General features: G+C 43.9%; 5 protein-coding genes and 1 long non-coding RNA gene across 10 annotated transcripts; 2 read left to right on the forward strand and 4 right to left on the reverse strand.

Moving 5' to 3' along the window:
• Window positions 1-36442: 36442 nt before the first annotated feature.
• oat (ornithine aminotransferase) lies at window positions 36443-42833 on the reverse strand. Of its 3 annotated transcripts, none has more exons than XM_053413763.1 (10): window positions 42678-42833; window positions 41169-41394; window positions 40812-41036; window positions 40626-40721; window positions 40300-40427; window positions 39484-39606; window positions 38333-38461; window positions 38124-38237; window positions 37850-37994; window positions 36443-37656 (listed from the first exon to the last, which is right to left on the reverse strand). In XM_053413763.1, exons 2-10 carry the CDS (start codon window positions 41380-41382, stop codon window positions 37496-37498), a joined length of 1335 nt encoding a protein of 444 aa, XP_053269738.1. In that variant the 5' UTR covers window positions 41383-41394; window positions 42678-42833; the 3' UTR covers window positions 36443-37495. The 3 variants fall into 3 exon arrangements, with proteins under 3 accessions (XP_053269738.1, XP_053269740.1, XP_053269739.1); XM_053413765.1 differs by having other exon boundaries at window positions 42630-42821; XM_053413764.1 differs by lacking the exon at window positions 42678-42833 and adding an exon at window positions 41668-42593.
• A 2761-nt stretch (window positions 42834-45594) lies between these two features.
• lhpp (phospholysine phosphohistidine inorganic pyrophosphate phosphatase) lies at window positions 45595-65773 on the forward strand. 2 transcript variants are annotated; one of them, XR_008333284.1, is made up of 8 exons: window positions 45595-45731; window positions 45944-46131; window positions 46817-46970; window positions 47070-47133; window positions 47237-47329; window positions 48106-48197; window positions 64731-64893; window positions 65196-65773. XR_008333284.1 is itself a non-coding variant. In XM_053413766.1 (7 exons), exons 1-7 carry the CDS (start codon window positions 45601-45603, stop codon window positions 65290-65292), a joined length of 819 nt encoding a protein of 272 aa, XP_053269741.1. In that variant the 5' UTR covers window positions 45595-45600; the 3' UTR covers window positions 65293-65773. The 2 variants fall into 2 exon arrangements, 1 of the variants encoding a protein (XP_053269741.1); XM_053413766.1 differs by lacking the exon at window positions 64731-64893.
• A 7901-nt stretch (window positions 65774-73674) lies between these two features.
• On the reverse strand, window positions 73675-88305 carry fam53b (family with sequence similarity 53 member B). Its single transcript, XM_053414061.1, has 5 exons — window positions 88140-88305; window positions 81290-81521; window positions 80430-80484; window positions 78327-79090; window positions 73675-74750 (listed from the first exon to the last, which is right to left on the reverse strand). The coding sequence occupies exons 2-5, from the start codon at window positions 81377-81379 to the stop codon at window positions 74421-74423; spliced, it is 1239 nt and encodes a 412-aa protein (XP_053270036.1). The 5' UTR covers window positions 81380-81521; window positions 88140-88305; the 3' UTR covers window positions 73675-74420.
• A 4054-nt stretch (window positions 88306-92359) lies between these two features.
• On the reverse strand, window positions 92360-96236 carry hpdl (4-hydroxyphenylpyruvate dioxygenase-like). Its single transcript, XM_053413847.1, has 5 exons — window positions 94489-96236; window positions 93759-93925; window positions 93520-93671; window positions 93054-93181; window positions 92360-92954 (listed from the first exon to the last, which is right to left on the reverse strand). The coding sequence occupies exons 1-5, from the start codon at window positions 95175-95177 to the stop codon at window positions 92753-92755; spliced, it is 1338 nt and encodes a 445-aa protein (XP_053269822.1). The 5' UTR covers window positions 95178-96236; the 3' UTR covers window positions 92360-92752.
• On the forward strand, window positions 96136-109354 carry zranb1a (zinc finger, RAN-binding domain containing 1a). Of its 2 annotated transcripts, none has more exons than XM_053413846.1 (10): window positions 96136-96292; window positions 96878-97731; window positions 101319-101506; window positions 102387-102540; window positions 103271-103342; window positions 104079-104277; window positions 105058-105178; window positions 106845-106974; window positions 107820-108049; window positions 108301-109354. In XM_053413846.1, exons 2-10 carry the CDS (start codon window positions 96900-96902, stop codon window positions 108514-108516), a joined length of 2142 nt encoding a protein of 713 aa, XP_053269821.1. In that variant the 5' UTR covers window positions 96136-96292; window positions 96878-96899; the 3' UTR covers window positions 108517-109354. The 2 variants fall into 2 exon arrangements, with proteins under 2 accessions (XP_053269821.1, XP_053269820.1); XM_053413845.1 differs by lacking the exon at window positions 96136-96292 and adding an exon at window positions 96300-96434.
• On the reverse strand, window positions 102900-105560 carry LOC128426801 (uncharacterized). The gene is made up of 2 exons (XR_008333288.1): window positions 105099-105560; window positions 102900-104274 (listed from the first exon to the last, which is right to left on the reverse strand). It is a non-coding gene; the product is annotated as an uncharacterized LOC128426801 (long non-coding RNA).
• Window positions 109355-111299: the final 1945 nt, after the last annotated feature.

Below are 111299 nucleotides of genomic sequence, written 5' to 3' on the forward strand. Positions count from 1 at the left end.
AGCATTCAGTTATTTTGGTTTTTATTTCTTCCAGTTTTCAGAAATCACTATTGGTTTCCGAGATGAATTTCATTTGTGGCTGTTTTCGGTCGTTTTCGTACATTGTTTTTATTCAAGGGTTCATTCAAGGATTCAAAAAGCTCCGGAATCTCATTGTCTTTCCAAGTTGACATCATCGTCAGCCTCACCTACGAACATGATCTCTCTTTGTCATCCAGAGATATTTGTATTCTTTTTGCTTTTCTTTAATTCCGGTGTCCGTTGCATGTGAGGTCATCAACACGCTCACTAGCTCACTGAGAACTATCCAAATGATGCATTCTTGCTGTATTCTCACAACGAATCACTCTGACATTTCTTTTCCGGATATTTTCCAGACATTTAACCAACATTAAACGTACAGCCACTCTAGAAAATCTCTGGGAAAATGTCCAGACTTCAGTCCATGTCATAAGCTATAGAAACAGATATTCATGAACCATTATTAAAGATGTGCATCCTCATTAGAAACCAATGGTCTTGAAGCTGCAGTGACACATTCAGGGAAGGAAAGTAGGTGATTAATGAAAGTAATTAAGTGAGGGATCAACACATAGATGGCTGTTTGTTGTCTCGTGTGGTTTATTCACGGGATCCGGGCAAACTGGGGGAGCTGGAACAGTATTGAGAGATGAACGCCAAAAACATAGTAATTTGGCGTTGCATTGTAATTCTTTGAAGCTGTGAGCATCACAACAGTTGTATTCATGTTCACTGAGGACACAAATCTATAAAGTAGAAAATATACTCTATACTGTCTTTATTAATGTGGGCAAACTGACCCTTCAGGCTCAGCATCGACTGCTCCGGCACTAAAAGCAACATAAATCTCTGTAGGAATCTCCAAGAGCGCTACATGGCCAAGTCTCTGTTGGACCATCATTGGATTATTGTGGTGCTCAGTTAAGGGGGGGGGTGACAGTGGGGGAGGGGACGGATGACGGCAAGACAGCTGCTGCTCGCTGGCTGGTTAATCAGACCGTCCACGGAGGCAAAGAAGGATTTATAGGAGGGAGGCCATGTCATGTCTGTAAGTTTGTAAGATCGTCTTTGCTTTACGTCTCCAGTGTGTTGGCGGTATCCACAGTCACTGCTAAAGGTCAGTATTAGACATTTTAGACAATAACAAGGTTCTCGCCGCACAGAAAAGGAAATATAACAGAATCCACCGCAATTAAGCAAAGGTCAATCCCCTCCCCATCGATTTGAGCATGTGTGTGTGTGTGGGTTCGTCTCTTGTTGTTTCGGCCACACGCGCACCATCCCCTGCTCCCACTTGATGAAGTCCAGCAGGGAGATGGATGGGAGCCAGATGATTCACCCCTGACACATCCAGGCGATTGAGCCGCGACACGAAATCAAAGCTTGACCACGTAATGTCGCAATTCTGTCAGCGAGAGGTTGATGGGAAATATCGCATGTTATTTCAGTAATGGCCCCACGGGTCTGATACTGTCGCTGAGTCAGTCATCATCATCATCGCCAGCCCTGGGATGGCTCTCATTAAGTTTCTGTTATTTTCTCACATGCTGGTTGCAACATCGATTGTCTTTTTCTACATCTCCTTTTCTTTATTGCAATAAACAAACCTCATCTTCTCTTCTCACAATATGAAGTTTTGCAGCTGCGTCTCGTCTCACGTGGACGATCCCAATCTGTCTCACTGGTAAGACCATTCGCCTCTGACGGCAACAATGATGATGATGATGATGATGGTGCTGAAGTGATTGTGCAATGGCTGGTTGTCTCTTCAGCAAGTCATTCAGAGCATATGAGTCACTCTGCCTGCAGCGTGGCCCATATCTGCAGTCAGACATCCCTCTCAGCAGCAGCCTGTCTCAGCCTCTGTCTCTATTAAAGCCCAGAGGAAATTACTGACAAGGAAACTAATTCGAAAAAAGTCTCCAGTCCCGGTTGGTTTTTCGTTTACTGTGTGTTCTTGGCTCAGAAAATTGCATTTCATCACACTTTAGGTGGGCGGCGGCTGGAAATGACCATGTTCATGCGTGCGCCTGTGTTTTTCACCTTCAAGCCAATTCCAGAATCACTGAATTACCAGTTTTTGGACCAGAACCTCTGGTAAGTGACCTTGGCTGTGCCGTTGAATCGCTTGTTCGTCACACGTCTTCGATACCAGAGCTCCAGCATCATATCAGTGTCATCATTGCACAGTAATGGTGGCCATCATTTCAAGCTTGGCACAAAGTAGTCTGTGAAGTTAGCTTGTTCATGCGTCCTTGAAATGGGAAAAGCTTTTGTGATGGAAATCTGGAGATACAAGAGGCTGGAAACAACAAAGTTATCTACGTGTATTTAATAAGGGGCTTTCTGCAGAAAGGGTCAACACAGGGAAACCATAAGGGTCTCAGAGTGAGGATGAAGAACAGTCAAAAACACAGATCTTATATAGGAGGATTTAGGGCTGTCCTTCTGAACCAATCCAGGAAGGATACATGGGTGGGGGAAGGAGAGGAATCTAAACATTAGCAGCTGATTCACATGTGTTTCCTTAGGTGATAAGAAGACATCCACTCCTTCCTTTGATGGGTAATTAAGTAACAAATGGTCTCACCGTATTTCACGTCATAAACAGTTCCCACCATAAAACAGCTCAACTCATTTGGTGTATGTAAATACAAATCATAAAAGTCTTCTACAAGGCTGCAGAAACTTACTATCCAAACACAAAATAGTTTGTCAACCATGTTTAGTTAATATTTCTACTACACTTTTATTTTGTAGATGAGACCAAAAGGACTTTTCACTGTAGTGTCAGGCTGATGTAACATACGTATTTGTATCTGCAAGGTTAACATCCTTCCCAGGATTTGTAATATTTCGGTCCCTCCTGGATTCTTAAATCCTGAGATATAAATCACCAAAGAGTCTGCGAGACCCCCCACAGTTCATCTGTTAGGGAGTATTTTTTTATCATCAGCACGACAATGTCAGCTTCTTTGAGGGGACTTTTTTTTCTTTCCTGCATAATGAGAAGAGTTTAAAAAGTTGCCGCAGGACGGTCAAATGAGAAATAATAACTTTAACAGATTCCCGTTGGTGCGAGGGGGAAGGAAAAGATAAAAATCACGTGGGGTATTTCTGAGGAAAGAGTGAATGCTGACCTCAAGCCTAAATGATTCACTGTTTCCACTGAACTGGGATGAAAATGTCTTTATTTTGTCCTCGGTGCAAATGTGTTTATTGTTAAGTCTGGTTTGAACTGCCGGGAGCTCGGGCAGCTGCTGCCGTGTGGTTCTTTACAGCCTGGGCATTACTCATCCCTCTCATTCCATATTGTGTGCGTGTGTGTTTGTGTGTGTGTGTCACGTCTGAACACTGGTCGGACCCTCATGATATTTGTCGGAGCTACTCACCACCAGTGTAAGAGTTAAACAAAGACCTTGGAATGCAGTTCCTGAAATAAATAAAAATTGCTTATCTGATAACATTTACAGAAATCCGGTCCCTGCGCCTGGAAAATCAATACTAACAAGATTTGTGTTGACAAACAAAGATACAGTACAAAAGGTCCTGTATATAAAGATGTATGAAGAATATCAGAATGTTTGCTTTTATTCTAAAGTGAGATGATGGGAAACAACAGAAATAACAGATCATTTGTTTCATTGACCAAATGGAAACAGTATGAGACATTAAATCTCTTGATGTTGAATCTCATTAGCATTTAAAGGAAGATGCTGCCAGGATCCTATATCTCTCTAACTGTCAATGAACCTCGTGAAAAAAACGTTTGTCCGTCCCTCAGGGCTTTTTTTGTTTTCTCTATCTTGTCTTCGGCCCAAACCCCATTAAGTTCCTACTGATGTTGAATCAACATATTGGGTTTCGCTTCCCCACAATTTCCACTTTTGCTGCACCATCTAGCAACGTTTCGTATGGTTATGTTTAGGAACACTTGGGTAAAGAGCGTGAAAGAGCCTGGTCTTGGATCAATATAGAAAAAAGAGAGAAGTGGCTGCCAACAGCGCTCCCGTTCCCGAGGGGCCTGCTGAAGGCAACAAGTTTGAGAATCTGCAGATTACAAAGATGCTCTTCATCTTTTCTCGATGCCTCAGGATTCATTAGCTGCTGCTTCACCTAAATCTGCACCAAACTGTCAGTGGTCAGGTTGTAGGCGCCAGGGCGGCAATAAAAGAGACACTATCTCTGTCCAACATTGTTATAGGAGAGAAATGTTAAATCATTCACATTATATACCCACCATGCATCCACACCACCTCTGTACGGCTTAAATATATTTATAAATATAAATAATAGATACTACTAATATATGGCTCCGTTGAACATGCACCATTTGCATTTCCCTGGCAAAGCTAATTATTGATAAATATATTAACTATTAATGTGGCAGTAATTGTTGGTACAATGTTGTCAGTACTTTGGTGGGGTCGCTTTCTTGTGATTGTCGGTTTAATTGTTGGCAATAAGAAAACTATTAAAAGAAAATTAATTAAATGCTATAAAATTATATAAAAATCCCCCAAAGTCAGTTTCCTTTTTGTTTGTCAAGAACTAAACCCTCAGATCTGATGTAGAACTTAAAGAAACTCATCATTTTTTCAAGTCTGGTCTCATATGGACTAATATCATGTGAATAAATAATGAAACTGCCTCCGATGGCCAGGCACAGAGCAGGCTGCTGAATCTATCAACATCCGTTAATGTTTTACTTAGGGTGCAGGGGTTCTTCTGAGTTCACACTGATGTGCGCTTAGCCCAGTTCAGGGTCGCACAGCAGTAGTCTGACTTACATGTTATGTGTTTAGACAAATACCAATTGCCAGCAGGCCCCACAGGCTCTTTTTATAGTCTTTAATAGACAGAAATGATCAATACTTCTTTGGATGCTACAATTATATACTGTGCAGTAGCAGAGCATCACCGGCTCCATACCAATAGGGTTTTGTTTGTATAATGTCTTTTTGCCCGTCCAGACAACAACACAGTCCCGGACTATACTGGGGGCCTGCAGCTTTAACAAACTTTAAACAAACGTAACTTTTCAAATTAAAATGTTGTGGTGTGGATGTCGCCTCGGAGTTGAAAGGACCTATCACATGACTAGAAGAGATTTGAGGAGGATTTGGTGTCAAAGTGAAAAAGTAAAGGCAATAGATTGGAAGTAAACCCACTGCCAAGAAGGAACATGATAAGATTAATGAGGCAATCTGCAAACCTCACTTCAAATCTAATCTCACACACACACACACACACACACACACACACACACACACACACACACACACACACACACACACACACACACCTTTTGACACATTTCGCTTCTTGTAAAATGTCTGGTGCAAAAGGTTACACCGGTGTCGTCCGAGGTTTATAACCTGGGAGGACAATTTCCACACTGTTCCTTCCCTGGACCAGATCAGAAGGGAAAACTTTATTCCATGTGTTAATCTGCTATAATTTGATTTAAAATACTGGTATCAACAATCACAAGGAGACACCAGTACCCGGCTCCACAGAGAACAGTGCTGCCTCAGCACTTCAGCAAACCGGGACTTTCGATCGAAGCTGCCACACTCCATCGTCCCGGTCATAGCTCTGTGCTTCCGGAGGCTGCTCGTTTCACATCAGGCGGATGAACGTAAAAATGTATTAATTCTGTTACAATGCTCAATAGAATCAGTAAACCACGGCACGCGTCGACTCAGCTGAGCTCCGAGGGACGTTGGAGGGAAAACGGAAACAGTTTTCTCCTTGATATACTCGATAGATTTGTGTGGGACTGCTTGTGTTTGTAAAGAGTCAGTAGAACCTAATCCTTCAGCGTTGGACAGGATTTCATTCATCAGTTTACCCAGCAGGGTAACAGTACGCATACACAGTCCCAAAGGGCATACAACTTCTTATATTGTAACACAACACTGAATATTTACATATAATCTATGAATGAAAGTTTAAAGAAGAGAACGAGATATTAAGAAAAATCCAGGAGGCAGAACCCCGATTAGTCAATTAATCACTTTAAATATTTCTACGTAGCAAATATTCTTTGTTTTCAGCTTCTCACATGTGGGGGTTTGTCAAATATAATAAATGTCTTCAGGTATTATATTGTATATAAAGATGCACAACGCTTCTCCACTTCCTCCCACCATCCAGAAATGAGAGATTATCCTGGATACAAACGCCACTATCTTGCGGATAAGGAAGCAAGGTCCCACCCAAGGACACACCCTTGATGACTCACAAGTCCATCTCCGCTGTCAATCAATATGTTTCACCCCGTTTTCATAGCAACAAATAAATGATGAAAACCGAATTTACCTGAAAAATGCATGTCATGAAATTAAGAGCAAAGAAGATTAGATTGATTGGCGGATTAATTGGTGCTGGGAATAACTTTTAGCTGTCAAACAACTGAATAATTATCGGTTCAGCTCCTGAAATGTGAAGATGTTGTGCTATTCTATGTTTTAATAGCTTGAAGTTAAATTACGGTTTTAATTTGAAGTTGTCTCGTTGGCCTCCGGGTCAACGTGATGCTGTGTGTTGTATGAAAAATTATCAACTAAATAATACATAAAAACAAACCGAGAGTTTTTAGGTAATCGCGAAGGAAAGGATTCATCAGTTGCAGTCCTCAGGCACGGAATGTCTCATAAACACCCACACACACACACTTGAGCTTTTCCAAAACAAACACAGAGCCAAAATGACTACACCCCGATTGTGTTACTTCGCCTCAAAGTGAAGTGATGAAAAGGCTTTGTGAGAGAACTGTTTGCCCGTTTATTCGTGTGTCCACAGACTGATGTTTTCAACAGGCCTCCGTGAATGGAAGCTGTCACTGTCTTAACCTTGAGCTCAGTCCCTTTTTAGATTTTAATTGTTTCTTTGTGATGAGAGAACAAGGAGCTTTTGAAGTCGTACAGATATCGAGAGAGGGAGCGACATTGAGCGAATGTGTAACTTAGCAATGACAATGACGCATTTTTAAGGGTTCACCACTCGCATATTATTTGAGCGACTCCACCTGTTACATATATATTATTGTTATACACCATAGTAATCAGCAAAAGGGCTCTTCTAATGTTATTGCCTCTATCAATATCAATAGTTGTTGCTGCAAAGAAATTTGCTGGCACAGGAACTAAATATGTCTTCATATAATTGGAAATAAACACTATTGTATGAGATGAGAAATTCTTCCTCCAGCGCCGTCCGTCTTCTTCGGGAACACTTTACACAAGCCAGATGCCAGGAAGCAAACACAGTGGGTGCGCAAAAGCAGATTTTATTAAGCCGACAAAGGAATTCAAATAGCGACCGAGACACAAACATGAACTGGAGGATGGCTGGAGGTTAATAAGAGTACATATCATTTGCTCGGATTTAATAAGATTTTTAAGTGGCGTGATCATGTAAATCAACTGTCGACTCTGAGATGGTTATGGCAAAGCAGAGAAATGAGAACCTTCCTTTACTCGTTTGATAGGTGAAGGCGAACCCATGCTGCTTCATTCGCTCGAGAAGCACTTTTTCCCCGACATTTATGTTTGATGTGATGGAGACCACATGAAGGCTTTTTGAAGCGATGCCGAGTTGTGAGTTCTGTGAGCCAGAGCATGGATTTACATGTTGTTTTTCATTCAGCTCGACTTAAAATCTCGTGCTCGCTCTTTCAAAGTGCGCACCACAGGGATCACATTTCCTCTGCTTCATGTGAGACAGTTTGATGGTGTATCCGGTTTTTGATATCACCACCTTTGCTTACCCGCATCCGGCCCAGGCGGAACTCACGCTCGGAGGATCCGCACACTTTGTTGTCTCACTTAGCTTCCGAATCACATTCTCATCCTGTGATTGTCGACTTCACTCAGGGCACAGAATGAGAAGTAATGAGAGATTCTTTCAGTGGCGTAGCTGTGTGGCTATTAACATCAGTCAATATCAATTTCCATGCAAATCAATGTGATTAAAGCGGATTTCACAGCCGCAAGAACTCTTCAGTGTTTCGGGCACAGACCACAAGGAGATAATTGGATTAATGCGAAGGATTGCACCTTTACATTAACAGCACGACGACTGCCCGCCACCATGTCTGACCAAGGAGAAATTAACACAGTTCTGATGGGGATGAAGATACCGCCATATGGCTGAACCAGCTCAGGCAGAGATAGCCCAGCCGAGTGGATAACCACAGCCATTTCATTACGCCTCATGGCCTGCTTCAGGCAACTAAATTGGATTTTTTTAGCTCTGTCATCACTGGAGGGCATAAGGTCATAAAGCAGATGAATTTGCTAACAAATGGAGGATAATTTTCATTACTGTTTGTACTTTCAAAGCACAGCAAGCTATTAAATCTCCAGACGTAAAGTGAGAGTTGCTGCTGAGTTTATTGTGTGCAGCGGCTCATAAAACTAGACAAGATTAGGATGTTTAAGGGTCACTAGTGCTAATCAGACAGTTAATATTCAAACTAATTTTGACTCAATTTCTTTCCTTAAACAAAACCCAACATTTGCATTAAGACATAACTACTCTTAAAAGAGCAGATGAAAACATTTTAGGGTTGTACTTCAACATGCAATATGGGACTTGACCACTAGGCGTCTCCCAATCAAAACAAGAATAAAAGATGATGACGGGAGTTATGGAGACTCAAATAATGTTTCGGGATGAGGTTATGTTTTATTCACGTTACGCCACAAACGGCAATATATAATCATGACTCTTTATGAGTAAGAATTACAAACAGTGGAAGAAAAAAACAGCTAACTGGCTAGCAGTTTGGGTTTCCTTCGTCATACATCATTCGTGAAAGTTAGAGCAGAGAAGAGAAAAGCCACGGGTAAACGGGTTAACATCTTCATGTTGTATTTAATTGCTTATTTTATCCAACTAATAACAAAACAAGCCCAAAACGTTCATGTTTGACCCAATGGGCTTCATTGGGAGGGGGGCCTTAAAGAGACTGGAGATAAAACCAAGCGTTTCCGACAGGGGCTGAATAGAGATTTTCAGTCTATTCATGTATTGATTCATTGTTTCAGCTCCTGTAGAATACTTCAACCGAGTTCAGTGTTTGCATCAACCATGCCAAGACAAATGTTAAGTGACTTAAGATTGACAGACAGTCCTCCCTCCATGGAGACAGGCTCTGTAACTTCAGCTCCTGAGCAGAATGGAAGAAAGAGTCCTGAGGTTAAGCATTCAGGAAAATCCGGCCAATCGTGCTCATACAAAAGAGCCAAAGTCAACCTCTGTGCAACAGATTATTCGATCAAGTTTCAGCACAAATGCGTACATCCTGCTGGACCTCAAAGGGCTGCCACGTGTTGATCTCTTATATCGAAGAGACAGACATCTCCGTGAATAGTTCTGCATTCAAGCTGCATTGTCAAATAAGTTGGATGCACGTCTGCGGTTGCTGCTCGGGTGTAGAAATGGAAAATGGGTCTATTATCTGACTGGCCTCCACTCCATTGGTGTCGAATGGGAACACAGGTGAGTAAATCTGCTAGGGAGCAGCGGCCCGTAGTCAAAATGGCTTCGAGGCTGATGGTGTTTGAGATTAATTAAATGGCCTGTCTCCAGGAACGCTGTCTGCCAGGCTGTGCGGCTGCTGGTCCGGGCTCCCAAGCTGAAATCTGTCAGTCACAGACGGTGAGACAGCTGCTCCGTCCAGGTGCCAACCTGTGTTACTGTGCCAAGGGGGGTGACTTCACATCCTCCACTAACACTGAGTCCCATTCATTCACCACTGAAAGAATATATCAAGCAGGCAAGAGTTAAGAAAAAAAGGAGGGGAAGGAAATGGAAAGTATAGACACACACAAAAAAAAGGGAATTCGGCGGAAAAACATATTGTGCTCACTATTCACCTGTGAAATGGAAAATTCTGGTAAGACAGGACATAACCTATGTGAGCGATGATCATTTTCATTATGGATACATCTGTTGAGGACTTTGGTATTAATTAATTAGACCTGATCATCTTAAAATGATCAGTAAAGAGGGAACAATTCCAAAAGTTGTCATCACTCCTGTTTAGTGTCAATTTGCTTGAGTCAAAATGTAGAATCCCCGCTGAATATCAAATGACCTCTCAGACAAGATGCAATTCCCCCAGGGATGATCATTAAAATCGGCTCAGTTTAGAAGCCGCCACAGCAGGGGGCTCTTGCTTCTAGTCACCGTAAACAAGCTTGTTCCATTCTGACACGTCGGCTAATTTCAGGTTAAGGCCGAGCAGCAATGGAAAGATTACAATTCGGGAATACTCTGAACTGGCTGTAACCTTCAAATCAATTCTCTACTAACACCCACAAGTCTGCAAACACACACACACATGCACACACATCTCCTCTTGAGCATTACTGTGATAGCTTGCTGTTTCACACTCATTCAGGTGTCGTAGCAGCAGCAGTCTGCTGACTCAAACAGACGCGGGCACATGTCCAAAAGTCATTATTTCCTTTCAAGCTGCTGCTTCCAAAACACGGCTTTGTGCACACTTCCTGCACTGATTCATAGTTTTCGTCATTTTCTCTCTAATCTTAATTTTGGGGGTATTGAGATTATGAAAGAAAGTTCTTCATGGTTAGATGCTGTCGTGGTATTTCTAAAAAATTTTAAATGAAAAGCTGGAATAAGAGCAAATAGAGAAATACTTGTACTTAACCTTTCCAGGTTTCTCTATTTTTGTGTTAGAATTTGGAAACACAATTTCCGTGGAAGGCTACTTCATGTTCTAAGACTATAAATGTCACAATTTTCCGACAGCAGCTGTAAACGCTCAGGTATGTTCAGACTAAACATCACTTCGCTCCACAAATTGGTCTGTAGGACTCATGGTTCAACTTGTGCTAATCTGGGATATGCGAGGTTTGCCTTCAATCTAACTCTGGGAAAGTCTGTGAATAAGCCGAATTCCCCAAACTGAACTACTCCTTTCATATTGCGATCCATTTTTCTGGTCATCTGCTTCCATTAATTTCGCCGCCCTTGTTTCAGCTCTTTGTCATTTTTCCAGACTCTTGTATGAGCGAGGCAAACCCAATCGGATTCCGCCGCTCGTTCTCCTTTCATACCCGCGAGCCGGGAGAGTCCTTTCAACCAATTAGCTCAGACAGCAATGGTCTCCCACATGCGCCGGGAGGAGGGCATGTAAAAAAGATTTACAGCTTTGAGAGCCAAATTCACCCTCACGTCTTATCTCATCCCCCAGGGCTCTGGCCACCATACAGCGTAGCCAAAGGCTTTATTTGCGGATAATGACGTGGTCCGAGCTGCTTTCATGGGGGAACAGTGGGAAGATGCCTGCTGCGTCTGCCTGCGAGAAACTGGGGCATTAAATTCACAGTTGTGGCTCAGCTGTGTATCCCACAACACAAGCGGAGTGCCACACTTTTTTTCTTGCAAGAGTGACTCAGTTTACAGAACCATGCACATTGGAGAAACTTTATGCGACTGCACACACTTGCAAAAGGGAGAATGGTTCCTTCTTCTTACCCGCTCTCTGCCTCCAAACACCTGCTCGTACTTAGAAAAACTCAGAAGTCTTTAAAAACTGGGGGACGTCTCATATAATAAGCAATGAATCTTTAAGAATATCACAAATTTGTGATGGATGTGTTTGTTACAGCGACGGCCCTTCGGGTTCATGAGGAATGTCCATCGTCCTGTGTTCCACTACAGTGAGCAGGACTACGAAGTCCAAGTTCTAATCAAGCAATTGATAGGCTTTTTTTTCCTGAACATGAAAACCGCCTCACTTGTGGCTTGAGAGGCCGCAGTGGATCACATAAGGTTAGCACTGCTTTAAAGCCTGTTTATCAGTGTTTGGTGGTTTGTAGTGGTGTGATTGACTCTGCGACTGAAGAAACTTGAACTAGGTCTCAGGATTAGTACTGTAACCACATGTGTCATCATCCCTCCCCGTTGCCCTCTGTTTTCACCACGTGTTAGTTTGGATTTCATTACCACTGTATGCTCAGTGCTGATCTATCTGTAAATTATTTTCTTTTTGTTTACAAGTACAGTTTCCACTGCATATTCAGGCATACAATTACAAATGCAATCCACGCAGTGCTTCTACATCTCTAATGATGGACATGCACATATGTGTTTGTATAATTCCAGGGCAATCATCACAACGGCATCAGTCACAGTTTTGTGCCGAGACACACAACATAGACGGCTCTTGTGCTAACATGCCATGCTAGCTAGCTAAGCAGTACAAACATGGGAAATAAAATCCCCAACCAGATGAACACACAGCTGCCTCTGCCTCCTGTGTTACGAATTAAGCAAGATGTGATTGGCTGGTACCTCCACTGCCACATGAAAAAATGGAGGTCTCTTCAACTTGCAGCATGAGCAATGCGACACAACCGAACCACAGTTTGACAATGCATGATACCCCCCCCCCCCCCCCCCCCATTCAAAGGGAACAAGCCTTGTTTGGCCGAAGCCTCCAACGTATAGATGTGGGTCCAGTGAACGCTCTTTGGAGTTTGTCCTTGTGGGCCAGAGAACTGCACGTTTGTTTATGCATTAACTTGAGTAATGCAAAATTAGCATGCAGCACTGTATAAATGATCTACCCCCACTGAATTTATATTTGTACAGCTGTTTGTGTAGCGACTGTGCGTAAGTACACCGAGTACGATGTAGCTGATTCACAGCTCTCTTCTCCATGATGGAGGACACGATAGATTGATCGACCGCCCTGCAGTGCCCCGCTATGGCATGTTAATGGAAACAGCATTTCAACCACTTACAAACCCATGAGGGTCTCTCTCTCTTTCTGCCTGTCAGTGCAATTTGAACATTTATTATGTTCATGTTTCTTTAATGTGGAAAGTATGAGGGCCACCATTTCCCACTGGAAACTGCTCTCTGGTCAGCGCTGATGCCCTCCCAGGTCTCCAAGTTTTTTGAGCAGACGGTACACAGAGTGTCTCAGAACATCTACGCAGAGTTTCCGGCCCTGTCACTTGAGAAAAGGTCAGCGTTGTGCTCTGCAGCTGTAATTGCAGCTGCTCGCTCATGTGTTTCTATAAAGGAAGCAGTTTTGAGGAGGGGACAAATGATAGGATGGACCTGCTTGTTTACAAAGTAAGCTAGCGTGTTTGTCTCCTCATGCCCTCGGCCTTCTGGTGGAAAACATCTGCAGACTGTTTGAAATAGAGACTTTTGGTCTATTCGTCTGTCATGTTCTGGGCAAAACTGTTTGGAGGCGGCATGCTCGGTTAAACTGTCAGACACAGGATGTTAGCAAAGGATTAGACGGAGGCAGATGGTTTGTAGTTTCTTCCAACCAATACCTGTAATTACCTCCACCGAGAAGGTTATGTTTTCACCCCTGTCCATTTGTATTTTGGGTCATTTGTTTGGGACCGCGATGACACAAAAACTATCGGACGGACGCTTTGTCGAAGGATGTGGTTGCGATATAAATTTCTTAGAGAACAATTCATGGATAATTATGATATCTGGCATGTTTAGGGCACTGATGACATTTGGATTTAGAGTGTGTGTGCAATTTGGTGCAGATTCAAATAAAAATCCAGATTTAGTGAATTTAAATGAGGTTTCAAGGTTGGGCCTTGGTGGAGGTTTCAAGTCTTCTTTCTTATGTGTCCACATGCTTTATAACATGTTATTAAATGATATATTACCTGAGTAATGCCAGCATTCAAAGTATGTCCATGTTGTTGTATTGTATTGGAGAGTGCAAACATGATTTATATGAAGTAATCTGCCACAGGAATCTCTGTCAAAGTAAAAGTCTGAGGAACGATAAATTAAATAAGGCGATCACAGAGGATCAAAGGAGACCTCGGAAGTCCCTGAAAAGCCTCAGGTGTGTATCTGCATGGAGCTGATAAAGAGACACATTCTGTTACGCTCGTAACCCCCCCCGCTCATGAATATTCACCAGGCTGCATCCTTAATTGTGGATAATCCCCTGTGTTTGTATTTTCCATTTATGGCTTAATATCGCACACGGGATTGCTGATGTCAGACCATTCAGATAGCGCCATCATCTGTTAGCCTCACTCTCCGAAACCTGAAATGTTTAATCAAACCAATTTATGTAATTTATGTAACCTAAATTAAATTTGTCTTGAATCAGCAGAGAAACTCGGTCAGTGGCTCAATCGCTTGGTTGCTTGTTTCACATTCTTCAGATGGTGCGGCTCACCTTTCACGGTCCCGTTCTACAACCCAGTGTTTTATTTAGAGCTTTAACACATTTGTTGTTTGTGGGTGCCAAAAATGTGTGTTGCTTTAGTTTTTTTCGTTTTACTTTGCTTGGGTGTTAGAAACGGCTTCCACACGACCGGCTGTGAATCCATAAAACATTATCTTGCTGTATTCTCACGTGGGTGAGTGAGTTTTTTCTCTCGGGGACTGGCAAGAAATACTGATTCACATTTAGTTGTTTGGTTTTATTCACTCAGGGATCATTTTAATGGGCCCATTACTGTTTTGTTTTATCTTTGCTGCTTCCATCCAGTGCATCTTCTGCTAGAATATTATTGTTGTGGGTATTTTTCTTTTCCACAGCTTCACTCTATTCTAACTCTGGCTCCGCTCGGGCGGTTCCTGATCCGGGATGGCCCCTGTAAAAAAAACAACAACCTCAAACTCCAACAATGGCCGCTCACACGCCTCGAGCAGACGGTGGCAGGTGCTATTATTGGAGGCAGATGCTCAGAGAGACCCCCAGCTCACACATGATTGTTTTTCAGCCCGGGAGGTTGGACTGAGGCATTATGGACTAGATCCCTGTGGGAAGCAGTGCGGAGCTTTACGGCTGCTGCCTCCCACAGCAACCCTCGAAAATTAAAATAATATTTCTTCCAAACAAGCCCAGAGGCAAATCGGTGGCTTTGTAACGGTGAGTGAAACTGACACTGTGGACCTGCTTCACCTGCTGAACACCTGCCCTGTTTGAATAAGACTCTGGCCTCTGGAGACAATAAGGAAACTCTCTTTGAGGTGAATCGCCTGCAGTGATGATATCTGACATGAACCGAATGGCATCGCTCGTTTGGAGCTTTTTATAGAAAATCCTTTAAAAACATATTCAGAGTCAGCCTAATGTAGCTATATTAAAAGACTGCAACACAAATAAATGTGTGACAGCCAATTTGTCCTTCATCCTAATGTACACATCACTCAGTAGATACTTGTAATTTCACGTATTTATTATGTAAAGCTGCACAAAAGCAGTTTGCTGTTTATCTGAAATGAATGCCCCATTATTTGATGCACAAAATGAAATATCCTGCAGCTTACTATTCAGCTGCATGCAGCATACACATTTTGAATATAAATGGTGCGGTTTGCTTCCCTTCACATATTTTTCTCGTCTTTTTCTTCTGTTGATACGAGGAATGTGAGAAGCTGCAGGCGCCAATGAGAATATGAACAGCACAGAGGATCTCAAAGGTCAGGGCGCTGGTACGGAGCTGACACCAGATCAGATATTTATTGCAGTCGCTCACTTCATATTGCAGTCAGTTTGCGACGTGAAGGGGGGGGGGGGGGGGGGTCCATGCTAACGTGAGGGGGGGATTCATCTCCAGATTTTGAAACCCAGGATAGAGAAGAAAGGAGGACATACATATCGCCACAGTCTAAAAATAGAGATTGAACCATTCTGTAAACTGAAAATCAATCTATCCTTAATTGAAAATGTATTTGGTCTGTTAATACTGCAGCTGGGTAGATATAAAAATACAAGCAGTACCTGAACTTTCACAGGACTCCATTAATGAGCTCACTTGTGATAGTTACTCTTAACTCCTATAATATTTTTTTTTATTTGGCGCTCATTTAATTTACGAGTGGCAGTATAACTAATGTGCCGTATATGTGTAGTAAGTAAAAAGTTAATAACATTATAACTTTAATGTTGTGCAATATTAAATCTATGGAGTGCACCTTTAAACAGTTTTTTTGAGCAAAAATAGGTTTCTTATGGTATATTTTCTCCTTTTCTCTGTTTATGTATTCATTAAACCTTTTATTTTAGACTTGAAAGCTATTTGAAGATGTAGTCATGGGCTGCAGTGGGCATTTTTCACATTTATACACTAAAAGATTAATCAATTATATTATTGGATTCTTTCAGCGATAGCAATATCACAAAAGTCCATTATATGTCTCATGTATTGCTTATGCATTGATGGAAACTAATTGATATACCTCAGATTTTTTAAATGATTTGCTGTTTATCAAGTATTTGTCATTATCTCACATTTATCATGATTATTAACGATCACAATATATTTTTTTCAGGATTGTTAATTATCATATCGTCCAGCCCTTCGTGTAACAATAGTTGGATTTTCATTTCATCGTGTTTTACGCTACATTCAGTCATATTCATGATGTTTCCTGTGACAGTCGTGGTCGTGCCCTCCATTTCCTTCCTTCACAGAGAGTCACCTCTGCTGTCACTATGCTGCTACCTCTCCAGACGTGTGCTGTTGTGCACACCTGGGACGCCAAGCCGCTGTGCTGCTCAACAATGTGCAAACATGAAAAGGCACATCAGGGTAATAGGTGCTCTCCCAGCACGCGTTGCTCAGCACAATCAGCATCTCGGTGCTTCACAGCAGCAGCCATTCCGGTCCAAAGAGGCACAGTGAAGGGGATGGAGGCAGTCAGGGTGCAGGCTTCACTGTCAACAGCACCGGGAATAAGCCAGGAGCTCTGGGAGCCGGTTCCAGCTGGCTAGATATTAGGCACTGTCTGAAAAATCCCCTCACACCATCACACACAAGGGTCACAGAGCTTGGACCACCATGAGCCTCGGAGCCCGCTGCATTCCCACAGGACTGTTTCACCTTTCTGCTCTCGGTATCTGTGCAGGCTGGGATTTCCAGCTCCTTGTGATTCCTGCAAGTGGAAAAAACAATTTTCAGAATTTCAGTGTTTACTAGTCGTGCGATTTTCCAGCTGGTTAAAGGTAATTGCCGATTGTGTGAAGCAGGTGTTTTGCAGCTACCCTGCGGTTGTGGAAGCCATGCTTAGACTGAGAGAGACCTTCTATTTAGGCGAGGGTCAGTGGACTGGTTGTGATTGCCAGGGAAATTGCCGGCACGTGGACGGATTGATTACATTTTTCTGTCCCCTAGTGGAAAATCTGACCGTGATCTGTATCCATAATATCAACAAAGAGATGGCTCAATCCAAACAGGCGCTATGGAATTCGGTCTAAATACGGTGTTGATACGCTCCTGTATTTACAATAGAGGGAATTTCTGTTATTGGCTGATACCACCAGTTTATCTGCTGATGCCACATCATTATCTCGGCTTCCAGCAAATCTCCTGATTCCGTCCACGCTTAAAACAGCAATTGTCCTTTGCAGCCTGATGTGGGATTTATCACTCGCTCGCTTGCAGGTTCCACCCTCTCTGACGAGCAGGGGGGGGGGGGTTGTTTGCAAAACAGCGCACGTAACGCTTCATTAGATGGGTCTCTTCGCAGCGTATACTTAGTATCACCAAGGAAAGTGATGGAGTGTGCTGTGTTTTTTGAGCTGAGTTCAAGTTTGAAAAAAAAGCTCCAGAGGTTGTTTAAACAGAAACTCGCAGTGCATTGTTAGAGGTGCGGTCCCTGTGTCTCTCAGGATGTGATAATTCCCTTTGAGCCTCTGATTGTGCAGGCTCTTCAAAGTCTCATCTGAAATGTATGGAAGATGGTTGATATCTGAGCCATGAGTGTGCGTGTGTATGCGTGCGTGTGCATGTGTGTGTGACTTTTGATGTTCCTCTGCTTGCGTCTCTGAACCTATTGTCTCAAACTGGGCGGGGGTTAAATCTTTGATGTTAAGGACTGTCAGTCATTGTTTCCTGTAGGTATGAAGTTGACCTGCTACTGGATTGTTTAAGTTTTAGTTAATCTGCAGGCTTCCCTCTGGAGTTGAACCTGTTACATCCACAGTGTTTTGGCTCAGGCTGAGTCCAGAGCCGCCGGCATCGACCAGAAAAGTAGGAAAACCCCAGAAAATTATTCAATTAGCTTTTAGAGGCTCTTCAATTTAGTTTTTTGGACATCCTCAAAACGGCTAGAGAAGAAAATGGGAGAACAATTGCCTCTGTGTTGAAGTGCCAAGACTTTATTTATGCAGTTTTGATATCCCCAAGCCCGCTGGACCCCTGTGGTGCAGCATTATAGACATGGCACCCTCCAAACTATTTAAAGCACTTTCCAACAGCCCATAAACACGTCTAAATATAGGCTTGTCTGTTACTATGGACTTGGCAGGGGCTCTGAACAGTTGAAGCACTGTGCAACAAGCCCGCAGGAATTTCTGATGTTGTAATATGAAAACCTGGGGCCCCTCGTGGATGTAAACTCTGGCTAGCCCTGTCACCAAGGTGCAGGGGGATCTGAGTGGAAAAGCAAACTCTCCACAGATATCACGTGGGCGGATGGGGGAGAAAAAAATCACAGATGGAATGGTGGCAGCTTCTGAGCTATAGGCTGTCAGGAAAGTACCTACGGGGTAAGGCTACACTTTGAAATCATCATGGTTTTATCGTGGGTCTGATGATTAAATCGCAAAATTTTAGTTTTTGTTAATGTTGCCTGAGGATGGCTGCAGAAACTCCACCATCTAGTAAATATGCTCATGCAAACAATACAAAGACATGCAGAGTTAAGAGATGGATATGGTAAAGCAGGCACATGATATATCTTTTATGGAATGAATCTGACAAGTGCAGGGTCTGATTTTAAAGCACCTGAGAACTCGTTTTTACATGTAATTCTTCTCCAGAACATAAAACTTTCATGACTAAGGGTTAAAATTTGGGAAAAACCTTCAGTATCGTGGGTGAGGAGTTTCACACTCTCTCATGAAAAACCTAAATATAGAAATCTCTCATGAGAAGTAACCAAACCTGCTCTTACTGTGGCATAAAAAATGCCAGGTCCCATCACTCGCGGTGAGAAGCTTTCTGAGAAATTAATAAATACCATTGACATGAGGCGCAGTCACAAAAATCCTCCTATAATCTATTTTTAGAGTCTCTAGTGTAATCGTTGCCCTGAGTGTGCATGTATAGCAGCGTACCTGCAGAGTGAGAATGAACTGTTCATGAAGTCTCCCATTGGGCTTAATCACCTACTGCAGTTTGTGAAACGTCCACAGAGAAACGCCTCCCTGTTCCTCCACTAATGATTTATTCATGCTCTGGAATTTGCCCGGGCCTGATTGTGTGTGTGTGTGTGTGTGTGTGTGTGTGTGTGTGTGTGTGTGTGTGTGTGTGTGTGTGTGTGTGTGTGTGTGTGTCTCCTGGACTCTTTTTTTTTGTTTGTTTGTTGTTGTCTCACTTGAACAGAATAATGCATTACAATGTTCCCCATCAAACCTGCGCTGCGGTGCTGACAGCGGTGCAGAGGCTCATTAGGAGAGGCGTTCAACCCTGGTGGGCTTTTTCCAGGCTGGAAGCGGCTGTGGCACCTTCACAACCTAAAGTCAATAAGGAGGTTTGAGGCAGATGCTTTTGTGCTATGCTGTGTGTGTGTGCATGTGTGTGTGTGTGTGCTTTCAAGCTGTGGAAATTAACTGGAATTTGTCTTTTCACCTCGTACCACTCTGGAAGGTGAGAGCCTATTGGAATTTTTCCGTTTCTTTTATTTTGCGACTTGATAATTCCCTCGGTTTTGAGTCGTGATGGCCTCCCCCCCCCCCCCCCCTCCCCCCCCACCCCTCCTTCATTATTGACACAGAAAGCTTGTTTGTCTACCACCTCGCCGCCCATGATGAGTCATACTGAGCTGAACTCTCTTCTGTTCATCTCTTCGCACCAGCCCTCCTCCTCCCCAGCTCAACTTCTCATTTGTTCTGACCCACTTTAAACAAGCATCCAGAACAATTTGGATGGTCACACATTTTCTCATTGATTTGGGCTCTGAACTCCTGCGTGGTTGATGTGAAATAAAACAATAGATTCTAATCCAATATCAATATCGGACCAAAAAACAAGGTTTAAAAAATCTAATTATCACCTCATAATGTTTATTAGTTTTTAACTTTCCTAATTCCTAATTCAGTAACTCTTGATTTTAATATAAAATCCTTCTGCATAAACAGAGAAGGACAGTTAAAATGAGATCAAATAAGAGAATATTGTCATTTCTATAATGATTAACACTTAAAATATCCTTATATCTATATGACTACTTATTAATGCATTACAAACAATAGTTATGTTTGTATATTGGCAATAAGAATAAATAAGTAATTTTTCCACATAATTAAATAACTTTGTAGAATTCCACGATTGAAAATGAACCTCATCAGTGTTGTGTTTAAATTTCAATACTGATTCTGCAATATGTTGACATCAGGTATAAAAGTGCAGTATCTTGTATTATTATTTTATATTGTAATTACCTCCACCAGGGTTCTGCGTTCGGCTGCGTTTGTTTGTCTGTTCGTTAGTTGGCAGGATTATACTAAAACTGCTGAACCTGAGATTTTGTGGAGGCGTAAGACTACTTAAAGAAGAACAGGATTTGGGCGGCGAGATAGGGTTTGAGCCCTGTTGGTTTGTTTCTTAGCCGGGAACACTAAAGCATCAAAACCACTTTCCCCCTGAATCAGGGCTTAACAAATAAATGTTATAACAGAATAATTCATACAAACTGCAATAGGTTTCAGCTTCTTCTACAATAATAAGGTTACACTTACTACCCAGTTTGTCTGATATGTATGTGATTGACTTCCACTCATTTTTATGTGCAGTCCAAAGCCAACAAAATAAAAAATGTCCAAATGCTTTCTGACTGCACTTTACGTCTCACTGACAGCAAATGATTTGGCTGAGGGACTGTAATTGTGAGGATCAAGATAAAAGCTAGAGCATGTAGCTTCCACCCACCCACCCACACACACACACACACACACACACACACACACACACACACACCCCCAAACACACACACTGCAAGTGGGACTGACTGAGGCGAAGTCTCTTCCCATCACTCTGGCCCGACACTGACTCGTTGACAGCTTCATCGACCCCGCGATGAAGACGATGAAGACGATGAAGTCTAGAAGGAGCAGGGGTGAGATCTTGATCGAGCTGCTGAGGGAAGAAACAGCACCTGACACTCAACATAAAAACACATCTGGGAACGATGGGTAAAATGTACGTCTCAGCTCATTAGACACCGCGGGAGGCTCAGATATACGAACGCACACTTTGTAACAGACATCTATGTAAATACTGGTGCGCTGATTGAATCAGTGCTTTATTAACAGCCCCAGTTTTAGACACAATAGCAGTCTGTTGGAGGTCAGCTGCTCGGCGCAGGCAGACAGAGTTCACTTCACGGCAGACGATGATTGCCTCTATAAATAATGTCACTGTTTTGGGTTTGAACTAAATGCAGTATTCATGTCCTGAGGCGTCTGGAAGGCAACACAGATTCCTTCAGTTAAAAAGTTGCACTCTTTGAGTGAATGTCTCAGCCGTATCAAAAGTGTGAAGATAAATCAGAGGAGCTGTCTCTCTCCGCCTGCTGTTCCCCTTTGTGGTGACAAGACAGGTTCACCGAGACAACAGCGAGTCGTTCCAATCTGATCTGTGTCTGTCGCCCGTGTTTCACTTAAACTCGAACCAGTCTGTTGGGTTTCGACAGCCAGAGAACTGGCTCTCACCCCAAAAAACTGGTTCAACACCGACATGTTGTTCCATGGCCTAGAAGAAAGAAACACTTTCAAACCAAAGAGATGGGGACGGGATTATTGTGACCAATAAGACCAACCGAGCCACTGTGACCACCTTTAAAAAATATGAAACAGAGCTTGTTTACTGGCTATACTAGCCCCATGCAAAGACTTTACCACTACATATTCAAAATATATTTAGATATTTATATATATATATTTTTCTGCTGTTTTTCATATACCGTAAATCCTCTAATAGTGGCCTGTATTCCATTAGCGGCCGGGTCTCTAACATTGGCCGGGCTCGCTATCGGCTGAGGTAAATAAAAGCCGGTCTCTAATAGTGGCCGGGGCTATTAGCTAGCGCTATAGCCGCATAGCTAAGTGCTAAGCGGCTATAGCTAAGCGGCTATAGCTAAGCGCTAAGCGGCTATAGCGCTAGCGTCAAAGCTTGTTGAATCCTCTGCCTTGCAAACAAACATGTCATTCAATCCGTTCAGAATGTACTATAGTAGACTACGACATTATCAGCTCTGCAGGATGCGTTACAACAAAATGTGTCCTAATGGAAACAAATGCAGCAGAGGTGTGTGTATATGGTACCTGTAGCCTACTTTTTCAATAAATGAACCTAGTATTTTATAGGTTCAAATAGACACAAAATCTCGTTTTTATTAATTCTACTGGTAGTCTATTTTGCTCAAATAGAAATAGAGGCCTGCCTCTAATTCTGGCCTCCTTCCAATAAAGGCCTGGGTCGCGATGCACTTGAGTCAAATAAAGGCCCGGGCCTATATTAGAGGATATACGGTATATACAGTTTATATTTTATTGTACTATCCACTCCAGCAGCACAAGAACACTTTCCTACTGGACACTGACACAATCACATCTTTGCATCATTGCATTCCATTCCTGTGTCTGTAAATATGTTCTCCGTATGTGATTTATGTATGTATGTCAGTAATGTGTTAAGTGTACAAGCTACTGGATGATCTGAATTTCCCACGGGATTAATAAAGTATCCATCTATCTATCTATCTATCTGTTTCATATGTAGTCTGCAAGGCATAAGTTCCGCGGAGGAGACTAATTCCTCTTTTCCACCAAAGTTGGCCGGTACACATGGATTTTTTAAACCTGGTTATTGTCTTTTCCATTGCTGCTGATTGGAGTCGGAGCTGATATAAAACCTGTGTCTACTGCCGACTCATTTGACGCGGGAATGAATGCCGATTGTTTCCATTCCCATTCCAGACAAAAGCCAGATGCTAGTGGAAAAGGGTCTAAACCATCTCGGGGATCTGCGTTCATCAGCTGAAGTGCAGAACAAACTAGAGGGAGCTTCGTAGAGAAAAAAAACAAATAGAAGGACGTGATAGGCCGTGGAAACTGGTTCTTAAAAGGTTTAGCAAATTGAATTGACTCCAGACCAGCTCCTGCACCAGGTTCACCTCGGTCAGAAATGGTTATGCAAGTTCTGGCAGATTGTCTCTGTTGTTCTCAGAGTTGCTTTCACTTGAAGCAAACTACTCAGGCCGAGTACAGGAGCAGAGAATCGATACGCTGCATATTGCAATGACATTTCATTTCACTAACTCAATTAAACGTACCTTATTTTTAGATTGCAAGAGAAGCGATAGAAGTCATCGATCTCCCTGCCTTCATTATACTCTCACTCTCTCACACACATTCACAGTGTTCGAACACACACTCAAACACACACACACACAGTTCTCATCTTCGTTCCCACTCTTTCTTTCAGGGAGCTCTTCACATTTTATCGTGTCCTGAATAAGTTGTTCCTAAAGGTTTCTGGAAGGAAAACGAAGCCGCCGCACCCTTTCCCCAGCGGTCGTCCCGGCTTTGTTCAATAAAAAATAACCCTCTCCACTTTAATGGCTGCCATATTCCACAGCTGGCTGCTTCTACATTTATGTGAAGCATTATATGCATCCTTTTTTTATTAGCACATCAAGTGCAGCTGAACGCACAATCCTCGCTGCCTCGTCTTATACACTGAACATGTTTTTCCAGTTGCTTCTCTTGTTAGCAGCTCTCTTCAGAGAATCTGGGACTGTGAAGAGAAGTAAATAAATCCACAGGCAGACCACGATGGAGATGGAGACGGTGTGAATATACCGTGGCCCAGAAAAGGTTTTGAATCAGTCGAGACAAGTCGAAGTGAGAAGTAAGAAAAGTCTAAATTAACGCTCTAATTATTTGAGACGAGCCCAAGTTATATTAGTAGATCCATCGGCTGATGTACACAACCTTTGTATCCTTTGGCCCAGAGTTAGTTTTTATATTTAAGGTGAGTCCAACTTCGAGTCCTTTGAGAAAAGTTTACCTTTCTCAGAGTTGTGTAATTACAGACTAGTCCAAGTCTAATCTAAATCAAGTCCAAGTTGTTTTTGAAGTCAGTTTAGATTTAGATTCTTGAAACGTTGAGCCTAGTGAAGTCAGGTATCTCCCCTTATTTATTCGGTTTCAGATCTCTGCTCAGGAAACGCATCATATTAGTGAAATAATTTAATCAGCTTTACATTCTGAATCACACCATTAACTCCCAGAGCTCAGTATCTAACCCTTCAGCATATTAACCATTACTGTGGGATGATTGGATTGTTGGCAGATGTCTCCAGTGGATTACTTCCATGATGGATAAGAGTAGCAGATAGAAATCCTCACTGTGAGAGGTTGGATCTGAAAAGTGCAAATCGATTTTGGAGGACAGGGAGGCCGGGGAAGATTGTAGACAAAGATAGATGTGATCTTTGACAAGTTGTCAGTCTATAGTCAGTGTTACACTTTCCACATTGATGAGCACCCAAGGGTTTGTCATCGGGGGGGTTGTACGTGAGGCTTCAATTTGCCGGGTCCAAATGGACACTGGTGCTAACCTCACCTTTACAGTTCATCTTTAGAAGAATGCAAAGGCAACAGCATTTCTTCTTCTACTTCTTGCACAGATGCTCATGTAGGGACCCATCTACTCCACATGTAAAGAACATTTCCTCCAAGTACAAACATGTATGCATCCATGGTGTCTACAAGGGAGAATATCAGTTGCCTGATGGACCCAGCAGCAGCATGGCTCTTAGTCTCAGCACACAGTATTGTCCAATCTTTCACATCCTCCATAAGTGCAAGGGTCCTCCACGGTCCACCTCCCTCACCAGGGTTGGATGTCGCACCACTGCCGCCCACACAAGCTCAGCACCTTTCATTTCTCAAGGACTTCCAAGGACCTGGAAAATGCATTTCTTCAATTCCTGTCGTTTTTGGAAGAAGAGAGATAAGCGTCAGTCTGACTAGACGTGTTGGTTCACAAAGACAAGGCCATGTACAACTCTCAGTAGTTACATGGGTAGATGTGAAAGATGCTCCTCTGTTTGAGTGAAGGACAAAACTCCAATTCATGGTTCCTTTATATTACTCATGATAACAGACAAATGACCATCACAGCAGGCATTGACCCCATCCTTTCTCTATCATTCAGTTTCTCTCTCAATATCGCAACCACACATATCATGTTGGTGGAAAGCCTCTGTAAATGCAGCCCATTTATTTTCTGTCACCGAAAAATCCCAGCCTAACACGTTGAAAGCTTCTTTTTCTATTTTTTAGAAAGCCCTGTGTCTGTGATGGTGTTTCCCTCCTCCATCCCCGGCTTCTCCACTCTTGTCTCGGCATTAAATCGATACAGACGAGGAGGAAAAAGTGGATTTTCTGGAGAGTCTTTGTGTCTGAAGAAATGTAGCTTGAATTCCAGAGACTACATTTAACTGGGGAAATGTCAGGGTGGGTAACATTACCTGTTATCTCTCTGGAGGTCGGGCCCAGACTTGGCAACCAATGAATTCACCATTAATAGATGGACAAGGAGAGAGGTGGTGAAAAGAAGGATATCCACTGTAGGGTTTTTTGCCCCCCAGCTCTTGGAATGTGCTCCCAGTCAGAGTGCCAGCCTGAAAGTGCAGCTCTGTGAGACACAATCATGGGTTTGTTCCTAAATCCACACGATCGAGTTTCCCTGGACTTTTGCCATAATATTCACAACAATAAATCACAATTAGACTGTTACACCATGTTGTTAAATGGTCTGTTTAAATTATACTATTTAAACTGTTGTGTGGTTTTTATAAGTAGAAAATAGCTGATGTTGGTGAATCTGCAAGTTTGTGAGGAAGTTTTCACAAAACAGATTTAGTTGAAATTAGTCCACTGAACCTTTTGAATTGAGATATTAGTAAATGTATTCTATCATCCATGCACCATAATATAAGTTGTAGCTTAGTTTTGAATCCAATGAAATGTGGATTATATTGAAATGAATGTTTCTGAGGTAACTTTATAAAACATTTTAGAAATGCAAGCACGCTTCCCTCACAATTGTGATATCCTCGGCTGAATAGTTTCTGGCAGGAGATTTAAATGCAAATTCAACCGCAGTTCATTTGGCTTCAAGACGTTCTTGTAGAAAGTGTTATGTTCATCCGTCGTCTTTTGGTCTTAACTTTCTTTTCTGACTTTTCCTCTACATCACTGCATCAAAATGAAAAAGGTATGTAACCGGGTGCTTTTCATTGTCAACAATACAGCTTCAATAAGGATTTAGGTAAAACATTTGGTCATGTGGACGTTTGAAATCAGGAAACAGAAAACAAAGATTGTATTTTTACCTATCTGCTACTAAACCATACAAAGAAATTAGAGGACAGAAATGATAAGTGTTATAAAATGAGAGTGAATCAGGGAATTTCTCTCTAACACACACACACACAAATACACACAGACTCTTTCTTTTATATATATATGCTATATATCTATATTTATAAATATAGATATATACCTTTCCTCTTATTCTGTCAGTCAATAGTAATGGTAGTATTTCCCATTGCTGTGGTACTGTGTGCATTCGTACCAGCCCTGGCTAAAGTGTCTGAGTCCGGCTCTGAAAATCGACAATAGTGACAAACCGTCAGCCGCTGGGCGAGAACACCTGTCTGAGGCCGCGCTGCCTCTGTGATTGGCTTCTCTCTGCTGGGGACATGGTTATCGAGATAAGCTAATGATTCCCTCTAAAAACAGCCACAAGCGGAGTGAAGGTAGGTGGCTGATACCAAGCCATGTCAGCAGTTGGCAGTCGTCACTATCACTAATTGCAGCATCTGTCATGGTGGAGGGGAGAGACAGCTGTTCCAGGTACAGCGCTCCAAATGCCAAACCTGATTTGATCACAATCTGTCAGGTGGCAGCGAGGCTCGCCCGGCAGCGCAAACTCCCTGTCAGGCCCTTGATTTAAAATCTGAACTGCACACATTTATATTGGAAATCTCTGTTCGCCCCTCGATGTCAACCTCTGCTACAGTTTGGTGTCAGGGCTTCCCACAAATCAGATCTCAGAGCTGTCCTGCTCCAGCGTGCGCCGGCTTTGACCGATGTGCACCCCGACCATCAGTTATCTCAAAACAGTAAACGTTAGAAAAGCCAATCTAGGTTGGCTGGAGAGCGCCCGGCACATTTCATTCCACCCTCTGTCACATAAAATTCTCCATCTGACACCGATGCAATGGCTGGGAGAGAGAGGCAGGGCGAGCGGGCACCAGCTTCTGTCACCGAGCCACACCAGGGGCATACTAATATCAGCCCAGTCCAGCTGCTCTCCACGCTCGGATGGGTACGCTTGATTATGAAACATTACAGAGCCTCCCTGTCTGCGGAGTCGAGCCACTGAACTGTGTGTTAGAGAGGTGATTGGCCGGAATGCAACAATGTAGGATTCTGTGTCTGAGGTGGCTGGCTGCATATTACTCTGCTGAGGTCTGAGATTTGGATAAAGGTGCCTGGCGAAAATTTGTGACCCGGTTTATTGGTGTAAAATTTGACTGCCAGACTTGTTTGATGGGCGGAGGATTTATGTTATTGGAAGGAAATGGGTCAGGAAAGAACCCACTGCATTTTTGCGTGGATTCGGATCAAGGAGTGCATCCAGGATTTGTCTGAGAATTAAGTGTGAATCCTGCTTTACAAATTCAAAAATATTTAGGGTTGGCAATCTATTACGGATCCAAATAACAATCTGGATTTGATGGATGTAAATGTGTTTTCCTGTTGGGTGTCTGCTTTTTATCAGACACTGTTCTTTTTCTTATTTTCCTCCAGATCCCGGCTTAAGATTTGTTCCTTCCAAAAGAAATCAAAACACTTAATATTCACAGATGTCTGATTGCTCAACAATTCCTTTGTAATCACACGCTTCCTCCCTTTTGATCCAAAAAAATGGTATCGATTTCATGCCAATACAAATACAAAATCTGTATAAACATAAATTTACTAAGCTGATGTAAAATGCAAGGCTTTGTGTCTCTCCCCAGTTTTTTTGCTAATAAGTAGTAATCTGTTTCCTAGTTTCAAATCTTTTCCCTCACTACAATCGTTTGTTGCCTCATCAGCACCTTCAATTCTTATTTCACTCTCTGGTTAGATGTATAACTTCATTTCAATGTATCTGAATCTAGTGGATTTATATATAGGATGTAAGACAGGATTTATTTAAATGTAGGAGTTAGAAACCTGTAGCCATCAGTGTGTAGCTGAGAAACAGAATGTGCCCTCAGCTACAAGGCTGGATTGAATTGAAGGGACCGTTGGGCCTTGGCGGAGGTAAGCGCTCCACTGAGTTCCATTCTAGTTAGTTCTTTTTCTTATTTCCAGATCCATTTTGCTTGTGTGCATTCACAAGGGAGAATAAAACCCCCTCAGGAAAAGGTTCTCTTTGTTTTTCCCGACAGAAATCAAAACACTTCAAATTTCCACAGACGTCTGATCGCTCTAGAATTCCCTGGTGTTCCAAGCCCTCAAGACAGAACAACCCATTTGATTAAACAATATATCAAACGCCTTTCTGATCCGACACTTCAATGGTTATGGTCTGTTTAGGTCGGTGGAAGTAAATCTACTTCGATAAGGTGAGGAGAAAGATCGATCTCCTGCGGAAAATAAACCAATATTAGTACGTGACAGGATGCAAACTACGGCCTCTTTATGCGAGAGCGACACGCTTTGTTGACCCAACCGGACTCATCCAGCTAAAAGAGGCTAAAGGCCTCTGCTTAGTGGGACTGCAGAGAAGGCATCGGATCAATTTTTAATATAGAAACTATTGATTGATGGAGCTGTAAGTGTTTCAGCAAACAGCCAGCGCCGTCAATCTCCAGGTGTGGGGGGGGGGGGGGGGGGGGGTTCTCCTCTAACGCCGTCCCCGCCGGCTGTCTCTGCCTCAGGAATGCTTCTGCAAACAAACAGGCACAGATCTGTCCTTGTGCCGTCAACGGTTTTATGTCTTCGGTGAGACATTTTCATTGAGACTTACGTAAGACCAACGCACACGGAGAGAACCAAAACCTTGGCGTGACATCACCCGCGGCTTAACCAGGACCTCACTGTATGTTTTCCTTTGGTCTGCAGGTCAAAGTGGTTGCTAGGCAGACCTTTTCATTACTCTCATTACGAGCTCCGGGGCGGCCCAATCATAAATACGCAGAATTTATGGATTTCATAAAAAAAAAACGGTGTCTGAAAATGTGGAGGCTGTGTTTGTTTGGCGTTTCGCTGGTGAGCAAGCGGCCATTAGGAGGAGCCACGCCGAAAGCGAGGGTTATTGCAATGTCAACACTTTCAGGAGGATGGATGTATACTTTGAAAAGGAGCAGAGTAGACCTAATCACCCCATTAAATCCGCAGTTAACAAAAAGATCAGTGATTTTGAGCGAGCCGTGTTTCCAGCCAGTTCCAGCGGAGAAGCATCGAGGGAGTCTGAGGGAGAGAGAGGCTTCATTTTTATAAGAGGTGAAGACTCAATATCTGCAAATAACCTTTTTCTAACAACGGCCGTATTCAAGTTGTGGAGAGGGAACTGCTCGAATACGAATTTTGAAATTAGTTTTTTATGTGACCCAGACGTCTAAAAAATGTAATTCCCTCCGTCGTTCTTCTGAGAAAATCAGCGCTTGTGGATTCCACCACTGAGGGTAAGTTCTAATTAAAACGGGAAAGGGTCGCTTCAAAACCCAGAAGACGTCAGCACGTTGCATTGTGGGTATTCCCTTCCCCAGGCTACTCGAAAGATATTGTGCTGTCGTCCTGTTGCACCGGGGCCTGGAGCGCTTATGGCCTCTGGGCAGGGAGCTGTGGGACGGGGGGGGGCGAGGGAGGACGCTTTAAATCTTCCCAGTGGACGGCCTGTGGGCTGCGAACACCCGATGAGGTCTGCATGTGCAGCATTAGCAGGACTGTGCACACTTCCAGGAAGCAGCAGAGCTCTGCAGAACCACTCACATGAGCCACAACTGCAAGTTAAAGAATTGTATTTTTTTTAAAAGATGGAATATCCTCAACAGTGTGAACGGAGGCAACAGCCTTTAAATGGAGTCCCACACATTTACTCGCACGTATGTCAGGAATGTCACACGTTTTTGTCGGAGGAGGCTCGGTTGTCATTTGCGTGTCGACTGCTCTTGTAGTAATCTTTTCAGCGTGTGTTTCCTCCTACCTACCACGCGTCATAGGGGATTGCTTCTTTTTTTTCTCCAAAAAATGGCGTGTATCTTTTAATTGAAGCGTCACTCTCTGATTGTGCTTCCGTCTCTTCTGCCGGTGTCGCTGCTCGTTTCCCACACAGACAGAAAACTCTCGAGAAAAATATTGCCTGGTATTGTTCCAGCATGTCAACAGCAGCCATGCAGCTATATAGATAATGTCATTAATAATTACCTGTGCTAAGGTGGTGATGAGAACAAATGGGTTTCGGTGAACAAAACAAGGCATGTTTAGGGAAGTGATATCTACTAGTGTGTTTAATTGGTTGCAGTTTGAGAAAGGTAATTAAAAAAGTCAATTTTGGAAACGGCAAGAGCACATCCCACCACCAAGGCCCAACAATCCCCTCAAACTCAATGAAGCCAAATCAAATTCACACACTCAGGGTGCCAGGTTTTTTGCCTGATGAATTATTGCCTGGGAAATTTGTCAAAAAAGCCAAATCTTAAGATAAAAAAAAAAAAAAATCCTAGTTTCGGCTCCTGATTCAGATCCGCACCACTTTCAGTTCATCTTTGACTCGCGCTGCATCCGTCCACCAGGTTTCATTGTGATCTGTCCACTAGTTTTTGTTTTAATGCTTCTAACTAACGAGACAAACAAACACAACCTCCTTGGCGGTTGGAATAAATCTCCACAATCCACAGTCATTAATCCCACCTCTCTTTAGTGACTGGGTTTATCTAATGAAATATGACATCCCTCATTAGTAATTAATTAGCCCAGACTTCAAACAGGAACAACATTGCTGATTCATTTCACCGCAGCCGGATGATGAGAGAGGAGAGCTCTTCCCGTCCTTCAGCCGAGGGCAGCTTCTTTTACACCGTGTTGCACCGTGTTGGCGTCAACAGCCGGCTGTGTGCGTTGATGTACCTCTCGACGGCCTTGCTCTGTGAAAGACGTTTTCACAAAAGCTGCTGAAGTTCAAAAGTCACATTTCGTGTTTGCCAAACTCCGCGGCGATGTTCAGTGCCGTGATTTATCCTTTATGACACTGAGAGCTTCTGTGGCAGCCTGCCCGGCCCGAGTGGGATGCTCCGGGTCGCTCCCTCGGACGACTCCTCCTGTCTCTGCCTCCGTGCACAGAGATGGATTTTTCTTGTGATTAACCTCTTTGGATCTGAGCTGCACACACACTGCCCGGCACATCCCATCCCATTGTTGAAAGGAGCAAGCGCCGTATGTACAAGGCCGATTTATCCTTCACCTCCTCACCTCCATTTTCTTCCTCTCATTCCTCCAGGTATCTTACAGGGTCGCCTTTGTCACACAAACTGATGTGCAGGATGGCCGCTCCATGTTTTCTAACCCTGACACTTGAATTCCTGTGGGCACCACTGCGGTCCCATGGTCATTTTTCTTCCTCGGCCACTGGAAGCTGAGACCTGCATCCCTCCCACTTGCCCTCCTCCTGCTTCCTGCTTCCTCCTCCTCTTCCCGAGCCTCAGCCATGAACTTCGTAAACACTGAGGCTTTGTCTGCAGCTGTCTAGTGGGTCTGTAGCGTAAAGCCAGGTCCTTACGGAGCATCAGTTTGTGTGTTAGACGACTTGCCACCAGCCACTTTCGTTGACCTGAATAGCGAAGAGGGCGGCGAAAAAAGGCCAAGCCCTGCTGACTGCTGCTGTCTGCTGCTGTCTGCGGCCTATGTAGCCTCCGAATACCCGAAGGCGTATTTTATGGCCGCAAGCGGTGGCATGGGCTCGTTTCCCTGTGGTCGCAGTGTTGTGGCTGCCACATGTGGGCCTTGTACCTCCTACTGGAGGAGAAGCTGCACACGAAACCTACTGAAATATCAACTTTAGGAATAAATTGCATGAATCTGACATGATGAAGTTGATATAATATTAGTTTTAAATGATTAAATCAGATTTAAAGATGAGGTTACTGATTTTGTTTTCAATTTTTTGGCCATTTGAGGGCAGGAGAAACCTCATAATGTGCCACACAATTTTTCTGTATATTTTTTGGGAAATGCTGATATCATGGGCTCACATAAATTTTAAAAGCCAATTCAGTGAATCACAACCTGGAAATAGACTCTCACCACCCAGGGTCTTGGTTTTAACCATCACTTTCCTCCACTGTGAACCTCTCCTCATTCATTACACCGACACAAAACTGGAACCAGTGGAAGTCCATTGAAACTCATCATGTCTTTCGAGTCAAGAACACGCAGGGCTATGCTCCCGGCAGCGCATAATGCAATTAAACACGTTTGTAATTGAGTTGTTGTTTTCTAACACAAAGTGAAGAGAGGATGTCCAGAGACATGAGCAACAGAAACATGAGTCATCCTCCTCCTGCATAAAGTGGAGTCACAGCCAGACTTTTTACATTCAGTACCACGGGGGCCAGAGAAGCACACAGACACGTAATGCATCAGATACTCTTCAATGTGATTCATCTAATTTCCTGCATGATCACTGCAGTGTGAAGACGCTGTTTATTATTGGCCTTTGCTTAAATGAAATGTGTGGGAGGCTGGAAATTACATACAAAATGCCATTAATTTAAAGATGGGGGGAAATACTTTGCTTGTTTTTGAAGTAACTTCACTTGAATAACGTTTTAAAGCTAAAACACTGATACTGACATTTTCCAGTAGATATATATATATATTGATGGATCCAAAAATGAAAATGTCACAAAGGAGGATGGAAAAGAGGAGCCATCCACGCAGAGGATGCCGAAGACGATGTCAAATTGGAAAAGCAAAAAAATTTGAGCGCTTTTTGGCGACAAGAGCCGACATAAATACAATTTTGGGAGATTTTTTTCTTTATCATTTGCAGTGTCCCTTTTTTGTACATGACATCGGTGATGTTTTAAGAACAAGGAAAATCATGTGTGTTCTGCAAATTCTAAAGCCGAGACCGTGTCCTCTTTGCCTTTCTAAAGGTTTGCACGCAGGCCTGCAGCCCAGAGATGAACCAAGTGAGGGTGTGATGACTAAAACCAATGGCGTGAGTGTCTCATGTCCCAAGTGGGGCCTCAGATGTGCAGGGAGGAGCTCGTCCTTCTGAGAACCTTGCTGCTCTTGATCGATACGTAATAACCCCTCTGCATGGTGGGAGCTGGAGGTGGCTCCAGGAGGAGGGGGGAAATGGTCAGTGCACATAACTCTTTAAGGATTATGTGTCATTTGCCCTTTAAGATGCACATTTATCTCATCCGTGCACTCAGATGTCATAAACTTAATGCAAAAGGCCCGTTAATATGAACACTGGCAGGCGAGCCCCACATTTTCTCTGATTTATTCCTGGCCCCGAAAAAAAAATGAATAGCTTATAGCTGCCCAGCGCGGAATCCGTCATAATTCTCAGGCCGACACCTTATTTCCACATATTTAATGGATACAGAGCTTTATAATTCATCCTCTTCTTAACGGCAACTTTACCTGAATTATATTTCAGCCACGGCCCTTTGATAACATCCTTGCAAAGCACCGCAATCTGATTTCACCATTATGTTAGGGGTGAATACAAATGGGCTGGCGGAGAGAGAGAGAGAGAGACAAAGGGGCATGACGAGAGAAGAGACAAGGGAAAGATAACAGAGTTTTAAAAAAACATGAGTCTGAGAAGGAGAAAGAAAAGAGGGAAGACAAAAGAGGAGGTGAGGAACAAAGAGCTGAGAGAGAGAGAGGAGCGAGAGCAGCTATCCACTCTGCATGAGTCCCTCTTGACCTCCCTGGTCCGTGGACTTGTGGTGGAGCACACGTCGGTCTTTGAAGCCGGCCTCACGCCACATGCTCGAATAGGCCAGGCTGAGTGTTGGCACCGAGCACGTGGTGGGGAAATTCAAGTAGCTTTACAGGAGCGTCTCTGGGTTTTGGCCGAGGCTGTCAAAAGCCCTGCTGGAGCCTGGACCTCGGTGTTCCCAGATCCTCTCAGAGCCTGTGGCCTGTCACTCCCCTGCCAAAACTGGAGCTCATTTGTGGAATACATCATGCCTTCCCCCCTATCATGGCGGCTCGGGATGCAGGTCTCCACACAGCGCAGGATCAAAGCCGAGGCGGGACACAAGCGTATTGCACGGTGTCACCCGGTGATATTCCTCATTTCTCCTGCCAGGCCGAATTCCACTCATATTTCACAAGCAAACTCCGAACTCGCTGCTCTCTGCTCCGCTTCATATGAAAATAATGACCTGTCCTACATCCTGGGTTGACGTGCCCCTGAACTACAAGTCCTATAGTTATCTACAGTAATCTGATCATTAGGAAGTGGACTGAAGGTCAGGGAAGATTAGAGCTTATAGCCAGTATTGGAAAAAGTATTAAATTATTTACGTTATTCTACTTTGTAGTATAAAGCAGTTCAGAAACTTACCTTTTCACTCCAATTTGACAATAGCAGACCGTATAACCCAAACTACCCCTTATGAAACCAGCTCTATGTGTGCTAAGTTCCAAGTTTTGTGGAAATCCGTTCAGTAGATCCTCACTAATCCTGCTGACAAACAAACAAACCAACAAACAAATAGACAGGAGACAAGAACTTAAACTCCTCGGCACATTAAACCTTGAAAATATGGAAAACTTGTCAGCACACGGTTGCGTTTCTGGCCACTTGGTGTTTTTAAGTACAGCATACACTCTCTTCAGTCTTTTTAAGGCTGAGAGATGTGTCTCTTTAGCTGCTGTCTAGTTTTAATTAGTCAATCACTAAATCAACTAAGCTTTAAAAGCTTAAACGCACATTAAAGTCGACAGGAGCTGCAGATTCAGGTAACGATCCTCTGCAAGGTCACATTGTCAAAATACATTAAAAAGACATCTGCATCCTAAAAATGTATTATTATCCCGCTTATAGCCGCTGTATAGATGAAAACATGCATAAAAATGCTTCACATAGCTTTACTCAGCAGCATAAATGTAACTCCTGCTGTTAATTGAGCAGGAAATCAGACAGTGGGAGTTTGTGTACATCCAAGTAATAAATAATAAATTAGATAATAGTGCCAAAAACACCCTCAGTAGAAAGTATTCTAAGTGCAGTTGGCCTGAAGTGTACCTGTAAAAGTGCAAAGCACTAAACTAATTAGAGTGAATTTTATTGATCCATAACGTCCTGCAATATGTAGCTGGAGTCTTTCCTAAACAACTTCCCTGGTTTTAAATAAGCAGTGAGAGGAGTGGGGACCCTGTGGTGTGTTAATGACTGCTGACTAATGAGAGCTTGTCAGGCTCTGCTGATCCCACAGACTGAGTGGGAGAGTTTGCCAGCAAGTCCCCAATTTCACATTCATTTCAAATTTCTAAAAATATTGTTTATGCAACGCGTTCTAGTTCTTTAATTAAATCTACATATGTTATACATACACATGTATCGGTGGTGATATTTGAACTGATAACATGTGTCAGGCCTGTTTTTTTGTATTAATTCTGAAACCTACTGTTGCTTATATTGTTAAATAAGAAATTAGATGTGGATACAGTCTTTTGTTTCTCTTGGGAATGACTGGTACGAATATATCAAACATCTGTAAGTGTGCCAGTGTCCTGCTGCTCAGCACAATTGGGACTGGTTTCATCGGATCATTCAGTTTGTGCCTCGTCACACGTGCTCTGCAGTTCCACCAAGATCTGTGACAAAATCTGGAAATTGATCATCAGTGTGACGGTAACATCACCACATTTCCTCCTGTTACCTAAAAAGGCTTTTAACCTGTTTGTTTTCACTACTTCATCCAACTACTCTTAATTGTAAAGATTCAATGACGGCACAGCACCATCTAGTGTCACATATATATCATTGCATAATACTGGACTAGGTGCACAGACAGTATTGGACAATGTGAAAATAATCTGTGTGCTTTGCCTTGTGGTGACACAGACTTCCATCCTCCATAAGGTGGAGCTAGTCCCAGGTGGGGTTCATCCTGGACAGGTCGTCAACTTTTGGCACAGCTGACATTCAGAGACAAACATTCACACCAACGGTTGACTCTAAGTTTCCAGCTGACCTTATCTGCATGTTTTTAGACTGTGGGAGGGAGACAGAAAAAACCCACGCAGACACGAGGAGGACATTCAGACTCAAAGAACATTCTGTTCTCGTTGGGCAACAGTTTAACCACTAACAGCCGGACAAGACAAGACGAGACAGCAGTCGTTTATTTAAGGAACGAGTTTTGTAACAAGGTGAAGTGTTATACAGTCTTTGCAAATGATTGTTTCGCGACAGTTAAAACATTCATCAGTCTGTTGAGCACTTAGCAAGAAGCACAGGTCCTCCCTAACGTCCGGTAGCCTCACACAACACATTTCCTCGCAGAAATAAAATAAAACGCCACAAAATTGTGGAGCAAAAGAAGTTCAATAGTAACAGCTCCCGGAAAGTTTAACAGTCATAACTTAGGTTAAATTAAAAATATACGATTTTAAATTAAAATGCCGGCATGGTTTTTACGGACATGGAAAGTTTATGAAATCATTCAAGACCTGGAATCTGGAGAGTAAATTCACATTTCAAGGCTTTTTTTAATCTGTTTGTGAATGTCTGCTATTGGGATTTTGATTAAACCCAGAAGTTTAGGTAACAAGGTGAGTGTTAGCAGGCAGCAGACTAGCTAATACAAGTGTGACCTGTTGTCTGTATGACTGTACTGCAGTCAGGGTTTTCATGTGAGTGACAGTTGGACTTCCTTCTGTGTAACACTAAAGTTCTACACAAAAGCGGGATTCAATTTTGTGCCTTTGATGATAAAGTTAAAATAATGTCTCTGTGTCTTTACACTTTATTTCACTGGTAAAAAAACGCTTGTCCTTTTTTAATAAAATAATGATTTCATTCAAGACTCGCTGCATTATTTACATTACCAGTGAAAAGCTAACTTTAGATGAATTAGGTGTTAAAAACAAATTAAGAACATTTCAGAAAAACCACCGATGTGTTGCAGTCTTTCTCGAGGCGCTCTAAAGGAAAACATTTTTCTAAAGTGCCATTGTATCCTCACAGAAGCCCACTCCACACACAGTCTCTTTATACTGTATATCTACAGTAACGTCCTTCAAAGAGCCTTCGTCTTTGAAGAAAACAACGAGAACTAAGAAACACCTAAGAAATCGGTGACTTCTCCTCAAGTCACAGCTGCAGCTAATGTGGATCGTCGATATGAAGGATGCTTTTCTTTGTTACCAAACCGAGGCTTAGAAGGACAAGATGGTTTTCTGGATGACCTCCACACACTCTTGCAGCTCGTGCTCCTTGATGACGAGGGGAGGAGCAAAGCGGATGATGTCGCCGTGGGTGGGCTTGGCCAGCAGTCCGTTGTCGCGGAGACGTAAGCACACCTTCCAGGCATCGTAGTCTGAGGGGGGGGGGTTAAATACATGTAGATCTCCGTTAAGTGAAAGCAAGATGCAAATAAATTCTATAAAGAACTAATGATCGGTCTCACTTTTTGATTTTAGGGCTTGGCTCCTATGATATTTTGTTCCACTGATTCAATGTAAACGAAAGAATACTACATCTAAAATATCCGGTTAAGGGCTGAAACTGACCTTTAGTCTCTTTGATGACGATAGCGTTGAGGAGACCTTTTCCTCGGACTTCTGTCACTACGTCTCTGGGCAGTTTCCTCAACTCGCTCCGCAGCAGCTCTCCCATTTTCTGAGAGTTCTCTGCCAGCTTCTCCTCCTCCATCACCTGCATATAAGAATTTTTACATTAAAAAAAACGTTTTATTACACCTAACATTAAGTCACTTTAGAACGAGGGGGGGGGGGGGAACAAGTGACGATTTGTTAAAGGGTAGGTAAACAAGAAAACACTGACCTCCAGTGCTGCGATGGCCACCTGACAGGCCACAGGGTTGCCTCCGTAAGTGGAGCCGTGTTCCCCGGGTTTGATGGTCAGCATTACCTCATCATCGCACAGCACAGCGGATACCTGACACACAGATTCAGGTTCATGCCAAGGTTAGTGGACATACATGGCCAAACTGTAATGTGATCTGAAGTGTGACTGAGCAACAACAAACTCACAGGGTAAACTCCTCCCGAGAGAGCTTTGCCCAGAATCACCAGGTCTGGACGGACCTCCTCGTGGTCCACGGCCAGCCGCCGGCCGGTACGGGCCAGGCCGGTCTGCACCTCATCAGCGATCCACAACACCTGGACAAGACACAGAGGACACAGAGGTTAGGCAGCTGTGTATACAGGAAATACTTGTTCTCCACCTAAACTAGAAAAGCTGCATTCAGACATTCATCCATCTCCATAGGTGTAGGTCGGAACACAAATGTCTAAGTGGGAGCCTCCGGATTATCTGCAGACTTTCTTGCGCGAGAAGAAAGAAGACGAATTTATCCCGGGGAAAAAGCGGTGCCATAACGACGGACTCAGGTGTTGTAAACATGATCACGTGATCTCCGTAAGGAAAATAATATGTCACTTCCTGCCTCGGCCTGTGTGAAGACTGTGGGTAAACTCCCAGACCCACTTCTCTAGACTTTGGCTCCAGGGCATGTCTGGCTTATGGCTTAAGAAAATGTTGCCTCTAGCTTTTTGGTGTAATGCAGCGATTTCCCAGGAAGCACCTTGATGAATTAAAGCTGTTGTTGTGTTGCCAAATAACACATTAGTATCCACTTTGTGTTTCAGTTTGGTTTCATTCAACCGTCCTCCCAAGCGGCTTGAGAAGCATTAGCACTCTCCAGTATTTGTTATTCACTGCTCGGATGCCTGCGGGCTGTTGGAAGTCAACATCAAATTCATCAAAAAACCCAGGAAGCTTCATGCAGCATAAATGAATTGGTCAGATAGAGAAGATAGTGCAAAAATATACTGGTTTACTATTAATTTTTAAAAAATATGGTAAAGCTGCTTTCAAGCATGCACTAAGGGCTGGACTTTTACCTGTAAAGGTTACAGAGAGGCTGTTTGTGAGAATGCAAATGTCCAAGTCATTTGCTCTGGACATTTTCTAGAACTTTGCCTACCAGCCCCCTGGTAAAACATCCACAGGCGAGGGGGCGTGTTGATGTTTCTAACACGTGATGAACGCAAAACAAGTATCTCATGTTGAAATAGAGGGAGCAGAAGACGAGCTGTGAACAAAAACACAAATTCTGCAGTAGCGACTGTGTGATTGACACAACTGGCCACACACAGTGAATACCAGCGTCTGGACCTACGTTGTATTTGGTGCAAAGTTCTCTGACTTTGGTCAGGTAGCCCTGGTCGGGCACCACCACCCCGGCCTCGCCCTGGATGGGCTCCACCATGAAAGCTGCCACATGTGGGTCTTGGAAGGCTTTCTGGAATAAAAAAAGAGGGGAAAAAGGGTCAGATATTTTAATCTGTGTCCCAGATAACCTCTGTCAATAAAGACATTCTTTTTTTTTGTTCTGTCAATCATTAGGTTCATGTGTTTACAAAGAAAAGCAGCGGCTGACCGTTAAAAAAGCAGCCGTGACAACTTCAGTCAACAGCTGGTTATAGAGGAGATTAGGAAAGATACATCGTTTTGGAAAACAGGAGGATTATAATGTCGAATTAAGATACAGCTTCAACTACAAGTACTACAACAACTTTCCTTCATTTCAAATGCATCTGATGTATATTTAGTTTTACCTCCAGGTTGTTCTCGTCAGGGGCGGGGGGGAAAACACGAAATAAGAAATAATTTGGCAGCACATTGAGTTCCTGCAAGTTGCATTCGTCTGCCAAGCACATTACCACAGACTAAGTATGATGCCACTTTTGCTGCAAAATACATCCTGTATACCGGTGTATTATGTTACTGTCTAAAGGCGCTTGAGGCCTTGATTGACAGGTCGAACAAAAAGTAGGTACTTATTTTGACAGCTGGGCTGAACATAGCGACTAATTGCATCACTCCAGAGAAACCAGTTTCAAACAACTGAAAATAGCATACACAGTGTTTACTCCCCATTTGTATTGTGTGTGTGTGTGTGTGTGTTTGTGTGTAGCAGGATCTAAACATGTACCTCCAGTGCAGGTATGTCATTGAATGGGATGAGCTCAAACCCTGGCATGTAGGGGCCGAAACCTTCGTAGCTGCTGGGGTCCGTGGAGCTGGAGATGGCGGCCATGGTGCGGCCCCAGAAATTCCCATCTGATCAACAAGTGGGAAGAAAAGAGCAGATTTGTCATATTGTTATCGGAGTCAATCTTTATGCTGGGACTGCTGGTTAGTCTCATTGTGGTATTGATAAAATGTTAGCGCTCACGGCTAATTTACATAGTCACCAATCAGGTCACAGGGATAAGTTGATCTTCCAAACAGTAGGATTCAAATCCCATATTAACTTACCGGCAAAAATGATTTTGGCCTTGTTCTTGGGAACGCCCTTCACATTGTAGGCCCACTTGCGGGCGAGCTTGCAGGCTGTCTCTCCACCTTCAACACCTAACTCATCACATGGGTAGAAAAAACAAACGTCAACATGAGCCTACACAGGAAACCTATCGATAAATGCTCCGGGGCTCTTTTCCTCACCTGTGTTCATGGGTAAAACTTTGTCGTAGCCGAACATGTTGGTGATGTACTCCTCGTAGGACCCGAGCACGTCGTTGTAGAAAGCTCTGGAGGTCAGGGTGAGTTTGGAGGCCTGGGCGTTGAGCGCCGCTATGATCTTCGGGTGGCAGTGCCCCTGGTTGACGGCGCTGTAAGCACTCAGGAAGTCATAATAACGGTTGCCCTCCACGTCCCACACGTGGACGCCTGAAGTCCGGAAAAACACAAAAGCTCGTGAGAAGTCTCTCGATAATTTGAAATAGATGAATAATATTTTGAGGGGAAACGACCGGAGATTATAGGTCAAAAACATCTGTGAGCATCTGTTGTTGAACTCACCCTCCCCTCGCTCTAAGGCCACGGGCAGGGGGTGGTAGTTGTGTGCCCCGTGCTTGTCCTCGCGGGCGTAGATCTCCTCTGGAGTCAGCTGGCGTTCGGCCCTCTGTTTGGAGCTGGCGCTGGAGGCGGGACGCGTACCCGAGTAGACGCTGCTGCGGCAGACGGGGGCGGCGCGGCCCAGGCTGCGGCTGAGCTGAAGAATCATTCCCTTCATGATTGTATGGAGCTGTGAGGAAAAAGAAAAGAATTCAGTTTAGTTTTCATAGTTTACAAAGACCATAACATATGCAGGTTATTGTCTTTTTTTATCCTTGATAGTATTAACTGTCCATTTCTATGACCGACTGTCTGTTTGGCAGGTGTATACGTTTTAAAACTTCTAATTTAGATATTTATTTTATCATTTTACTTATTAAGGTCAGAACCAGAATTGATTTGCCTTTTAACTTCCTAAATTTTATCTCTGGTGTCACTTGCTCCTCTCTGTGATAATTTTTACCTTTGTTGTATTTGCTGGTTTGATAGATTTACAAATTGCTCAGTTCCTGTCAATTTTGTTTGTGCTCTGTGGAACTATTCACAGCCCTCCCTCCTCGATAAACATGTAAATCCTGTTTCCCTTATCAGCTGCGGTGCTGTTACCAAAAGGCGTCAGTGAAATCTACAAATTCCGGGCCCTGATAATCGAATACACAGCTGATTCCACAGAGCACACGGGGCTTTGCGGGTCTGCTGAACCAAGCGTCTTTTCTTTTTTTTTCGCCCCACATTCACTGACAGACTTTTGCTTTGTCTGGGCCCAACAAAAGAGAAAACCACAGCAGAGTGGCAGCTCCACTGTGGAGCTCCAGTCTTTTCTATTTGGTCACAATCCCAGCAGGAGTTTTCCTTCACTGGGACCAGATTGTACACGTTTAGTTCCAAATGTTTTAACACTGACTCCTAAGGCTCCTCCCATGTCATGATGACACCCGATTCTTCTGAAGTGTCCTGGACGTTTTTTCAAAATGCAACAGCTGAGACATATCCTGGAAAGCATGGACATAAGATAACACGGGGGGATAATACATAACCTGGCACAGTGAATAAATACACAGAGTCCCAGGGCCTGGACAAATTCAAGGACATTGGACCTGTGCTCCTGGTGGGACATGATAGGTCGGTGGGGCTCTGCCTCCATCCACACCCACCACCACCACTAACACCACAGCCAGGAGCTAAATTAAGAATTCAGCACCATCTCCTGTTTGCCAGATGCTAGTCAGCCCCAGCAGCCCCCCCTTCCAGAACCATGTGATAGTCACAGACACGTTTTAGCTGGTGGACGAATGTTCAAAATCAAAACACGATCAAAGAGTGCAGATTATAAGATCATCGCTAACCACACAGCAGGGCTTCGCTTCCTTGATGGCAGCACCGGCTAGCGAGCTAAAGCTAACCCTCTCCGCCCCCCATCCTCACCCGGGCTGTGGATACAGTAGATACAGGCTGTAACGGAGGAGACGGTACCGGAGAAGAAGGGACGCGGTTGTCCTGAAGGTGAAGCTTCCTCCCGGATGGTGTGTGTGAGTCTGATCCGCTGGTGGAGCTGCAGGTTGGTCTGGACACGTGAGGCGGTATAAGCAGCAGCAGCGTCACCGCGGAGAGGTTCACGTGTCATCGTAACAGCCTCGCCTCCCTCCCGCATTACGACACGCCCCCTATGGTGCAACTCCGTCAGCTGATTGCGTGTGTTGTCAACTTCTCTTTCACAGTTTTTCTCCATCGCTTTGGCTCATCTCACGAAACAGAAATGACGTTCTCAAAACAACACTTGTTCACAACAGATTGGAATATTAGATTAGATTAGATTAGATTAGATTCAACTTCATTGTCATTGCCCAGTACAAGCACTTATACAACGAAATGCAGTTTAGCATCTAACCAGAAGTGCAAAAAAATATTGTGCATATTTAAAGTGGAATGTAAATAAATAAGATATGTACAGTAAGAAATATATATGGAATAGTACAGTATTAACAGGTATTGTATGAGAACGATGAATACACTATGAGCATGATAAATATATAAATATGAATATACTATAGGCGGGATAATACAGTAGTAAAAAAAGTAACAGTCTAGTGCAGGGGTCTTCAACATTTTTCAGGCCAAGGTCCCCCAAACTGATGGCGAGATGGAGCAGGGACCCCCTACTTTATAAATTGCATAAAATAGTGTTATATTATTCTGGGCCTAGTGACATGTATAAACATAGCTACCCTGTTATTGTGCATTCAATACTACCCTTGTGGGTAGTAGCATGCTAGCATTAGAAAGGTGGCTCAGAAACCTCGCAAATCCTCTCAGACTTATTTTTTCAGTTACAGTAATGTTTAATTTTACATTGTACAGCGTCTATTTCGCAGTAAATAAAAAAAAAATCTAAGCAAAAAAAGGTCAAACAATTGACTTTTAGGTACAAATACGACCATCTACGGAGTTTGGTCCGCCATCTTTTATTTTTGAGCTTCGCGCTCTTTAGACGTGAGCATAAACGCGATCTGATTGGCTAGTGCCTGTGCTGTTGTATTTGCATGAAAGGTGCTGTGAACCGGTGCCCAGCTTGAGAGAGCTCCTGTGTGTAGCTGAATGTGTGCATTGCTGACTGAAAGATAACGTCTTCTGCCTCAATTTATCCGTTCGCTACAATATGTTGGATTCATGTCAATGTGTATCTAAAGACAATATAAACAATTCTGGTTCTGAAGACATGAATTTTGTGGGAAAATTAAAAAAAAAAAAATATATATATATATAAAAAAAATTCTTATCATCCAAAAATGTTGCGACACCCCTGCAGTACCCCCGCGGACCCCCTAGGGGTCGCGGACCCCATGTTGAAGACCACTGGTCTAGTGCAAATATCTCATTCCTGTAATCAAATTGCAATTGTATTAGCACATCCTTGCACATGCAACCCACATGGCAAGTACAATTGCCTACAGCCCTGCACACATTTCAAATGGTTTAGCACACCATTGCAAATGGTTAGGTACAATTGCCTTCAGTTAGCCCCATTACCAATTGAATATATCTTGCTGGTCTAAACTGATTGTTGCAGAACATGTTGGCACAATTTCCTTGTGTGCATCATCACCTGCACAATAGTTCACTCCACTGTCAAAATCTTTCAGGCCGATAATACCATGAAAAACATCATGGTATATTCTGTGATATGGATCTCTTGGATCATCGGCTTTATTTCCAGGTGCAACTAGGACTTGACTAATCAAGGCGGAGTTTCACACATCCGATCACCAATCACACAGTAAGTTCAGTTAGCTGACAGGTGCTATCCAGGAGTATAAATGCTTCCATCAAATATCTAGAGCTTGACCCAGTTCAGTACAATTTATGAACATAGAAGCACCTGGCCAGAGGGCAACTGCCTGCTCGAGGAAGAGGAGGAGGAAGAAGAAGAGGAAGAGGAAGAAGAAGAGGAAGAGGAAGAGGAGCAAGGCTGCGTGGTGGTGGAGAAGGGGGAAGTGTAACGTGGGGAGGACTAATTTGTGTTGGTTTTGAATTGTCTTGCATTTTCATTAACCCCAGTTCTTATATTTCCTTTGTGTGTCTAACTGAACAGAGCTTTATTAGTAACTGAAGAGATAGAGTAAGCTTCATCGCATGACAGGGAAAATCCAGTAGTATGTTGTGCTGCAATGAAACTCTCTTCTTTTTTTTTTGGTTCATGCTGAAATACAGTGGATTCACTTGGTCTGACGTTTTCACACTACAAACCCCGCGGTGAAATGTTTTTTGAGAGAAGATTCCAGATATTGGTTTATTTTTGTCGTGCACTGGTTGCTGGTTCTACATCAAATTGCCCTTGAAGGATAATAAAGATTTTATTTTATGGACAATTGTGAGGCAGAGGGTCATATCAGCCTCACAATATGTTGGATGCATGTAAATGTTTATTTAAAGACCTCTAAATTTGTGGGGGGGAAATTGTCTTGAATATTAGAAAAAAAAAATTAACAAAATTGTCTAATCAACAAAAGATTTCGCGACCCCCCTGCAGTACCTCCGCGGACCCCCTAGGAGTCGCGGACCCCCTGTTGAAGACCTCTGATTTAAGGAAACACTGTTGAAATTCACATCACATCACTTTCCAGATCCCTTGTAATTGACTACATCAAATGACCTGTGGGTGGAATCTCATGTGTAAAGTGCCTCTGCCAGATGAAGGCAGAGGAATGCGAGTATAAAATGTAAAATATAATATAAATGAGGAAAACAGAGACATTGTTAAACGTGGTGGTGATTAAAACAAGGGTAAAAAGGTAAACACAGCGAGTCACTGTCCTCATGGGGCTGAGGGGGGGGTGTGACAGAGCACTGCCTCCCTCGGATCCATCCGACACATGCGCACTGATGCCCTCACTCCGCCATGGCTGAAACGAAGTGGCCGGGCTGCGCCGGGGGCTTGAAGGCTGTGGTGCTGGACATGTGCGGGGTCCTGTACGACAGCGAGCCGGGGAGGACCGTTGCCATCCCGGGCTCCGTTGAAGCTGTGAACAGGTGAGAGAACCAACATGGAGCAGAAGTGCAGCCGTGTGTGTGCACGGTTTCCACTGTGCTGGGAACTTATGGAATTGCATTGCTCCGGAAGCTTCTGCATGGATGTATGAACGCAGTCAACACGGGGGTCTCTCAGTATCGCTGTGTTAGGATCAGCTGGGCGCCCCCCCCCCCCCCCCCCCAATCTGACCACCTCTTCCTTCGCTTTAAAGGCTCATGTCTTCGGACCTGCAGCTGCGCTTCTGCACCAACGAGACTCAGTCCTCCAGGGACAAGTTCGTGGCCATGCTGCAGACAGCGGGCTTTGACATTTCCGTGTCCCAGATCTTCTCTCCTGCCCCCGCTGCTGTCGCTGTCCTCAACGAGAGGGGGCTCCGGCCTCACCTGCTGGTGCATGATGGTAATGATGCTCTATTATTGGTCAGAACCATAGACTGTATATGGTCAGAACGTATAAGAGAGGCTGAGACAATATCTCCATGTCATATTCCTGCATGTGATCCTGTAAGTACAATGATGTTAAGCCTAAATTAAGTTAGGTGAAGTTTCTGCACACTGGACACAGCAAACCAAATCAAAGACTTGTTTCTTTATGTTAATATAGGGTCCCTTTTTGTGGTTGGCTCAGGGGGTTTAGCGGATCATTCTCTCTAAACAGAAGGTGTAGTTCGATATCCATTGTACATGATGCAGTTTCCTTGGGCCACGGGCTGAACCCGAGGCCGTTCTCATAGAAAGTGCCACACCTACATTCACTGTAATTATGTGTGAATGGAACAAACTGTACAGTAAAGAGCTTTGAGCCGGCAATAGGACTATTTAAATATAGACTATTACAAATTCCTTGAAACATGTGTTCAAGGATAAGACTTGCAATAATATATATTTTTTGGTGATTTTTTTGTTTTTGGTGCACTCATCCCATTAAAAGACCAAAACACTAGATTGGACTCAACTTTAGCTAAAGCAGGAACATCTTATGTGCCATCACAATTCCTCATGAAATCCCTCATGAAACTTGTCCTCCTCCTTCTGCCTGGTTAAGTGTCAAAACATGAAGTGTGTGTGTGTTGATACCTTTGCAGGAGTTCTCAGCGAGTTTGACAGTGTGGACAAGACCGACCCAAACTGTGTGGTCATCGGAGACGCAGCCGAGAAATTCTCCTACCAAAACCTGAACGATGCATTCAGGGTCCTCACAGGCCTGGAGAAGCCACTGCTGTTCTCTCTGGGCCAAGGGTAAACGCATGTTTATAATATTTCCTATTCCAAATAATAATAAGCACATTGTCAACAATATAATATCGTGAGAAAATATCTGTTTCACTGTGTTCGTAGGAGGTACTACAAGGAGACAAATGGTTTGTCATTAGACGTCGGGGTTTACATGAAGGCTTTGGAGGTACAGTACAGTAGCTGCATGATGTGAATTGATAAGAATAGATGACAACATTTATGTGCATGTGAACAAAGAGTAAGTGTTGTTAACTCCTTGCTCCCTCCAGTACGCCTGTGAACTAAAGGCTGAAGTCATTGGAAAGCCATCCCCAAGGTTCTTCCAGAGTGTTCTCAATGACATGGGGCTTCAACCGCATGAGGTGCGTAGCAGCTTTGTTGTGATTCTTGCGTCTTGTTGAGTATTTTCATCTCAGCCTGAGACTCGCTCCATTCTCTGGATTTCCTTTCTTTCACTGAGACACGGATACATCTGCTTCCCTCTCCAGCAGACGGTCTTTGTTGAGTCAGTCACATAATGATCAAAATCAAGCAGTTATCATTCCTTTCATTCCTTTTACAAAAATCTTTTTTCAAATGCGAAATCTGATTCCTTTCACAGAACAAACAGCTGGATTTACAAGTTAGATTCAAAGGATTCTTTTTTATCCACATCTACATTTGATTAATCTTCACCATTTCATATATTTTTATCACTAACAGCCTCATTCATGCTTGTGTCACATTAACCACCAGGTCCTTGGAGAGGATTGCTCAGCATGTTTAACAAGAGTGCTGATGATCCGTAGTTAGGAGGCAGGAACAACAGGAAGAAATAACAACAGGCCCTTTTGGCAAAACAAAGAGAGGAATCTTTGGAATGACAGTCACGTCATTAAATGTTTGTTTTTTTTAAACATAAAGTTGCTAAACTAGTGCTGCCAGGGAAAGAGTGGATGGATCCCTACAGTTTTCACCTTTGATCTGAAGTTTATGTTAAATGGACCAAACTAAAATACAACAAAGTCTCATAGAAAATGAAAAACGTGTCCCCCTGGCTAATGTGTACAGATATGCAGATATTTATTTTTATATTACATAAGTCCATCTGCTTGAGAGGATCCACTAAATGTAATTCTAATGATCTCCCTTCCTTCAGGTGCTGATGATCGGGGACGATCTGGTGAACGACGTAGGTGGGGCGCAGAACTGTGGAATGAAAGGCATACAAGTCAGGACTGGAAAATACAGGTCAGTGAATTGTATCGTCCTTGACACAAAACCCGAACTTGACTTCTTAGTGGCCGCTGCTGGTGTCAAACTATCATTCACCCATAAGTACATGTGTCCTGCCGAAGGGTCCTGGACAAGGGTATTTACTGGAGTAACATTTAGGCCTTAAGTTACATAAAGTAAAACAGAAATCATACGTCTAAATGTTTAAACCGTTCAGTTTTTATTAAATGTTAAGCATGAAGAAATAAATTGAAAAAGATGAATTTGAAACCTTCACATATATAGGGTATGGTGTGAAGTTAGTCTGGCCACGTTAGAAGCAATTCATCAATTCATCTTTTGGTCAGTAGAGGGCACCCTTGCACTGGTGTTTTGCCTCAAAGTTTGCTCTAGAAATTCCCAGGCTTCCTGTGAGCCCCCCCCCCCCCCCCCCCCCCCCCATTCTTTACTCCTTCAGATTTGTTTATTTGATTGAGAATCCACCAGAAATAGCTTTATTCTCTCCACATGTTGAACGCTCGTCGCCCACAAGGACTGAGTCTCTCCGAAGGATTTATGGTCCCGAATCTGGAGATTACTGTGGGCGCCCTTGTTATGGTGTAATTACAAAAACATATGGTTGATTATTCTAGAAGATATATAGATGTAGTAGTTAGGGCGTGAAGAAAGTAGAAAAGCGGGCGGAATTAAGAGGGGACACTTGTATGATGCTTTGCATTACATCACACATGTGCTTTGTATTATAATGTATGTTCAAAGTCAATTCGTACTTTCATAGACTAACACTACCTCACTTTTGTGCACTTATGAATATTAGTAGAAAAGGAGGGCGAAACCCAAAACTTATTTAACCTTTTTGATTTAAAAAAAGTGCTTGGATTCTTTGCTTAATTAAAAGTAGAAATAAAATCATACCAACGAGGAAATTGTCACATTAAGTTGTAAAAATTATACTCACTTATATTCAGCAGAATAAATTATTCATAAAGAGCCTCAGGGTACGCAGTGTGGTAATGTTGTAATTGATTGCGGTCGTGACCATTAAACTGCAAACTGCTTTACTGGTTCTGCTTTGTCATTTTACATAGATTAATGCAGTGCTTTGCATCATATTTACTGACTGTATCTTACTAGCTATCGTATTGTGAGCTCAACTAACTACAATAGCACAGAAAAGAGCCCAAACCTCAACCAAGTATTTTCCCTCTCACATTTATTGGCATAATATAAATTCTCAAATGCAAAATTAAAAAATATTGAATCCTTATAATAGTTCTTGGATAAAAATAAATGCTCTGTTTTATTTTCATCCTGTAGAAGAAAGATAATTCTTTCCTCTTTCCTGACGTTGCCACCAGCTTGTTGGCTACAACCCCCCTTTAGTAGTGTGAAGAGCTGACCTGCTCCACTGCTGTGCATTGGCATGCAGGTTTTGGTCATGTGACCCGAGAACGCTGAGTAATCTGCTTGAGCATCAGTCAGCACTAATCCTGCACTAAGAGCACAGTCACTCACTGTACAACCTGTCCCCTGTCTGTTACTCTTATGTGCATGACCGGAGTATGTGGGTGTGTTGTTGCTCCGCCTTCCAGTGCTTTTGTGTGATGTGGCATGTACCTGCCTGCATGTGTGTGTCTGTGTCTGTGCGTGTGGGTTCAGAAAGCCGGCAGTGTTTCAGCAACATGTATCTGAAGTAAAAAAAAAAGCAGATTCTAAGTGGACTGAGCTGAATTCATCTGGGTTATGTGACTTCACCATCGTTTCCCAGCAGCTCAGTTCAGCTCCAGTGTTGTGACACCCTGAACAGAGTCACAGAGACTCAACTAAACACAGGACAAATCAGATTATAGGAGAACATGTGGAGGAGAGAGAGATCTGGGCCGAGGAACACATTTGAATTCAGTGTGTTATGTGAGGTGCTGTGTTAGAGCTGTGGTGGTCTAGATGTATGGACTGTGTGGGTCATGATGTTTATATGGAGAAACACGTGCATATACACATTCTACAGCGGGGTATACTTAGAGGTTTTATATAATATTGTTTTAATGACAATACAGTAAAATTACACAGGTATATCTCCGACTGAAATCAGTGTCAACTTTTGTCGAATCATGTTTGTGTGTGAGCTGCAGCAGAGGGTTTTTACAGTTGTATCATAGGAAGTCAAACAAAGTGTGTATTAAAATTAGAATTAATTTGTCAATAACTCACTGAACATAGACACCTCTTGATAATCCAGATCCTTCTGCAGACTGTACGCACTCTCTGAGAAGGAGAAGATAGACCGTGACTTGTGTTTCCGTGGGACGGCGGGTGACGGGGGAGACGTGAGATTTAGCGTTGTTTAGCCGAGCAGGCCCGGTGAACTCAGGCTTTCTGGGAGCAGCTATAAACCCTCAGTCAGATCTATGAAAACACAGCTGTTTCCAAGTCAACCAGATGCTGCGCAGGCCTCCAGTTCCCATCACGCCCGGAGAAAAGACTGCCTCAAATACCTCAGGCCCCGGTGACAAGGCCGGAAGGGGAACAGATACAAATCACTGACAAATCTAATCACATCGAATTCTTCTACAGAAAAAGAAAAAGGCTTTCCACTTGACATTCTGTTCCTGAGAAAGGACAGACCTGACATTATTTAAAGTTATTTACATCTGTGTGACACAAGTGTTCTTGTTCTGAACTCATTTCAAAAGGTAAAAAGTTGATAAATGTACCTTTTGCCTTCACTTTAACATTATCTGACTTCACTCTACAATACTGCAGGATGTCAGATTTGTGCAAATGGATGCAAGTTGTTTTAATCATGTCGGCAGATTTAATATTTTCATGCTCAATGCACCTTTCAATATGATGCACGACACATTCATGTGTGTATAATGTCATTGTGATGGTGCCTGCAGTTTAAAGTGCCCTGTAAATAACGGCTGTAAGGACTATAGGTGTTATATAGAGGTAATTTCAGTAAGGGAGTGTTCTGCTCGCAGTCAGGGTTTCCTTGTTCTGAAATAACGAGCCTAAGTTAGCACACGCTTCCCTCGGGGGAGCAGCGAACCCTTTGCTCTTTAATGTAGAACAGGTTTGCAAAGAGGGGCCTACCACCAGAAAGTGGTTGGAAATTAGACTGGAGATCTGGCTGCTGATGTAAATCAGCTGCACGGGAACAATCTGCAGACGCCGCGCTCGGCTCCCACCTCCTCTCAGCTCTTCGGTTATTATGTGTCGAGATTCAGTCACAGCATCAAAAGCTGCATATTAAAGCCTCAATACTTTAAGGCAGATCTCTGTCCAGACCAGGGTATCAGCCACCGCTGCATGTTTGAGAGTCAGCGCCAAATGCTCGCTCGTGTTCTCAGTCTGGTTTGCTCAGTCTTGAAACAGATGCAGTATATCCGGATTTATGTTGTTGATCATTCGGATAAAGCTTCGCTGTGTTTAGGAAAAGAACTTGGACTGCAGTTGGTTTTTCAGTGGAGAATCCGACACTATTGCACTGTGTGGTATTTTATGTTTTGAGCACTTTAGTGGCAGTTAACAAAACGCAGGTCTCCCGGGCAAGCTGGAGAGGGTCATCCACTAGCCAGAAGGTCTGCGGTTCAATCCCCAGCACCTCAAGTCTTTGGGCAAGACACCAACCCCAAATTGCTCCCGAGAGCTGATCCGACAGTGAATGAATGTGTGTGTGTGTGTATAGAAGTACTGTATGAATAACTGGGTGAATGCAACTAGTACTGTCTAATGCTTTGAGTGGATGATAAGACTGGAAAAGTACAAGTTAATTTACAGATCTCTTGTATTATTTCTGGCCAAAACTCCGAACAAAGAAAGACTCGGAATGACCCCTTTCACATTACGTGCATTTATTTGATCCATTTTTGATAAAACAAATGTTGATTAATGCAGCTTTAAACATACTTTTTTATTTCACTTCTCCATCTATATGTGAAATTATTACCAGTGTACGTTACTGGCATAAGCTGTCTCTCTGTCTCTCTTGCACGGTGACGTTTCTTACACAGTCATCTCCCACGGTTTGTGGCCTCGGCTGCTCCTCTGTTCTTTGTTTCTGTTCTCTTATCGTCAAGGAACTGCTTCGGCCCGGAGCTGGGTATCTTTGAAGCCTTCACAAAAGCAGGTTCACACCACGCTGTTCCTTCATGCACTATTTGTAATCCAGTTTAATTGCTGCTCCTCGCCGACAGTATTTCTTTCTGAGGCTTTTAATCCTGGCATGCGCCCGGTTTCTCTGCGTATCGGTGGTAATCAAAGGAGCTGACTTCCAGGCTTCTGATTTAACCAACACCTTCAGTACTGCTGTCTGTGATTCTGCTGTGATGAAACACAGTATTGACGTGTCGGAGGCTCACGCAGTATTGATGCATGTATTTTGAACGGGGGCCAGGGAGTTAGAGGAAGCCCTCGCTGGATTCCCGTCGGGATCTGGCTCAGCAAACGTTTTCACACAGCGGCGAGCATCTTCAGAATGGTTTACACTGGGATCCTCTCCCTGTGGCCGACGCTCCGCTGCTGATGTTGGGAAATGTTTGTTTTTTCCAAACAGGCCGAGCCAGATCAAACCTCTCCAGGGAGAATTAGCCCCTGATGATAAAAAAAAAATAACGATGAGCCACTTTTCAGAACCCGCACCCTGGTTTCTGTCTTGCAGCCGTCACACATGCAGGGACTCAACAGGAAGTCGGCTTTGCAGGGGTTCAGTGGCCATGTGATGTGGTACAGATGAGTTTTCCCTTTAGTGTTATTGTTTCTGCACTATGGGGAGGGGGGGGGGGGGCACATTTGCAGTGCAAGCTCGCACTATAAATAGAAAAACAGTTTCAGAAGGAACTCGCCAAAGGTAAAACACTTTTTCATAGCATTTCGTGCCTGATGAGCAAAAACAAAGAAAGACGGAGAAACCTTTTCATCGTGATGTTACACCCGTCAACTTTCTCACGTTCCCAAAATACCTCGAGCTTGCCTTGCAGTCACACTGGATAAACGTTAGCTGAGGTTCAAGTAGCTGTTTTATATCACGTTACATATTTATCGCGGTTTGTAAACAAGTGAAATCAGAGGCAGACGACCAGTTGACGTTTTTTTTAATTTGATCAATCGACCGCGTTTGTGGCAGAAATGGATTTTCCACAGATGTAACTATTAGGTCTCAGCCTCTTCCCCGCGGCTTTATTGACTCTTGTGTTGTTTTGCCAAACTGGATTTTTCCCTAGCGTTTTCATAGAAAGCAGTACTTGACTATATCTTTGACTTCATATTAAACTTATTGGAGACTGACATGAGCATTTTTCCCTATAGGCCACTTTATTCATAGCACTGTCACCTCACAGCAAGAAGGTTCCCGGTTGGAATCCCGGCTTGGCCTTCTGTGTGGAGCTTTTCCCCCACATTGTGCGTAATTATGCCCCCAAACAATGTGATGTGAATGTGAGTTTAGCAAATCAGAATACTAACAATAATATTTTGGCGCACTGGTAAGCACAGGGTTCCTGGTTTGAATTCCGGATATGCCGGTGCTTTTCTGTGTGGAGTTTGAATGTTCTCCCTTTTGTCTTAGTGGGTTTTCTTCAGGTACTCCGGCTTTTCCCAACAATCCCAATACTTGTAGATTGGGGGTTTTGTTAATTGGAGACCTTAAATTTACCCTAAATGTGAAGGTGTACACCCGCTTCTCGCCACATGTCAGCTGACATTGGCTCCAGGCCTCCAGCTAACCCCCCTGCTACCCTCAGAGTATTATCAGTAGAGGTGATGGATGGATAAATGGATTTTCCCTCCCTGAATAATAAGAATCTAAGAATATGTGCAAGACAATTACATAGAGCCTCATACCATCACGACAACCATACATTATACATACATACATTTTTTAAGTATTTTTCTCTAATCAGTGACTGTTGGAAATTGTCTAACTTGCACTACAAAGTAAAGTTGTTAACACACACACACACACACACACACACACACACCACTTATCAGTAAAGCTGTTATTCTAGTGGACACATGTCGTTTTGTGTATTGAATAACATCAGTTAGAACACACAGTTCTCACCAGATGGCTGGTATGCAAATATTCAAAGCTATCAGTGCAACTGCTATACTCCTATAATCAGAGTCGTCTGAGGCGAAACGCAGAACGAGTATGAAAAGCAACGTGGGTTTCCTCCCACAGTTAAATCCTGTAATGTGACCTGGTGAGTCTCTTTCTCAGACACCAGACAAGGGGTGTTGGAAGCTACAGTTCCTTTCTGACAGAGGAATGCACCCGGAGCTCTTAAAAAACGTTACGACCGACTTCCTCCTTCTCAATCTCCTGGCAACAATACACCGTAAAATAAACGTCCCCATCGGATCCAGGGCAGGTGCGGTCCAGAGGAACTGGTCACCAGTGTCCAGCGAGTGTGCCGAGCCCGTCCCTCCCTTCTTCCCAGAAGACCAGACTGGAAAGGTCACCTGTGATGAGTGGAGGGATATATCCAGGGCAGATTTCCTCTGGTGCCTGCTATGAAGTTGTGAATAGAGTGAAGGACTTGCTCATTAGCAAAGCATGAGGTCCTACAGATCATGAGCAATCAAAAATGAAAAGGATTTTTAAAAAGCCTTGAAGTGTTCTGTTGAATGCCTGTTGCTCTGTTGCCTGATCCATGATGGGTTTACACCTGGACTAAGTGATGGTTTTCAAAAGTTCTTTCGTGCAAACAAAAGGAAACGAGTCGCACTTCAGAGCTGTTCATTTTTATCACTGTCATAAACTTGCACTGCCTGCCTAGTTGCTCGGTTCTGTGTCGCCAGGTCCACCATTACTGTGGCGCCTCACGTCATCGCCCCAGCCCTACGATGCTAACGACCTGGGAGGTGGCTGCGGTATCAATGAAATAAGCCATCGACGATTGTTGGAAGGGACGTTTCTGTGACTTTCATTTGAGTTTAATTTAAAATAAATGGTTTTTGGTAAATGGTTTTGTATTTATAAAGCGCTTTTCTAGTCTTGATGACCACTCAAAGCGCTTTACAGTACAGTTTTACATGCACCCATTCACACACACATTCATACAGTGCATCTATTTGCAGCACTTTGATATTCTATGGGGGGGCCATTCAGGGTTCAGCATCTTGCCCAAGGACACTTCGGCATGCAGATGGGTCAGACTGGGGATCGAACTGCCGACCTTCAGGTTGGAGGACGACCACTCTACCCCTCAGCCACAGCCGCCCTACCCCTATAAGCACTACCCCTTTACGTAAACAGTGAGAACAGGCAAATCAGCAGAGGTAGAGGTGTAGACAAGGCCCTGCTGTGATGGACCACCATAGAACGACTCTTGGAAAAGATCTGATTTCCAAAACGATTCTCTTACAGATATTCTGCCTTTAAATCATTTAACACATGCTGCTAAAATTCATAATTTATTACTAGTTATTACTTTAATTTATTCTAGTTTCTGCTTTTTTTTCTTATCTTGTTTGCAGCATGTCATTCGTCTGTTTTCTTGGTGCAAAAGCAAGTGCAACAGTTCTCCACAGTGAATAAATATACAGGCTGAACGACAGACAGAATGAAAGGCCTCAGTTCGAACGTTTCACTGCATCATTGTGTGTGTCTGCAGTAAGGTGATGCCCTCCTGCGTGGACCTCACCGACCTATCAGATCTCAGTTCTCGTGAACCACACAGACATTAGACTGAAGTGTGTTGGATTTACAGCCGCACAGATCTGTGACACCGGACCCTGACGTGTATTCTGTGCACCTCTGTGGTGGTGGCACCTTTTATCTCCTTTATGAGCCCGGCGCTGCCCTGGGACAGCTCTCAGGTACATACTGTATTTCAGCCTCGTTTATCTTTCAGTCGCTCGCTGGTGTCCTATAGCCTGAGCGGCTGGGATAATGTACAGGGTTTCAGGTGTGCCCCCGTCAGACAGGGAGTGATCGTCTGGAACGCATGTGACATACTGTGTTACGAGGCATTGTTAGTATGTGTGTCGCCCAGACGGTTATGAAATCTCTCTCACGCCGGAGTATGCTTTTAGTTTCCATTTTTGGATTTTATAGAGCTGGATGCGACGTGCCAAAGCAGGTTAATGCTTGAGTTGCATTTCCTCTGCCTGGCTGCTCTGTCTTGACCTTTTGTCAAGTGTTATAAGAGTGTGAGCATTTTATAGTGTCTAGGAGAACAGCACAGTCCCACACCCTGTCCTGTCCTGTCCTGTCCTGCTAACCACTGTTCTCACATCAGTGTTTGTCAGTGTGGGAAGGAAATGAAGTTATCTCATTTCTCTGCTGAGGCTCTTGGGCTGTGAACTTAAAAGCTTGTCAGCTCGACAGCTGCAGAATTACTCAACGTGTCCTTGAGGTCCGTTTGCCTTCCGTGCCTTCACAGACACCATTTACACCGATCCAGTGAATCATACTGTGTGCACAAGTTGACCTTTGAACTGAGGCAGGATCCACAGGGACCAACTGTTGTGCTCAAATCCCACTGGTTCCTCAGAGGCGCTGAAATCCAGAGCAGAGTGACCTGTTGGGTTTTGTTTGTTCTGAGGCAAAGAGGCAGATTGAGTAAACTGTGTTTAGTTTGTTACTGTCCCCCAAGGTGACACTGTGGGTTTGAAGCAAAAGAGAAGAAATAGATATTATATATCATCTTTAGTTTCTATAGGAGATCCATGTTCTGACTTGGTTTAACAAAAATGTGAATCAGCAATCAAACAAAGTGTGTATAATGACAAATTGAGGGACACAAAAGGCCTATACATGATAATAAATCTGTACCTGGACATAGAGGGAATATAAAGATGGACGACATGTCTCCACTTCCTCCCACTCCTCTAGAAATGAGGCTAAAACACCCCTGATAAGAACGCTGCCATCTTGTGCATTTGGAGCCAGATTCTGTGTTGGATCAGCATCTCCTTCGTGAGCCCTAGGGCTTTCCCATGATATTTAAATGGTACAATAGGAAAATACATGTTACGTAAGGTTTCCATTTCCACTGATGGATTTCCCCGTCTTTAACAGATAACACATGAGCGTTTTGTTGGTTGGATATCTTTCCGGGCTGCACACTCCCACCTCATGCAGCCGCGTCCAGGGGCCAGTGGGTTGTTTAACCTCTATTGTTCTGCCTTTGGTTTGCAGCAATTAACGTTTTCACAAATGACTAAAAAGTTTAATCACATATGAGTTTTAAAAAGGAAATTTCCCTGACACGTTGTCAAGGGCAGCATTTTACCACAATAACAACAACAGTCAATCTAATTAACTTTGTATCTAATCTATGTTTTCATCCTTTTCCCCTGGATTGGAGTCGGCAGCTTTGCAGGAAATGTAAACACAATCAATCCTTGGAAGCAGTCCCTCGTCCAGCCGGGACTCTGTTGTTGGCGTGAGACCCAAAACTGCTTTGCCTCTTTTTTTTTTTTTACTCCTTGGTCTTTTTTCCTAAAGTTTACATTCATACTTCTGAGCTATTAATAGAATATTCCACAGTAATGCGTGTTTTGAGGCTCGCTCGGTTGCTCTCGATCCCACGGGACAGCAGCTGTGACCAACCTGGATTTATAACAGTTTAGGTGGCGTCCGATGGTGACCACGACTCAAGGCAAACAAATCTAGAAAACATCTCAAACTGCAACCGCAGGATCAGCGACTGCATCATTGCTTTGTTTCTGGTTATGTTTACGTGTTAAACTACTTTATGAACAAAGGGAAATTCAAGTTTAATGAGAAGCGGCCTGAGTATGACGTGTCCCCTTTGTGGTTAAAGCCAATGCATGGAAGTGCTGATGAGGCAAACTGTGCTGTGTGTCAAAAGTCTTTCAAACTGTCTGACCGACATATTTGCATTTACTTGGAACAAGGATATTTGAAATTTCCTGGGTATTTTCATAACAAGTTAACACATTTTCAGTGGAATTTATTACCTCAGCTATTTGTTACCTATATGCAGCTATGTACTAATACCATGTTTTTGTCACTCAAACAGTTTACAGTTAATATTCACGGCAAAAGTACTTAAGCAAACATAATTACATTTGAAGATAAACCTATTGAGTGTTTACTTTGAATTCAACTGGGAATTTGAGACTCCACCCACACTATTGCCATTTATTATAACTGCTGTGATCCAAAGTGGTTCATTTATTATGGAGCTAATTAAATCTCCCTTTAATCCCTCTGCATTCAGTCACCGAGTATTTGCTACTCGAAGCTAAGGTTTTCAGTGAAGGACGCCATTAACCTGTGCCCTTTCCATATCAACAGATACAGGGTGATTTATAGGTCACAATGATCAGTGACCTACTCGTGTGCAAAACCCTGTAAAGCTAAAATTGATGGGAAAACGATAAAGTGAGATTCACCCCCACTTCCCTCTCATTCAAGCTGTGTTGTGAACCCTCTGTTTGGATCAGATAGAGGTGAGATAATAGCGCCACACAGACTGAGTGCAGATCCTACAGGGATAAGGCCCGAGCTGCACAAAGAGGTTAAAGAGTTTGATGAGACTCCACTGGGTGCCCGAGCCCCGGCCCGCCATCCCTCACCACCCCGGGGTGACAGCTTCCCCTGCCCGCGGGCTCCTCTAAAGCCCGCCGTGCGTTTATAAGTCAATGAGATATTAATAATTAACCGGAGCTTTTTTCACAGCGAGTCTATACTCCCACAGCGAGACAAAGGAGCCGGTCGGGCCTCGACCACTGAGCCCCTCAACGCTTCTCCTCCACCCATGAGAGAGCGAAGGGAGAAAGAAAGAAAGAAAGGAAAGGAGCGAGAGTGGGAGAGAATCGTGAGAGCTTAAGCCCACAGATGGCCGGCTGAAACATAGCACTGCCTCTTAAATACATGAACACAGGCCCTTGACCGCTTCAATGGGGATCCAATCCGTCTTGCAATTACCAATAGACAGGCTGCTTGGCTGGGGTGACTTGGGGCATTGCCTGGTTTCTCCTGGAGCCATTTTTCTACCAAACTGTTTGAGTGGAGCTGCACATGTGAGAAGCAGGTGAGGCGAAAAACGCTCACTAATGTATAGAGATGTAGAGATATACACTCGTAAGTGAATGCTCAGCAAGCCACCGGCGGCACAGCTATTAATAACATGCAGAGGAAAAGAGTCTGTTTAGATCTAGGCCACATGGAGCTCCACATATTGAGCACAACAACTTTTATAAGGATGTGGTCAGAGAAATAGGAGCCATTCTTCTAAGTCAAAGCTCTGTGAGGACTTTTTAATAGTGAAATATTAACTTTTAATTTATGACTAAGGGAGGATGTTGAATCTTAGCTTAGCACGAGAAAGGAGAACTCTGCTGAAAGTTCACCAAGTATTAGTTACTAAGTTACTATGTTAAGCTTAAAATTCAATTAACATTGCAGCAGAAGCAGAGATAATATCGTTTTATATCCCATGTGTTCTTCCTCATCAAAATCTGTATTGTCAAATTGTCATCATCACACCCCTGTAGTAGATTTAACAGTTTAGGTAATCAAATAATAGGTGGAAATAGAAAGGCAATAGAAAGTCAGCCATAGATAATGACTTAATAGTTGAAATAGACTGCTGAATTACATAAGTAGGGAGCCAAAAGTTATAAATTGTCTATAAAGGTAAATAGTTAATGGTTGAAATGTTTGGCTTAAAGTACTAAAGAGCTCAAACTAATGAATTAACAGTTGTGAAGCTTAAAGCTATGAATAGACTTGAAGTAATTAGCTGAAAGTAACGGATGAACCGTAGAAACTTCCACGTCTTTAACGCCAAACAGTTTGTGTGGACACAATGAACAAAGCAGCCCAGACAGTCCCATTGTGAGACAAATACTGTAACAATATCCACAGTCAGTAGCGTGAAATAACATCCAGTGTACTCAGAACATGTTTGGAACATGATGATGGGCCACTTGAGATTATTGTTTTTTTCTTCAAGGCTGAGAAGAAGAAATGGGAGCCACTGGCCCTGGAGGGTGTTTCCAGAGTCTGGTAATATGGAAATGAACAGAAGCCAATGATGCATGACACTAATCTTGTACAACACCACAGGCAGTTGACAGTGTGAGCTGTGCTGTTTAGCTGCAAACACACCGGTGCTGTACTTTTAAAGTCTGAGGGACAGAATGTGAACGTGTGTCGTGTACGTCCTGTTCTCTCGGCCTCGCGTGTGCATGTGGTCGGGGAAGACAGAAAGTTTCCAGTGTGGTTTTGACGGTTCAGGATTCTCTCGTTCTGTCTCTCACACATACGCAGACATCCTCACAGACGGGAGAGCAACAGGGTGGAAACGCATCAAGTGACCCCTTCACGCTGCGTTCAGGGAATCCCCTTTGAGTCGGGCACCGAGTCGTCCGTGTAAAGTGTGAAAAACCGTGCGGCAGCTGTTTGCTGAGCATGACTCATCAGCCTTTTGTACAGCAAAGCGATAACGGCCACAGAAAAAGGATGTGAAGGCTGCAGCGTAGCATCTGCCGCTGCTGTTGCCATAACACACACACACACACACACACACATGTAACATGGTGGTTTCCCCCAGTTCGTTTTTTTCTTTTTTTCACCAGAGGCTGCAGCTGTGTTGCATCAAGCGTGTTGTGCGTCTCTCAGGTGGATTCAAACACAAAAAGGGAGTAAAAGTGAAGTTGAAGTGGACGATAATGATGATGAGGATGATGATGATAAAACCAGGCTGGAACATCTCTCCTTCTTCCTGTCCACCATCAATCCCCCCCCTCCTCCCATGACCTTTAGCGTCAGTCGAGCTGCGTTCACCCTTTCGCCCTCGAAGCCAAAAGACTCCACCACCGAGCACACGCAGTGAACGCACCTCCACCGATGTGGGGAGGAAGCTTTGTCTTGTGTTGGTATCTCATGTCGCCCACAAGGCTCGGCGGAACATAAAGGCCTCAGTGACAGTCGGGGCCGTGTTCTCCTTCGGGGGGGGGGGGGGGGGGGTGCATGGCTGCATCGTCTGCTTCAGTTTGAGACGAGGCAGTGTTTTGGCTCCACCACAGCGCTGGTATGAAAAACTCACTTCGACACAATGAGCGTCTTTCCGTCTCTCCCTGGCAGGGGGACGCTTCCTCGCAGCGTTGTTGCAGCTCTCATAAATGTCACTACCCTCTGTTAAACCAGGCGGCTGCACTCATTACAAAGAGGCTTATTTGTTTGGGTTTTTTTTACAAAGGAAGGTTTAGGAGGTGAGATTTATGCCTGCTTGCATTTTATCAGTGTCCCTATCCTCCCTGGTTCCCTTCCACACCTCATCCCTGTTCTGTTTTTGATGCAGTTTGTCTGCTCTGCATTTACCATAGAGACTTTCAGCATATTTTTCATTTACATATAACTTACTTCTGCTTTATACCAGAGCACCTGCAAGTTAGGCACAGATGATTTGTCCTCTTTAGAGCTGTGACTGCTTTTAGTGTGACAGTTTTTGTGAAAAATATCTATTGGCAGAAATTGAATCAACAATAATTTATGTGTGTTTCATCTAAATTGTACGAATTGTTGTTTTCTTTAAACTAGAATGGAGCCTTTATACTTAATTACTTTATATCTTCATCGGGAGCAGGTCCTCTCTATGGAGGCTGCCATGTTTTTTCTACAGTAGTCCAGACTGGACAACCAAACTACTTTTGAGTTTTTATGACAACTGAAGGCTGCCACAGGTTCTCTTTCATGTTTGGTTGGGGAAGGTGAGGCTAGGGGTGTTCAGCTGCAACAAGCAACTTCACCACTAGATGGCACTAAATTCTACATCTGGAACCTTTAAAATCAATCTTGGAATCCATCGGCAATCATCTGACCACAAATAAGCTTCTAGGGACGATGGTCAATATTTTGGGGTTTCCGGTTTAGACCGGCAGTGAAACCTTTTGTTGGTGTTTCAGGTCAAGACAACATTTTGGCTAATCTGAATATGAATGCTGAATGCTAAATTAAAAAGCTTATAGCCGATGCATTTCGTTGAACATGTCCCACCTGCGGTCAACCATAGTCTTCTAAAACGTGATTGGTCAAATGAGAAACAGAACCCAGAAGACTTCCAGCCCCCAAATCTTATCTAATCTTATGCAGAATCTGTTCGTAGAATTTCTTTAAAATTGACTCTGATTCTCAGTATCTTGTCTACAGTGTCAACAACAGGATTTCGGAGATATTTCAAAGCTTCATAGTTTCCTAAAAGCAAATATTTCTCTGTGTTGAAATCCAGCTGCTGGGAAACAGCCAGGTTTCCCCCAAAAAAACCGCTCGGCCCGTCTGCTCTGTCGCCGAATACAAACCTTAAAACCTTGTTCTGAGCTTCACATGTTGTTGGCTCCGGCTGAACTTGTCATCTCTGCCTCATTTGCTGCTGCCTCCCTGTGTCGAGGAAAGAGGCGAACCCTGCAGAGGTGAGGGGGGTGTAAAAGGAAATCAGGTGTACCCGACAGTTTCGCTTCCTTCTGCGTGCACGTGTTTCTATGTTTATTTACTAATGTGTTAAGCATTAACTGATGAGATGGCTGTCCTGCCTTTCACCCTGCGGTCAGCTACCGTGACGAAGAACTGAATATATCTGAGCAGAACAAACAGAGACACTGCCCTCGTATCCTCCTTTCCAACAACCTCCTTTCCCTCTCTTTTCGATATTTTTTTCCTTCTTTTCTGCAGAGCTCACATTCACACACAAGTGAACTCCCTGTATGAGTCCTTCGTGTCCACTTTCAAGTCATGGAGCCGTGTCTGTCTGAAAATGTATCCCCATGTTTTATTACTCCAAATATCATGTTGAGTATCTCTCCATGTGATATCCTAGAATCTTATATTGCCTGAGCAGTACATACATGATATCCATGTTCTCCTGACCAGCTCCTACACCTGTTAAATCCACTGTCATGTCAAAGCTGTTTAGGGAGGATTAGTGAATGTACCTGTTTGTGAATCTCATTTCAAATATGTCTTTCCTAACTTTGAAATTTGGGAACTCACTGTTCCACTCTTCATCTTTGGAATCCTGATCTTCAAATACAAACATCTGTTTCTGTTGTTGTTTCCCCACTGTCAACCCAAACCTTGGGAGCATTTACCAACTTACTGGGGAAGTTTTAGAGTTGTTCAACACGGCTGCAGTGATGTCTAAGGCTGTATGGAGTCCGCTAGGCCCTGGGAACAAACCTACTCCTCCACGTGTGTTGATATATCATTGACCCGAAGGACAAGACCACGAGCTGCAGATTACCTCATCAGTAACGAGAGCCACATTGTGCTGAATTTTGCATGGTCACATTGACCTGGTAACTCGTACATTATTCATTGCAATGCGAGGAAAGCAGCAAAATGAATACACACGCATGCATGCATATCTAAAGGGCAGGAGGCTGGGGCAGATTTCAAGGAGCATCAGGTTGGAGGGAGGCTGTGCTCTGCGCTGTTTGAAACATAAGAACCATGTGACTAAGTGGCGTGTGTGTGTGTGTGTGTGTGTGTGTGTGTGTTTGTGTGTGTGTGTGCATGTGTGTGTTAATGTGTGTGTGAACTCAATCAGTCCTCGGGCAGAAAAGGGTGCAGGAGTAATCCAGCACAGGAGACATAACACCTCGACCATTAGTGGAGCAGCTCACGTAACCCAAGCACTGGTGGCTGACAGACATGCGTAAACATATGGCACTGCTTCCCTGTATTCAGTGCGGCCTCAGTATTCAACACCTCTCCTCACCCCCCCCCCCCCTCCCCACAGGCCTCTTCTTTCTGTCGCTACACTTGGACCGCTCACAAATATTTGGCATGGTCCTCCGCGAGCTCTCAGAGGGCAGGATTAATGGCGGTGTGTGCCGCACACCCCGGGCCAGACAAAGCCTCCCCATCTGGAGCTCCCAACCCGTGACTGGGGGAACAGAGGCAGCACACAGAGCCCGGTCGAGGCGGCCCGCGGAGGGCGGATCTATAGGCACCGCTTCATACACGAGCAGGACAGGAGTCCCGAGCAGCCCTGCGCATGAATGAAGGGGGCGTTTCCGTCTTTAATGTAATGGGGGGGGGGGGGGGAAAGGGTCCTGCACGTTGACCCGATCCTGGTGCCACGTCAAACGGATCACATTTCCCCGACTAGCTGATTAAACAGCCATATCTGTATCCATCACTGGGCCCGGAGCCAAACTATGGCAAGAGCGAGGCAGCACGGCCCCACACCTCCTCAGCTTTGTTTATGTGTTTTTAAATATGTGTAGATACATATCTGTAAAGATCAAGCCGTCTCATAACCCATTCTAATGAACAAACCTAATATGAGGACACATTATCTTTTAAAAAGGCCATATCTGCTTGCTAACCTTTGTCAGATGAATCAGTGAAAATAGTTATTTTTCCACTTTCTCGATACATTTGAATATTTTTTTCATTCATTTCCATAGAGCCTCGCTGCTAGCATGGCTAAAAAGAAAGGATAATATGTTACTCATCTCACAATCGGGTCCTAAGGGACCAAATTATTATCTTGCTTCTATTTTTAGAATCTGGTATTTTGGGGAATTAGTTGGCAGTCAAATCTATTCATTTGCCCACAACAGAAAGTCGGGGACGCGGTGTGATCGCCGGTGACGGAGACAGAGAGAACAAGCACCACCCTGGAGGGGCTTTCGGCAGCTCAGCTCCACCGACACCTTGAAGTGCGGAGATAAGCAGCACAGCAAAGAACCCACACGGAGAAGTTCAACTTGCTGTTGATCATAAGTGAGCTCTTATGATAATGCTGAGAGTACACAGACCCCATTTATCACCAGAGCTTCCCCCCTTAAGCTGAAGCCGTGGAGTAATTGTGTTTGCCTCTGTGTAAACTCTGCCTTTCCTGAATCTTCTTAGACCATCACGTGCTGCTCTTTCCCAGTTTATACAGTCGGTGTTGTTAATGTGGCCGATAGCATCTGACTGCTGGCCCCTCTCGTTTACGACCCTTGTGTGGGGACTTGTTTGTTCCTGTGTCTCCCAGCGTTGCGTGTCTTTAAGTTCGGTCTTTTTGCTTCTCCCCCCCTCAGGCCCAGCGATGAGAAGCACCTGACGGTGACGGCCGACGGCACCGTGGACAACCTGAGCCAGGCTGTGGACATGATCCTCAGTCAGAGGGGAGGCTGAGCGCGAGGCAACAGATACCAGAGGCTCTGCACTCACTGTGAGGCCTCCGGGATACAGGCTCGTGCACTGTAGCATATTCATGTAGCTCTAACTTGATACTACTGTCCAAACACTGTAACCAACTGTAATGTGAAATATGGAAAACACCCGCCCAGCTGCTGCTACACGTCGTGTTTCTAGATTAAAGTTTGCAGAAGTGTAACCCAGGTCTGTGCCGTGCATTTGTCAGTGTAGCGCTGGCACAGATAAGATACCACAGCTTGACATGGATCGGCTGTAACCAGCTGCTGACTGACGGTTAGAGGGGAAAGTTTCACTTTGTGTTCAGACGCTGATGTTACAGAGTCACTGTACATGGAGTCAACAAATTAAAGCAGTATTTCGGGCTCTGTAAAGAGTTGCACATTATAGCTGAGGAGCGGGGGAGTTGTCAGTTACGTTTGATTTGGTAATTTTTAATAAAGTTATTTTACTACCAGTCTACCAGCTGAAATCATTCATCTTTCCTGAGTTTGCCGGTTTTTCTCGGCCATTGTTGCATAACTATGTTTTTATTTCTTTAAGACTCAAACTCTTGAAGCTCTGGGTGAAACTTATCCCGGGCTCTGGTTTAAACTGGACTCACATCGGAGCAGATTTGCTTTTGAAAAGAAAAACAAGTCGCTGAAAATGGGAAGTGAGCTGATCTGAGAGATGATAAATGCAGAACTCTTCCGAGTGTGATGGATGACGCCGGTGCTCGGGCTCGTGTTTCTCCCTCTGTAAACAAACTGAAACAAGCGCTCCATCATCAGAGCAGAGAATCGCACATCTACCGAGCGCTCTGTCGGGGGACGTCCCGCTGCAGTCACGTCGTTAATTCCCGCTCATTAGACACCGGGACCCGCACTCACTCCAGTGTCTGATAAAATGACGTGGGTAAAAGAAGAAAGAGAAAAAAAAAAGAATTGGTTTTGGGACTTGTGTGTGTGCCAGCTGGATCGTGGAGGCCTCTGGAAGTGGGGCGTAAAAACAAACGATTCTCCGACGCTGCCCCCGAGGTTTCAGTGTACCAAATAGATTCATCAAGAACAAAAGCCCATTGCCAAGTGATTCATCGAGGTCTTTCTGGTTCACTTCACCATTAGCTGACACAAGCTTGAATGTTATTGGGCAATTAAAGGTAATGAAATGCTATGAAGTATTATGAAACGAGCGGCGGCAGCACTGCTCCTATTTCAGATTTGGAAATGCATTTTAATACACACGGGGAAAACGCGAGCACCTGGCAACCGGTTTTTCTAACAGCTCACACTTTGCGTTGCTGCCCATCGGCCTTTAGCGAAGCCATGACACACGTATTTTTACGACTCTCGGGTGAATTCACTTGGCTTTCCCTCTCTGTTGGTTTTTTCCCTCCTCCGGTTCATTTAAGTGCAGCCGCTCTGGAGGACCTAGGCCACACTTTTCAACACCTCCACTCGGGGCTGGGCTCGTCATCGGCAAACACACTCACACACACACACACCCACACACACACACCCACATGCCTTCAGAGGAAGCCGGGTGTCAACCACACCTCTCAGGCCAGGGCCCGAGGTCATCCGCCCTTTTTCCTCACAAGTTACAAATTAGCAGCAGTTTGCCTCTGTGATCAGTAAACACTGATATGTTCCTCCCGCAGGGCAGCACATTGATTCTTCCCCTTGTGACCGCGGCTGCACAGCAAGATTACCTTTCACATAATAGAGATGACCTCTTTTTTCAGGAGACGTGTCTGGGCACGTATGACCTCACCGCTGCTGGGGATCCTATCGACAGACTTAATACACTGTTCGATCGACTGACTGACTGACTGCAGCTGTTGTTGTTGCTCACTCTCCAGTTGCGGCCCTTTTGGAACCTTTGCATCCAAACGTACAGCGGAGTGTCCCGATGTGTAACGTGGCCGCAGTTAACCTCGGTGTTGACATGCATCAAGTGTGCTCGCTCAGGCAAACACAGTCAGTCTGAGGAGATTAGCCGCTCTAATCACTTCAGGCAGCTCAGTCAACAGGAACAACTTGCAGGGGAGAATTTGAATGGCTGCTTTAAGTCATTTATCAAATAAAAAAAGCCAATTAATTTGATAGAGAGTCATTCCAAAACCGTACAAGTACTTAATACTCTGAGGATGATGTTTACTGGCAAACAGGTCTTCATCGAACCTTCAATCACGGCTTGTGACTGTTTCCCATCAATACAAATCAAATCCCTTTGGGCTTTTTCACTGTTTTTCAGATTGAAGTATTTGAAGGATGACAAACTCTGGGAGTTTGAAAAAAGAAACAATCGTGTGTGTATTTGAGCTGTCGTTTCAAAGCCTGAACAATAAATTGCAATCAATAATTAGTGGTGAATCGCTTTTTTTCTCAGAAACCTTGATGCAACTTTTAGAATCCGGTTTTGCAGTCTTACCAAGACACAGTTATAACTGTCTGCAAGAATGTCCCCAGGTCTTCTCCTCTTCCTCCCTTCTCTCTTCTCTTCTCTTTCCCTCTTCTCTTCCTCTCCTTTGCTTCTATAAACTTCAAGTCATTAAGCTGATGATCTCATTTTCCTCATTGCATGACTGACACCTCAGGGATGCAAAGCCCCTGCACCATGTGTCAGTCAGGAGGAGGAGGAGGAGGAGAAGGAGGCTCTTTGTTAGATGTGTGCGGCTCACGCTCTCCTTACTGCACAACTTTGTAACTGACTCCAAGAAAGTTGTGATTGATTTCAAAACACGTGTCATGAAACAGAATCAGTGGCGTTTGATTCTAAAACTAATGTTGTTTTTTTTACCTTCCCCAAGGAAATGATCACCCCTGACTGTTTGTTTGTTTTGTGTCGTATAAAATACCGGACATATTACCATGAGACCTGGTGGGAGGATACAATATGGGTCAGGGAAGAAACCCGAACATTTTGGAGCAGATCCAGGATTTATTTTTCCTGTTTCCCAGAGAATAATTCATGTTGCTAGACGGGGGGAAAAAAATCTGGCACATTTAGGTGCATGATTTCTCTAAGTGTGTGTAATTTGGTGCAGCTTGATTGAACTTAAGGGCCAGTCGGGCCTTGGCGGACGTATGAGCTCTACTAAGTGCCATTCAGGTTTTATTTGTTGGAATGATTAAAATCCTAAGACCCTTGAGATCATTCTAGATCTTTACAGAGTAGACTCCACACACACAGACGTACACACACTGCTGGAGAGTGTGTTTCTATGTCATCTGTTTGGGCTCGACTCCGCTCGCATGGCACGCACACTGCCGCTCTTGTAACGCACCTGCACCGACCCACCTTTAACAACTGCCAGCTGTGTGTTACCTTGAACTCCTCGTCTCCGCTCGTTTGGCTCTTCCTGTTTGACAGGAAGCGGCCGGGTCAGCTGACCAGACAACGCCGCACACCTGCAGGCCCTGAATGCACCGTTATGCCTGGAAACATGCGCTTGTTTTGACAGCAGCCAGTTTTTGGTTCCCCTCCCTTCAGTGCACGTGCGTGTGTGTGTCTGTGTGTGTGTGTGTGTGTGTGTGTGTGTGTGGAGTGCTGGTGCATGCGGAGGCCTCTTTACCCGCTAAGCCACATGGTTTCCCCACATTTCATCACTCTCCTTCCCTTGTGGGCAGCCACTCGGTGGCGTGGGCGTGCTCATGGGCTGCAGGACGGGGTTCGGATGGCGAGGCCTGAATTTCCTCCTTCTACTCGTCGCATCCCCCCCCCCCCACCCCCCTCACTCCAAACCCCCCCGACCCCTCCCTGCCAGTCTGAATGCAATCTGAGAAGCGCCTCGGTTCACACACAGAGCACTCTGTACTCTGCTGACATGGTCAAAGCCGTCACCGGCCCCCTCCAGGGACGCGACCCCTGCTCAACCGCCCGCTAAAAAGCCTGCGAGTCTTCGCCTCCCCAGACACAAAAGCGTGACCCCCGTGATGTCATAGCCCGAGCGCACGTGTGTATGTATAATCCGGGGGGGGGGGGAGGGTGGTGTGGTCGTATGTCACCGTGCAGTGTAAACGAACTGTCTCGCTCTGCGAAAAGGTCTGAAGGCTTAGAGCTGACCTCCATTTTAAAGCTGTCTCTCTCTCTCTCCGCTCCAGCTCTCTGCCCTGAGGGTGTCCAGTTGCGTCTTGTAACAGCCGAAGGATTCGAGCTGGAGCGATCACACCTCCGGCCCCACAAACGCTTACTGTAACTTTTCACAACTATTTTTTACGTGAGAAGTCTTGTGCCACCTCGATGCTTCTATTGTGTGTGGGTGCAGACATAACTCTGACTCAACTGTTACCAGGTTGTACCCCACACACACACACACACACACAAACGTAATTGGTCGTGCATCAATCTATCAAAGTGTGGTGACACAACAACTTACCTACACAACGAGCTCGACTGGAAATGTCTGGGTGGTGCTGCTCCATTGCTTTTCACCCTGACGTCATTCGAGTTGCCAAGCGGAGGTAGAGCGCCGACATTCAGCTTTGTGATACACACGGCTTGTTTTTGTTTATATTTATATACATTTGTTTTGGTTAAATGGAAAATAACTCACAAACCAAAAATATAAATGAAATTATATAGGAAAAATAAGGTAATCATAACAATAGTGCCCCACCTTATATGTGGTTCAACAATCCACTAATGAAATCACATTTACATTCACTAGATTTGGGATTTTGAATCGGGAAATCTACGAAAATGTTGAAAAATGTCAGATCTCTCAATGTTTAGAAAGTTAAAAGTGCACACCAAAACTCTGAAGTGATGTCCTCTCCGTCTTGTAGTTTTTGCGTAATCCTGCTAACTGACAAACAAACTTAGACACAAACAACCACCAAAATAGTAGCGAAATAACGCAAAGGAATCTGTGTCTATATAATCTTTAACCTACCATTAAAGCCTCTGACACATCTGCACTGACTGAGGCTCATCTGACGAGACTGTGAATAACCTTCGCTGACAGTTCTCAAGTGACCCGCCGCCACCCTGTTGTGCTGTCGGTGCTGGTGGGGGGTTGTGGTCACTGGGCACGGCGTGTCCCATCTTGTTGTGCCGCTATCTTCTCCCCGAACACAGCCTCCTTTCACTTCTGTCACTCCACTGATTAAAGGCCAGGGGCCCCTCGGTGTGTCGCGCCGCCACACAGACGCTTCTGCATCGTTACTGTTTAGCCTTTTTTCCTCCTGGACTCATTACGCGAAAGAAAGAACGAAGGGCCCTGACTGGTGCACAGAGGAGGCTGGTGCATGTGTCTATGCATGTGTCTATCTGCAAGTGTAAATATGACCTCACTGAGCAAGCACACAGATTCTCACGCAGCAGTGATCCAATCCATCACAAGAATATGCTCTGGCCTCGTAGGCGAGTCGAACGCCACAGTTATGCTCTGTGTGATATTTGAGCATCTGGGTCTGCAAGTTTACGAGGTGGCGTGCTTCCCTCGGAGCCGCCTCACGCTCTCAAAGAATCACAAGCCTCGTCGCAAGTCTGAACAAACGCTCAGATAGTGGTATGCACTGTTGGATCAGTGATCCTGGAGGTTTTTTCTCAGAGTTGAGCAGGGGGGGGGGGGGGGGGGGCAGACGAGTGCAGCAGCAGCAGCAGCAGCAGTAACCCTGACACATGGCCCACATTCACAGCCGCCTCCCACGTCACTGTGCTCCTCAGAGAAAGAGACCCTTTTGTTTCCCCGGCGCAGGGGAGGGAGCGAGGTCTCTGGGGTAAACCGCCGCTCGGCTCCACCACTCCACCCGCCATCAAAAACACACAAAAAGAGAAAGAAAGAAAGAAAGGGACCGGACTTCCCACCCCTGCCTGGCGTCCTCCCTACCCACTCGCCGCTCCAGCACACAAACACAGGCTCGTCAGTTGTACCATTACTACGCTTGGGATTGTCTTTTCCTGCTACTTAATTGGGTCAGTCCATACTGATGCATTAAAGACGTCTTCAACAATGACCTTGCTGTTGATGCGTGTGCTCGGCCCATGGCATCAGCGGGAAGAACTCTTCCTTTCAGACTCTTCACTTCAGTGAAAGTAGAAAAGTGACCAGGCAAGAAAATGTCCTGAAAACTCAGCAAGATGTTTTCAAAAGTATCAAGAGTACAAGTTCTCGTACTGAGAGACCCTGTAAGTGCTGTGTTAAAATGTATTTGAGTATAATCGATTTTTTTACATGATTATTATCACTGATCAACAAGTGAGAATATATTTAGGAGCTTAAAAACATTATTAGAAGTTCTCAAGTAAAGTAGAAATACCTCAAAGTGACGGATTTCAAACTTATATTTAGAACTTTGGGATAATGGCTGCATCTCTTTATGATCATTATTGAAGAAAAAATATCATAATTAATAAAGAAAATAAATGGAAAATAAAAAATGTGATTGATTGGAAATGTTTACATGTATTCCATAAAATGTGAGCATTCAATATTGTATTTAATGATATACGTTTCACTAAACCTTAATATATCACATTTAAAAAGTGTGGGTCACCTCTCATCTGCTTTTAGAGCCATAATTTAAATTCGATTTAATAATAGGAAATTAAAATTGGCATCACTCTTTACTCCCTTTCCTTTGGTGAGGTGAGACATGATGACGAGACAGACCGAGCTACAAAGGGCGAGAAGAATTAGGCTGTAAAGAAATAAGACTTGGCTTCACTTTGCCGAACCAGGGAGAAACTGCTGGTGACCTCAGCCTCGTGGTTCCACTGAGCGGCGGTTCAGCTCTACACAAACTCACCACGCAACGTCCCTCACCTGCCGACAGCTGCAGGTGCTGCTGCCGTGCACCTGGTTACACTTTAACATTTGCAGCAGCTCCCCTGTCAAACCGGGCTGGAGGTGATCTTGAGACAACGTGAAGAGGTTTGTCTCTTTTCTGGGATTTTGAGCAGAGAACTCAACAAGTCCAAACAGAGACAGTGTCCACAGTTCGTTTCATAACTGCTGATCATGCACGCACAGGGTTTACTGCTGGTTTTACACTGCAGAGCTTCTTGAGCTCCTTCACCTCCAGTAAGAATCTTCTAGGGCGATCGCTTTTCAGTGTCTACGTCCATTTTCACATCCAGAGTTCACCAGAGTTCAGATGCAGCCACATGGCTCCTCCCAGCTGTGGTTCTGCAGGGCGTGACACTTATCGTGCGCTCTCATCGTGGGCACCGTAACAAATAACCTGAGCCGATCCCTGTCTGTCTCGACTTTGGCTTCACAGCCAGCGGCAGGGGGATCAGCTGACTTTGGGTTTCTTAGTGAGGGTTCAGGATTCAAGGCCTTTAGTTTTTCTTAATTCTTCAAGAAAAACACACCAGCTGCATCTTATGCTCCTGGATTCTCGACTCAGCTGTGTCTCCTGATACGAGACCTTCAACTTCATTAATGCTCTCAGAGACAGAATGTTTTGCAGCCTCAGGTGGAGCGTTTGGAAACCCTGTGCCCTTAATGCGTCATTCTGACACACACACACACACACACACACACACACACACACACACACACTCTCACTCGTTGGGACACTCATTTGCATATTGCATTAAACTAGCCCCACCAGAAGTTTCTCTGATTATAGCAACATTCCATCCATCCAGTTTCTACACCACTTATCCTTAAAGGGCCCAAGCATTTATAAGTTAAATGTTTTCTCTAAATGTTTTTGTTGTTGTACAAAAAACGAATTTCAGTGACAACACTACATTTCCCCTTTAAACCGAGATAAGTTGTATGTGGAGTTGGTGGTAAAATGAGAAAAAGGGTCCAGTGCTGCACTTATTGAGTTTAAGATGACTCGTGTCGCTTTGTTTTTATGCACCATGACCGTGGGTTGCTTTTGTTTTTCTGGTGCTATGTGCATAATCACTGTGTGTCTATATTTAGACACTACTGGGTACTGGTCAATGCAGCTTTGGCAGATGTTGAAGTATCCAACGGACATGTAGACCAGTGCTTTTCACACAAAGTCAAATCCAGTAACAGACACCAGGACAGTGCAACTCTTCTTAGTTTATGAAGGTGTATGACTGTGTTTGATGTTTGTAGCAGACTTTTAAAAAAAAACACTATAGTCAGTGCTGATACCAAAATGTGGACCAGACTCTTAACACTGCCCGATGTGTTTTTAATAATCTGGACATTAACATATCTGACCAGTAAGTATTTGATTATATTCTGTACGTCACATATTGGACCACTAACAGATAAAGACATTCATCCAAATCCCTATTCAGTGTATATAAAGTGTGTTCAGACAAAGTTTTACACACTCACATCTTTTGTGTGACTTCATATGCAGCTCTGAACCCATGTTAGGATACATTGTGGTGTTGACATTCCAAACATAGTGAGTAAGACGTTGAAACCACAAATGACACATTTAAAACTTGTGTTTATTTGTATAGAAATATGCTCATGTTTTACATAACTTTGGAGTTACAAATTGTAAAAAGAAGGAATATTAACGCTATTAGCATCTCAAAGTTTCTCTCACACAAAACGGGAGCCTAGATCTCACAGAGAAAGCCTGATGTTACCGTGTGAAATGTTAAGCTCTTCAAATAAACTATACTGGGGACGTGACTGGGGCTTTGCTAGCAGTAGCTCTTGGAAGATGTCTCCTCGTCAGTCCATCATGTACCTCGTACTAGTGAAGAACGTCGGGGACACCCTTTCTAGTGCAGAGAATTTGTACAAACCTGCTGTGAATTCTCTCCAGACGTAGTACAGTGAAGGTAATCAGGCTTACGGAGAAATGTTAAAGACCCCAGTCTCTGAGCCAACATTATTTCAACATTTTCATATTCATCAGTTCTGTACTGTTCACCAGAACCCAACATCCTGACTTCCTTGTTCTCCTGAGACACAGTTGAGTTACTGCACAGTGAGGGCAGGTGGGGGGGGGGGGCAGCGTCTGACGACAGCAAGTCCCCAAAAATAGTCCTTTATCCAAAAAAAGGCTTCTGCTCAATCTCTACTTAAGAAAAAAGACAAGTGCTGGATCTGCATTCGTTTTTCCACTCGCGTTGTCCTTAAGACTATCAGTACTGTTCACCGTACCATCTGGTGATAAACTTTCAGTCCCCTAAATTAGCTTCCCCCATGAGGAAGGCAGCGCCGCTCAGTTCCTCTCAATTTGCTCAATGTCGAGCTCGCCTCCGAGCTGGTACATGTCCTTCCTCATGCTGCACAGCTCCGCCCACAGAGGCTCATTGTCCTTCCCGTTGGTCGTTCCCGGTGTTACATCCCCGCAGTCTGTGGAGTTCCACTCCACTTCCTCAATCGTGGGGTCCGACGGCATGTTCCCGGTTGTCTCACCCTCTTTGGTCTCAGGCTGACAACCATTTGCCTGCTGAGCGCTGCTCATGAGGGTGGGGGGGGCCTGGCTGGACTCGCAGCTGTCTTCGCCTGTGATTCCGGGGCAGCTAAGGCTGTGGAAATTCCGAAGTTTCTGTGGAAAGACAGAAAGGTTGTGTTTTTATTTTAGAAGCATCAAATTGATGCTCTCAAGGAAACAAGCAGACACTTAAAACAAATAAATCTTTGGTCCATCAATGGAGGTGAAGTATTTGGTGAGGAAATCAAGAACATTTCCTTCATCATGACCCGTAACCTCACCAGCACACAAACAAAACTAGAGGAGTGCAGCCATCTTGTGAAAACAATCTACTGCATTCATATAGTATGTTGTTGAAGTCAGAGCTGGACACTGGGTAACAACCGCTACAATATAAAAAGGCAATGAAATTGAAGGGTTTAATTTTAGCCTGTTCTACAAACTGGAGCAACTGGTGGTTGGATGAGTGAGGCTCTGTGACCCGAGGTCCGACGGGAAGCCGAGGCAGCAAGTGGCCAGACCCCCGGAGGGCACACATCAGTAATGTCAGCCGTTTCTGGTTCTGCTGGCCTTTCACTGGCATCGCACAAAGAACACATACATCTGTGGAGCCCAGAAACTTCCATAGGCAGATCCACATGTGCGAGCACTGCTGCTGGCAAGTTCAGCGACAGCTGTGCGTGCTGGAGGATGAGGCTTTATGACAGAGGCTTATCCAATCTATACAACTAATGTGGAGAAGGCAGGACAGCTGCCTCATGCCTGGCTGCAGCGGCGTTCGGCCAGAAGGACACAGGAGAATAGGGCCTCTGTGAAAACCTCCTGTCACTTGTTTGCTTATGTAATACTTAACAGGCATGGGACTGTTGGGGGGGGGCAAGCCAAGTGTATATGGCTGCAACTAATCTATAGGTTGAAAATTAAATCAACACTTTTTTTGATAGGGAGGCTGCAGCTGAGGGGTAGTGCGGACGTCTTCCAACCAGTTCGATCCCAGTCTTCCCCATCTGCATGCCGAAGTGTCCTTGGGCAAGATGCTGAACCCCGAATGGCCCCTTCTAAATGTTGAGTGCACCAATTGGAAGTCTCTTTAGATAAAAGAAAAGTAATGATTCGGGATTCATTCATAAAATAGGAGCGCGTCATCTTCTACCTGCTCAGTGTAAATAATCAAATTAAAGAAAATCCTATCAAATACATCTTGTTACAAATACAAGTTTAATATTTGATAAAAAAACACTACAAACCAAGTGTAGCTGCGGCTGTTGACATTAGTTAAGTTAACATATATTGTGAACTGGATGAATTGAAAGCTAAGTAAGTGGGTCGCTAAAGTTATTACAATACATCCCGTGAGGAACATAAATGTCTGTTTCCAATATTCTCGCTCAAAATCACAGACATTGAACTCGCTGTGTCGCTAGAGGAGAAGCCAGAGGATCGAGAAAGCAGAAATATATAATGCTAGAATGTCCATGAACTCTAACTGTTCAGGTATTTCAGTCAAGACCAAAAAGTGAAGCTAAAAAACATCAAGATTCAGCTAATAATAAAGAGATACGAGACAAGCTGTGAAAACGCCAGATCCCACGAATGTTCAGGATTTGATAAATCACTCTAAACACCAACTTGATTATCTGTTGGTCCACTAATCATTTCAGATCTGCGCTACAATAATATTCACACGGTTGCGCTCAGTCGTGAGTAAGGCTGGAGGAGAGGGGAGGTGAGAGTGTAAAGTTATGATCCACATTTGCAGCCGGACCGCAGTGAGAAAGGTCTCCACACCGGGCAGCACTACATCAAAAAGGGGCCCTGCTGTTTTTCTTGGCTCCGCTCGAGCGGGTGCATTTGTCAGCACCATGGTGGTGTCACATCGAGGCCTTCTGCGTTTAGACTTCACTGTTAACAGTCGAGATTTCTGGCCCCGCACCATGGGAGCAAAACGATAAGGCTGTGAGAGAACTCTTGAACATTGGCACTGATATCTGCTCCACCATGTAAAGCTCTGACGATTGTCCTCACAAACACTTTCTGTGCTCTAACTAAGTGTTTCTGGTGTCCACTTTGCGGTCTACTGTAACCCCCCCCCACCCACCCAAGTGAAATGGAGAGAGGAGCAGAAGGTCTCATCCATACTGACCTTGACTCTCCGTCAATACAAGCTGATCAATAGCTCATGAGGCCCCCGATTGTGGCAGCGGTCCACCCACTGAGCTGAATTTACAGAAATCAATATCTCTTTACCCAGCACGCATCTCTCCTGCGCGGCGATCTATAAGCCCTGCCACAGCTGCTCTGCTTCCTGACATTGGCAGAGCCGCGGCGAGCCACGCCGAGGGTAGCAATTTCTCCCTGGGTAAGCTACACCGCTGTGGCGTGGAGATGGGAGGACGCTCCGGAGACACACTCAGCACTGTGACCAGTCTTTGAATAGTAAGGTGACTTTGAATGCTGATAGGCTGACCTGTCCGAAGCATGATAAAGCCATCGAGCCCAGTGCAAAATGAATCTATCACAAGTTAACATCTCCAGAGTCAGTTGAGAGAAGTTTAAGAACATCTTCAAAATCGTACAAAATAGAAGAAATATTCAAAGAAATGAAAAATATTCAAGCTGGTAAATGCAAAAAATAAAGTTTCTCCATCCTGAGCTGAAAACCAACATCACAGCAGTCCCATCTTAACACAGGAACATAGAACATGGTCCACAAACAGCAGGGGAAATCCACTGCTAACAATCTCTGCACCCTGACTTCCCCTCTGTAAAAATTTTGTCTGTTGCCTCGCCTAAGGCTCTTTGCTCCACACTGACCTCCTCCCTGTTTTGAGCGTGTGTGTGGCGTCTCCCTGTCATGTCACAGCAGTGCTGTTGTTAAGTTACTGCTGAACTCCGGGTGACTTTCTCAAAGGGTCCAAGTCCAACTCAGTGTTTATGATCCAGCCGGTGCTGGTGTGAAACTTTACCATCTGTCTGTGTGCTACTGGGGCAAGGAGACAAACGGCTGCTGGGATGTGCAGATGAAAGAGACTCGTGTTGCAAAGTGGTCGACTTCAACGAGTGGATTAGCTCAAACCAGAGGTTTCATCAGATCTTTTTTCTTATTAAAATGAATTCAACCAGTCCACTGAGTGGCATCTTGTTTCCTACTTTAATCTTTATCAAGAAACAAAACCCCAGAACAGGACCTACTTCACACAATGCTCTGCATGTGAAAACACACTCCCACTTAACGGAATGTGGCCCAGGCCTCCATGAATGAACGATCGCCATCGTTTAATGACAGTGTCTGCAGAGGCACTTTGATGTGCGCTGAGGGAGAACAGACCCAATGGTGTGACCTTAGTTGCAAGCATTTGTTTATCCAACATGGACGAAGCAAATTGCCCCAACAACAGAGCATAACCAGCTAATGTCAGTGAGACTGATGGACCTAGCAGAGCATCCAGCAGGCATGACCATTTCCTGAGGGTCTTGTCCTGCGCTCTGGAGGACACAAGATGACTGTGGCACGTTTCAACTAGCAATTGCTTCTGCTAAATTACAAGACATGCTCAAGTGCCACATTGGTCATACTGATGAACAGGCATCTAGTGATGTTAAACAGGATATGTGTTTTAAAACAAACACAGATTCGCAGTGTTTCTTGCTGTAGGATCTGTTTTGCAAGTGACATTTCTAAACACCAACCTGGGTCATCTTTGCCAGATCCAGTGAAGGCCTCTGTTTGTGTGTGTCAGCTGGTCTCCTGCGCTTCACACCGATCTTCTTGTCGTTGAGGACACAAGGCTGTGAGCGACTGCGAGGGAGACCCCCCTGTCCACCACGACGCTCCAGCTCTGGAGTGGAGTCCGGGGAGCTGAGTGGAGAGGGTCCACAGGGCTCGGGAAGGCAGATCTGTTCATGAGAGAGGTAGAGGGGCTGCACTGGGGGCTCTGGGGATAGGGGCATGGAGGAGGAGGGTGTCAGGCCAGTGAAAGCTGAGGGGCAGGGGAGACGCTGGGAGAAGCAGGGCAGCTCCAGGGTGTTGGAGCGGGCCGGCAGGCTGAAGCTGGAGCTACGCTGCATGGCTGGGAAGCCGAGCTGCACGTTGCCAACAATGCTGCGCTGAACGCTGCCGCCGCTGTGGCACCTCCTCTTCTCCACTGTCGTCCACACACGAGAGCCCTGAGGGCGCCAGGTAGAACGGCAACCACCGAGTTCATCTGAGCAAGACAGGGACCGGCACTGCCGCTTGCTGGGAGGCGCAGTCGAGTGTGACGCTGCGGCCTCAGTCAGGCTAAGGTCCTGCAGCAAGCTGCTGATTGTGCTTGAAGTGGAGCCGACATCCCACTCCCAGTGGGCTGAACTCTTGTGCACCTCAGGCAGGACATCCCACAGGCTCTCCAGGCTGGTTCCTACTGGCCTCTGCTGTATAGCACAGCTATGACCCACCTCGTGCCACCGACTGGTCTCTGCAATGAAAAAAACAGATACATTGAGTCACTTGGTTTTCAGTCAGAATTAGTTTTTTTGTTTATCCAACCAAAGGTTCAAAAGAAAAATAACCCACAGAAGTTAAATTGCTTTAACACTTAACTTATCTTTCTGTCGTTTGCCAGAGGCAACGTGCACTGTAGCTGACCTCAACATCCATGACACTGGATGTTCTAGGCTGGACCAGTGTCCCAGCATGTGCACGATTCATTGACACAACTCACTGACTTCTTTGTGTGATTGGAACTAAAAATAAATCACGTCCTTCAGGTTCTGCTTTACTGTCACAATCTGTAAACTGATTGGAGATGGGAACGAAGCTCAATGTCTAATTTACTTCTCTGCCAGAACGAGGCTTGATGAAATCTCAATAACCCATCATAAACATTCGGACTACATTAATCGTCTTGTTCCTCGTTGCTCTACAAGAGTTCTGTATCAGAGCAGCTGGCTACCCGCCATTACTGATCGTTTCTGTGCCAGCATCATGGTTACCGTGCCAGGAAAGCACCTGTTATTGCCACAACAGAAGTTCGTTGAATTGCTGAATGGATAAGCCAAGTGAACTGGTCAGTCAACTCTGAGTCACCGAACAACGAGGCCTCAGCCCATTCCTGGTATGCAAAATGTCTATTTTCTCTCTACTGGAGATAAAACCCCGACAATACCACGTACAGTACACAGAGAGGACGAGGAACAAAGGGCAGTGTTAACACCTACTGGTGCTGCTGTGTTCTCTGCCAGCGTTTCATGCACAGTGCCAAGTTACTGTGAGGACACAATGCAGTTTAATCTGTATTCTGGCCGTTCCTCCTACTGCAAGGTAAATCAAGGATATGTTCCTTTGTAGCCATAACCCAATTTTCCATTCAAGGACATCACGTCCACACTGTACTGAAACATGCCATAAGATCCCTGGCAGAGAAAGTCGCTGACACATAATCATTAACGCTCGTTGGCACAGGCACCTGTCAAGCCAGCTTCACATAATGCCATGTGACCATCATCCAGATTCGGCAGAGACAGTCTTCTGCCAATAATTTCTCTGAAATGATGCAATATAACGTGGCCCCATCCAAATCGCTGCTTTCACGACTAAACACCTGACAATTGACTGCCGCACACCAGTTTGTGAAGGTATTTATCGGCACATTGACAGTGATGGTGTAGCGCTTGTGAGAAATGACAAAATATACAGTGAGATGGGACTCAGAGACTTAACTATACAATATTTCCTTTCACCAAATATTTTTTTTAAATGATCCATATTGTCTTTACATGTGAGTGTGTATGTGCTATGCAGAGGTTGACACTTACCCATGAGTCCACAAGAGAAAAGTGCCGTCCCCTGGCTCATGGTCTGTGCCTGGAACTGTGGAAAGGTCAAAAGAAGGATCAGGTCAGCTCACCGAAAAAAACTGAAACTCAGAAAAAGCTTTTAAGATAAAAATGTTAAGTCAACCGTATTGTTGGTGCTAAGACTGTATGTTGTGGCACAGTTTTTGCGTTTGCTAAGCAATGCGGACCAAATGCAACAAAGAGGGAGTTCCACCATAAATGCCTCTGATTGACGCAGGGCATGATGACTTCATTTCACGTGGCTGAGAGGGCAAACTCAGCCCATATTCATGGGGGAATTTTCACTGTGCCCAGGCTGAAAGAGGAATCTATTGCATGGATGCTGATTAGAAAATGAGTCAGAGCTGCTCAGCTTGGTAGGACTGAAATACTCCATTGTTGTTTTGATTGAGATAAATGTTGGATGGAGGATTCTAAAACCAGAGGACACATGCCCCGGTGATAAAGGGTTGGCAGCTATTATGATGTAATTATCTGTAATTGTAACAAAGACATAATTTTTTCCAAGGCGTCAACATCCAGATCGTTCTTTAGAGATCACTTCCTGAGATGGTGTGAGGAAACACCACAAATTTGGCCGAAGTCAAATTTCACCTATGATTGAAGTTGACAAAATGGGAAAATATAATGTAGAGCTATAAAACTCTTGAGGAGTGGTCGGTGGCTGGTAATAATTTCCTGATTTAGAGCAGCACCTTGATGTTTTTCCTTCTTGACAAGGGCAGTTGAGGCCCGTTGGCAGCGCTTCTTATAAAAACAAAATGACACATTTCACACAGAGAAAAAACTTCTTATACAAGCAGAAAATAAACTCTCACCGAGCCCAAATCGGTCCTTTTGGATCTCACATCGTCGGCCCCCTTCTTTTCCAGTGTTTTCTTATAAATGATCACCATGGCAACACACATCCTTGTCCCAGGTCATTCCAGTGAGGGGAAGAATAGATGGAAGCCATCTTGACGGGCATGGTGTGAGCAGGATGGTTTCTCATAAGCTTAAGACAGCAACCCTCGGCTCCTCCAGGAATGTGCTTCACTCCTCAGCCCAATCCTGAGCAGACACACAAAGATGAGCACAGGATTAGAATTCAGTACATTTCTGACATTCTGTCGACCATACTGTATAAGCAGAGAACTATCTGGCTTGATTGGGGGAACAGATCCCCTGGGTGGAGGCTCTGAATCGTGTAATGATTCAAAGAGTTATCCTGAAAAGTTTGTAGCTTGCTCCTTCGTGGAAGGTGGCAGCCGGATTCACAATAATTATAAATAGTAGTCACTGAGCTCCCAAACGTTCACACAGCCCACAGATGGGTATTTGATACTGAGATGAAAACCTGAACTCACAAAACACACACAGCACTCAATCCTTTTTGAATCCCTTGATACTTAACACATCAGCAACCTGTTTAAAATCCTTAAAAGCAAAAGATACACATTAGAAATTCCAGGGAGGCCAGTGGCTCAACAAGGTACTTTAATTCTCAAGTGAGCCAGCAAACATTCCCAGCCCAAGGTGAGGCGCTGCCATACGGTGGGCTGCGAGTTGAAACTACCCTGCTTTTTCACTTCCACATGGTCTCTCCAGTGTCACCAAAAGTGGAACTCTATACCTTGTTTTGCTCTTGCGTGTCCAAGTGGAGTATTATCAGTCATCTGAGAGAACGCGTTTCCTCTAAGTGTTCCACACTGGAGCACACAGAGAGGAATAGAGCAAAGTCAAAGTTGTGTAAGTGAATCCTCAGGGGCTGGCTGGGAATAGCTGACCTTGCGGTTATCAAAACAACCCTCCTCACATTAGTGCTGCACCACAATTACAGTAAAACAGCTGATTAGCCACAGATGTAAATCTATATCATCATCACTGAAGGTTTTTTACTACAGTCTTACCTGAGTAAACCTTTATTTACATTTGCATGTTTGAAAACTCGCAGTTACAATGTGTTTCGTACACAGACACACTTAAAGACAAAGCAAACAAAACCATAAGATAAAGACAGGTCGTAAAAAAAGGCTTGTCCGTGAAGATGGGTTTTTAGAAGTTTCTTAAAAGTCTAAAGATTCAGCCAATTTGATTAATTGGTGAAGATAGTTACACAGGGTTTGGACTAAAACAACAAGGTGGCAGTCACCTTTGGTTTTGCAGTTGGAGCGAAGGGCAGATAAAGGGCAGAGATTTGAGGATCAGAGAGGCCAAATGAGAAATGTAACTGAAAGCAAGGTCATGTAGTGGCTTATATTGAATCAACTGCATCCTGTTTATTACAACATTTAAAGGATGGAGGGATTTTAGCTACATTTCCTTGTAGAGAAAAACAAGACTAGACAAGCTTAGTTATATGACGGTCAAAAGTCTTATACTAATCAAAGATGGCACCATGACTCAGCAATAAACTGATAAGCTGCTGTAATGAGGTTAAAATAATATCTGTTTTATCCGAGTTTACGTGGAGATACTTAAGAGACATCCAGGCGATTCAGTCTATTGAGTTTAGCAGAGAAATAGATTTGAGTATTGTTGGCATCTTCAAAGCAGTTGAACAAATGATTCAGAGGCATTTACAGTTAGAAGAGGAATGGTCCAAGCTTCAACCCCTGAGGGACTCCACACATCAAGGGAGCTGAGGAGGACTCATGATTGTTGATACAAGCATTGAAATATTTGTCAGTCAAATAAGAATGAAACCAGTTCAAAGTTGTACCAGCAATGGCTCCCCCCCCCCCCCCCATGTCAGTTAGGGGACTTAAACAATGATAAAATGCCTGCAAGGTCAGAGAGTCTGTTTGAATGACAGAACAACTACTGGCAAAAAAAAAGATGGGAAACAAAAAGAGACGGTGTATGTGAAACAAAAGAGCACTCTGTGCAGAAGATGAGACACCGTGGGAAACAAAAGAGGCAACATCAGAGGTTGTGGTTGGTGGGAGTGTGTGTGTGTGTGTGTGCGTGTGTGTGCAGGGGGCAGCATCACAAGACAAGAGCGAGCTGACATACTGGAGGTGGTGTTTGCATTCAGCATATGATTTTCATTACCAACACTTATCACATGAGGAGAAGCGCTTTAAAGACAAGGATGTTTTTAGCCCAGCTCCTCAAGGAGATCAGTTCGATGACGTCTGGCAGATTTAACTTATGGCCTCTGTGACTAGAAAAGTACAAATCAAAGCTTGGAGCAAGACTAGGTCAGGCCAGCTTACACTGTGCGTGACCATTAACCACACAGATCTCTGCTTTGCTGCAGAGATAACTCGGGACGTGCTGGGGTAGAGGAAACGCTTGTTTATATGTTGCCCTTAATGGCTCGGTGATGGCTGCAGATGGCATTGGCACAGAAATAAAAAACCTCGCCCACAGAAATTAAATTGGCAAAAACAAGAAAGCTCTTTAACATGAGGTTTACCCAAAAAAGGACATTAAGTGATGTTTTCCTTCCCTAGAAATATTGAAAAATGTCGTAGCCTGACATTCTGAACTTTAAACTGTAAACATCATCTATCACTTTCAGTTGCAGAGAACTGCATTTTATCATCTTTCTCATACTGCATTACGTTTTTTATCCCATAAATCTGATCTGAGCACTTTAAATGGGTGAGGTTTATAACATAATTATAAACATTCCTCGGCTCCACGACACAAGTCTTACACACAATTATAAAAGTCTAACCTTGCCCCACAGCCTTTGAAAGGCATTCAAACTTGTGAGTGGTTGGGAACAGGAAACATGCTGAGAAGCGCTGGCAAAGGGCAGTTTACTTTTCCTTGTACAGTCAAACCTGTAAACCGAATGCAGGAGGCAATACGAGGCACGGTTTCCAGTGCTTAATGGATACACCCAATGCGCTGAACTCAAACTGCATGAACTGCTTTGTAAAATGGGGATTAAGTTAGAAACTGTTAAATTAGGCATCTAGAATTTCTGCCCAAAGGGTACCACTCCCACTGTGACGTCAAAAACCTGAATTCACCTCCATGACGGGGCCCCCATTATCAGGAATCAGTTGGAGTCTCTATGCTTCTGCAGCCCGATAGCTTTTTATCTGGGCTGGAGCAGCAGCCACCATGACAACTGAGAAGTCTAATCTCTGAGAAGGGGAAGAGAGTCGGAGGACGCTTCCATCACATGCAACATGGCTGCTGACAAAGTAACAGTGGCATTGCGGTGACAGAGGCCTTCCTTAAAGACAACAATAACTCTGCATTAGACAAGCTGATGGGACTCCAGGCTTCCTTTGTGGTTACCACAAGCCTTTCAACCGGCGCTACTTTGGCCTGTCAGAAACGGCAAGCTATAGCACGGCCTAAATGAGCGCTAGATAACGAGAGAGAGTAAACCGCGAAGACGATTGGTTCAAGTAAGGCAGATGCCTGCTATAGTCTGCTCAGTATCCAAAAGCCTGAACATACCGCGATGCTCTTTTTACAAAATACCAGACATTGCAATGTAATGCTTTAAAGAGCACTTGTATAAGACTCCTTAAATTATTGTCCACTCCAAAAAAGACTGCAAACTGTCAGCTTAGACTTTACAATAAGCATCCAAACTGTGGTCATCCATGAAAGCCCTGTTTACCAATTAGAGCAGCTTTTCAATACATTGCTCAGACTGTAATCCCATGAGTTAGGTCAACATTACATAAGGATTTGGCAGCTTTGCGTCTGACTGACAATTAGAGCTAATGCTAATCTATTTCATAGCACTGGTGCGACAGCTGCTAGAAATTAGTTTTGATATCATTGTTGCACCTTGTATAAGCTACTGAATAACACAATTTGTTAATCATTCATAATATATATATCTTTTTAGCTTCATCACAGTTTTTAAAAACGTTTCTATTATTATAGTGGTGTGTTAATTGATACATAAAATAAATGAAATGTTAGATTGAATTTTCAGGCATCCTCCTTTGACATTCCTGCATGCACGGCAGTTGGATCTGCATCCTGCCTTCAACAATCCCAGGATTGTGGTCATCTCTGTAATCTGAGCATCTGCTGAGCAACTGAGACGACCCAACTTGAAACCTAACTGAGGGATTTGTCCTGCTCTTCATCACCATGCTGCCTGTGAAAGGAACTTTAGCTGTCCTTTTCCCTGGGAGAAAATATGCATGTTCCTAAAAAGGTTGCTCTGACGGCCAAGTTCCTGGAGTTGCATGGATTGAGCAGAATCCATACCTGGACTCAGGCACATTTTAGTAGTTTCTCATGTCTAAACTGATGTTTATGTCATAAAAAGGGAGCCAGACATGCAGGGAACATTAAGACCGAATAATTGAATGACAAATTGGCAAACCATCTCTGCTTTTTCCTTCTGCACCGTGAATCATTTTCACGATGAAAATTCAAGATTTTTGGAGCCCCCAGACTTACAGCGTTGTCATTAATTAGGTGCCACAAAGGGCAGGTGCCACAAAGTTTTGCTACGGCTGATTGACTGAAAAGAAATTTATGGAACTCATTGTCCAGTGCAGGCTACTAGCCCACAGCTGTCCCCCCCCCCCCCCCCCCGTGCACATAGAAATTAGGCTATGTCAAACAGGAGGCACACACAACATCTAAAGCAGTGAGTGAATAGTCAGAAATGAGCATGGCTGGGAGGCTTCAATAGTAGTTATCAGGCTCAGTTGAGGGCCTGGGGTACAGCCAATGTCTCACAAGCATGCAGCTGCCCACTTACCATAAACACAAAGGCTCAGCATGGCTATGCATGGCAGCCAAGGAGGCCTACGTTTTAAAGCAGGCCTGCTGTTTAATTATCTCATACATAATCACTTGCACTGTATATATTTGTCCAGAACAAGAGCTTTTTTTGTTAGCTCTGTAATCGAGGCTTTCAACAAACCTGTCCAAGTTGGAGAGAAATGTGGTCCACTTGAATGCTAAATTTCACCGAGTCTCTTAATTACAAAGGATTGAAGAAGCAACATCCTTCTATTTCCATTGCAAAACAACATTGCATGTGAGTAGTCCCAGAAAATAATAAGTTGCATCCACAAGACGCATCTCTAGGAGTTTTTAATCAAAATTGGCATTAGAGGGACTGAGAACTCTTGGTTTTCCATGCAGGAATTTATCCATCCCCCACTCTGCATGTTCACTGACCATGTATCCATGACCCAACACAGGGGAAAACCTGGAACAAAATTTCTTCCATGCAAGAGTTTGAACAACGTCACAACAGCAGTATGACACAACACAGGATCTCAGATAACCCTAAAATGTGTGCAAATGTTGTCCGTGATACAGACAAGGAAGGAGGACTCATCTGCAAGCTGTGATAGGAAGCCTTTTTTTGTACTTGAGCTAAAACCATTCAACAGTTTTTCAGATGAGCTTGCCAGCCCTCCAGGTGGATTCCTCTCTCGGTTTCAGAAGAGCGGGCCCTGAAAACTGAGCTTGTCCAAGTAACCAGCACAAACAGTCCCTTAAACCCCTTTTTCCAAAATCCCTCATGAAAGGGAAATGAGTTTGGCAAAGAAATTGGTGTGACGGGAGCTCACAGAATGTTACACGCAGGCTACAGAGCAAACAGGATTTTGAACTCAAGAGAAAGGCCACAAGCTACTGATGAGAAAATATGAAAAGTACATCCTCAAAACAAGCTCAGCGATGCATTTGTGCATTGACACAAAAGCCTTGGATCTACCCAACTTATAGTTTAACGTGCGTTCAAGCCAATTATGAACGTAGGCAGTCGTATTCACGGCCAGGGGACACCGAGGAGTTCAGGTTTGACAAGCTCCTGTGTTTATGCCTGAATTGCAGAATCTGTTGGATTGTGTGTCAGCCAGCCCTGTGTGTTCATACCTGAGGGGAAGGTTGGCTTGATAAAGATAAGACAACAACATTCCTCTAAACTGAAACACACACACACGTAAAGAGGGATCTGAGCCCTAAATGACACGGCCACCGAATCAGGCGGTGTCAGGCATTAGAGCATTCAAAAAATAAAAAAACATTCTATTTATATGATTTTAAAAACCGCACAACAACTTTTTGCACGAGTCAAAACCCAATTTGCACTTCAAGGCTTTCAGCCAATTCACATGAAAGGTCTCTGATCCGAGGATGGTGGTTCCTGATTGGAACATGCAGTCACTTTTTAATTAACTAATATGATTTGAGTTTATATTTATAGTCAGATGTCAAAGAGGCAAAGAATACTTTCTGTTTCTCACACCAAGAAAAGAAATGGAGGAAACTTACATACTGGCATTTACCACACAGGATTTTTTTTTTTAAACCTGGGTATATGTATGGACATGTTTAAGCATATTGAAACTATTAAGCTCCCCTGCAGCCTTTCCCCACATCGAGTCTTTACTGTGCCACTGAATGGCAGCAAAGACTTTATAACAAGGTGAAAGAAGCAGATAACAATCACTTTAAGCAGCTTTTATGAAGTAATAACAACCTCAGCCTAGAAAAAAGGGAAACAGCTAATCCACCACACATAGGGAAAAGTTGCTAACTCACAGGAGCTGTGTGTGATCTCCATGCAGAGTTGTGTCTGGACACTCGTAATAACACATGTCACCATTGAAAAACACTGTTAATGCAGAGACACTCACTTTCCCAGCAGAGGACTAGCCACAGCTCCCAAGTTAGCTTAGCGCACAAAGTTAGTATTGGTGTCAAAAGACAAAACTACAGGAATCTCCAACTCACACGCATGACGGTGAGCTCCTCGGTGGGCTTCAGGGTGTGTGGGCCATGTTTGAGGGGAGTCTCAGCAGAGAGGGGGAACAACAGGGCGACGGGCAGGAAGCGAAGCGGCCACTGCTCCTCTCGTCCTGCTCCAGGCTCCATCTGCAAAAATACAACGTGAGCCCAGCGCACTAATGAGCCTGGGAGGGCACACAGCCCCGCTCACAGGGGCGGACACCGACTCTTCACTCGTACAACCCACTGAACCCCAAAGTGTAATGTCCCCCTGTACCAACCATCGGACTTATTCTAACTTTTTGTTATACTCATGTTTAGTTTTAATTGTTCAGAAGCAGCCTACTCATATCTATGGTACTTGTTCAACAGTGCGTGCCACCCCCCTGCTCCTGTGACTAGTGGTCTGACCCGCCCTGCAGTAATGAAAAGTAATCAGTTTAGAGTTGTAGAAGAGAAGTTCTCATATTGTACAGATGTGAAACATGATAACCTGGAAACTGTGGGATTTAAACACAGATGTGTGCTGTTTACACAAAGTACATTTACTATTTTTTATGTATCTGTACTTAACTCTGTAGATTTATTTATTTGGGGTACTACTTCTCTACATATATCCGCAAACATCTTTACCTAATACTATACTACATTTTAACAAATCATTCCGTTGCACATTTACATTCTTTATATTGTTCTTCAAATAGAAATATAGTACATTTAGTTCTTTACTGAACTTACAACTACTACTTCTGGAAGTAGTAGTAGGAGTACTGGTAGGAGTAGTAGTAGTAGTTGTGACCCAGGCATTTCATTGAATGTTATTGTTGTGCACATGATAAATAAAAACTTGAATCTTGAATCTATTTCTCCACAAACATTTTTTTAAACCATTCGATACATGTTCACATTTTTATCATCAAATATTACTGTTAATTCCTATTACTGTTGAATTAACTGGTGAAGAATCACCTAAAATGGAGACTCAACCAAATGACAATTTAAGTAGCGTCATCTGCAGCATTCCTGCTATGAGTCTGTATTATTATTAATCTGAAAATGCAGAAGTCTCAGTTTATGAAGTAGTAGCACATTACATAAAGTTATAAGCTACTATCGGCAAGTCTACTTTTATTCTCAACACTTCAAATATTTTTAAAAGTGGGTACTTACTTTTACTCAAGTAAAAAAGTTTATGTGGTACTCTACCTTTTACTAGCATACATTTTTGTCTATTTATTTATACGATTGGGTCCTTACTCCACCGCTGCACATTGCTACTTCCCCCCTCACAAAGTGAATTCCAGTATAATAAGCATTGATTCTACATAAATACACACATTACAAACAGATGTTCTCCTTCCTGGAAGAGAGTCACAGAGTTATCATAACTTACATCAGCATCCAGTTTGCTTTTATTCAACTTTCCAGGTTTAGTCGTCCACCCCTTGTCCAGGGGTATCATATACTATATATGCACACACTATTAGTACCAGTGTAACTGGTGGTTCCAGAAATTAACTTTATCTTGCAAACCTTCCATGTAGTCAAGGTTCACTTTCAATATACCATTTTCACCTAATTTACTTAGCTTTTTGTATGTTTAGATACTGTATGCACATTACTTGAGTTGTAAACTGTCTATATGAGAGCTCACATGGTTGACACACTTAGTTTTGATGCTATATCTCAAGCAAATCACATTTTAAAAACTTATTTCTGTATATTTGGAAAACAAGATGAGCACACCCATATTTAGATACTATTTGCATTTATAGTGTAAACCATATATATGTGAGCTCACATGGTTGCACTCTGTTATGATGCTGAATAGTAACCGTGATATAAGCAAATCGCAGTTATTGAACATACTTCTGCATAATCTGACAAAAAAAATAAAAAATAAATCCTATCCACTAACACCAATATACGGTAAGCAGATTTAATTTGTGGGGCCCGAAGTTAACACAGTGGGGCTCAGAGGGGAGGGCAGGGGGGAGCTGAGGGTCACCCCTGGCAGACACTATTGTTAATCAAGGAGTAACATCTGCTGTGTGCCACTAATCTCCCCCAGACTGTCAGACTGCCGTACTGTCCTCCTCGGTTTTAGACTGTCTGTCTTTTGTGTTAAAGGGCACCGAGGATTTGTCTCCTCAACTATGTGAGCTGCAGGCCGGGGGTGACAGGTTGTTTTTAAACCAAAAACCCCTTCAGCAGTCTGGACGGCAAATTATGTATTGCAAAGCAAACTTTGCATTTTTTTGTATTCTGTTTGGAAAGGAGACAGTTCAGCAACTTTAGCAGTGTGTGCTGTGACAGTCAGAGCCATAGGGGGCAGTATCCACCAATCACAGCTGCAAAAAGGCCACAAGATTGAACTTTAAGGTTACAGCTTCTTTAGCCATTTCTTGTTTTTCTTTTTTTTCCATGTGACCGTAGCTACCATGTGGTTTACAGTGAATAGGAGGTGAGCTTCCAACTCCCAGTGCTGACACCCCATGCAGAATGCTGTATGCCATCTGTGTTTCTCAGCGGCTGCAGACAGATGGCTGGAGGACTCCTGTTTCAGGAGCCTTCCCCTCTCAACTTTAATCAACAGTTCATTCTCTCCCCATTAACTGTTTGCAGTCATCATTTCCAGTTATTCTCCTTTTTTCTTTAACTATTTTCGAATCTATCCACCTCCCCGAAGCGCAGAATTTATTATATTTTATCTGTGCAACAACTAGTTCTCGTGATATTATTACAGTTTATTATTTTATTATCATTATTTATTATTATAATTATTATTATAGCTTAGTAGTTTTCATTGTGTATCTACTTTGAATTCCTTGTAAAAAACATGTTTCTATGTTCTTATTCTTTGCTTTTATTGTTAATTCCATGTTCCTTAATCGTTTGTTTACCAATTAGGCATCTTCAGGCTTGCTCCACACAACATTTTATTGTATTTGCAGTGACAATAAAGATGTCTTGATGTCTCTGGACATAAATAACTTCTAAAGAGGAATAAAGACGACAGCTGTTTTATGTGTAGTGAGTTTGTTTGCCATTACGAGAATCAGAAACTGAGTTAACTCTAAAAGTTTTGATTTGCCAATAAGTGTGTCACACTTGAGTGAAAGAAAAACACTGACACCATTTGTCAGAAGGCAGAAGTACACGTATTTACAAATTGAACTTTTGAAGCTTGAGGTTGAGACTATTTTTCAGCTGTTAACTCGAGGATACTGTAACTGTAGTGGGGACATGAAAGAGCATATGGCTTTCATGGAACACCAATTGAGTTTCACTGCTTCTCGTTCGTCCCCACTAATCCTCGCCTCTAATGTTTATAGCCCAGTTAATTGAACTGGCACATCTCTGTGGTTTCTGAAGATCCCTTAGAAGAGGCTGTAAAAGCATGTTTTTGCCAAACGCTTTCACATCACTAAAACCTCCACAGCATCTGTAGGAGGTGCAGCTGTTCTTCCAGGAATGGTTCATGAGTGACTTTGTGAGTGAGTTATTGAGCAAGAAACGCAGCTTAGCTCCGACCAGGGCTTCTAAATTGAATTACTAATATTAATAACTAGTTTTCCAAGATTTGTCTACCATTTGCTATTGAAGTACTGTAGGAGTAAAACTCCGGACTGTAATGTGGTAAAGTGGCCGTAAGTCTTTGCCTATATCCTTTTTATTGTAAATGAGTTATGGAAGTATTAGATTACCACATACTTAAATTAGGAATATTGATGCATCAACGTTTGAGCAGCTGTTCAGTGTTTTACCAGCTTGAGCTGGAGTTAACCATATCTACATTAGTTTAATTCATATTACAGCAGCAATTATGGATGAAGTGTTAAGACCTTTTACTTAATTACAAGTGTTTTCAAAACCATTTGAAAATTCAACCTATGAAGTTAAAGTATGTGAGTATTATCAAGTTAAGGTAAGTGAATGTGAAAAATAACTACAAGTAATTATGATGAAGATATGAAATGAAAAATATTGCTAGTGCAACACCACTGGGATGTTTACCTAAGATGAAGAATTCAAGCGCTCTTGTGCTAACGTTTGACACACACACACACACACACACACACACACACACACACACACACACACACACACACACACACACACACACACACACACACACACACACACACACACACACACACACACACACACACACACACACACACACACACACACTTTGAGAACAGTAATTGAGTTTCACGCTCCACTGTGAGTTACAGATTTACTGAGGAACAGTTGCTCAGGAGTCGTCAGTTGCTTGACTTTGACAGTGAAAACAAAGACATTGTTTTACTGCTTCACCAAGTGCATTTTTGTTGAAATGTTTCAAGTGCATTATGTTATGGGTATCAGTCATCGAACCAGTTTGTTCACAATGCTCTATACTATCAGTAATATGTTCAGGCATGTTCCCCACAGATACTAGACCAATAGCATTTCTTATTTGTAAGCAGTGCACACAATTCGTACTGAGAGACAAAGTCTCATTAAATATTTCACTTTTTACATTTTACATGATTCCTTTTGAACACGTGATTTCATATTAACATATAAAACACATAGAAATAAAATAGCCTCAGTTAAAAAAACATTTGCAGTGTCTAAGCCTGAACGGTGTGAGCAGTCTTCGGGGCTCCCTCTCCTTGAGAATCCCCTCTCTCGGTCGCCATGTAGGCCTGCACCGACCTCCACAGCGCTCGGATGTTTCCCTCGCCGAAGCCCGTCGCCCCTCTTCGCTCGATCAGCTCGAGGAAGAAGGTGTCCTCTGCGAAGATGGGCTTGGTGAACACCTGGAGGAGGTATCTAGAGACAGACGGTGACAACATGGTGTTCAACAACATGGGACAGAGTGAATAAGTGGCTGAAAAACACCAGTAATTTTGTGTCTTTGTTGCCTCTTACCTCCTGTTTTCACTTGATGCTTTTAGTGATGAGGGATCCTGGTGCAGGTCTGTGTCCAGCAGAATGCCATATTGTGCCAGCCTCTGGGGATTGTGTCCTGCCTCCTCTATTTCCTGCTGTTTCCCCACCTGCCACAGCACAGAGCATCAGAAAAATATATGTAAATACAATGAGAGAACATCAAAAGTTTGCAAATATGATCTGTGACACAGAAAATGATCCAACTAATGTAGCATTAAAAGTTCTATCTGAGGTCTATTAAAGACTGAAATCGAAAGTCACTGCAAGGCCTGATATCTTCTGATATTAAATAGTGTTGGACCAGTTGTTGCCAATTTGCTCTGCGATGACATAATCGGCTCGCACGTTTTTTACTAAAGGTTTATTTTCTTCATAGCATCTTTTTCAACTCGCTGAATGAAAAGTGGGTTACGTGTTGCATCAATCGATTCATGCTCAGACAGACCTCGGTGTAGTAGGCAGGAGGAGGGGAGAAAAACTGCACACCAGCTCCAGCCATCGCACGCGCTGTGGAAACAATGTCTTCTGTGTACAGCCCGATGTGCTGGATCCCTGGGGCCCCGTGCTGCTCCAAGAAGGTGTCGACCTGGTTCCTGCCTGAAATTAAAGCAAGCAGACGGTGTGAGATGAAGTGTGAGCTCATACACGATGGCTGTACTTAAATATCTTGAGAGATGCTGTTACCTTGCTCGGGCAGCGATTCGGCTATGACAAACTTGCAGTCTGGTTCTTTTTTATCCACAGAGGGAAGAACGATGCCCGATTTGCTGCACTTCCAGTACTCCATGGCGGTGAGACGCAGACCGATGCCCTCCTGGTTTATGACAAAACCTTCGTCCAAATCTTCTTCCCTGCTCGGAAAAACAAACAAAGCAATATGTTGTATTATATAATACAGAAAGTCCCAAAAACAACGTGATACAAGAGGGCAAATATCCAGGCTTCAGATAGTCCAGTCATCTAAATATGATTGACAACAAGATGAACAAAACAGAGTGGGACTGCTGTACTGACGGTTTGTCCTCAAACTTTGTTAGAAAAAGCAAATGAATTAAAAACTCAACTCAAAGTCAAAAAGCCCCTGAGGCGCGTGAGGAGTGAATATTACGCAGGGACTAATAAGTGGTTTATTTCTCCATTTTGCAAATGAACAATAATCAATGGTGTGCGGTGTCTCTCTTGCCCTGGTTAAAGATAAGTTAGGATAAGATGAGATAAGATAAAACTTTATTGATCCACACACCGTGGGAATTCAGGTGTTCCAGGAGGAGGCAAGTCAGAAAGAAAGCTTAAGTTGTATTTATATGTTGTTATAGTGAGCAATTTTACCTTGCTTTTATTTTTATTTCACTATTGCACTGCTTCCTCTTCCTCTTGGACAAAACAGTAAATAGCTCCAACAACTGTGACTCACCTGTCTATGAAAAACCTTTTGAAACCAAAGAGCTGCTCGTACCACCTCATGACCTGATGGGTCGTCTTCCTGGGACAGGCATACGTGATGTGATCGAAGTGTGTGATTGGACAGGACGTGTCCTCGTCCTCCAGGCCGCTGTCCCTCTCGTGGACATCGAACCCAGGCAGGAAGGCTCCCTCGTACCTGGTCCTGTCAATGAGCGTGTGGCACACGTTCCCCACCACGGACTTCACCACGGAGTAGGTGACAGGACCCGCGTCGTCCTGGACCGTGGTGGGCGGCACCAGGAAGCTGCAGCCCTGGCGCTGGAGGTGGATGAATGACCTCTCCACATCCTCCACCTCGAAGCACACGTTGCTCGCCGTGTCCACGGAGAACTCGGGGCTCACGTCGTACAGACATCTCCCGGATGAGTCCTGGGTGAGATTCCCCACCTTCGCCCGCTGTGACCGGGGAGGATGAGGAGGGTGAGGCAGCTCTTCATTCACTTTGCCATGGCTCCGGTTTGCCCTCTCGTTGAGGAGGAAGACCGCCGCTCCCTTCCTGAAGGCGAGCTGCCTGGACCCGCGGGTCAGTCTGCTGGCGAACAGGCGAAACTTGAATTTGGACACGAGGTCGTTGGCTACTTTCTCCGCGTTAGAAACGTGGAGCGAGATGTGGTGTAACCGGCTCAAGGAGGCTGCCATGTTTGGATGTGACGTTTTGACAGGGGGCGTGTCCCATACTTATCGAGCAACGCCCCCAGCCATAGTATACAAAAGTTATGATAATGAATAGTGTACAGAAGTTTTTTTTACAACGTGCCTCACAAAAAATAAAACACAAACATTGAAATAAAATCCAAATATTCCATATGAATGAATGTGTTCTAAAAAGATGTAATCGCTGTGTGGATTTTAATAATAAGATCCTAAAAGTATATATTTTTGGATTTTTATGGGGATAAGATTTTGGTTCAAATGTTTCATGTTTAAAAAACACCCACTTTCATATTCTTCTTTAATGAAACCTTGCTTTACTAAGATTTGTATCAAAAACAATCTCACATAAAAAACATCTATTATCCAATAATAGGACTGACTTTAACTGAATGTATGTTATTCAGAAATACAGAACAGATTTTGTGGGGGAGGGGGAATTGTCAGTTTAATTCAGAAAAACAGCAGATTTGTTGTATGAAAATTATCCCACAATTATAAAAACGACATTCGAGTGAATGCAATACACTTTACGTCCAACAAATTAGTTTACGTTATTTTGTTGTTTGCCTCATTTCAATAAAGTTTATTTCCTATCTGTAGTGACAACATTTCACCCTGCAACCACGGGGCAATTTGGTGTTTCTGGAAAGCTCGGATATTTATAAACTGTGTCAAACAAACACCCCGAAATAGTACGTGTTCTTTCACCAGGTAATAACTTATAACGCTTCAGATAATAGACCAAGAAAATATGAAGCGAAATCTCTTGTAATATCAAAATTAAACGAGTAATAACAAAATTTTCTTGCGCCGTGAAAAGTTAAATCCCCTCAGAGTCGCTAGCATTTCCGATGAGTCCTGAACGCCTCGCAGCAGCGTCTCCCATCCAATCGGATCGCGCGCTGGGCCAGATGATTGGTGACGGGGGCAGGAACGTTTATTTTGGCTCCGCTGTTCACTTGTCTCACTGTCGCCGCCATTAAAACAACACGGAGGCGATGGAAACCGCGGAGCGACGCGGATTCACGCCATGATCCCGGCAGCGCGGAGCCTTCGTCGAGCTGCGGGCCGTTCTGCGGCAGCCTAACGCGGACGTGAAGGTAAAAATGTGAGGCAGCGACGGGGCCGAAAACACTCGGATAGGGAAGGTTTTGATAGAGCAGCAGCAGGGGGAGGAGGAGGAGGAGTGGGGTTTGTTGTGGTTTTCCACAACACTTGAGAACCGAGCGCCGCCGCGAAACGGTGAGGAATTTACGTGTTTCCTGCGAATATTCCTATCGAATAAACATAATGAGCTTGTTCGTTTTTAGTGAAATGTCATGTAACTGGTAAAAAAAAAAATTCGACGGTAGCTGCTATGTTTGCTAGCTGGGGTGTTAGCCTACGAGCTAGCATGCTATCACTATGGACAACAAGGTAATCCTAACCCGTTCGTGTTGATTAAAGTCTGGCTGGAAGTTAATCACGTTCACACTGTGATCGATGATCGACAGCCAGCGGGCAGCTTCACTGTCACACCATTATCTCGGGCTGTCAATGTCATGAAGATGCCAGATGTTAGTTTAAAAACTATTGGAAAACATCTAGCAACTCGCGTATCTTAACATTTATCATGTTTACTGATCTACGAGACGATTCACAGAACTTTGTTTATGACTCACATCTACCTGGATTTCCCTCCACAGTGGCCAACCAAAGTGATCCACAATGACGGAGCAGAAGGTAAAGTGGGCCTGTGACTACTGCACCTATGAGAACTGGGCGTCTGCAGTCAAGTGCACCATGTGCCGTGCGCACAGGTCGATGGGCCCCATCATCACAGAGGAACCTTATAAGAACTGTCCTGATCCAGATCCCGGTGTAGGGTGGAGCCCTCCCAGAACTGAGAGTGGCAGCTGCCTCCTCATCTGCCCCGACTCGAGTGCCAGGCCCAGGGTTAGGCCAGCCAGCATGGCTGAGATCGCTAGCAAGTGGTCCTGCCAGGTGTGCACCTACCTGAACTGGCCCCGGGCAATCCGCTGCACCCAGTGCCTGTGTCAGCGCCAGAGGACCAGCAGCCCCACCGAGTCCCCACAGACTTCAGGCTCCAACGCAGGCTGCCGTCCTGCTCTCCACTCACCCGTGGACACCTGTGAGGAGTACAATGACAGAAACAGACTCAACACCCACCAGCAGCACTGGACATGCACAGCTTGCACTTACCAGAACTGGCCCACAACTACAAAGTGCGTGGTGTGTAAGCACCCCAAGCCCAACAACCAGGAAGCCATAGGGCGGGCAGAGTCGGCAGATCCGTCACCTGTGATCAATGAGCAGGATAGAGGTCGGTGGAGGGGAAGTTGCAGTGGAGGCCCGGGCCAAAGGAGGTCGCCTCCAATGCCCAAGAGGGAAGAAAATGTCAAAATGGACTTCCAGAGGATAGAGCTCGCAGCTGGAGCCATGAGCAGCAGAGAGGAGCAAGAGGTCGACTTCAAGAAGCTGAAGCAGATAAGAAACAGAATGCGGAAAACAGACTGGCTGTTCCTCAATGCATGTGCTGGTGAGTTTTTTATGTTATTTTCATCTTCCTCCAACAAGGGCTGAAGTGAATCAATTTGTAGCTGATTATGGATAAGCCATTTTCATGGTCTTTGATGGGTTGGACAACAAGCAATTTCAGAACATCTCCCTGAGAACTTGTTCATAAATTTGGGCATTTTATCTACGAAATCCTCCATCATTAAATGTGAAAGAGCTGTGAGCCAATTTCTCAATATTGAAGATGGTAAACGGACGTGGGTTTGATTTATTTTTTATTATTGGCTTGTGGTCTGCCCTGTCCACCCCATAGTAGCGATGACAAATAGTCAAAGGGTTTACAGGACTCGGATTATGTGTGAGAATACTTTCATATCCCTGTGCAGTTCCCATTTGTAATCTAAACTGAAACAAAGGATCCATACTCGTGTTCCACTTTTTTCTGGTTACCCACTGTCACACCAGCTTTTTATTTCCTCCCATGATGTCATGCTGCGTAATGACCGATCGAGTTGCTCCAGTCAGAGCCAACACTTTGTCCCCAAGGCAAAACATTAATTCAGTTAGTTCCTGCCTCGGTCTACTTTGTTACAGAATACACAGGGCCTCACCTTACCAAGGCCATGGTGGTGTTTTATTAATGAGTGTCATGTCTCCTTGTTTAGATTCCAAATATTGAGGGCACAAGAGGAATTTAGCAAGAACTGGGCTTTGCCGAGAAGGGTTTAATTTCACATGGTGGTGCCCTCAGGTCGAAATGTTCCACTACAGCGAGATGATACTTATCGTCAACAAAGCATAAATTAATCTGAAAGGCGGGATAATGACGGTGTGTAGCGGAATAGCTGGTGGGAATTTGATCCGGCTCATCACCGAGCCCCAGCGCTGCCCTTGCTGTGCCACTGAGAGTGTCTTTGAGAAACTGAGAGGGTGTGAGTGCCTCCCAGCCGGTGGGGATGAATGGGCCGTCTGGGCAGCACAGTTGAGAGTGGAGCCCGCAGACCAGAGGCTCTCCTGGCTCCTATTCAAAACACCCTGTAAACAGTGGTGCTTATGTGCAGAGCAGGGGCCCACAGCGGGCAAAAAATAGCCTTGACAAGTCATGGACACCAGTCAACAAAAATGTAAAAAAGCTTGAAAGCAGCACATGATCAGTGTCCAATGACCTTTGTTCCGTTTGCCCTGTTTAGCTTGTTGTTGAAGAGCAGAAAACATTAATGTTGTGTCAGTTTGTTTTCTCATCTACGCCCCACAAAGACCTTTAGACATTTCCAGGCGTTTAACTATCTTTTGATTTCTGTCTCTTGTGTTTATTATCCTTGCTGTATCAGCTGACTTGCTTCACTTTTGTTGCCTGTGCTGCCGTACGGCTCTTCAAAGTGTTTGTGGATGGAGGAAGTGAGTCGTGCAGCATGTTATGACGAAGCTCAGCCCTTCCTCTGGTCCCACAACTTGATCTCCCTTCGACTGTTTCCCAGCATTTTTCTGCTGATGTTTTTTCAGCGCTCTGCGTTTTTTGCCAAAATCAAATGATCCCATTGATTCAACCTCTCCACTAAAGGAAGCACACTGTTTGCGCTGAATTGTTCTTTTGTTTCACTGAAATAATGTAAGCGAACAATTTTGATAATATGGATCATTTGTTTGAGTTTGTTCATGGGGATGTTTTGTACAGTTTAGTGTGATTTTTAAAAACATTTGGGAGGAACACAGTTTACTTTAAGCAATGTAAAGGATCTTGTTGAAGCAATGTCAAATATTTGATTATTTAAAACAACACAATAGACATAATGTGTACTTTATGATATTGAAAAAAATTGTCAACCCCCTATGGTGGTATTAGACTATAAAACAAATATCCCAAAATGACACGACCTGCCCGAAACGAGGAATCCTGAACATCTTGAGCGACCAATTCTGAGACTTAACTTGCTCAAGCGACACGTCAGACAAGTTGTCTTTAGAGAGCGGGTGGGGTATTGCATGCAATTCAGGTTTTTGGAAATGAAGCATAGACATTGCCGTTATGTGGGATGCATCTAAACTATTAGGCTGTCATGATGCCTCTGCCATTCCTCTTTAGCATCTCAGTGAACACTATTTTATGAGGAGTGAGCTATCGCTACTTCTCGGGCCAGCTAGCTACTCTGGTAACAGACACTCCATATCAGCAGCACTGGCTGACTTAACTGAAAGAATGGTATTCATGTCACCAATGTGTTTTGGCGAAGGACTTTATGGAAGGACACTCATGTAACTTTAATGTTTTCATAACAGGGAATGCTCTGCATATGTGGAGTGGAAATCAGGACACAGGTTTCCATCTTGTTTGTACCATGGCAACTCTGACTTGAACCAAAAGTTTATTTAAGGTGTCCAGCATGATGGCACGACCTGTAAATCATTTGCTAAATCATTGGGCATCTAGTTACGGGTCTGTGTTTGCAAAACATCATCCGGCATGTGTAAAAGGAGACCTGTCGTTCCTGGCATGTTGAAATGTGGGTTCTCCCGAGGTAACCGTCCTCTGCCCATGAACCTCCTCACATAAGGTTATTCGTTCAGTTTCACCAGAGCTTCGGTGTTCACCTACCTAGTGCTACCTAGCTGCCACTCATATCACCCGGGACAGATGTTGAGACTACTAGGGCCAGAAGAGCGGGGGAGGACGCTAATCTGCACAGACTGTCCTCTGTCTGACACAGCTCTCTGATGGCTCTGCATTATAAGCTACACTGCTCTCAGTGCTCTGACTGTTCTGCTCTGTAAGCGCCTGACTGTGTGATAACTGTTCTCACACTGGGTTAGCTAGTGGCTACATCTAGAGGTCATCTGAACTGTGGCTTGCTCGAGCTGGCTGTCACATCTTACAAGCAGGGACGTGGAGTTGGAGCCGCTCCAAAAGACAAGACTAATCCCTTTACAAGGCAAAGGCCTAATTTAAAAGGATTCCCATGTTTTTCTAAATGGATTCATCTATACAGATGTGTTTGAACGGGAAGTGCTACTGTTTGCTTTCATAGACTCGCATACACTCAATCACCAGTTGATGTACAGTTTAACACAACAACCCTGCAATAAAATCTACCCACGTAAAGTTTATGATATTTACACAGGTGTTTATTCAATGTCAGGGTCTATTCAAAGGTTGTATTTTGTCATTCTTTTGAATATATTCCCGTATACTGTGACATGTCTTTAGGATTTATTTAGTTACCTCTTATAAGCTGAGTGAAAATGCCTTGTGATGACAGCAGGCGTTTATGAACAAGCTTGTTGTTGTGACAGGGGTTGAGCGTGAATTGTTTAAATTTTTTCTGAACAGCACTTGTCTCTTCTACCGTGAACATAAATTGTAAGCATTTTTGTGGGTCACCTCCACCTGTGTACATTAGTTCCTGGTTAAAGCAACTGCACCAGTATGATAAAGGTTCAGTGTGTAAGATTCAGGTGAAAGAGATCTATTAGCAGAAATTTGCTGTAACCAGCCGGCAACTCCAGACGTCACTTAATTCTACCAACTGAACCTTTAAGTCCCTGTTCAATTTTTTTTTTAATACAATTCATGTGTTTCCTATTGTCTGACCTTCCTGCCTTCCTCTTCTTCAGGTGTCGTGGATGGAGACATGGCGGCGGTAGAAGCCTACAAGTCGTCCCCGGGCGACATCGCCCGACAGCTCACCGCCGACGAGGTGCAGCTCCTCAACCGCTCCTCCGCGTTTGACGTAGGCTTCACCCTGGTCCATCTGGCTATTCGTTTCCAGAGGCAGGACATGTTAGCCATCCTGCTAACGGAGGTAAGAACGGGCATCGATTTTTGACTTTGCTACCCTGCTTAAATGAAATCTGTTCCAATGTGCTGACCCTAAATTCACTGAGTTTATATAACATGTTGTCCCTAGATTATAGCCTTTCTAGTACACACAGAATATACCAAGCAGGAAAATCAATAGTTGAGTCCGACTTGTAAATTTCCCTTTAAGCCTTGTATGAGGATAATACCTTCCAGTAATCTTGTGATTCCCTTTATCACACTGAATTATAAAAAGTCTTAATTAAGTTAGTCATTTAAACAAAAAGGCAAAGTGCTTCTGTAGTTTTGATGCTGTTCTGGACCTCAACTCGTCAACCACATCAGTCTATAATTGTTCTGTGCCAGAGTAGGCGATATATAGCAGATGTCCGTAATGCCTATAATTACAGTGGAAGTGCACTTTGAGGATTAGGTAGCGGATTAGCCGGGCATGCAGACTCGTCACTGGCTCCTAATGGACGTGATGCCACAGAGCTGATGTGGTTTGCAAGGAGGGCAAGCAACGATTAGGAGTGTCACAGAGGGCTGCACTGGGAAATGAGTCGCTTAGGTAGTGAGAGGAAAATGGCCTCTTCACTATGAATTGGAGAATTTTTTCTTTAATATACCAAATACATGCAATCTTGCAAATATAGTGTTTAAATAGTAATAGTGGGTGACAATTTGACATATTTCCTTGATGCTCACCTGCCGTTATGTCAAGAAACAGTTAATTTACATTGTGTGGAATAAATTCAGATGATCTGGGTGCATAAAGAAAATATCAATGGAAACAAAACTATTTTCATATACAGTGGAAATTAATACAAGTAAAGTGTATTTACCTCTGACTTTCACTGACTCTGTGGGTTTTTGTTTTTAAGGTGAACCAGCAGGCTGCCAAGTGCATCCCCTCCATGGTGTGTCCCGAGCTGACGGAGCAGATCCGCAGGGAAATTGCAGCGTCACTACATCAACGCAAAGGAGACTTCGCCTGTTACTTCCTCACCGACCCGGTCACCTTCACCCTCCCCGCAGGTACCCGTCTCTGTCACAGGCTTAGGGGATAACTTGTTTATTAATATTAAACTGTGAGAGATTGTAATGGTTTAATGTCACACTCATTTCAAGAGTATTCCTCTAGTGTGCAGAGTTTCAGTTCATGAGTGTTTATCCCTGTCCTCACTGGAGAATTGGAAGAATGAGGTCCAGCCTTGTTACTCTGAGAAACAGCACTTCACTGTCCCGTCCCTGTGGTGTCATGTCTTCACTGAGATTACATGCACTTTGCTTTTCAGAACCACCGTTTCTTTAGTGATTTAGAGCTTCCATCGCCGCTGGGGTGAAAGATTATGCAGGCTTCACTGATAGATATGATTTTTTTTTTTCTCCTCCCATTTTTCTTTTTTTTGTATGTCAAGTATTTCTTTGCAGACAGAATTTGGCCCGGGGCCAGCTGCAAGGCGTTCTCCCTCCATTTCTGTCGCTCTCTCTCTTTCAGACAAAGCCAGTGCCATTCACTATTGAGCCAGAGAATAGCCGCCAGTGTTCTGGCTTCGGGTGCGCACAGTTCAATACACACATAGAAGCACAACATGCTGTACAGAGCTTGTCTTTACAGTGTGCTATTGACAAAATGTCAGCCAGTGAAAGCAATTGCAAAGACCATCCCCTCTGTGTGTCATTACTGTAGCATTTCTGTTGCCCCTGGTGCTTCCATTAGGTTCTGATGAGCATGAATACATATCTGTCTCATCTGTCGTTGCAGATATAGAGGACCTGCCGCCTGCTGTCCAAGAGAAGCTGTTTGATGATGTGTTGGATCGGGATGTGCAGAAAGGTACCCGAGTATTCCTACATGTTATCTGCATGTGTGTGTATCACGTGTTCAGACATGGCAGGTTTTGGATGCCTGTGATTCATGATCTGCTCTTCTAAGGGATATCTAAAACCCAACATCTGCTCTTCAACTCTTCTTTCCGTCATAAGCTCACCAGCACCTGCTTCATCTTCTGTCCCCTTTCTTATATTGACCTCATTGTTTTTATATACCCACACACGCACACACACGCACGCACATAACAAAGTCACATTCCCAGGGCTGTGTGTTAATGTGTTGTACTGAAGATACTAGTGGAATCCTGTGACCTATTTAAGCCTCTATGAACTAGATCACTGAGGAGTGGTGTGCTGGGCTTTTGCATAGTAAGTGACTGAGGAATTGGTAAAGGTGTGCTTCATACTAAATCAGCAAGAAATAGAAATGCTGAGCAGCAGGTTTTGCAATACTCATTTTTTCCCTATAACAATTAGCTGCAGCAGTTGCACATCTTAAACTTTCAACTCAGCAGCTCTGTTCCTGTGCGTTTTGGTGAATACATTGAGATCCATCCACTTTTCACTTAATCCCCATTATAACTCTGGTTCTTCTAAAAAGTTCAACTATACTTCCTTGTTGCCCATCCTGCAGAGTTTGACAAACACAAAATGGTTTGAACATGGCCTGATGGAAGCTGACCTCTGTGTAGTGCTCTCACCCCACATCAATCCATGCTGTCTTCTCTCTGTGTGTATAGAGTTGGAAGAGGAATCTCCCGTCATCAACTGGTCTTTGGAGCTGGGCACGCGCCTGGACAGTCGCCTGTATGCCTTATGGAACCGTACGGCCGGGGACTGTCTGCTGGACTCTGTTCTGCAGGCCACCTGGGGCATCTACGACAAGGACTCCATCCTCCGCAAGACCCTCCACGACAGCCTGCACGACTGCTCCCACTGGTGAGAATCAAATCCAGAAAACATACTGTTTTTAGTGTCTGTAATATGCTACATAAGGCTGCACGTCTAAAGTGTTATTTAAAGACATTAAGCACAGTGACATCTGGATAAAATGACTTGATTTTTATGAGTAATGTCCTTGAACATTAAAATTGACCCCAGAAACTCACATTGCTGACTTGCTACTGCATATTCAAAAAGAGCTGAGTCCTCAGCATAATAAAAACTAGGTGTGTGAAGATCTGCCTTGTTGCTTTTAAATAAATAAAGCTTGACTCAGGCTAAAATGGAATTTGCACTTGGCTCCAAACAAGATTTGACGCCCTAGAAAATGACTTCTGTAAAGATGTACATTTGTTTAAAACAAATTTAATAGTGATAGGAGTCTGGACTCTGTGCAAAGTTTAATCTGCTGCCGTTCACTTCTTGTTTGCTGCCTGTGGACATCAGTGCAGTCATGTCCTGCCGTTGGTTTTGGTGGTTTGATTTGCAGAAGCATTTTCTCATATTTACATAACTTCTCTGACACATTCGAATACAGGTATGCTTACTTTGTAAAGGAATAATATGAAAGAGAGGTTCGTCTGTGAGTGTGCATTGCACTCTGTATGTGGGTTATAAAATACATTTTTATTTCTCAATGTAACTTCTTTCGGTCTTGGAAAAACAAAAGAGCTTACAATTGACTGTAGGAGGACAAATAACCTGCTGTTTATTACTAGTGCTGTAAAAGCAGGATAACATTAGTCCACAAACTGATCCGACTTGTAACCATTATAGGTTTTACACACGCTGGAAGGAGTGGGAGTCGTGGTACTCACAGAGCTTTGGTCTGCACTTCTCCCTGAGAGAGGAGCAGTGGCAGGAGGACTGGGCGTTCATCCTGTCTTTGGCCAGCCAGGTAATTATGAGATTCCTCCCGGTTTACTCACTTCCTTCCATGTTAGTTCTTATCAATGGAAGACAGAAAATGGCTCTGTAAATGGAGATGTGAAGGAATAGGAGTTGGAAATGTAATTTATAAATTGTTGTTCTCTCCACAAGCAGCATCACACGTTTGATGTGTTCTTTGGTTGTTTGTAATTCGAATGTCAACACGTTAATTATTGATATTATATTATTATTAAGACCGTGACTTGTTTTTAGAAAATTATTAAACTGCCCGGTCAACATTTAGAAATACTGGAACTTCACCTACTTATTTTGGCAACTGAAAACACCCTTTGGACTGTGTAAACAAACAGAGTTATTGATATTTACACTGCTAATCTCAACAAAACATGGTGCGGCTTAATCAGCACAAATACACAAGTTTAAAATGTTTATATTGACATTTTAACAGTTTTTTCCCCCCTTTTATTCAGTCTTTCCTTATAAACCTCCATTGTTTACATTGGTCAGTAGACTAATGAAAAGGCTCCACTGCACATTTGCATTGCATCATGTGCTACTACAGCAGGAGATGAATATAAAACAGGAACTTTGAAAACCAACCGTTGAGTGATTTTTATAAACTCCACCAGGTCGCCTTCAGCCTGCGATAAATTCACGGTTATTGTTTTTGATTTCAAGGTTTTTTATCTTTTCATTGTGTGTTTCACTGAGATTCGCGAGAGCCACAATCGTGTATCGACTGTTGTGATCAAATGTCATTAAAAGGTCAGAGCTTCAGAGTCTGTCATGTGGACTCATCTCTGACCTCAGCAGTTGTTCCTCCGCCTTTTACATGAGTCCAATCTGACTTTGAACAAAATTAAGATCCAAGACCAATAGGGAGAGATGTATATGAGTTGTAGGATCTAGATACACATGTCAACAGATACTGTTACTTCCCTCTGTGGGTCAAAGTTGTAACTGCACTGATCCTCCACCCTCAGCAGGCTCAGGCACTTAGACTTGCAAAAATAAAAAAGATGGGAGCAAATCAGCACTTCATAATAAGACCAGGTGGATGAATACTAAGGCTGTTGCTCATCAACTCAAAGTGAACGGCAGTGGCATGAATGAGAGACGCAGTGGAAGTCGGGCCGTGCATGAATGACAGGGAGGATATGAGCAATTACAATAGATGGACGGCTCATCTGCAACATGTGACCTTGGGATTACAAGCATTTATCTCAGAGAGCCACTCCACGCGGCTGCATAAATACACTGTGCAGGCTGCCGTGCACCTCATCTGAGGCTTTGACAGTGACGGACAGGATCAGCTTCTACAGATACACGCACACACACACACACACACACACACACACACACACCATTCCTTTAAAATGACACCGTATCCGCATTATTTTTAAAAGCCCTTATGTAACCTGCTTTCTGCTTATGTAGATAGTACGAGTGAGAGATGAGAAGGAGAGTGAGGGTGGCGAGTCCCCAGAGCTGCAGCGTTGCATGTTCTTGCTGTACTGGACACTGTTTTGCAATATGATCACAGAGCTTGGCAGCCTCACACCTCGCCACTATTTTTAGTTGCATTGATATTGAATGTATAATTGTGGGGGGGGAGGTTGTGTGTATGATGTGTAATTCTTTTCTTTCGGTTTCTCCTTTCCCCCTCCATGTAGCCCGGGGCCAGCCTGGAGCAGACCCACATTTTTGTTCTCGCGCACATTCTTCGCAGACCCATCATAGTCTACGGAGTGAAATACTACAAAAGTTTCCGTGGGGAAACGTTAGGATACACTCGTTTTCAAGGTAAGGCCGCAACAGCACTTTGTTCACGAGTGACTGTTCTACACATATTTGAGTGACTCTATGAAGCACAGGTTCAACACAACTACAGAGAGAGACCTGTCTTTTGGCTTGTAAGCCGGAGAGGTTTGTTTTACCTGATTTGCAACAAATCACGAGAGGAGCCGTTTCATTGGAGCTCCTATAAAATCTGTTAAATTCCAATTAATCTCCTCTGTGTAGGAGAGGAGGCAGATTTCTCCTCTACTCCTAAAACCTGGGCGGAAACAACTTAGATTGTGTGTTCTGTTTTCTTTTTTCAAACCTTTTGTTATTTAGGATGCCCTGACCCTTGAATGTGCTTGGGTTCACATAGTGTACTAACTATGTATTTCTAAAAGGGATCATTTTATCATTTCATCCTGAGCTACTTTTGCTCAGAGCCTCTTTATAACTCTGTGTGGCAACAGGGCAAAGCAGGCAATTGGCCGGGGCCGGCAGCTGGGGCCCCAGAGAACTGCAGATTATGTTAGACCCCTAAAATTCTGCGATCATAGAGGAACAGGAGGCAGCAAAGACACCATGTTTGAAAACCTCATGTCACTCTTTCTCTCCTGAAGGAGCCGGGCACCACAGATCTGCCCTCTGCTCACAATGACCCAGTTGTCTCCAGTGAGCTGAAATGCAGCCACGTCTGATGTCAGGTCAGATCTGTGCTGGTGCTCGGCCCTGACTGACATCCACACTCAGTGTCATCTGAGCGTACAGCTGCAGAGCCTGTTCCTTCCCGGTGGCTCCAGTGTCGTGTCGTATCTCCCAGCTGCCCTGACCTGCTTTCTCTCTGTGTGTGTGTGTCTGTGTGTGTTCAGGTGTGTACCTGCCTCTGTTATGGGAGCAAAGTTTCTGCTGGAAGAGCCCCATCGCCCTGGGCTACACGCGGGGCCACTTCTCGGCCCTGGTGGCCATGGAGAACGATGGCTACGACAATCGCGGTGCGGGCGCCAACCTCAATACTGACGATGATGTCACTGTGACTTTCTTGCCACTGGTGGACAGCGAGAGGAAGCTGCTGCACATTCACTTCCTGTCCGCACAAGAGGTACGTCCTGGTACCACGAGGAAATTTTAGATTTGTGTTTCGGATTTTTAAGGAATTGAGATGTTAATCTTGATATTTGATTTTTTTTTAAAAGGTGTCATTTTCATTTCTTATGATTTCTATTGGGGAAATGTTTTATAACTTGTTTGCTAAAAGGGTAAAATATGCTTCCTTCAAAGAAGAGGTTTAATGTGTGTGTGATGCACCAGATGTTTCCCATCTTTAACGTATCCCGTGTCTTTGCGCCTCAGATGGGCAACGAGGAGCAGCAGGAGAAGCTGCTGAGGGAATGGCTGGACTGCTGCGTGACAGAAGGAGGCATGCTGGCGGCCATGCAGAAGAGCTCCCGCCGCCGCAACCACCCCCTGGTCACCCAGATGGTGGAGAAGTGGTTGGACAGATACCGCCAGATCCGCCCCTGTGCCTCTCTCTCCGACGGTGAGGAGGAGGAGGATGAAGACGAGTGAGTGCGGGGGAGGTGAAGAAGAAACTGCAAACTCTTGAGACTGGACACTAGGCTCTGGGAGATGATGTCTTCAATTTTTTTCTTTTTTTTTCTTTGTTTCCTTTCCGTCTCCCAAATGTAAATCTCTGAGACTTGTAATAATGCATGTGTTCTCTGAGCTCTGTGGTAGGAACATTAAAGAAGAAGATACCAGCACCAACAAACAGAATCCTGATTACTGCTCCTTTTAAAAAGCACATCAAGTCCACTTAGTTTGCCTTCTGTACTCAAGATTTCTCCTAATTTGTTAAATCACAGCATCTCGACCTGAGAGGAACGCTGCGACCTATAGGAACATATAGCATATTTAAGGAAATCCCGAAGCTGCACTAGATAATGATATTTCATTTACAGAATTGCCTGAGAGAAACGTTTTGCTTTAAACTGAGAGGATGCTGATTCTTGTGTGTATGTAAAAGTGTTTTTGTTTTTTCTTTTTCTGATTGCTAAACCCCCGCCCCCACCCTGCCCTCCCAGTGTTGGATTTATTTATTTGTTTAGGAGAGTTTAGCGCGGTGATACCTCTTGTTCGGCCCCGTTTTACCTGTGTTCCGTTTGATTCATTCAGTCTTGAAGTATTTTATTTTTTTGCACAGATGAAACCTACATTCTGTGAGGGGGGGGGAGGGGGGGACAATGACGTACAAAGTTTACTGACATTTTTACGTGTGACTTCATGGCTCCTGTTCTTGTTTGAGTGGGTGGTGGTGACGCTGGGGGGAGGGGGGAGAGAGAGAAGAGAAAAACCAAACACTCTGCCTCTTTCTGTGGAGTGCATTATTAAATTTGACTCACTTGCATCCTCTCTGTTGTCTCTTGCCTTTTTTACCTTCGCCAAAGCTGTCTTCATTTCTGTGTCTCGTGGAAAATTTTACAAAAGCTACCGTCCAGATTTTATTGAAACTTTGTGTGAAATGGCCAAAGAAGAACTCATTGACCTTTTGGAGCAGATTTGATTAAGGGGACAGATCTGGATTTGTTTTTCTCATTTCTACTTTTTGGCACATTTAGGCAACTGATGAGTCTGTGCTATTCAGTGCAGCTTGATTTAATTTAAGGGGACAGTTTGGCATTATCGGAGTTTAAAATCTCATCATTTTGACGTTTGGAGGAGACGAGACCTTCTTTGCATGCCTCAAATATCTAGCTGGGTGATGGTGGATTGGAATGTCTGTAATCTTCTTCAGGAAATCCTGTGAGTATAAGAACTAAGATGTGATGTGCAGTAGTGTCTCTGTTGTAGAGGAAATGAGAAACATCCAGATAGTTTTTCTAGATGCTTTCATGATTCTATAATGCTGGAATTTCAAGAACTAGATTGAATTTTAATTGAAAAATTAGTTATAATAGTTAAATTAAGCGCCTTTGTGCATTTTATGAATCATTGTTCTTTTTATAGGTTGCTATTTGTCAGGACTTGTTACTTTGGCGCCCCCTTGCGTCATAAGAGAGGTATGACAGTTACACAGACCACAGCAGGGGACGTTTCCTCATCAGAAAAGGAGATTCCATTGAGAACAGAGCAGACAAAGTATTGTATCTTTTTATTTAAACTGCACTGAATGCTAAATGTTCACCTTGTACAAGAAACAAATACAAATACTCACACTAAAAACAAAAACATACTCCTGGCTGCCTCTTCTGCTATTGTTTGGGACACTAAGTAGGAGTTTCTGCTATTGCTCTTACAGAGTACAGGATGCCCCCAAAAAGAACCTGGCCTTCAATAGAACAAAGAAAAATAGAAGAAAGGAGAGAAGAGCGAGAGAGAGAGGTTGGATCACATAGGACTATGGTTATAGGAACATTTAACTAGGCAATACAAATCTAACAGGACTCTTCAAAACTCTTTTAACACCGAAAAACGTGGGATGCGCCTTGTATATAAAAATACCACAATGGAGAGGATGAGGGAAGAGAGAAAATATCCAGACTAACCAGATCAGTCTTAAATCTTTTTTTTGTTTTCCTCAAAGACAAAAAATTCTGGGAATAAACAATATCTGCAAAAAAGTGTTTTTCCTGAGTCGTTTAAGAAATGAAGTTTGCTTTAACCCTTTCCTGTGCGCAGAGTGTGAAGTGTGCTCGAAGAAGAAGGGGGGGGCGACTCGGTCTGTGCGTTGAGACGAGCTGTCCGTCAAATGTCCTTCGGTCAGCGCAGGAGAATCAGACGCAGTCACGCCCGGCCTTCTTATTTCAATGATTATTATTAAATGCTCTCTTCTTCACAGCTCAGGCTGACACATCACCTCCTCTCCATTTTTTTTTTAAAACAAACGTTTAAATACCCCGCTGGAAGCTTCATCTCTTTAAATTCAGCTACAATCAGTTGTATAAAGTGTTTGTTTAGTGTTTACTGCAGAGAGCGCCCCAAGCAAAACAACGTGCTGGAGCAGCCCCACGAGGAGGAGTGCCCTCGAGTGGTGAAGACGTGTAACCGCGGCCGTGCCAGCCAGGAAAGGGTTGAAACCCACTGTAGATCACTGTACGTGATGAGCAATCTTTTTCCTTTTTGTTTGACGAATGATAAATATATTTACTTCAATAATCCATTTTTAGTCATTCACACTAAAGATTGAAAGAGAAAAGAAAACAAAAGAACTAAAAGAATTCTCTTCTGAGGCATAATGAGGGGCCTAAACAACACACATTAGTTACATAAGGGTGGAGGTGGGCGGGGGAAGGGAGTGGGGGAGGTTGGGTGGGGAGGAGAGAGGTTGGGGAGGTCGGGTGGGGAGGATAAGG

This window comes from Pleuronectes platessa, chromosome 21, assembly GCF_947347685.1.
Source record: "Pleuronectes platessa chromosome 21, fPlePla1.1, whole genome shotgun sequence".
Lineage (NCBI taxonomy): Eukaryota > Metazoa > Chordata > Actinopteri > Pleuronectiformes > Pleuronectidae > Pleuronectes > Pleuronectes platessa.

What these genes read in the sequence shown, in the direction of transcription:
- oat (XM_053413763.1), bottom strand. Translation starts at nt 41,382, where the DNA reads ATGAAGGGAATGATTCTTCAGCTCAGCCGCAGCCTGGGCCGCGCCGCC. An exon ending in AGTTTTACCCATGAACACAG is followed by an intron (nt 40,722 to 40,811) that starts GTGAGGAAAAGA and finishes GTGATGAGTTAG; the next exon opens with GTGTTGAAGGTGGAGAGACA. An exon ending in CGTCATCAAAGAGACTAAAG is followed by an intron (nt 37,657 to 37,849) that starts GTCAGTTTCAGC and finishes CCCCCCCCTCAG; the next exon opens with ACTACGATGCCTGGAAGGTG.
- lhpp (XM_053413766.1), top strand. Translation starts at nt 45,601, where the DNA reads ATGGCTGAAACGAAGTGGCCGGGCTGCGCCGGGGGCTTGAAGGCTGTG. An exon ending in TCCGTTGAAGCTGTGAACAG is followed by an intron (nt 45,732 to 45,943) that starts GTGAGAGAACCA and finishes TTCGCTTTAAAG; the next exon opens with GCTCATGTCTTCGGACCTGC. An exon ending in TTTACATGAAGGCTTTGGAG is followed by an intron (nt 47,134 to 47,236) that starts GTACAGTACAGT and finishes TGCTCCCTCCAG; the next exon opens with TACGCCTGTGAACTAAAGGC.
- fam53b (XM_053414061.1), bottom strand. Translation starts at nt 81,379, where the DNA reads ATGTGTGTTGCCATGGTGATCATTTATAAGAAAACACTGGAAAAGAAG. An exon ending in AAAGGACCGATTTGGGCTCG is followed by an intron (nt 80,485 to 81,289) that starts GTGAGAGTTTAT and finishes ACCTTTCCACAG; the next exon opens with TTCCAGGCACAGACCATGAG. An exon ending in TTTCTCTTGTGGACTCATGG is followed by an intron (nt 79,091 to 80,429) that starts GTAAGTGTCAAC and finishes TTTTCATTGCAG; the next exon opens with AGACCAGTCGGTGGCACGAG.
- hpdl (XM_053413847.1), bottom strand. Translation starts at nt 95,177, where the DNA reads ATGGCAGCCTCCTTGAGCCGGTTACACCACATCTCGCTCCACGTTTCT. An exon ending in AAAAGGTTTTTCATAGACAG is followed by an intron (nt 93,926 to 94,488) that starts GTGAGTCACAGT and finishes TTTTCCGAGCAG; the next exon opens with GGAAGAAGATTTGGACGAAG. An exon ending in CTCCTGCCTACTACACCGAG is followed by an intron (nt 93,182 to 93,519) that starts GTCTGTCTGAGC and finishes GTGCTGTGGCAG; the next exon opens with GTGGGGAAACAGCAGGAAAT.
- zranb1a (XM_053413846.1), top strand. Translation starts at nt 96,900, where the DNA reads ATGACGGAGCAGAAGGTAAAGTGGGCCTGTGACTACTGCACCTATGAG. An exon ending in GTTCCTCAATGCATGTGCTG is followed by an intron (nt 97,732 to 101,318) that starts GTGAGTTTTTTA and finishes CCTCTTCTTCAG; the next exon opens with GTGTCGTGGATGGAGACATG. An exon ending in TAGCCATCCTGCTAACGGAG is followed by an intron (nt 101,507 to 102,386) that starts GTAAGAACGGGC and finishes TTTGTTTTTAAG; the next exon opens with GTGAACCAGCAGGCTGCCAA.